This window comes from Chelon labrosus (genome assembly GCF_963514085.1).
Source record: "Chelon labrosus genome assembly, chromosome: 9".
NCBI lineage: Eukaryota > Metazoa > Chordata > Actinopteri > Mugiliformes > Mugilidae > Chelon > Chelon labrosus.
Window position 1 is genome coordinate 30,228,879 of NC_140359.1, and position 115,000 is coordinate 30,343,878.

The following is a 115,000-nucleotide window of genomic DNA, read 5'->3' on the forward strand; positions in this document are numbered from 1 at the left end:
CCTAAATTGGTTTAGTGGGTAACACGTCAGTCTGGCGATCGGCCGTCCGTAGTTCAAATCTTGTTAACGGTTAGTAGGTTTTTGGGGTTCTTCTTCACACCTGTCTGTCCAGAAATGAAAACAAATGGCATTTAATCTCCATCTCAATATCTTTCTGTGAATTCGTTTCATGGTTGAGTTACAGGTGCTAAACGACTTTGGGTGTAAAAGTAAATATTCAAATAAGTAGCCTAATCAGCAGTTCATTTTCGCCAAGATTGGAGACCAAAGCACTATGCTACTTAATCCTTATTCAGTAGATTTGCTGCTATTCACAATCCTTTGCATACAGCATGCTTGTTGTAACACGGGTATAAATTCCGGTAACTCCAAAGGTTCTATTTCGTCGGCAACAACGAATGCAAACACCGCGAGATCCGCCATTGTTTACACGAAGTTGACCGTGTCCGACTTGTCTGCAGCCGTTTTATGCTCCACCCCTACAGTCGGCGTAAGATCACGCTGACGTAAGCAAGTCAGACTCAGACAGGCGCAGACAAGTCGAACGCGCCTACTGTTTACCTTGATGAGCAGCGGATTGGTCAGCATCGTGTCTCTGACCACGCCCACTCTGGGTGACGACATCGAGCAGAGCTGTGACTCCAGTCTAGAACCAGAACCAGAACCAGAACCCTCCAGACCAGAACCAGAACCAGGAAGAGTTCCTGCAGACTCACCTGGAGCTGCTTCAGTCTCAGGTGTTTGATGAATGAATGAATCAACAATGAAACACTGAATAAATTCTTCAGCTCGTGCTCTTGTCTCTCACCTGTCGGCTGCGTTGCTATGGTAACGAGACCACAACAGAACAGAAGACCGCAACCAGAAGTCTGTACGGAAGCCGAGACAAGTCAGACTGTCTCATCCTCGCGCTGAGCTCAGGTGTTTGTTTATGTCACGTGACACTTCACAAACATCTTATGATTAATAAACCACGAAGAAGAAAATACAGGAAGTGAAGCTGCGGAGACAGGACACAACAGGACACATTAGAAGACAAACTTCAGCTTCTATGTGAGAGTAGAACATGTCACGTGTCCGCCTGTAGGGGGCGGCAGAGCACTGCTGCGTTCACTGACTGTAGGAAAGACCACAGACGACGCACCCAGTTCAGTTGAGTATGAAATAATGATCATTGTTCTGTCCTGTCCGTTACAGAGCACTGACGAGAATAAAATGAAGAGCGGGACTTTTCTTTCATGAAACTTTACTTGAACTAATTTCACTTTCATTCATTCAGATCCATAAAACTACAAAGACATAAAAGTGACGCGTCTTTAAGCTGTCAGACATATTCACATAAACGTAAACGACAGAATCAGATTTAACGATCTCATACATAACGGTATTTGGTTGCTAGGTTACTAGGTAGCAGGACCAGAGCCCGTCTACGGAGAGCCTTCCCACTCTCTATTAAGTCCCATTGTAACGAATGTTGGTTGCAGTTCCACCAGATTTCCACTGGGGGCGATCGCCATGAGTGCAACATGAATGGGACTCTATGGAGCTAAACGGCTAAATGTGTCTCTTTCACCCGATTGTCATTGAGAAATCTCAGATTTGATTGTAGGTTTTGCAAGTTCAACATGGGTTATAGGTCAAAAGTTGAATGAACGAGAACTTATGTCCTTTCGTTTTCTTACAGGTTGAGTTGTTGTTGCCCATAACACGCTAGCATTGTGCTAATGAACGCTGATTGGTCAGTGAAGGACTGATTACGACCAGATCCCGCTTGACGGCATCGTGGCATCCGAAGCGGGACCAGAATGTTAAGACGGACTTTTTCGCCCAAGTTTTTTTTTTCCAACGTAACAACTTTTTTTTTGGTCGCTGGCACTTTTATCTGCCTATGGTTATGTCTGTACTGTGATATTTATTTACCCGTGTCAGCTGTGTTGTCCATGCCTCGAGAGAAAAGAAAGTGCAGAGCGCGAAAGCACCAAAGCAGTGACTGAAGGATTGCCGTAAAGCAGTATCTGGTCGTACGATGTGTATGACGTCATTGACATTTTAAAATACTTTTTAAAGCAATTAAGTGACTCTAAAAAATCTAACACCCAGCAGTGTGTCATTTCTTTGCATCTCCTTTCAAATACAATATTCAAATTACTGCACAAAAAATTATATCCTGAGAAAAGTGGATTTTGAGGGGTACTGCTCCATAGACCGCCATTCATTCTGCACTCGTCCTGAGAGCGCCCTCATATGGAACCAGAGTGGAACTGCAACCAGTTCAGAACCCGGAAGTTCAGTGAGAGTGGAAGTTCTCCCCTTATTAGACGTTCTCTGGCAGTAGGCTACACAGAGTGGCTAGACTTGTCATGCTAACACTAGTATTCATACATTAAAACAAACACTTTGTTCCTTATTATCTTCAGTAACAGTTGTGTAGCTGTTTCATCAGTGTCTCATTCATTAAACACTTACAGACGTATTTACTCCAAGGATCAAACGAGGAAACAGCTGCATCTCATCAAACTGACGAGTAACTGACAGACAACGGCCACGTTACAACGGTAAACATGGAGCTGTAGCACCAGGTGACTGTTACCATGGGAACATAGACATGACAGAAAAATAACAGTCACACAGGAGTCAGAACAATAACGCTGAAACAGATTGTTGTAGCGTCTGTTGGTTTGTGGTTGAACTGAAAGCTGTATGTGGACGTCACGACTTTAGATTCCAGTTTATATTGATTTAATCCCTTTTGAACAGATATGTTTGACACCACCATCCATGGGAAGCTGGTGGAGCTGGTGGAGGAGTTCAGATATCTGGGCACCATCTCTGACAACCTGCTGGCTCCACTCCATCAGCCAGAGCTCAGTCTGCTCTATCTGACTCCAGCAGGAAACACAAAGACCCCTCACACGTCCTCCACTCAGCGTTTCAGTGTCTCTCCTCTGGACGACGTCTCCGCTGTCCCGCCTGAACTCAGAGGAGAAAAGACACCTTCGTCCCCAAAGCCATCCTCCTCCTCCTCGACTCCTCTCCACTCTCTCTCTCTCTCTCTTTGAGTCTTCTCTAGTTCACACACAACCATAGCAATGAATCTATTAATTCTGCTGACGTCCCCACCGACGCATCAACTCCCTGCAACTCATCACTTCAGTTTTTCATTTCTTAAATTACAACAACTTCCACCATTTAAACAACATATAATTATATAATACTATAATTACTAATAATATCTCACATCAAATCAAGTTCATTCTGTTTATTTTTGGTGGTCGTTGAGTTACTTTCGTCTCTGAGGTCCAGATTTCCGATTACCGTGAACTAAACACGGTTGTTACGTCAGTCCACGCGCAGCTTGAGAGAGATCGTCTATTAAAAGAGTAAGCGACACCCGGAAGGAAAAGGCCCAGGGGACTTCAACCAACCAATCAAACAGAAGAAACACGTCCAGCTACAGGGTGACGACAGCGGTCTAGAGGGGGGGTCCACCCTGGACAGGTCTCCAGTCTATCCCAGCTGTCATTGGTCTAGAGGGGGGTCCACCCTGGACAGGTCTCCAGTCTAGAGGGGGGGTCCACCCTGGACAGGTCTCCAGTCTATCCCAGCTGTCACTGGTCTAGAGGGGGGGTCCACCCTGGACAGGTCTCCAGTCTATCCCAGCTGTCACTGGTCTAGAGGGGGGGTCCACCCTGGACAGGTCTCCAGTCTGTCCCAGCTGTCACTGGTCTAGAGGGGGGGGTCCACCCTGGACAGGTCTCCAGTCTGTCCCAGCTGTCACTGGTCTAGAGGGGGGGTCCACCCTGGACAGGTCTCCAGTCTAGAGGGGGGGTCCACCCTGGACAGGTCTCCAGTCTATCCCAGCTGTCACTGGTCTAGAGGGGGGGTCCACCCTGGACAGGTCTCCAGTCTGTCCCAGCTGTCACTGGTCTAGAGGGGGGGTCCACCCTGGACAGGTCTCCAGTCTATCCCAGCTGTCACTGGTCTAGAGGGGGGGTCCACCCTGGACAGGTCTCCAGTCTATCCCAGGGCAGGGTTACTATAGCAACCCAGTAAAACTATTATATATAATTAATTAATAAAAATACCCACTGATGACAAACGACGTGTTTTGTTCAGTCACTTAAAAACAACGTTTTAACTAAAGCACAATAACAATAATTCAAGGTTAATTTGTTTATTAATCCACTCGTCGCGTCTGTTCGTTTTCAGGTTGGTGTTGTGTTTTCCGGGTCGGATTGGGACGTCTGTCCACGCCTCTCTCTGCAGTGAACCACGGAGAGTCAGCGGGGCTCCTCGCTCATGTCTCCCCGGACACCGCGGCTCGTTTTCGGCAGCACATCTTCGCTCTGACCGGCTGCTCTCGGCAGGAATGCTCCGGTTCTGGTTCCAAGCAGCAGCGGTCGTCCTCTGGCTCGCCCCCAGCGCAGTGGGGGGCTCGGCCCGGGGCTCGGCCCGGCTGTACACGGAGGAGGACCCGCTGGTGATCCTGAGCAGCAGCAGCCTGAAGCCCACCGTCACGAACTCGTCTTCGGCCTGGCTGGTCCAGTTCTACTCCTCCTGGTGCGGACACTGCATCCAGTACTCCAGCACATGGAAGGCTCTGGCCCAGGACGTCAAAGGTACTCGGTTCCCTCTTTGTAAACATCCACACCAGACTCCTGTCAAATATGTGCATATTTACACTATTACACGTTAATCCGTGAGACTGTTAGCCTTTACGTTTCAGATGCTGAGTTCTGATTATACTGGACCTGCTCGTCAGTTCGGCTGGAACAGAATCCTAGAACCAGTGGATCGTTTCAGTAAAACCTCGGCTCTGCTGCGCGGGTTGTCGGTTTAATTTAAACTCCGTGAAGCTTGAAGTCGCGTTTTCTTCCACGGAGTTCTGAACGGTGTCTTTAATCCTTCCACGGTGACTCAGAGCTGAGACTGAATCTGATTTATTTCAAACAAACACGACACAGCTGCTGCTAGCGCCGGCTAGCTGCTGCTAGCGCCGGCTAGCTGCGGCTAGTTGCTGCTAGCGCCGGCTAGCTGCTGCTAGCGCCGGCAAGCTGCTGTTAGCACCAGCTAGATGTTGTTAGCATCGACTGGTTATTGTTAACGCTGGTTAGCATTTGTTAGCACAACTTAGTGTGTTGGTAGTTATTAGCACTGGTCAGATGCTCTTAGCTCGGGTTAGCTTCTCTTTAATGCATGTTAGCATTTGTTAGCGCTACTGTGATGTTGTTAGCACTGGTTAGCTAACAGGTAGTTGATGGGATTTAGTAAACAAACAATAAACAAACAGTAAACAAACAATAAACAAACAATAAACAGCCTCAACAACAGCAGAGCTAATGACGACACTACATTAACGTTGTAGCTGCTAGTTAGCTTCTTTAGCTTCATAAGCTTCATTAGCTTCTTTAGCTTCATTAGCTTCATTAGTTCCGTTAGCTTCATTAGCTCCGTTAGCTTCGTTAGCTCCGTTAGCTTCGTTAGCTCCGTTAGCTAACAGCTGTTTCAGCGTCTGCAGCTCAGACCTCATATTGTCTGATGGTGGGGACGAGGACAGGTCTCTACTGTCTTTATGAGGACCAGGACGTTGAACCTGACCTGTGTGTGTGTGTGTGGGGGGGGTCATCCTGGTGTTTGTATCTCTGTGAGGTCTCTCTCTCTGTCTCTGTCTCTGTCTCTGGGACAAGAGCGCAGCTTTACTAATCGGGCGGTGGACAGACAGGCAGACACCTACGCTACCAGGGGACCTGGGCTGGGGTGGACAGGGACTCAGGGTACTAGGTGTCTTTCTGGGGACTGAGGAGTGTGAGAGGAAGAACTGGGAGGGTGTCCTGGAGAAGGTGTGTGACACGGGCTCCTGTCCTGTATCTGCCGGTGCAGGAGGGTGGACAGGGACTGGTGGACATAGACTCTGGGATCACAGCACCAGACAGCCTCGGTCTGCCATGGACAGACACAGCCCGTCTCCTGCTCAGGAAGTCTGTGGACACAGCAGGACGAACATCGTCCTACCGGTCCGTGCTACAGGCCTGGCAGACTGGGACCACTGGGACCACTGGGACCACACCAGGGATGTGGATCTTCTGCCAGCCTGAGAGTCAGACTGAGAGAGGCTGGACTCGTCAAGTTGGGTCATCTCATGAAGACGTCTGTCCCTCGTCTTGCAGACATGCTCGGTATCCGGTCCACCAGAGTGCTGCTCAGGCTGGTGGAGGAGGTCTGTCCCCCCTGCCAGCAGGTCTCAGAGCGCTGAGGACCGTACTCTGGCTGAACAATGGGGTGATGAATGTGAATACGTCTTTCCCTCCCTGGATGTGTCTCCAGCTGTGGGACAATGGCAGCCAGAGGAGGACGACCTGCTGAGTCTGAAGACCCCAGAGTCTCCAGACTTTGAGACTCTGGAGAAGAAAGACCTCTACTTCCTCAGGGTCCAGCTCCCTGGCAGGGGTGAAGGTGTCCAGGTGGACTGAGGTCTTTGGCGTGGGAACCTCCCTGAAGGTCTGTTGGCTGTCCCTGTACAAACCTCCTGTCAACAAAGGGACAGGAGACGTCCAGTGGAGGATCGTACACGGGGCCATAGCTACCAGGTATCTGGTGCACCTTGATCCTAACACAGGGGACGGCTGTCCCTTCTGCTCCCAGTCAGAGACCGTCTTCCATGTCTTTGTCCAGGTTCCTACAGAGGTGGTTTCAGGTCTCAGGTGAACTGGTTTCTTTTAGTCTTTTTATTTTTGGGCCAGTTTATTGCAACAGGAAGACGTCTGTCCACCAGCTGATGAACTTTATCTCAGGGACAGCTAAGCTGGCTGTCTGGAAGACCAGGACGGACAGGGTCAGGGGACAGAGGACAGGGGACGTGGTCTCCATGGTGACCGGGCTGCTGGCAACTCCACTCAGGGTAGAGATCAGTTTTTATGACCTGACTGGACGAACAGTTGGTAAAGATGTTCTGTGTTCAGTTGGAGGAACTCTGTTAGAACGTTGGACAAGGTTCTGTTTGTTTGTTTGTTTGTTTGTTTGTTTGTTTGTTTGTTTGTGTGTTTGTTTGTTTGTGTGTTTGTTTGCAGAAAAAGGAAAGAATGAACTGTAAAAAGAGTTTGTTTGTGTGTTTGTTTGTGTGTTTGTTTGTGTGTTTGTTTGTTTGTGTGTTTGTTTGTTTGTGTGTTTGTTTGTGTGTTTGTTTGTGTGTTTGTTTGTTTGTGTGTTTGTGTGTTTGTTTGTTTGTGTGTTTGTTTGCAGAAAAAGGAAAGAATGAACTGTAAAAAGAAGAATTAAGAAATAAAGGTTGATTTAAAATTCTGAAATTCTCTCCCCCCTTCTCTCTCTCCCCCCCCCCTCTCCCCCCCCCCCCCCCCCCCAGCCTGGCAGGAAGTAGTGGGCGTGGCCGTCCTGGACTGCGCTCAGGAGGACAACTTTGACGTGTGTAAAGAGTTCAGCATCAAGTTCTACCCCACGTTTAAAGTAAGTGTCTCCAGCTGTGTCTCCAGCTGTGTCGTCTCAGCTGTGTCTCCAGCTGTCTCTCCAGCTGTTCAGACTGAGAGTCTCCCCCTGCTGGACACCAGCTCCAATAACATGTGTCTGTCCACAGTTCTTCAGAGCCCACAGTCCTCCCTGGGACACAGGGACCACCCACAGAGGTGAGACTTACTGAGCCGACCCTGAACGCACCACCACCTCACTAGGTCTCAACCACCTGTCTCACTCTGTCTCTGTGTCTGTCTCTCTCTGTCTCTCTCTGCCTCTCTGTGTCTCTGTCTCTGTCTGTCTCTGTCTCTGTCTCTGTGTCTCTGTCGCTGTCTCTCTGTGTCTCTGTCTCTCTCTGTCTCTGTCTCTGTGTCTCTCTGTCTCTGTCTCTGTGTCTGTGTCTCTCTGTCACTGTGTCTCTGTCTGTCTCTCTCTGTCTCTGTCTCTGTCTCTGTGTCTCAGGTGCAGACAGAGAGATCCAGTCTGTCCGTCAGCTGATGATCAACATCCTCCAGAACCACACTAGACTGGACTGGCCTCAGCGCTGTCCCCCATTACATCCATTCAGGTACCAGAACCAGATCTAGGCCTCAGACTCTTAACCTGAATCAGACCTGGACTCCAGAACCAGAACCGGATCCATCTAACCCGTGTGTCTCTGCAGTTCTGCTCAGCTGCTCCCTCTGCTGGGTCAAAGGTCAGACCACTACACCGCCATCATCGTGGAGGAACCGGACTCGTACGTGGGACGAGAGGTGAGATAGTCCAGGCCACCTGTCAGCTGACTTCCTGGTCAGGTGTTCTGACCCGTGTGTGTGTGTCAGGTGATCCTGGACCTGCTGCAGTACTCAGGTGTCCAGGTGAAGAGAGCTCTGAGCTCTGAGCTCCCCCTGCTGGACGCCCTGAACATCACAGCCCTGCCCTCCATCTACCTGCTGAGGCCCAACGGGACGCACGCTCACCTGTACAGGTGAGTACAGGAAGTGACATCACTGCTCCGAGACCAGACACCATAGACGGTATAAAGATGGAGCAGCTCCTCCACAGTGAAGCCAAATCAAGGAGAGCTCCCCCTGGTGTCTGGCTGCAGGTCATAAGCTCCACCCCCTCCATGTTAGTGGGCGGGGCTTGGGCCAAACTAAAACACTAACATACATGTCACATAATTATTTTTTAAGGATGGTTTCTGTCATTTTGTGTTGATGAATGTTCAGGTTTAGTTATTTGACGCTATAGAAACAGGATGTGACAGAGTGGCGTCCACCAGTTGCCATGCCAACCGCTCCATAAACCATGGACCGTGAGAGTTGTACAAAACAAACATGTCCAGAGTATAATCATCGTCTCCTTGTACCAGGTGGAGGTAGAGCAGAGCGTAGTGTTAATGAAACATGAGTGAGTCTGGATGAGGAGTGGGCGGGGCATCAATATCACGGCTCCACGTGGCTCCGCCCTCAGACTGTACTGATCAGACTCTGGATCCAAACTCACAAGATGGCGCCGCCCGTATCCCCGGGAACATAGAGTCAGTTTGACCAATGAGAGGAAGAGGAGACGTGGTGTCCATGTTTGTATACAGACTATGTCTGACACCAAAACACTCCTCCCCCATTTAACTCCTCCCCCTTTCTTCCCCCCAGTGAGAAGCGTCAGCGGTTCTTCTTCTCTTCCTTGTTGAGGGCGTTGCCGGGGGTCCAGCGTGTCGGGAGGGGGGACAGCCTCAGTACCAGTGTTGGCCACGAGGAGGCGCTGGTGGCGCCGTGGAGAGACTTCGACAGGTGAGGTCGGCGTGTTGCGTTTACTTCCTGTTTACCTGTCAGGTCATGTGACCCAGACGTGTCCTCAGGTCGAAGGTGTACCTGGCTGACCTGGAGTCAGCGCTGCACTACCTGCTGAGGGTGGAACTGGCTACCCACAATGCACTGGAGGGGGAGGAGCTGAAGGTCTTCAAGGACTTTGTCACGCTGGTCGCCAAGGTAACAGCTTCGCCTCAGAGCGCAGGTACGTAACCACGGAGACAGTACCCAGCTGACTTCCTGTGTTTAGTTGTATCCAGGTGGAGGCTCGGTGGTGAAACTCATGGAGACGCTCTCTGATTGGCTGCTGGGTCTGCCGCTGCAGCGAATCCCCTACCAGGCCGTCCTGGACCTGGTGGACAACAAGATGAGGGTGAGACACACTCTGGACCAGAACCAGAACCAGACTCGGACCCCCTCAGGGCTGACTTCCTGTCTCCTGTAGATCTCAGGTGTGTTCCTGGGGGCGGAGCTTCGCTGGGTTGGTTGCCAGGGCAGCAGGGCGGGGCTTAGAGGATACCCATGTTCCCTCTGGACTCTGTTCCACGTTCTGACGGTTCAACACGAGACGACACCGAACGTTCTAGACAACACAGGTCAGTCTGACTCCTCCTCCTCCACCTCCTCATCCTCCTCCTCCTGCTCCTGCTCCTCCTCCTCCTCTTCCTCCTCCTCTTCCTCCTCCTCTTCCTGCTCATCCTCCTCCTCCTCCTCCTCCTCTTCCTCCTCCTCTTCCTCCTCCTCCTCCTCCTCCTCCTCCTCATCATCCTCCTCCTCTTCCTGCTCCTCCTCCTCCTCCTCCTCCTCATCCTCACCTCCTGCTCCTCCTCCTCCTCCTCTTCCTCCTCCTCTTCCTCCTCCTCCTCCTCCTCCTGCTCCTCCCCCTCCTCCTCCTCCTCCTCCTCTCTCTCCTCTCCCTCCTCCTCCTCCTCCTCATCTCTCTCCTCCTCCTCCTCCTCCTGCTCCTCCTCCTGCTCCTCCTCTTCCTCCTCCTGCTCCTCCTCTTCCTCCTCCTCCTCCTCCTCCTCCTGCTCCTCCTCTCCCCCTCCTCCTCTCCCCCTCCCCCTCCCCCTCCTCCTCCTCCTCCTCTCTCTCCTCTCTCTCCTCTCCCTCCTCTCCCTCCTCCTCCTCCTCCTCCTCCTCTCTCTCCTCTCTCTCCTCTCCCTCCTCCTCCTCCTCCTCCTGCTCTTCCTCCTCTTCCTTCTCCTCATCCTCCTCCTCTTCCTCCTCCTCTTCCTCCTCCTGCTCCTCCTCCCCCTCCTCCCCCTCCTCCCCCTCCTCCTCCTCCTCATCCTCATCTCCTGCTCCTCCTCCTCCTCCTCTTCCTCCTCCTGCTCCTCCTCCTGCTCCTCCCCCTCCTCCTCCTCCTCCTCCTCTCTCTCCTCTCCCTCCTCCTCCTCCTCCTCCTCATCTCTCTCCTCCTCCTCCTGCTCCTCCTCTTCCTCCTCCTCCTCCTCCTCCTCCTGCTCCTCCTCTCCCCCTCCCCCTCCTCCTCCTCCTCCTCCTCCTCCTCTCTCTCCTCTCCCTCCTCCTCCTCCTCCTCCTGCTCTTCCTCCTCTTCCTTCTCCTCATCCTCCTGCTCCTCCTCCTGCTCCTCCCCCTCCTGCTCCTCCTCTCCCCCTCCTCCTCCTCCTCCTCCTCCTCTCTCTCCTCCCCCTCCTCCTCTCCCCCTCCTCCTCGCTCTCCTCCCTCTCCTCATCCTCCCGCTCCTCCTCCTCCTCCTCCTCTTCCTCCTCTCCCTCCTCCTCTCTCTCCTCCCCCTCCTCATCCTCCCCCTCCTCCTCCTCCTCCTCTCCCTCCTCCTCTCTCTCCTCTCTCTCCTCCCCCTCCTCCTCCTCCCCCTCATCCTCATCCTCATCCTCCTCCTCTCCCCCTCATCCTCCTCCTCCTCCTCCTCTCCCTCCTCCTCCCCCTCATCCTCATCCTCCTCATCTCTCTCCTCCTCCTCCTCCTCCTGCTCCTCCTCTTCCTCCTCCTCCTCCTCCTCCTCCTGCTCCTCCTCTCCCCCTCCCCCTCCTCCTCCTCCTCCTCCTCCTCCTCTCTCTCCTCTCCCTCCTCCTCCTCCTCCTCCTGCTCTTCCTCCTCTTCCTTCTCCTCATCCTCCTGCTCCTCCTCCTGCTCCTCCCCCTCCTGCTCCTCCTCTCCCCCTCCTCCTCCTCCTCCTCCTCCTCTCTCTCCTCCCCCTCCTCCTCTCCCCCTCCTCCTCGCTCTCCTCCCTCTCCTCATCCTCCCGCTCCTCCTCCTCCTCCTCCTCTTCCTCCTCTCCCTCCTCCTCTCTCTCCTCCCCCTCCTCATCCTCCCCCTCCTCCTCCTCCTCCTCTCCCTCCTCCTCTCTCTCCTCTCTCTCCTCCCCCTCCTCCTCCTCCTCCCCCTCATCCTCATCCTCATCCTCCTCCTCTCCCCCTCATCCTCCTCCTCCTCCTCCTCTCCCTCCTCCTCCCCCTCATCCTCATCCTCCTCCTCCTCTCCCTCCTCCTCCCCCTCATCCTCTCCCTCCTCCTCTTCCTCTCAGGTCTGGAGGTGGAGGCGGCCCCGGTGCTTCAGGTGATGCGTCGCTACGTCCGGACGTTCTTCGGCTGTGAGGAGTGTGGACGACACTTTGAGGAGGCGGCGGCTGAAAGTCTGGAGGACGTGAGGAGCAGAGAGGAGGAGGTGCTGTGGCTGTGGAGGCAACACAACAGAGTCAGCGACAGACTGGCTGGTAACAGACACTGATATCTATCTGAACCAGAGACTGTAGAGCCAAGATGGCCGCCATGTCTCCTCCCCCCTCCCCCATTGGTCAGATTAATCTAGAACTGGATCCAGGTTCTGGATGATCCGTTACCTTGGTTACTAACAACATTTAAATCCAGCTCCATCATGGATTCACACAGTGAATGCTAACGTAGCTAGCTAAATGCTAACGTAGCTAGCTAGCTACAACACAGCTACTCATTTAGTAGCGTTCACACAGATGCTTAGTTTCATGTTGTTATGGCAACTGTCAATCATCATGACTTCATATTAACTGCTTAAAATGTATGCGGTGTACTTTGACCCCGCCCACAAACATGGGGGCGGGGTTTATGAGCTATACTGCAACCAGCCACCAGGGGGAGCTTTGAGGAGCCGTCATGGCGTCCTCTGGTTCTATGAGAGCATACAGAGATTACACAGATGACTGATCCTCCTCCTCCTCCTCCTCCTCCTCCTCCAGGTTCTCTCAGTGATGACCCCCTCTTCCCTAAAGCTCCGTGGCCTAGCCCCTCCCTCTGTGCCTCCTGCCACGAGGAGAAAAATGGTGTCCACGTCTGGAACCAAGACAACGTCCTCATCTTCCTCCGTCACCACTACGGCGTCTCCAACCTCTCCCCCAGATACTCCCTGACTCCTCCTCAGCAGGGCAGCCGACCCCAGGAGGAGCAGCGAGGAGGAGGAGGAGGAGGAGGAGGAGGAGGAGAGGATCATCATAAACCCAGACACCAGGCTCTGAACAAGGAGGAGAGGGGAGGTGGTGGGGGTGGAGCAGATGTTGGAGGGGGAGGAGGTGGGGGTGGAGCAGATGTTGGAGGGGGAGGAGGTGGGGGTGGAGTAGATGTTGGAAGGGGAGGAGGTGGGGGTGGAGCAGATGTTGGAGGGGGAGGAGGTGGGGGTGGAGCAGATGTTGGAAGGGGAGGAGGTGGGGGTGGAGTGTGGATCCTGGGCGTGGGTTTCAACAGCGTGGACATGTCTCTGTGTGTCGTCCTCTACGTCTCCTCCTGCCTCATCCTCATGCTCCTCTTCTTCTTCTTCAAAGTCCGATCCAGGAGGTGGAAACTCCGACACTCGCGCCTCCACGTCTGACCGGGCCGGACCAGACCGGTTGAGACCGGACCGGACTCTGTGATCAGGACTCTCATAGAACCAGAGTTACTAGAGTAACTTCACTCAGACGTTTGATTGGCTGCAGAGAACCATGACCTCCGTCCCACCAGAACCACCAGAACCACCAGAACCACCAGAACCAGACTGAACCAGACTGAACCAGACTGAACCACTAGAACCAGACTGAACCAGACTGAACCAGTCTGAACCACCAGAACCAGACTGAACCAGACGGAACCAGACGGAACCACCAGAACCAGACTGAACCAGACTGAACCAGACTGAACCACCAGAACCAGACTGAACCAGACTGAACCACCAGAACCAACAGAACCACTAGAACCAGACTGAACCACCAGAACCAGACTGAACCAGAATGAACCAGACTGAACCACCAGAACCACCAGAACCACCAGAACCAGACTGAACCACCAGAACCAGACTGAACCAGACTGAACCACTAGAACCAGACAGAACCAGACTGAACCACCAGAACCAGACTGAACCAGAATGAACCAGACAGAACCACCAGAACCACCAGAACCAGACTGAACCACTAGAACCAGACAGAACCAGACTGAACCACCAGAACCAGACTGAACCAGACTGAACCACCAGAACCAGACTGAACCACCAGAACCACCAGAACCAGACTGAACCAGACTGAACCACCAGAACCAGACTGAACCAGACTGAACCAGACTGAACCAGACTGAACCACCAGAACCAGACTAAACCAGACTAAACCAGACTAAACCACCAGAACCAGACAGAACCAGACTGAACCACACTGAACCACCAGAACCACCAGAACCACCAGAACCAGACTGAACCACCAGAACCACCAGAACCAGACTGAACCACCAGAACCACTAGAACCAGACTGAGCCACCAGAACCAGACTGAGCCACCAGAACCAGACTGATCCAGACTGAACCAGACTGAACCAGACTGAACCACCAGAACCACCAGAACCACCAGAACCAGACTGAACCAGACTGAACCACCAGAACCAGACTGAACCACCAGAACCACCAGAACCAGACTGAACCAGACTGAACCAGACTGAACCACCAGAACCAGACTGAGCCACCAGAACCAGACTGATCCAGACTGAACCAGACTGAACCAGACTGAACCACCAGAACCACCAGAACCACCAGAACCAGACTGAACCACCAGAACCACCAGAACCAGACTGAACCACCAGAACCACTAGAACCAGACTGAGCCACCAGAACCAGACTGAACCAGACTGAACCAGACTGAACCACCAGAACCAGACTGAGCCACCAGAACCAGCCTGATCCAGACTGAACCAGACTGAACCACCAGAACCACCAGAACCACTAGAACCAGACTGAGCCACCAGAACCAGACTGAACCAGACTGAACCAGACTGAACCACACTGAACCACCAGAACCAGACTGAACCACCAGAACCAGACTGAGCCACCATCCTCTGAACATCCAACATGGAGGAACGCAGCCAATCAGATGTTTGTTACCGCCCACTTTTACTGACACCGATCAGCAAGAACAATGTGTCCAGGACCAGAACCAGACTGGATTTAGACGTTAGTGACGCGGTTGTGGCTGGTGGTCTGGATTTATTTATTGTTATAGACTCAGACTGGAGTCGAACCCGATCAAAACTGGAACCGGATCAAAGAATCACTTTGTGCCAAATGTTTGACCTGCTGACAGACAAACCAGGACCTGGACCAGGACCTGGACCAGGACCTGGACCTGAGACTCTCTGATAAAGGGTTGGATGTGTGGGAGACGATCAGCTGATTATAAACAAACACAGGAAGCTTCAGATCTATGATGCCTTCAGGACACGTCTGTAAATCACAAACAGCAGCTGATTTGAGAGATCTTTTATTTTGACAGTCTCTGTTCAGACTTCCTGTTCTCTTTCCTGATTCTTTAGATTTGTTTTTAATTTCTGGGACTTTTATTCTGAAAGGGACCTGCAGAAACAGGAAGTGTGAGTGAAACACGTTGTTTACAGTTTCCTTATTTGTTTGTTTACAGTATGATGTCACAAGTCAGTCAGCTGATCTCTGATGTAAATAAAGTTTTAACCAATGAAACGTGTCGGAGTCTTTTTGTTGTTTTACTTTTAATCTGAAACAGGAGACGACGAAGACGACGAAGACGAAGACGAAGAAGAATAGGAAGACGAAGAAGAAGACGAAGACGAAAAAGTCACCATAGAATGACTGAGGGTCTGTCCTCCGCCTGTCTGTCTGTCCTCCACCTGTCTGTCCTCCACCTGTCTGTCTGTCTGTCTCTCTACCTGTCTGTCTGTCCTCCACCCGTCTGTCTGTCCTCCACCCGTCTGTCTGTCCTCCACCCGTCCTCTGTCTGTCCTCCACCGTCTGTCTGTCCTCCACCTGTCCTCTGTCTGTCCTCCACCTGTCCTCTGTCTGTTCTCCACCCGTCTGTCTGTCCTCCACCTGTCCTCTGTCTGTCCTCCACCTGTCTGTCTGTCCTCCACCTGTCTGTCTGTCCTCCACCTGTCTGTCTGTCTGTCCTCCACCCGTCTGTCTGTCCTCCACCCGTCCTCTGTCTGTCCTCCACCGTCTGTCTGTCCTCCACCTGTCCTCTGTCTGTCCTCCACCTGTCCTCTGTCTGTTCTCCACCCGTCTGTCTGTCCTCCACCTGTCCTCTGTCTGTCCTCCACCTGTCCTCTGTCTGTCCTCCACCTGTCTGTCTGTCCTCCACCTGTCTGTCTGTCTGTCCTCCACCCGTCTGTCTGTCCTCCACCTGTCCTCTGTCTGTCCTCCACCTGTCTGTCTGTCCTCCACCTGTCTGTCCTCCACCTGTCCTCTGTCTGTCCTCCACCTGTCTGTCCTCCACCTGTCTGTCCTCCACCTGGTGGAACAGGTAACGTTTCAGTTTGTTACTTTATTCACATTAATATTTCTTCAGCCACAACATTATGACCACTGACAGTAGATAAGCCCCGCCCAGAAAAAATAATTAAATGTCTTGAAATTTACAACACATTGTCCTCCACCTCCACCTCCACCTGCACCTCCACCTCCTTCACATCCTCCACCTGCACCTCCACCTCCTCCACATCCTCCACCTGCACCTCCACCTCCACCTGCACCTCCTCCACATCCTCCACATCCTCCACATCCTCCACCTGCACCTCCACCTGCACCTCCACCTCCTCCACATCCTCCACCTGCACCTCCACCTCCACCTGCACCTCCTCCACATCCTCCACATCCTCCACCTCCTCCACATCCTCCACCTGCACCTCCACCTCCACCTGCACCTCCTCCACATCCTCCACATCCTCCACCACCTCCACATCCTCCACCTCCTCCACATCCTCCACCTCCACATCCTCCACCACCTCCACATCCTCCACCTCCACCTCCACATCCTCCACCTCCACCTCCTCCACATCCTCCACCTCCCACTCCCTCCTCCACCTCCTCCACATCCTCCACCTCCTCCACATCCTCCACCTCCCACTCCCTCCTCCACCTCCTCCACATCCTCCACCTCCTCCACATCCTCCACCTCCTCCACCTCCTCCACCTCCACATCCTCCACATCCTCCACCTCCTCCACATCCTCCACCTCCACCTCCTCCACATCCTCCACCTCCTCCACCTCCACCTCCTCCACATCCTCCACCTCCTCCACCTCCACCTCCTCCACCTCCTCCACATCCTCCACCTCCTCCACATCCTCCACCTCCACCTCCTCCACATCCTCCACCTCCTCCACCTCCACCTCCTCCACATCCTCCACCTCCTCCACCTCCTCCACCTCCACCTCCTCCACATCCTCCACCTCCTCCACATCCTCCACCTCCACATCCTCCACCTCCTCCACCTCCACCTCCACTCCCACTCCCACCTCCACCTCCTCCACCTCCTCCACCTCTTCTCGTCTATAATATCAGATGAAGAAGTTTGAATCCAGATATCAGACCTTTAGAAATGAAGCTGAGACTGCAGAAAACAGTGTGTGTGTGTGTGTGTGTGTGTGTGTTGTGTGGTACGTGTGTGTGTGTGTGTGTGTGGTACGTGTGTGTGTGTGTGTGTGTGTGTTGTGTACTCAGCCTCAGTGCTGCAATGCAGAGCTTTACATTTGGCCGAGTCATGACAGACTCTGTCTCACTGTGTGTGTTCTTAGCGTGTTCTTAGCGTGTTCTTAGCGTGTCTATGTTTTCATCTCCTCCACCTTGATGACCAGATCAGCTGTGCTCCCTCTCTCTCTCCCTCTCTCCCTCTCTCTCTCGCCCTCTCTCTCTCGTCCTCTGCAGGGCAGTTAGCCGCATTAGCTCCTCGCTGTCCTCAGATGACTCCTCCCCCTCCTCCTCCTCCCCCCCCCCCCCCCCCCCCATCCTCCTCGGCTGTCTGCTGTGTCTCTACCCCCCCTCCCTCCTCCTCCTCCAGTGACACACCAGACGATGCGTTGACTGAATGCAGGAGAAGAAGAAAACCTCTCCCAGCCAGAGGAAGGAGAGGAGGAGCAGAGGAGCAGAGAGGAGGTGAGGAGCTGTCTGTCTGTCTCTGTTTACTGTGCTGCAACAACAATAACAATGAACTTTGACACAGACTGGACTGTACTGGACTCTTTTAGACTGTACTGGACTCTGTTGGACTGTACTGGACTATGTTAGACGGGACTGGACTATGTTAGACGGGACTGGACTCTGTTGGACTGTACTGGACTCTGTTGGACTGTGTTGGACTATACTGGACTCTGTTAGACTCTGTTGGACTATACTGGACTCTGTTAGACTCTGTTGGACTGTACTGGACTCTGTTGGACTGTACTGGACTCTGTTAGACTGTACTGGACTCTGTTAGACTGTACTGGACTCTGTTAGACGGGACTGGACTCTGTTGGACTGTACTGGACTCTGTTGGACAGTACTGGACTCTGTTAGACTCTGTTGGACTGTACTGGACTCTGTTGGACTGTACTGGACTCTGTTAGACTCTGTTGGACTATACTGGACTCTGTTAGACTCTGTTGGACTATACTGGACTCTGTTAGACTCTGTTGGACTGTACTGGACTCTGTTAGACTGTACTGGACTCTGTTGGACTGTACTGGACTCTGTTGGACTGTACTGGACTCTGTTAGACTGTACTGGACTCTGCTGGACTGTACTGGACTCTGCTGGACTGTACTGGACTCTGTTAGACGGGACTGGACTCTGTTGGACTGTACTGGACTCTGTTGGACTGTACTGGATTCTGTTAGACTCTGTTGGACTATACTGGATTCTGTTAGACTCTGTTGGACTATACTGGACTCTGTTAGACTCTGTTGGACTATACTGGACTCTGTTAGACGGGACTGGACTCTGTTAGACGGGACTGGACTCTGTTGGACTGTACTGGACTCTGTTGGACTGTACTGGACTATACTGGACTCTGTTAAGCTCTGTTGGACTGTACTGGACTCTGTTAGACTCTGTTGGACTATACTGGACTCTGTTAGACTGTACTGGACTCTGTTAGACTGTACTGGACTCTGTTGGACTGTACTGGACTCTGTTGGACTCTGTTAGACTCTATTGGACTCTGTTGGACTGTAGTGGACTCTATTGGACTCTGTTAGACTGTACTGGACTCTGTTGGACTCTGTTGGACTGTACTGGACTGTATTGGACTCTGTTGGACTGTAGTGGACTCTGTTGGACTGTACTGGACTCTGTTGGACTGCACTGGACTCTGTTGGACTGTAGTGGACTCTGTTGGACTCTGTTAGACGGGACTGGACTCTGTTAGACGGGACTGGACTCTGTTGCACTGTACTGGACTCTGTTGGACTGTACTGGACTCTGTTAGACTCTGTTGGACTATACTGGACTCTGTTAAACTCTGTTGGACTGTACTGGACTCTGTTGGACTGTACTGGACTCTGTTAAACTCTGTTGGACTATACTGGACTCTGTTAAACTCTGTTGGACTATACTGGACTCTGTTAAACTCTGTTGGACTATACTGGACTCTGTTAGACTCTGTTGGACTGTACTGGACTCTGTTAGACTGTACTGGACTCTGTTGGACTGTACTGGACTCTGTTGGACTGTACTGGACTCTGTTAGACTCTGTTGGACTATACTGGACTCTGTTAGACTGTAGTGGACTCTGTTAGACTATACTGGACTCTGTTGGACTGTACTGGACTCTGTTGGACTGTACTGGACTCTGTTGGACTCTGTTAGACTCTATTGGACTCTGTTGGACTGTAGTGGACTCTTTTGGACTGTACTGGACTCTGTTAGACTGTACTGGACTCTGTTGGACTGTACTGGACTCTGTTGGACTCTGTTGGACTGTACTGGACTCTGTTGGACTCTGTTGGACTGTAGTGGACTCTGTTAGACTATACTGGACTCTGTTGGACTGTACTGGACTCTGTTGGACTCTGTTAGACTGTATTGGACTCTGTTGGACTGCACTGGACTCTGTTAGACTGTACTGGACTCTGCTGGACTGTACTGGACTCTGTTGGACTGCACTGGACTCTGGTGGACTCTGGTGGACTGTAGTGGACTCTGTTGGACTCTGTTAGACTGTAGTGGACTCTGTTTCACTTTACTGGACTCTGTTGGACTCTATTGGACTGTACTGGACTCTGTTGGACTCTTTTGGACTGTAGTGGACTCTGTTGGACTCTACTGGACTGTAGTGGACTCTGTTGGACTCTGTTAGACTGTAGTGGACTCTGTTGGACTTTACTGGACTCTGTTGGACTCTATTGGACTGTACTGGACTCTGTTGGACTCTTTTGGACTGTACTGGACTCTGTTGGACTGCACTGGACTCTGTTGGACTGTACTGGACTCTGTTAGACTGTACTGGACTCTGTTGGACTCTGTTAGACTGTAGTGGACTCTGTTGGACTCTTTTGGACTGTACTGGACCCTGTAGTGGACTCTGTTGGACTCTGTTAAACAGAGTGAGACTGACGTTTGACTCCTCCCTCTTCCTCTTCCAGCTGTTTGACCGTCCTGATGACCTCTGACCTCTGACCCCACTACTTCCTGTCAGCAACGCGATGGATCTGCAGCATCCCTGAGACCTAAACGCGTCCATCAGTCCGACTCTAGTCCAAACCCTCGCTCACTTCCTGTCCCGTCCTGGCCGTCTCCACCATGTCTGACGGGTTGCTGCAGGTGGAGATCCCGGACTTCGGCAGCAGCGTGCTGGGCAGCCTGAACGAGCAGCGGCTGCAGGGCCACTACTGCGACGTCTCCATCCTGGTGCAGGGTCAGGCCTTCAAGGCGCACCGGGCCGTCCTCGCCGCCTCCTCACTCTACTTCAGAGACCTGTTCAGTTCCGTGGCTGACTCCTCCTGCCCCGCCTCCTCCTCGCCGTCGTCCTCCTCCCAGGCGGTGTTTGAGCTGCCGTCCTCGGTGACGCCGACCTGTTTCCAGCAGATCCTGTCCTTCTGCTACACCGGGCGCCTCAGCATGGCCGCCAGCGAGCAGCTGGTGCTCATGTACACCGCCGGGTACCTGCAGATCCAGAACATCGTGGAGCGAGGCATGGAGCTGATGATGATGAAGGCCTCATCATCCTCCTCACCGCTCTGCTGTGACTCTCAGGTGAGTGGATTGAGGGTCTGAGCAAATACTGATGAAGGAGTTCAGTCCAGGTAAAGTTTAAGTAGAAGAACTGCAGTGGACTCTGTTGGACTATAGAGGACTCTGTTGGACTATAGAGGACTGTAGTGGACTCTGTTGGACTGTAGATGCCTGTAGTGGACTCTGTTGGACTGTAGAGGACTCTGTTGGACTATAGAGGACTCTGTTGGACTGTAGAGGACTAAAGAGGACTCTGTTGGACTATAGAGGACTGTAGAGGACTCTGTTGGACTATAGAGGACTTTAGTAGACTCTGTTGGACTATAGAGGACTCTGTTGGACTGTAGAGGACTAAAGAGGACTCTGTTGGACTGTAGAGGACTATAGAGGACTCTGTTGGACTATAGAGGACTGTAGAGGAATCTGTTGGACTATAGAGGAATCTGTTGGACTATAGAGGACTGTAGTGGACTCTGTTGGACTATAGAGGACTCTGTTGGACTGTAGAGGACTAAAGAGGAATCTGTTGGACTGTAGAGGACTCTGTTGGACTATAGAGGACTGCAGAGGACTCTGTTGGACTATAGAGAACTCTGTTGGACTGTAGAGGACTATAGAGGTCTCTCTTGGACTGTAGAGAACTGTAGAGGACTCTGGTGGACTGTCGAGGACATAGAGGACTCTGTTGGACTATAGAGGACTCTGTTGGATTGTAGAGGACTGTAGAGGACTATAGAGGACTCTGTTGGACTGTAGAGGACTGTAGAGGACTCTGTTGGACTATAGAGGACATAGAGGACTCTGTTGGACTGTAGAGGACTCTGTTGGACTGCCGAGGACATAGAGGACTCTGTTGGACAGGATTACCTTTATTCTGTCTCTCTCTGAACATTCTTCCTCTTGTCTTTATTTCCAGACGACCTCAGCAGACGAGCTCGGGGGTTTTGATGCTCCGGCGGTCCAGCAGCAGAGCAGCGCCCCGATGGCGGAGGTGAGTCCAGAGGAGCTGCTGCTGGCCGTCAGCAGGATCAAACAGGAGAGAGCCGACACTCCTCCTGCCGAGGAGAACGGAGGAGGAGGAGGTGGAGGAGGAGGTGAGGAGGCCAGGTGAGGACAGGTCCTGAGACACAAATGTCTCCTTGTTTTTATTTGAAGACATTATTGTCTTCTTGGTCTCCGGTGTGTAAGGTTACAGTCTCCAGACAGCTCTCAAGTTGTTAAAGGTGTCTCCTGTCTGTCTCCTGTCTGTCTCCTACTGGGGGTTCTATCTTCAGGGTGGACATCAGTGACCTCCAGCCCTCCAGGAGCAGCGCCTTGTGTTACCTGAGTGCAGGTGGAGGTCTGGTTCCAGGGCTGCAGTCCTACCTTCTGGCTGGCGGGGGGCGCTCCAGTCCAGGAGGCTCCAGTCTTCCCACGGACTCACCTCCCTCTCACCCCCCCACCGAGGAGGAGCTGGAGGAAGATTACTACGGCAACGCTGTCCACCCTGGTCTCTATCAACACATCTATGGACACCCTGGAAACCCGTACAGTGAGTTCATGGTCCAGTCCAGACTGGTGGTTTTAAAATCCAACCACAGCAGAACTTCACTATGAACATGTTGTAGCCACTTGACCCGGTAGTTACTGGACACAAAGAACCAGAACCATCAGTCAGTCAGTCCAACATCCACCAGTTCTAGATTATTGCAAGATACTGCTTAAAGGTTTCAATGTCCTTCACTCCTAAAGAGCTTCTAAAGATCCAGTCCTGAAAGTCCACAAAGAGAACCAGTCAGAACCATCAGACTAAAGTGAGCCAATATTACATATCATGTCCTCCTTGTGTCCAGTATCTGCTGTGACCTCCTTGTCACTAAATGTTTCTGGTAACAGCTGATCAGTGGTCTACAGCAGCTTGGAGGAATTTTAGCCCATTCCTCAGAACAGAACCACTTCAGTTCTGAGATGTTGGTGGGTTTCCTCACATCAACTGCTTGCTTCAGGTCCTTCCACAACATTTCTATTGGATTAAGGTCAGGACTTTGACTTGGCCGTTCCTAAACATTCATCTTGTTCTTCTTTAACCGTTCTTTTGTAGAACCACTTGTGTTCTTGGTTCTCGTTGTCTTGCTGCATGACCCAGTTTCTCTTCACATTCAGCTCATGGACAGATGTCCTGACATTTTCTTTTAGAGTTCACTGGTAGAATTCAGAATTCATTGGTCCATCAAGGACAAGCCGTCCTGGTCCAGATGCAGCAGAACAGGCCCAAACCAGGACATTAGCACCCCCATGTTTGATGGAGGGATGAGGTTCTGATGCTGGAATGATGCAGTGTTGGTTCATCTCATTTAAACCAAACTATTCTACTTTGGTCTCATCTGTCCACTAAACATTGTCCCAATAGTCTTCTGTCTTGTCCACATGATGTTTAGAAATGTTCTTCTTGGAGAGCAGTGTCTTTGTCCATCACACCATGGTTGTTCAGTGGATTCATCAACATTAACATCAGCCAATGAGAGAGAGGCCTTGAGCTGCTTAGAAGTTCCCCTGGGTTCCTCTGGGACCTCTCAGACTATTATGGAGTGATCTTTGTTGGTGGACCACTCCTGTGGAGGGGGACAGTCGTCTTCAATCTGTCTGACTGTGGATTATTTGTGGGTTCCAGACTCTTTAGAGATGGTTCTGGAACCTTTTCCAGCCTGATGAGCAACAACAACTCTTTCTCTTGAAGTTAACTTGTAACCCCAGACGTGTTGTTGACCTTTTTCTGCTTAGATTTTGTTTCTGTGACCCTGTTTGGTTTTTCTTGTGTTTCCTGTTTTTATTTTGTAAACTTTTTCATCTTTGGATTATTTTCTGGACCCTTTGTCTGAGTTCGTCCACAGACTTTTCTGCTCCTTGTTTGTTTGTCGGTTTGATATCCAGTCAGTCAGTTTGTTTACTCTCTCACTCCCCCCTCCCCTTGTTTCTCATTGGTTCAGTCCAGGAGAAGATGGAGATGCTGCCCCTTCCATTGGCTAACGAGCGTCGGCCCTGTGTGCTGGTTGGTCGGGACAACATGGCGCTGCCCGCCAGCCTGATCAGTCAGATTGGGTATCGCTGTCACCCGTCCCTCTACACCGAGGGCGACCCAGGGGAGAAGGTGGAGCTGGTGGCAGGTAGGACTCATATGGCTGTTGTCATGGTAACAGCATTGTGCAGAAGGTCACTATTGTGTTGACTGTGTGTTCAGGCTCAGGTGTGTTCATGACTCGAGGTCAGCTGATGAACTGCCACCTGTGTGCCGGGGTCAAACATAAGGTGCTGCTCAGGAGGCTGCTGGCCACCTTCTTTGACAGGTGAGCTGTTTCCAGGTACAGCCATCATTTAGACCCCTCCCTCTGCCACCCATCCATGTCCAGGAGCTCAACTCTGATTGGACAGGTGACTAAAGAACAACTAGATGATTGGACAGGGCTTCAGTCACCTGATCTCAAAGGAGACTGAACTACACCTGGAGACTGAACTACACCTGGAGACTGAACTACACCTGGAGACTAGGCCACACCTGGAGACTAGACTACACCTGGAGACTAGGCCACACCTGGAGACTGAACTACACCTGGAGACTAGACTGCACCTGGAGACTGAACTACACCTGGAGACTGAACTGCACCTGGAGACTGAACTACACCTGGACACTAGACTGCACCTGGAGACTAGACTACACCTGGACACTAGACTGCACCTGGAGACTGAACTACACCTGGAGACTGAACTACACCTGGAGACTAGGCCACACCTGGAGACTAGACTACACCTGGAGACTAGGCCACACCTGGAGACTGAACTACACCTGGAGACGAGACTACAGCTGGAGACTAGACTGCACCTGGAGACGGAACTACACCTGGAGACTAGACTGCACCTGGAGACTAGACTGCACCTGGAGACTAGACTGCACCTGGAGACTGAACTACACCTGGAGACGAGACTACACCTGGAGACTAGACTGCACCTGGAGACTAGACTGCACCTGGAGACGAGGCCACACCTGGAGACTAGACTGCACCTGGAGACGAGGCCACACCTGGAGACTGAACTACACCTGGAGACGAGGCCATACCTGAAGACTGAACTACACCTGGAGACGAGGCCATACCTGAAGACTGAACTACACCTGGAGACTGAACTACACCTGGAGACTGAACTACACCTGGAGACGAGGCCATACCTGAAGACTGAACTACACCTGGAGACAATTTAGGCCATCGTAGTCTCCAGGTGTCTGAAACTGTTCCTGTTTCTGTCTACTCACTAAAACATGAACCAGACACTGTTGTGACATCATCAGACATCATGTGACATCATCAGACATCATGTGACATCATCAGACATCATGTGACATCATCATAGACCATATGATCTCAGTCTGCAGCTGTTTTATATAAGAGAGAGAGAGAGAGAGAGAGAGGGGGAGGGAGGGGGGAGGGAGGGTGAGTCAACATAAAGCTGTATAGGCTGACTGGCTGGTTCTGGTTTCCATAGAAACACTCTGGCCAATAGCTGCGGGACAGGGATCCGCTCCTCGACCAATGATCCGAGCAGGAAACCTCTGGACAACCGAGTGTTGAACACAGTCAAACGTAAGACACACAACTACACACAGATACACACAGATACACACAGATACACACAACTACACACAACTACACACAATCACACAACTACACACAATCACACAACTACACACAACTACACACAACTACACAATTACACAACTACACACAATCACACAATCACACAACTACACACAACTACACACAATCACACAACTACACACAACTACACACAATCACACAACTACACACAATCACACAACTACACAAAACTACACACAACTGCACACAACTACACAATTACACAACTACTCACAATCACACAACTACACACAATCACACAACTACACACAACTACACACAACTACACACAACTGCACACAACTGCACACAACTACACAATTACACAACTACACACAATCACACAACTACTCACAACTACTCACAATCACACAACTACACAAAACTACACACAATCACACAACTACACAAAACTACACACAACTGCACACAACTACACAATTACACAACTACTCACAATCACACAACTACACACAATCACACAACTACACACAACTACACACAACTACACAAAACTACACACAACTACACACAACTGCACACAACTGCACACAACTACACAATTACACAACTACACACAATCACACAACTACTCACAATCACACAACTACACACAACTACTCACAATCACACAACTACACAAAACTACACACAACTACACACAACTAAACACAACTGCACACAACTACAAAAAAATATACACAACTACACAACTACACAAAACTACACACAATCACACACTTTTTACTGTATTTACTGTGTCCCTCCCTCACCCCTCCCCCTCCCCCTCCCCTCCCCCTCTCCTCCCTCTCTACCTCCCCACTCCCCCTCCCTCTCTCCTCCCCCTCCCCCTCTACTCCCCCCCCACTCCCCCTCTCCTCCCTCTCTACCCCCCCACTCCCCCTCCCTCTCCTCCCCCTCCCCCTCTACTCCCCCCCACCCTCTACTCCCCCCCACTCCCCCTCTCCTCCCTCTCTACCCCCCCACTCCCCCCCCACTCCCCCTCCCCCTCTCCTCCCCCTCCACTCCCCCCCCCCACAGTGTACTGTCAGAACTTTGCTCCTAACTTCAAGGAGAGTGAGATGAACGTCATCGCCGCCGACATGTGCACCAACGCTCGTCGAGTGCGTAAACGTTGGCTCCCAAAGATTCAGTCGCTCCTCCCTGATGGCCTCCCCCCCTCCTCTTCCTCCCACCCCCGCAAGGTGAAGAGAGGAGGAGGAGGAGGAGGAGGAGGAGGAGGAGGAGGACAGGGTGGAGAGTTGGCGGTACAGCCTGGCGGTGGCGCCATGGAGCTGGACCTGCGGCAGCTCGGCACCTCCTACCTCGGCCTGGAGGCTCCGCTGTACGCCGAGCGACGAGAGAGGGAGGCGGCAGGGGAGAAGGAGAAGGAGGCGCCGCCCCCCCTCCTACCTCACCTGCAGTTTGCCGGGCCTCGTGGAGGGGGAGGGGGAGGCGGGGGACAGGTGGAGGAGGACCTGATGGGAGGTGAGGCCGAAGGGGGAGGGAGGCTACAGACTGAACAACCCCCAGACCAGCCTCTGTCCCTGTCCTCCTCCTCCTCTTCCTCCTCCTCTGCATCCTCCTCACACCCCTCCCCCCAGCCGGCAGAGCCCGCCCCTCCTCACAGGGCATTGGCTGACACAGATGAGAGGGGGGCGGAGCCTCTAGAAGACAGCCAATAAGCTTTCTATTGCATCTGCCTCCCTGTAAATAACACAAGAGCTACCTGTCCCACCTGTCCTCCTATCTGTCCTCCTGTCTGTCTTCATGTCTGTCTCCTATCTGTCCTCCTGTCTGTCTTCATGTCTGTCTCCTATCTGTCCTCCTGTCTGTCTGTCTGTCTGTCTGTCTGTCCTCCTATCTGTCTTCCTGTCCCTACCTCACTACCTGTCCACCTGTCTACCTCTCTACCCGTCTGTCTGTCTGCTCGGCTCTGCTGCATGTTACCAGCCTCCTGCAGTCCAGCACACAGCGTTGATGATGATGAAGATGATGATGAAGATGATGAAGATGATGAAGATGATATTTACTCTGATCAATAAAGCTTCTTGATAATCAGACCTGCTGTCTCTGTTGGTATCAAACCTGTCTGGAACCAGGTGGAGCCTGGACTTCCTGTTAGCTCTGCAGCACAAACATGCTAACATGCTAACATGCTAACATGCTAACATGCTAATAAATCTGACTGTTAAAGTCTCAGACCACTGATCAGTTTTCTAACTTTTTACAACCATTTCTTCCCGGCTTCCTTCAGGATGATGATTTTGATGACGTTTGTGTCGCTCTGTTGTAGAAGACAGATATTTATTTATAACAAGTGTTTAACTTTAGCTGTGACTGTTGACGTCTGGACTCCAGCTACAGCAGAAGTCTTTTCATGAAAAAACGAAAACGACACTGAAGAGGAAGATGATGAAGACCTCCTGGATTTAATACGGACTGACCAGGTCTGGAGTAGAAAGATGGAGGTGGAGCTAAACTTGGACTTCAAGGACCAGGGAACGTTGAGTCTGTTCATGGTGGAGCATCACTGAGGTGAACACAATAGATACTGACTGAATCCACAGGAGTGAGACGTCACTACAGAATATCACCAGTGGACTGAGTCACTCGTCCCCAGACAAAGAGAACCAGTCAGAACCATCAGACTAAAGTGAGCCAATATTACATATCATGTCCTCCTTGTGTCCAGTATCTGCTGTGACCTCCTGGTGGTCTACAGCAGCAGCATGACAAGCCGTCCTGGTCCAGATCTGTGGGTTCCAAACTCTTTAGAGATGGTTCTGGAACCTTCTCCAGCCTGATGAGCAACAACAACTCTTTCTCTGAGCTCCTCAGAAAGCTCCTTTGTCCACAAACATGTGTTGTGAAGATCAGACTGAGACAAATCCCTGATTTATTGAAACTAAACCAGGAACTGAACCACACCTGAGTCTCATTACGTTGATGGAAACACTTCTGAACACATGGAGGAGCTCCTCTCTGATATGTAATATTGGCTCATTTTACTGTATAAACAAAACACAACATTATAATATTTGTGTTTCTTGTGTTGTATTAGTTTCTCTTCGTCTACTTTCAGGACTGGTGTAATATCTACTGATGTTTGACTCATTTTTATGAAGAAACAGTAAAAGCCACTAAAAGGTTTTGCTCAGTCAGACTTTATTTATTGTTGGTGGTTCTGGAGGACACCTGGAGGACACGTGGAGGACACGTGGAGACGCGCTGGTTCTGATCAGAGTTCTGTCAGCTCCTCTGGTTTTTATGTTTGTTCTTCATGTTCTTCATTAACCAGTTAAACTCTCCATGAATCCATCAGTCACTGATCCGTGTGGACCAGCGGGGTCTTCGCTGCCGCTTTGCATTCTGGGAGACGTAGTTCAACCTCCGGCGCCATTCTGCAGCCGTGATCATCGATCACAGCGGCCCAGTCATCTCAGCCAATCACTGCTCCTCAACTTCACCCAGCGACCAATCACAACAGCTCACATCTCCTTACAACAAATCATGGCCTCACAAAAACCTCGCAACCAATCACAACGCCTCTTCCGCCCGGCTGACCAATCAGAGCACAACAACACCCATGATGCTGCTCTGCACTGCGCTTGCGCAAACGGCGGACAGCTGATAACTCATCTATTATGCTACTTCGCTAAATAAAAAATCTTCCAGAAAATCGACGGGATATCGCCGCTGGACGCACCGGAGGACCGAAGCACAAAGTAAATGGGTGTGTGTGTGGTCGGTGGCGGGGCGGGGGGCGGGTTGGCGGGTAACGGCAGCGGGCGGAACGTGTCGCTGAGTCGGAGCCGCTGTGGCCGCTCGGCGCCCTCAGACAAAGCTCAGCTAACATGCTAACAGCTCATTAGCTAGCCAAACACCGAGCGGTGCCGCCTGCAGATATTTCATTAATGACCGACTAAACTCGCTCAGTCTTCGTCTCATAAGCGACCAAGTGTTAAAATATTTCCTCCCACACTCTCCCACACAACTCCACGGCCACTACACGCACTATTTGTCCCGCTCTCCGTCTTCGGTAAGTAGCCTAGCTCGGTTAGCTAGCCTCCTAGCTGGTATTTTGCTTCGGCTTGCCCGCCATCTTTTTAAAGCCAGATAAATGGGATGTTTGCTGGGTCGGTAAAAGAGTCGCCGCCGAGCCGCTGCGGCAGCCAGCGCCGAGCTCCGGTCGTCCATCGGCGGCTAACGAGTCGCTGCGTGTGTCGAGCCGCGGATGGAGCTGCCGTTCGGATGGATGTGAGCGGTTTGTCGGTCGCAGCGGTGGCTGTTAGCCGTTAGCTCGTCGTTAGCCGCAGCAACATGCAGGCAGAGCAGAGCAGCCCGACTCTTAACATCTGTTGATCCGTGCGGGTCGGGTCGGGTCGGAGGCGGACTGGGTCTGGGGGCTGCTTCACATCTGCCAACTGGTCACATAAAAGTTAGAGAGACACAGAACAGGTGTGTTAATTACACTCAGTGGCCACTTCATTAGGTACACCTGTGAAAACAAGGTTCTGGTGTTTAGCTCGAGTCTAATAACTGAGATGTTGATTCTGTAGAACTATTGAACTGACACGTGTTCCTAATATTCTGACATGGTGGTCAGTGGGCTGGACTAAAAAACAGAAACACTTTAATGTTTAATTCATTCCAGTTTAACAGACTCCGTCCTCCACAGCGATCACCAGGTGAATCACTAGTGTACCTAATGATCTGGACAGGGACCAATAGCATTACATTATATTGAGAATAAAAACAGCTGATAAAGGTTTCCATCATGTGACGTTTGTCATAAATGATGTTGCGTTCAAGTACATGTGAACAATACGTCACTGCAGCGTTTTATAAAACCTAAGAGACGACGAAGTCAAACAGGAAGTAGCTGAGGGACGTCTGGGACTGACGACGTTCAGATGAGGTAGAAGAAGAAGAAGACCAGTCAACACCAGCTAGAGACGTCCCTCTCTGATCTTAAATGTCCTAGAGTCGGTCCCCTGTAGCGTCCTAAAGTCTGTCCTTGTCTCCTAGAGTCGACTTGATTCAGTCCAATAAATGTTTGTCACATTAATGTGGAGAGGGTCGCTGGTACCTTTGGTCTTCTTCTTTGACTCTCCCCAACCACCACTAAAACAGAAGAAGATGCTACAGGGACGTGGTCCTGGTTCATGGCAGAACTCCTAATGATCTGGTTTGGCTGGAGCCTGATCCAGACCATTAAACCTCAACCAGCCAGCGGGCGCCGTCGTCTCTGTTGGAGCTTAGAGCTGAAACCACAGAGTCTGGATCCTCCAGGATGAACATGAAGTGGTTCTAACACGGTTCTGTTCTGGGGGGTTGGTTCCAACCAATCAGAGACGTTTAAATTAATCAGGTGACATGTATGACTACTGTTACTCTTCTGTCCGTCACCACATGAAGCTCCGCCCAAACGATCTGATTGGTCCAGCAGATCTTTGCTGGAGCAGAATCGGTTCCTAACGGAGAGACTCCAGATCAGGTTTCCTCCGCTGAAACATTTAGGTGAACGGGACGATGAGGACGATGCTGTCCCTCTGCCCGTGGTCTCAGGGACCAGAACTTAATTGATCCAAGTTAAAGTCCTGCTTTCATGTTATCTGACGTTTCTGCCTCCGTAACATTTCTGTTGTTTTTGTCCTTGTGGACACGTGCAGAGACAATGAGACGATGCGCTGACGTTTGTCTCTCTGCCTCAGGTCGTGCGATGGGAGTTTGTGTCTTCGTGGTGGACATCAGGCTGAAGCAGCTGAACTGAACTCGCCAACGCTCACCTGTGTGTCCTCACACCGTCTCTCGCCCTCAGTCCACAGAGGGAGTTGTTTTTCACCTTCAGGTCAGACGCTGCCGTCCCACGCTGCATTGCTGCGTCACCGTCGTACGCCATGTCGGACGCCCCTGAGGCTGCGCCCCCCAGCCCCCCTACCCTTACCAACCCACCCCCACCTGAGGTCACCAACCCAACCAAACCTGGCAGGTAGGAAACACCTGGCTGACTCATCTGACCGTGTCTTCTAGATCAGAGAGTAGAACACATTCTGAACCCCTTGACTAGAACTGGACCAAGAGTTTAGAGAAATACCACAAAGGTTCTAGTAACAATAGAACCAGGCCCACTCTCCATCTGGACATGTGGAGAACCAAAGAACCCAAAGTGTTCCACGTTGGGTTTTTACCTCTTGAAAGTGAATCTGGCTACAAAATCCTCCTGATTCCACTACAGGAGGCAACGTACACACAATTCAACCTCTGGACATTTTATTTATCCTGGACATCATCACATTCTACCATTGTGATCATTATACAATCCAGAAGAAGATGGAGATTTCCTCCATGTTGTTCACACATGGAACTCCCCAGGGGAACCAGTCACCAAGGAATGCTACATACCAATGCTAAGCTAACTATATTATCTGTAGTACCACCATTAGACCACTAGGTGGAGACTAAATGAAGGCACCATGTGGTGTATACATGATGGGACGACCTTAGTGGCTGCAGGTGTGGGTTTAACCTCCCGTGTGTTTATACATGAACTACATGCTAATACAGTTAGCATACATTAATGGCAGCTTACACTCAGTACATTAGCATAGCTGTTAGCAGACTTTCCACAAGGAAATAAATGAATGACCACATCCAGCTTCCTCACTGTGGAGATCTCATCTGGTTGGCTGTTCTGAATCAGACGAAGCCACCTGATTGGCTCACTTTCTAAGGTGTTTACCAGACTGGGCGACTGGCTCCCCACTCAGACTTCACAGTGTGTTGGCTGCTTGTGGTCTGAGTCCCTGTTATCTGGTTGGTGGACGTTTGTAGGACATGTTGTTGTGTGTGTCCCACAGAAAGACCAACCAGCTGCAGTACATGCAGAACGTGGTGGTGAAGACCCTGTGGAAGCATCAGTTCGCCTGGCCGTTCTACCAACCCGTGGACGCCATCAAGCTCTGCCTGGCGGTATGTCGCGTGGCTCTAATCTGCTCCTGTTCAAACACGCTAAGCTAACACGCTAAGCTACTAACCATGTGTGTGCAGGACTACCACAAGGTGATCAAGAACCCAATGGACATGGGAACCATCAAGAAACGTCTGGAGAACAACTATTACTGGAGCGCCAGCGAGGCCATGCAGGACTTCAACACCATGTTCACCAACTGTTACATCTACAACAAGGTACGCTCTGCCCTGCAGGTACACAGCAGACACACCTGAAGCGTCCCAGGTTAACCCTGACCCTCACCTGTGCTGGTGTGTGTTTGTGTGCAGCCCACAGACGACATCGTCCTCATGGCTCAGGCTCTGGAGAAGATCTTCCTGCAGAAAGTCGCTCAGATGCCTCAAGAAGAAGTCGCTCTGCTGCCGCCGGCTCCGAAAGGCAAGAACAAGAGCAAGCAGCCGGCCGCCACCACAGGTACTACAGGTACTAATACTGCTAATACTACTGATACTACTACTGCTACAGGTACCACAGGTACTACTGCCGCCACCACAGGTACTACAGGTACTAATACTGCTAATACTACTGATACTACTACTGCTACAGGTACCACAGGTACTACTGCCGCCACCACAGGTACTACAGGTACTAATACTGCTAATACTACTGATACTACTACTGCTACAGGTACCACAGGTACTACTGCCGCCACCACAGGTACTACAGGTACTAATACTGCTAATACTACTGATACTACTACTGCTACAGGTACTACAGGTACTACTGCCGCCACCACAGGTACTACAGGTACTAATACTGCTAATACTACTGATACTACTACTGCTACAGGTACCACAGGTACTACTGCCGCCACCACAGGTACTACAGGTACTAATACTGCTAATACTACTGATACTACTACTGCTACAGGTACCACAGGTACTACTGCCGCCACCACAGGTACTACAGGTACTAATACTGCTAATACTACTGATACTACTACTGCTACAGGTACCACAGGTACTACAGGTACTAATACTGCTAATACTACTGATACTACTACTGCTACAGGTACCACAGGTACTGCTGGTACTAATACTGCTAATACTACTGATACTACTACTGCTACAGGTACTACAGGTACTACTGCCGCCACCACAGGTACTACAGGTACTAATACTGCTAATACTACTGATACTACTACTGCTACAGGTACTACAGGTACTACTGCCGCCACCACAGGTACTACAGGTACTAATACTGCTAATACTACTGATACTACTACTGCTACAGGTACCACAGGTACTACTGCCGCCACCACAGGTACTACAGGTACTAATACTGCTAATACTACTGATACTACTACTGCTACAGGTACCACAGGTACTACTGCCGCCACCACAGGTACTACAGGTACTAATACTGCTAATACTACTGATACTACTACTGCTACAGGTACCACAGGTACTACTGCCGCCACCACAGGTACTACAGGTACTAATACTGCTAATACTACTGATACTACTACTGCTACAGGTACTACAGGTACTACAGGTACTAATACTGCTAATACTACTGATACTACTACTGCTACAGGTACCACAGGTACTACTGCCGCCACCACAGGTACTACAGGTACTAATACTGCTAATACTACTGATACTACTACTGCTACAGGTACCACAGGTACTACAGGTACTAATACTGCTAATACTACTGATACTACTACTGCTACAGGTACCACAGGTACTGCTGGTACTAATACTGCTAATACTACTGATACTACTACTGCTACAGGTACTACAGGTACTACTGCCGCCACCACAGGTACTACAGGTACTAATACTGCTAATACTACTGATACTACTACTGCTACAGGTACCACAGGTACTGCTGGTACTAATACTGCTAATACTACTGATACTACTACTGCTACAGGTACCACAGGTACTACTACTGCCGCCACCACAGGTACTACAGGTACTAATACTGCTAATACTACTGATACTACTACTGCTACAGGTACCACAGGTACTACTGCCGCCACCACAGGTACTACAGGTACTAATACTGCTAATACTACTGATACTACTACTGCTACAGGTACTACAGGTACTGCTGGTACTAATACTGCTAATACTACTGATACTACTACTGCTACAGGTACCACAGGTACTACTACTGCCGCCACCACAGGTACTACAGGTACTAATACTGCTAATACTACTGATACTACTACTGCTACAGGTACCACAGGTACTACAGGTACTAATACTGCTAATACTACTGATACTACTACTGCTACAGGTACCACAGGTACTGCTGGTACTAATACTGCTAATACTACTGATACTACTACTGCTACAGGTACTACAGGTACTACTGCCGCCACCACAGGTACTACAGGTACTAATACTGCTAATACTACTGATACTACTACTGCTACAGGTACCACAGGTACTGCTGGTACTAATACTGCTAATACTACTGATACTACTACTGCTACAGGTACCACAGGTACTACTACTGCCGCCACCACAGGTACTACAGGTACTAATACTGCTAATACTACTAATACTACTACTGCTACAGGTACCACAGGTACTAATACTACTGATAATACTACTACTGATAATACTACAGGTACTACTGCCGCCACCACAGGTACTACAGGTACTAATACTGCTAATACTACTGATACTACTACTGCTACAGGTACCACAGGTACTAATACTACTGATAATACTACTACTGATAATACTACAGGTACAACTGCCGCCACCACAGGTACTACAGGTACTAATACTGCTAATACTACTGATACTACTACTGCTACAGGTACTACAGGTACTGCTGGTACTAATACTGCTAATACTACTGATACTACTACTGCTACAGGTACCACAGGTACTACTACTGCCGCCACCACAGGTACTATAGGTACTAATACTGCTAATACTACTGATACTACTACTGCTACAGGTACTACAGGTACTAATACTGCTAATACTACTGATACTACTACTGCTACAGGTACCACAGGTACTAATACTACTGATAATACTACTACTGATAATACTACAGGTACTACTGCCGCCACCACAGGTACTACAGGTACTAATACTGCTAATACGACTGATACTACTACTGCTACAGGTACTACAGGTACTACAGGTACTAATACTGCTAATACTACTGATACTACTACTGCTACAGGTACTACAGGTACTACAGGTACTAATACTGCTAATACTACTGATACTACTACTGCTACAGGTACTACAGGTACTACAGGTACTAATACTGCTAATACTACTGATACTACTACTGCTACAGGTACTACAGGTACTACTGCCGCCACCACAGGTACTACAGGTACTAATACTGCTAATACTACTAATACTACTACTGCTACAGGTACCACAGGTACTAATACTACTGATAATACTACTACTGATAATACTACAGGTACTACTGCCGCCACCACAGGTACTACAGGTACTAATACTGCTAATACTACTGATACTACTACTGCTACAGGTACCACAGGTACTAATACTACTGATAATACTACTACTGATAATGCTACAGGTACAACTGCCGCCACCACAGCTACTACAGGTACTAATACTGCTAATACTACTGATACTACTACTGCTACAGGTACTACAGGTACTAATACTGCTAATACTACTGATACTACTACTGCTACAGGTACTACAGGTACTACTGCCGCCACCACAGGTACTACAGGTACTAATACTGCTAATACTACTGATACTACTACTGCTACAGGTACTACAGGTACTACAGGTACTAATACTGCTAATACTACTGATACTACTACTGCTACAGGTACCACAGGTACTACTGCCGCCACCACAGGTACTACAGGTACTAATACTACTGCTAATACTACTACTACAGGTACTACAGGTACTACTACTACCACCACAGGTACTACAGGTACTAATACTGCAAATACTACTACTGCTACAGGTACTACAGGTACTAATACTGCAAATACTACTACTGCTACAGGTACTACAGGTACAAATACTGCAAATACTACTACTGCTACAGGTACTACAGGTACTACTACTAATACTACTACTACTACAGGTACTAATACTGCTAATACTACTACTACTGCTAATACCACAGGTACTACAGGTACTAATACTACTGCTAATACCACAGGTACTTCAGGTACTACTAATACTACTACTACAGTTACTAATACTGCTACTACTACTACTGCTACAGGTACTACAGGTACGCCTACTAATACTACTACTGCTAATACTGCTAGTACTCCAGGTACTAATGCTACTCCAGGTACTAATACTACTACTCCAGGTACTAATACTACTACTCCTGGTCCTAATACTACTACTCCAGGTACTAATGCTACTCCAGGCACTAATACTACTACTCCAGGTCCTAATACTACTACTCCAGGTACTAATACTACTACTCCAGATACTAACGGTGTCTCTGTCTCGTTCTCAGTGAGTCAACAGGCGGAGTCATCGGCCTCCCCTCCCCCCTCCTACCCCTCCCCCTCTCCGTCTCAGACACCTGTAATCTCGACCACGCCCACACCGACCCAGGCCACACCCCCTGCCACTGCCCCGCAGCCCCCGGCAACCATGATGCCGTCTGCACAGCCCGTTGTCAAGGTAACAGTCGTGTGTAGCGACACAACATCACATGTTCTGAAAGAAAACGGACGCTGACAGTCCTCCCCCTTTCTCTCCCCCTTCTCTCCCCCGTTTCTCCCCTCCCTCCTCCCCCTTCTCTCCCCGTTTCTCCCCTCCTCCCCCTTCTCTCCCCGTTTCTCCCCTCCTCCCCCCGTTTCTCCCCTCCCTCCTCCCCCTCCTCCCCCCGTTTCTCCCCTCCCTCCTCCCCCTTCTCTCCCCCGTTTCTCCCCTCCCTCCTCCCCCTCCTCCCCCCGTTTCTCCCCTCCCTCCTCCCCCTTCTCTCCCCCGTTTCTCTCCTCCCCCTTCTCTCCCCCGTTTCTCCCCCCTTTCTCCAACAGAAGAAAGGAGTGAAGAGGAAAGCTGACACCACCACCCCCACCACGTCAGCCATCTCCGCTGGTCGCGCCGACTCTCCGTCCGCTCAGGACACCAAACCGGCCAAGCTCGCCACCTCCAGGCGCGAGGCCGCCGCCCGCCCCACCAAGACCCGACGGGACACGGGGGAGGAGGTGGCAGGGGTGGAGGTGGGAGGTGGAGGGGGACCAGCGGCAGGGAGGAAGAGTAGTAAGCTGGGTGAGCAGATGAAACACTGCGACGCCATCTTGAAGGAGATGCTGTCGAAGAAGCACGCCGCCTACGCCTGGCCCTTCTACAAGCCGGTGGACGCCGAGGCGCTGGAGCTGCACGACTACCATGACATCATCAAACACCCCATGGACCTCAGCACCGTCCGGGTAACCACATCAAACGCACCCCAGCACAGAGTCAAACTAAAGACCAGCGACCAATACATCAATAGCTTAGCTTCATGTGAGCCTAGCATTAACGTTAGCGGGAGGAGCTAGGAGGAGCTAGAGGCGTGTTAGAGGTGTGATACATGCGTGTTAGAGGCGTGTTAGAGGTGTGATACATGCGTGTTAGAGGCGTGTTATAGGCGTGTTATAGGCGTGTTAGAGGCGTGTTAAAGGCGTGTTAAAGGCGTGTTACAGGTGTGTTAGAGGCGTGTTACAGGCGTGTTAGAGGCGTGTTAGAGGTGTGTTAGAGGCGTGTTACAGGTGTGTTAGAGGTGTGATACATGCGTGTTAGAGGCGTGTTAGAGGCGTGTTACAGGTGTGTTAGAGGCGTGTTAGAGGCGTGTTACAGGTGTGTTAGAGGTGTGATACATGCGTGTTAGAGGCGTGTTAGAGGCGTGATAGAGGTGTGTTAGAGGCGTGTTACAGGTGTGTTAGAGGCGTGTTACAGGTGTGTTATAGGCGTGTTACAGGCGTGATAGAGGTGTGTTAGAGGCGTGTTACAGGTGTGTTATAGGTGTGTTATAGGCGTGTTAGAGGTGTGATACATGCGTGTTAGAGGCGTGTTAGAGGTGTGTTAGAGGCGTGTTAGAGGTGTGATACATGCGTGTTAGAGGCGTGTTATAGGCGTGTTACAGGCGTGATAGAGGTGTGTTATAGACGTGTTAGAGGTGTGATACATGCGTGTTAGAGGTGTGTTATAGGCGTGTTACAGGCGTGATAGAGGTGTGTTACAGGCGTGTTAGAGGCGTGATAGAGACATGTTATAGGTGTGATAGAGGCGTGATAGAGGCGTGTTATAGGTGTGTTATAGGTGTGTTATAGGTGTGATAGAGGCGTGATACAGCCGTGTCAGAGGCGTGTTAGAGGCGTGTTAGAGGCGTGTTACAGGCGTTTTAGAGGCGTGTTATAGGTGTGTATTAGGTGTGATATAGGCGTGATAGAGGCGTGTTATAGGTGTGTTAGAGGCGTGTTATAGGTGTGATAGAGGCGTGATAGAGGCGTGTTATAGGTGTGATAGAGGCGTGTTAGAGGCGTGATAGAGGCATGTTATAGGTGTGATAGAGGCGCGATAGAGGCGTGTTATAGGTGTGATAGAGGCGTGTTATAGGTGTGATAGAGGTGTGTTAGAGGCGTGATACAGCCGTGGTGGAGGCGTGATAGAGGCATGTTATAGGTGTGATAGAGGCGTGATAGAGGCGTGTTATAGGTGTGATAGAGGCGTGTTATAGGTGTGATAGAGGTGTGTTATAGGTGTGTTAGAGGCGTGATACAGCCGTGGTGGAGGCGTGATAGAGGCGTGTTAGAGGCGTGTTAGAGGTGTGTATTAGGTGTGATAGAGGCGTGATACAGACGTGTCAGAGGCGTGTTACAGGCGTGTTACAGGCGTTTTACAGGCGTGTTATAGGTGTGTATTAGGCGTGTCAGAGGCGTGATATAGGCGTGATGGAGGCGTGTTAGAGGCGTGTTAGAGGTGTGATAGAGGCGTGTCAGAGGCGTGTTACAGGCGTGTTACAGGCGTTTTAGAGGCGTGTATTAGGTGTGATAGAGGCGTGTCAGAGGCGTGATATAGGCGTGTTACAGGCGTGATAGAGGCGTGTTAGAGGCGTGTTAGAGGCGTGTTACAAGCGTGATAGAGGCGTGTCAGAGGCGTGATACAGACGTGATAGAGGCGTGATAGAGGCGTGTTATAGGTGTGATAGAGGCGTGATACAGACGTGTTAGAGGCGTGATAGAGGCGATAGAGGCGTGTTATAGGCGTGTGAGAGGCGTGTATTAGGTGTGATAGAGGCGTAATACAGGCGTGTTAGAGGCGTGTTAGAGGCGTGTTACAGGCGTGTTACAGGCGTGTTACAGGCGTTTTAGAGGCGTGTTATAGGTGTGATAGAGGCGTGATACAGACGTGTTAGAGGCGTGTTACAGGCGTTTTAGAGGCGTGTTATAGGTGTGATAGAGGCGTGATACAGACGTGTTAGAGGCGTGTTAGAAGCGTGTTACAGGCGTGTTAGAGGCTTTTATAGGTGTGTTATAGGTGTGATAGAGGTGTGATGGAGGTGTGATGGAGGCGTGATGGAGGCGTGATATAGGCGTGTTAGAGGTGTGTTACAGGCGTGTTATAGGTGTGATAGAGGCGTGTTATAGGTGTGATAGAGGCGTGTTATAGGTGTGATAGAGGCGTGTTATAGGTGTGATAGAGGCATGATACAGACGTCTTAGAGGCGTGATACAGGCGTGTTAGAGGCGTGATACAGACGTGTTAGAGGTGTGATAGAGGCGTGATACAGACGTGTTAGAGGTGTGATAGAGGCGTGTTAGAGGCGTGATACAGACGTGTTAGAGGTGTGATAGAGGCGTGATACAGACGTGTTAGAGGTGTGATAGAGGTGTGATAGAGGTGTGATACAGATGTGTTAGAGGTGTGATAGAGGCGTGATAGAGGTGTGATACAGACGTGTTAGAGACGTGTTAGAGACGTGTTAGAGGCGTGATAGAGGCGTGATACAGACGTGTTAGAGGTATGATCCAGGCGTGATAGAGGCGTGATCCAGACGTGATAGAGGCGTGATACAGACGTGACAGAGGTGTGATACAGAGGTGTTAGAGGTGTGATACAGGCGTGTTAGAGGTGTGATACAGACGTGATAGAGGTGTGATACAGAGGTGTTAGAGGCGTGTTAGAGGTGTGATCCAGACGTGATCGAGGCGTGATACAGACGTGATACAGAGGTGTTAGAGGCGTGATAGAGGTGTTAGAGGCGTGATAGAGGTGTGATACAGACGTGTTAGAGGTGTGATAGAGGCGTGACAGAGGCATGATACAGACGTGATAAAGGTGTGATCCAGAGGTGTTAGAGGTGTGATAGAGGCGTGATCCAGAGGTGTTAGAGGTGTGTTAGAGGCGTGATACAGACGTGTTAGAGGCGTGATACAGACGTGTTAGAGGCGTGATACAGGCGTGTTAGAGGTGTGTTAGAGGCATGATACAGACGTGATAAAGGTGTGATCCAGACGTGATAGAGGCGTGATACAGATGTGATAGAGGTGTGATACAGAGGTGTTAGAGGTGTGATACAGAGGTGTTAGAGGTGTGATAGAGGCGTGTTAGAGGTGTGATAGAGGCGTGATACAGACGTGATAAAGGTGTGATCCAGACGTGATACAGACGTGATAAAGGTGTGATACAGACGTGATAGAGGTGTGATACAGACGTGTTAGAGGTGTGATAGAGGCGTGATAGAGATGTGATAGAGACGTGTTAGAGGTGTGATAGAGGCATGATACAGAGGTGTTAGAGGTGTGATAGAGGCGTGATACAGGCGTGATACAGGCGTGATACAGGCGTGATACAGACGTGTTAGAGGCGTGATACAGACGTGTTAGAGGCGTGATACAGACGTGTTGGAGGGGTGATTCAGGCGTGTTAGAGGTGTGATACAGACGTGATAGAGGTGTGATACAGGCGTGATACAGACGTGATAGAGGTGTGATATAGAGGCGTGAATGAGGTGTGATACAGGCGTGATAGAGGTGTGATAGATGCGTGATACAGACGTGATAGAGGTGTGATAGAGACGTGATAGAGGTGTGATAGAGACGTGATAGAGGTGTGATAGAGGTGTAATGCAGGTGTGATACAGATGTGTTAGAGGTGTAATGCAGGTGTGTTAGAGGTGTAATGCAGCTGTGATACAGATGTGTTAGAGGTGTAATACAGGTGTGATACAGACGTGTTAGAGGTGTGATACAGGCGTGATAGAGGTGTAATGCAGGTGTGATACAGATGTGTTAGAGGTGTAATGCAGGTGTGTTAGAGGTGTAATGCAGCTGTGATACAGATGTGTTAGAGGTGTAATACAGGTGTGATACAGACGTGTTAGAGGCGTGATACAGGCGTGTTGGAGGGGTGATTCAGGCGTGTTAGAGGTGTGATACAGACGTGATAGAGGTGTGATACAGACGTGATAGAGGTGTGATATAGAGGCGTGAATGAGGTGTGATACAGGCGTGATAGAGGTGTGATAGATGCGTGATACAGACGTGATAGAGGTGTGATACAGACGTGATAGAGGCGTGATAGAGGTGTAATACAGGCGTGATACAGACGTGTTAGAGGCGTGATACAGGCGTGTTGGAGGGGTGATACAGGCGTGTTAGAGGTGTGATACAGACGTGATAGAGGTGTGATACAGACGTGATAGAGGTGTGATATAGAGGCGTGAATGAGGTGTGATACAGGCGTGATACAGGTGTGATAGATGCGTGATACAGACGTGATAGAGGTGTGATACAGACGTGATAGAGGTGTGATAGAGACGTGATAGAGACGTGATAGAGGTGTGATAGAGGTGTAATGCAGGTGTGATACAGATGTGTTAGAGGTGTAATACAGGTGTGATACAGACGTGTTAGAGGTGTGATACAGGCGTGATAGAGGTGTGATACAGACGTGATAGAGGTGTGATACAGGCGTGATACAGACGTGATAGAGGTGTAATACAGGTGTGATACAGACGTGTTAGAGGCGTGATACAGACGTGATAGAGGCGTGATACAGACGTGATACAGGCGTGATAGATGCATGATAGAGGTGTTATACAGACGTGATAGATGTGTGATACGGGCGTGATACAGATGTGTTAGAGGTGTGATACAGACGTGATAGAGGTGTGATACAGACGTGATAGAGGTGTGATACAGGTGTGATACAGATGTGTTAGAGGTGTAATACAGGTGTGATACAGACGTGTTAGAGGTGTGATACAGGCGTGATACAGGCTTGTTAGAGGTGTGATACAGGCGTGATACAGGCGTGATACAGGCGTGATACAGGCGTGTTAGAGGCGTGATACAGATGTGTTAGAGGTGTAATACAGGTGTGATACAGACGTGTTAGAGGTGTGATACAGGCGTGTTAGAGGTGTGATACAGGCGTGTTAGAGGTGTGATACAGACGTGTTAGAGGCGTGATACAGACGTGTTAGAGGTGTGATACAGACGTGATAGAGGTGTGATACAGACGTGATACAGACGTGTTAGAGGTGTGATACAGATGTGTTAGAGGTGTAATACAGGTGTGATACAGACGTGTTAGAGGTGTGATACAGGCGTGATAGAGGTGTGATACAGGTGTGATGCAGACGTGTTAGAGGTGTCATACAGGCGTGATAGAGGTGTGATACAGACGTGATAGAGGTGTGATACAGGCTTGTTAGAGGCGTGATACAGGCGTGATACAGGCGTGTTAGAGGTGTGATACAGACGTGTTAGAGGTGTGATACAGACGTGTTAGAGGTGTGATACAGACGTTTTAGAGGTGTGATACAGGCGTGTTAGATCTTGTGTTAGATCTTGTTGACCTGTTGATGATGGATTGTCTCGTTTCCCTCTGACAGAAAAAGATGGATAAAGCAGAGTACGCTGACCCTCAGAGTTTTGCTACTGACGTCAGGTTAATGTTCTCCAACTGCTACAAGTACAACCCTCCAGACCACGAGGTGGTGGCCATGGCCCGCAAGCTGCAGGTAAGTTCCTCCTCCACCCGATCGGGCCGATGGATGGCTGTGATTGGTCGTCATTAACCTCCGTCTGTCCTCAGGACGTGTTTGAGATGCGGTTCGCTAAGATCCCAGACGAGGGCCTGGAGGCGTCGGTCCCGTCCACCACGCCGCTGGTCAGTAAAAGCACCGCCTCCTCTGACAGCAGCAACAACTCCTCCTCTGACGAGTCGTCCGACTCCGAGGAGGAGCGAGCCACGCGATTGGCCGAGCTACAGGAGCAGGTTGGTGCTGCCGACCAATCACAGGTCAAGAACATCCTGGTTTTTTCATTTTTTCCATGATTGTAGATTTGATGAGGTGTTGCGGCTGCCTGGTGTCTCTGTGTTGGTCTGAGGGGGTCGATATTGATTATCAGTGTATCCCATCAGTTGAAGGCGGTGCACGAGCAGCTGGCCGTCCTGTCCCAGGCTCCGGTCAGCAAGCCAAAGAAGAAGAAAGAGAAGAAAGACAAGGAGAAGAAGAAAGACAAGGACAAAGACAAAGTGAACAAGGGCAAGATAGAGGAAGAGAAGAAGCCCAAGGCTGCCGCCCAGCAGCCCAAACCGGCCAATCAGAAGAAGGCGCCAGCCAGGAAAGCCAATAGCACCGTAACGGCTACCAGGTAGGTTTCTTGTCTAAAATAGATGACGCCGTTTAGAGACGTCCGACCAATCAGAGCGGCTCTCTGTGTTTAGGCAACCTAAGAAAGGCAATAAGCCGTCGGGAGGCGGCTCGGCCAACGGGGACGACGGCGAGGAGTCGTCCCTGCCGATGTCCTACGACGAGAAGCGCCAGCTGAGTCTGGACATCAACCGGCTGCCAGGGGAGAAGCTGGGGCGCGTCGTCCACATCATTCAGTCCAGAGAGCCGTCGCTGAGGGACTCCAACCCTGACGAGATCGAGATCGACTTCGAGACCCTCAAACCCTCCACCCTCCGAGAGCTGGAGCGCTACGTCAAGTCCTGCCTCCAGAAGAAGCAGAGGAAGCTACTGCGTGAGTAGCAGCGCCCTGCCGAGCGTCCGAGTGTCCAGGAACTAGTGTCTAGGAACTAGTGTCTAGGAACTAGTGTCCAGGAACTTGTGTCCAGGAACTAGCGTCTAGTAGGAACTAGCGTCTAGTAGGAACTAGTGTCTAGTAGGAACTAGTGTCTAGTAGGAACTAGTGTCCAGGAACTAGTGTCTAGGAACTAGTGTCCAGGAACTTGTGTCCAGGAACTAGCGTCTAGTAGGAACTAATGTCTAGTAGGAACTAGTGTCTAGTAGGAACTAGTGTTCAGGAACTAGTGTCTAGCAGGAACTAATGTCCAGGAACTAGTGTCTAGCAGGAACTAGTGTCCAGTAGGAACTAGTGTCCAGTAGGAACTAATGTCCAGGAACTAGTGTCTAGTAGGAACTAGCGTCTAGTAGGAACTAATGTTCAGGAACTAGTGTCTAGTAGGAACTAATTTCTAGGAACTAATGTCTAGTAGGAACTAATGTCTAGTAGGAACTAATGTCTAGGAACTAGTTTCTAGGAACTAGTGTCCAGGAACTAATGTCTAGTAGGAACTAATGTTCAGGAACTAGTGTCTAGCAGGAACTAATGTCCAGGAACTAGTGTCTAGCAGGAACTAATGTCCAGGAACTAGTGTCTAGCAGGAACTAATGTCCAGGAACTAATGTCTAGTAGGAACTAATGTTCAGGAACTAGTGTCTAGTAGGAACTAATGTCCAGGAACTAGTGTCTAGTAGGAACGAATGTCTAGTAGGAACTTATGTCCAGGAACTAATGTCTGGTAGGAACTAATGTTCAGGAACTAGTGTCTAGTAGGAACTAATGTCCAGGAACTAGTGTCTAGTAGGAACTAATGTCTAGTAGGAACTAATGTCCAGGAACTAATGTCTGGTAGGAACTAATGTTCAGGAACTAGTGTCTAGTAGGAACTAATGTCCAGGAACTAGTGTCGAGCAGGAACTAATGTCTAGCAGGAACTAGTGTCTAGGAACTAATGTCTAGGAACTAATGTTTAGGAACTAGTGTCTAGCAGGAACTAGTGTCCAGGAACTAGTGTCTAGTAGGAACTAGTGTCCAGGAACTAGTGTCTAGCAGGAACTAATGTCTAGTAGGAACTAATGTCCAGGAACTAGTGTCTAGTAGGAACTAATGTCTAGTAGGAACTAATGTTCAGGAACTAATGTCTAGGAACTAGTTTCTAGGAATTAGTGTCTGGGAACTAATGTCTAGTAGGAACTAATGTCTAGTAGAAACTAATGTTCAGGAACTAGTGTCCAGGAACTAGTGTCTAGCAGGAACTAGTGTCTAGCAGGAACTAGTGTCTAGCAGGAACTAGTGTCTGGGAACTAGTGTCCAGGAACTAATGTCTAGTAGGAACTAATGTCCAGGAACTAGTGTCTAGTAGGAACTAGTGTCCAGGAACTAGTGTCTAGCAGGAACTAGTGTCTAGCAGGAACTAGTGTCTGGGAACTAGTGTCCAGGAACTAATGTCTAGTAGGAACTAATGTCCAGGAACTAGTGTCTAGTAGGAACTAGTGTCCAGGAACTAGTGTCTAGCAGGAACTAATGTCTAGGAACTAGTTTCTAGGAACTAGTGTCCAGGAACTAGTGTTTAGGAACTTATGCAGGTGTGTTAGAGGCGTGTCATCAATGTGACGATTAACTCCGCCCCCTTTCTCTCCTCCTCTAGAGAAAGCAGCAGGAGGCGGGGCCTCGGGAGGCGTGGCTAGTCGTTTGAGTGGCAGCTCCTCTTCCTCCTCTGATGACAGCTCCTCAACAGGAACCTCCTCTTCCTCCGACACAGACTGAACACACACTCGGACACACACACATTACTGAACACACACACACACACACACACACACACACAGAGGTTTATACACACTCACAGACACACACTCAGAGACTGTATGTAAATAGCTTACCTGTTTTTTAGCTCCTAGTGTCGTTTCATTTTTATTTCTCTGGAGGAACGCAGTCACACGACGGAACAAGAGAAGAAGAAGGCAGTGGGTTCCTGGGTGGGCGGAGTCAGTCCATCTGATCGGGAGTCGTATTGATCTCTGGACACTTGAGCTGCGTTGCTATGGAGACAATAAAACCATGGAAACTTTCTTCTTCTTCTTGTTTGTGGACGGCCGGCGGCGACCCCTGACCTCTGAACACATTCCTGAAGCATCATGGGAGAGAGAGCAGCCGACCTCGGCATCGATGGACTGGACTGATGAGTGGTCAGCTGACCGCTGGCGTGTGATCAGCTGACCGCTGGCGTGTGATCAGCTGATGGCGTGCTGCAGAGAGATGATCTGGTCGTCTGATCCATTAGTGATGTCTGAATGAGGACGATCGTCTCTGTGCTTTTACCACAATAATCAATAACAGATTAGCTGTGAGGTCTGAGACGCCCCCTGCTGCCCCCCCCCCCCCCGTCCCGAGGTCAGCTGACCCCCCCCACCCCCCCCCCTTCAGCCGGTGCTGAGAGGAAACAAACTTTTATTTTTTAACACTACATTTCCTTTATTCTTTCTTTGGATTTCAGGTTGTGTGCTGAACTCGTTTGTGTCTAATAAGGTTCTTCATTTAAAAAAAAAAAAAATTTTGTATCAGTCCTACCCGCCCCCCCCCCCCCCCCCCCCTCTCAGCCTGAGCCGGCGCTTCCTGTCCGGGGTCCAGATGCTCAGACGGAGACAATATAAACGCTGACTCTGCGTATTTATTCGTTAAGATGTCCCAGAATAAAACGAGTCTTCATCTGTCTGCTGCTGACCTCTGACCTCTGACCTCTGACCTCCAGGGTCATGTAACAGCAGGTAGCGGACCAGAGGGGGCAGCATCAGACGTTCAGCTGACCAATCACAGAGTCACCTGGTGGTGAGGCGTTCGCTGCCGTAGAGACAGAGCCATCATGGCGTCCCAGACAGGAAGGAATGTTTCTGATTGGCTGGAAACCTCCTTTTATTTGTCACCTGATCAGGTCTGATCTGTTAGCGTTAGCGTTAGCGTTAGCTCTGACAGTGAGGACCCCTGGTGTGACTGACAGACAGCTTGTTGCCACAGTAACCCTCCTGTTTGTTTTTAGTTGATGGTTGAGCTTTGATGCTAATAGTTAATTTTGTATTTTAATAAGAAAAAGGAAAAAAGTGATTTTATGTATTTGCATGCACTCCGGCCGTACGTTCTTTCTCCCTTTGTTTGAGCGCTGTATAGTAGCTGTATAGTAGCTGTCTGAGGTTTAGTAGCGACGCAGAGAGGACGAACCGACGAACACCGACCCGTCAATTCTTTGATGTAATTACTGATATGGGATCCTTATTTTCTGAGTTCATTTGTTTTCATAAATAAACACATAAACCGACTGGTTGGCTCCGTGTCTGAACTTCACCTGAGTCACCACCAGGAGGCGGCTAACTGCTAACTCTGCTAACTCTGCTAACTGCTAACTGCTAACTCTGCTAACTCTGCTAACTGCTAACTCTGCTAACTGCTAACTCTGCTAACTCTGCACCTGATGGAACTTCTCCAGGAACAGGAAGTGTTTAAGGTCTGGACGTTAACGAGGCTGAGAACTGATCCTAAGAACTGGTCCTGATCCTGAGAACTGATCCTGAGAACTGATCCTGATCCTGGTCCTGATCCTGAGAACTGATCCTGATCCTAAGAACTGATCCTGATCCTGATCCTGATCCTGAGAACTGATCCTGATCCTGATCCTGACTCCTGGTCCTGGTCCTGATCAGGAGTCAGACGCTAGTGAACGAATCAACGACTCAAAACAACTCAACAGGTTTTATTTAAACACAAACAGACGTGGCGACACCAGATGCTAGCCAATCAGGTGGCTCACTGCTGTTAACAGCACAAACACTACATTTCCCACAATGCCTGTGGAGCAGGATCCCCAGACGCGTTTGGGTCCAGGTGGGTCCAGTTCAGTTCCAGCTGTTTCTTAACAAGTCACATGATGAAACCACTTAAACAGCTGATCAACAGGAAGAAGTCTAGTGGGACGGGTTCTGGTCACATGACGCTGCAGATCCTGGACCGGCCCTCGGCGTCCTCCACGCCTCTCCTGTCCCGGACCAGGACGGCCTGGTTCCCGTAGCTGCTGTACCAGGCCGACTGGCTGCGGCTCAGGTAGGTGGAGGGGGGCGCGGCCTCCAGCTGGTTCTGGTTCTGCTGCCAGATCAGCTGGGACGTGTCCCGGTACCGGAGACGGGCGTAGGACTCAGACAGGGCCTTGGATGCCAAGGGGGGACGGGCTGGACCAAGAGGGCCTTCAGAACCAGGACCAGGACCAGGCTCCTCTACAGCTGGGTCACAGTCTGACATAGTGCTGGAGTCATGCTGAGGACTAACAGGACGGACGTAGTCCAATAGAGACACCTGAGACAGAACCAGGAGCCAATGAGGACACAGTTAATGATCTGAATTGATGTCTCTGTGTCTGACTGTCTGTCTGTCTCTGTCTGTCTGTCTGTCTCTGACTGTCTCTCTGTCTCTCTGTCTGTCTCAACTCACCGTCTTGTCCTCGCGTCTCCGCCGCTGCCGTTAAATCCACCGGAGTCTGCGGAGCCAGCAGCTAGCGGCTAACAGCTAGCGGCTAACAGCTAGCGGCTAACAGCTAGCGGCTAACAGCTAGTCAAAGTGCTGACCGCTACTGATTAAAGATGAAGCTCGCGGCTAATTCCGCTGCTAGCTAAAGTTTGCCGCGTCGTTGACGTCACTGCATCCGCAGATTAAAACGTCACAATGCGACCGGACTCGTTCCCGCTCCTTTCTCAGACAGTTTGTTTTATGTTTGTGTCGTTAGCATCGTTAGCATCGTTAGCTCGGAGCGTCTGAAGCCGCTGCTGCAACCAATAGCAACGGCGCGTCCGCGGTCTGGTCCGGTTGGGAACAAAGAACAAAGGTTCCGCTGTCGGACGCTGACATCCGGGTCCTCACAGAAACAGCAGAGTCGGTGTGTGTGTTCAGTCTGGACCGGTCCGGACCGGTTCACACTGTGACACGTGATCCATTTGTCCTCTCTCTTGTTTTACTACGACCAGATGATGGAGACAAGCTCCGCCCACAAACCTAAAGGTCCCCAGAATAGTTCATGGTCGTCTGTCGGCCATCTTTAATTCTGACCACATACAAACATTTTTACAGTTTCTGTCCCTTTAAAGACGCGTCTCCGTCTCCGTCTCCTGGCCCCTACACCTCTCTGTGTTTTTCCAGCCCCCCTCCCTCCCCCGTCCCCCCCCCCCTGAACAGCTGACAGCAGAAGGAGGCCAGCTGATGTATTTATAGAGTCTTAGTTTCCAGCTCCGTCCCAGTCCGTCCCAGTCCGTCCGTCCTCCGTCTCAGACCGTCCTCTGTCCGTCATGCCTGGCAGCCAGGCCCGGTGTCGGGCCCGAGACCGGAACAACGTCCTGAACCGGCCCGAGTTTCTGTCACTGAACCAGCCCCCCCGCAGGGAGCACGTGGCAGGTGAGGGGCGGGGGGGAGGTCCGAGGAGACCCGTGTTCAGACAGCAGAGTCAGCAGGAGGAGGTGGGGGGGAGGTAAGACCCAGAAGCTCCGCCCACTGACACACAGCTGACATTTAGACTCAACCAGAACTGGACCAGGACCCAGAACTAGGTCCGTTCTAGAGCTGTTCCTGGATCAGAACTCCAGGTCTAGTTTTAGTTCAGACGAACTAGAACCTAGAACCTGATCCAGAACCTAGAACCTTATGTAGAACCAGAACCTAGAACCTGATCCAGAACCAGCACTGTTCTGTTTTTATGTATCGATGACTGTGTTTAAATGCTTTTATTGTGAAGCAGACAGGAAGTGATGAGTCCTGGTCAATGTTTGATCCTCTGGTTCTTCTTCGTTGGTGGCTCGTCCTCAGGGGACCCAGAGAGTCCTCCGAGGGCCCGGCGGTAGACGGCGGTCCAAAGGACCCCCGCTGGCCGGATCAGGACTGCATGCAGCTGAACCCGTCCTTCAGAGGCATCGCCATCAGCTCGCTGCTCGCCATCGACATCAGTCTGTCCAAGCGTCTGGGCATCTGCGTGGGGTCCCACGGCCCCGGGGCCCCGCTGCGCTCCATGGTGGTCCTGCTGGCCCTCACTGGACACGTCCTCCCCTGGATCTGTGGGACGCTGGTGTGTCTCTGGAGGAGCTGCACACTGGCTGGACAGGAAGTCCTCGTCAACCTGCTGCTGGGTGAGACAGCCCGTCTGTCTGTGTCTCACCCGTCTGTCTTCGCTGTCTCACCAATCTGTTTCTCCGCCTGTCTCGCCCTCAGCCCTGACCCTGGACCTGATGACGGTTGCTGGGATACAGAAGCTGGTGAAGCGCAGAGGACCATGGGACTTCCCTCCGGGCTTCCTGGACTACGTTGCCATGGATACGTATTCTTTCCCAGCAGCCCACGCCAGTAGAGCCATCATGGTGTCCATGTTCCTCCTGAAGCATCTGGTGCTGGCGGTGAGTCTCCGGTCACCTGGTCCAGGTGCGTCTGTCCCACCTGTAACTGTCCTCGTCTGTCCCCCAGGTGCCCCTGAGGATCCTGCTCTACCTGTGGGCCCTCCTGGTGGGCGTATCCCGGGTGCTGCTGGGTAAACACCACCTGTCGGACGTCGGCTGTGGATTCGCTCTCGGCTTCCTGCACTTCAGTCTGGTGGAGTCCGTGTGGTTGGACTCGCCCACCTGCCAGACCCTGATCTCGATTGGTACGCTGCGCTGGTCCCCGTTGTACTAGGACCACTTAGAACTAGTCTAGGCTGGTTCACACCGGTCCAGACGGGGTCAGAACCAAACTAGGCTGATTTAGAACTGGTTCAGGCCGGTTTAGACTGGTCTAGGCTCATGTAGAACTGGACTGGTCCAGATGGGTTTAGAACTGGTTCAGACCGGTTGTCTTAGGACCTGTTTGACCATCTGGACTGATCTACCTCTGATGGGACACCATAGTCCCTTTAGACCAGTTCTGACTGGATTAGACTAGATTAGCCTGACACAGCTCTGGTCCAGTCTGGACCGGTTTCCTCTGGTCCAGTCTGGACCGTTTGCGTGTTTCAAGTCTTACAGTCGATTGTTTCTCAGGACGTGAATGCTAACGTTAGCGTAGCTAGCTCTACCGACGTTTTGATTGGTTTGTGTCTCAGGTGTCAAACAGGAAGTGTCCCGGCTCAAACTTCCTGTTGATTCTTTTTGTTTCTGGTTCATGAATCGTTTGATTGACGTCGTCATAAAAACACGATGGCGGGTTTGAGTCGGTGGAAACTGGTCTGGTCTGGAAACAGGGCGTTTCAGATGTTCTGGGTTTTTTAGGGTTAATTAGTTTGAATCATTAATTTAAATCCTTCAGCTGCTTTTGTCCAATAAAAAATGTTTTCTAAACGTTATATTTGTCCCGTGTGTTCTGTCAGATTAGCTTAGCACGTTGCCAGTGGCTAACAGGATGAAGCTATAGAGATATAGAGTCAGCTGATTAATTAATTCAGTTTGACTCAGACAGGAAGTGAGGTCAGCTGAAACGAAGCAGCTGATTGGCTCTCGTTCCAAACACAGAACCGTTGTCATCAAACTCTTTATTTACAAAAGTGAAACCAGAGCCATCCATCAGCTGCTCCCAAACGCACTGTTACCATGGCAACCGAGGAGTCAATGGGTTTCCTAGCAACAGTTCGGATCATTAAAGGGCCTTGGTTGATGATGTCACAGTGATGTCACAGTGATGTCACTGGTCCGTGTCAGTAAATCTTCAGCAGCTTTCAAAACCTTCAAACCTTCAAAATAAAAGCCTCTTCCTGTCGGCTCCCAACAGAAGTTCAGTCAAAAATCCACTCATTTAAAATTTGTCAGAGAGATGCGGTTCTGGGTCCGGCCCAGGGTCTGAGTCCGGCTCTAGTCCGGTCTGGGTTCTGGAGCCGCTCTAACAGTCGCTCTTCCACAGTTTGATGGTTTTGTCGTTTTCCAGCGCGGCTGAAGCGATGATGTTTTCTGTCGGGTGGCAGGCGGTCGAGATCACCACGTCTGCAGAGACAAAGGAAAGACTGAGACCAGAGCCAGAACCAGAACCAGATCTCCTCTAAGGACAGTCACGTGACGTGAGGTTGAAGGACAAACCTGTGTGTCCTTGTAGCTTCTGGACAATCTCTTTGGTCTGAAGGTTCCAAACGTAGACCATGCTGTCCTCAGAGCCCGACACGATCCACTGAAACACGGGTCAGGGGTCAAAGGTCAGAGGACAGAAAGGTCACGGATCACCTGAAGGACACTGACTGACAGACTGTCTCACCTTCCCTCCCGTCACAGAGAAGTTAGCGAAAATACAGTACTTCTCATTCTTATGGCCGGTGTAGGTCTTCAGACACTAAGACAAAGACAGGGAGACACAGTGAGACAGGTGGAGAGACAGACAGGTGGAGAGACAGGTAGAGAGACAGACAGGTGGAGAGACAGACAGGAAGAGAGACAGGTAGAGAGACAGACAGAGAGACAGACAGAGAGAGAGACAGACAGAGAGAGAGACAGGTAGAGAGACAGACAGGTAGAGAGACAGACAGGTAGACAGTGAGACAGGTGGAGAGACAGACAGGAAGAGAGACAGACAGGTAGAGAGACAGGAGGAGAGACAGACAGGAAGAGAGACAGACAGGTAGAGAGACAGACAGGTAGAGAGACAGACAGGAAGAGAGACAGACAGGAAGAGAGACAGACAGGAAGAGAGACAGACAGGTAGAGAGACAGGTGGAGAGACAGACAGGAAGAGAGACAGAGAGAAAGACAGAGAGAGAGACAGGTGGAGAGACAGACAGGTGGAGAGACAGGTAGACACAGTGAGACAGGTGGAGAGACAGGTAGACACAGTGAGACAGGTGGAGAGACAGACAGGTGGACACAGTGCGACAGGTGGAGAGACAGACAGGGTGGAGAGACAGACAGGTGGAGGGACAGGTAGACACAGTGGAGAGACAGACAGGAGGAGAGACAGACAGGTAGACACAGTGAGACAGGTGGAGAGACAGACAGGAAGAGAGACAGACAGAGAGACAGACAGGTAGAGAGACAGGTGGAGAGACAGACAGGTAGAGAGACAGGTGGAGAGACAGACAGGTAGAGAGACAGACAGGTAGAGAGACACTACCTTTCCCTTGCTGTAGTCCCAGAGCTTCAACGTGCTACAAACAAAAACAAAAAATAATTCCATGAACAAAATCATTAATGTTTAAACGGTTTAGCTTCATGCTAAATGCTAAAGATGTTTTAAGATCTAAATCACAGCTAACAGTTAGCAGAAATGAAATGAGCTAATTAAGCTAAATGTAATTGAAACTAAAGTTAAAATGATCATAGCTAGTTAGCATTAGCTAGCATTAGAACATGAGCTAGCTAGCTTTAATTACTAAACTTTATAAACCAAGTTTAGTAATTAAAACTAGCTAGCTCAGGGGCTCAAGGAGGCTAATTAGCATTAGCTAGGTTTATAAAGTTTAGTAATTAAACTAGCTAGCTCATGGGCTCAAGGAGGCTAGTTAGCATTAGCTAGGTTTATAAAGTTTAGTAATTAAAACTAGCTAGCTCATGGGCTCAAGGAGGCTAGTCAGCATTAGCTAGGTTTATAAAGTTTAGTAATTAAAACTTGACGTATGAAAAAACAAAACTTGTTCAATAAAGAAAGTTGAATAAATAAATAAAAGAAATTAGTTCAGTGTTCAATATAGTTAGCTGAAGTTAAAACGATGCAGTGACAGGTTAGCATATGGCTAGCTCAGAGCTAACAGTGTCACTAACTTGTCCAGTGTAGCAGCCAGGATGTATTTCCCGTTGGGAGAAAACTTGACAAAAGACACCGGAGGATTGTCGTCATCTGAGGAGACAAACAGGTGAGTGTCTCACCTGGACACAACGACCTGGAGGCAGTGTTTAGGGACAGGCCAACAAATCTGGAAATTCTGGTTTTACCCACCAATCAGTGTCTTCAGACACTGTCCCGAGGCCGTGTCCCAGATACGACTGCAGGAGGACAGAGGACAACCACGAGGTGAGACGAGGTGTGTGTCTGTTACTGAGTGTGTTACTTGTGTTAAAGTGTGAGTGTCTGTACCAGAGGCCGTCATAGCTGCTGGAGACGATGAGCGAACCGTCTCTGTTGAAGTGAACCTGGAGACACAGAGACATCCAAGGTCAGAGGTCAGAGGGGGGTTAGGGGTTAGCTAATAGCTAATATCTAACAGCTAATAGCTAATATCTAACAGCTAGCATATAACAGCTAACAGCTAGCATATAACAGCTAACAGCTAATATCTAATATCTAACAGCTAGCATATAACAGCTAACAGCTAGCATCTAACAGCTAACAGCTAGCATATAACAGCTAGCATCTAACAGCTAACAGCTAGCATATAACAGCTAGCATATAACAGCTAACAGCTAGCATCTAACAGCTAACAGCTAGCGTATAACAGCTAACAGCTAGCATATAACAGCTAGCATATAACAGCTAACAGCTAGCATCTAACAGCTAACAGCTAGCGTATAACAGCTAACAGCTAGCATATAACAGCTAGCATATAACAGCTAACAGCTAGCATCTAACAGCTAACAGCTAACATCTACGACAGAGACGAGGTCAAAGGTCAATGACTTACAGCAGAGACGGGGTCCGAGTGTGCCGGCAGCGTCTTCAGACATTTCCCCGTCTTCACGTCCCAGATACGAACGCTCTCGTCAAACTGCAGAGACAGAGACAGAGACGTTTGAGGTGAGACAGGTGAGACAGGTGAGACAGAAGACGTGTTAGCGCTGCGCACCGATCCAGACACCACCAGGTTGGACTGAGGGTTGAAGTTACAGCAGAAGACGTAGTTACTGTGTCCCTTCAGAGTCTTCAGACACTTTCCCTGAGAGGACACACAGGAGACAGAGTGAGACAACGGCTAACAGCTAACAGCATCTAACAGCTAACATCTAAAAGCTAACAGCTAAGGGCCGTCTCTGAGGACAGTCCATCGTTCTGTCTCTTACAGAGTTGTTGTCCCAGATCTTTAGCGTCTTGTCGTCGGAGGCTGAGACCAGCAGGTTGGAGTCAGAGGACCAGGAGACGTCAGAGATTCCCTGCAGACACAGACAGGATCAGAACCAGGATCAGAACCAGAACCAGAACCAGAAGCAGTCTGGGTTCAGACCAGGATCAGGACCGAGTCTCACCAGTTTGTGTCCCACGATGGATTTCTCAAACTTCCCGTCATACGCTCCCCAGATCTTGATCAGCTTGTCTGCGGCTGCGCACACGCGTTACCATGGTTACAGCATCAACAACATGACAGCATAGAGGCGTGGTGCGTTCAGGGACATTCAGACATTATCTTCATCTTCACTATTATCTATCTATAAATCAAGAAGCGTCTGTGTGTGTGTCTGTGTGTGTGTGTCTGTGGCACGCATATCTCGTGAACCGTTGGCCCGATGGATTTGAAACTGGGCAGGTGTCTCGCTACGGGCACGAAGATGTGCACTGCTAAGTTTGACGTTGTTTGGATAAGAAATGTAAAATATATCGGTAAAATAGGTTTTCTCCGCTCTAATATTTCCACTAATCCTCATACACAGCACCTGTAGGCTCCCACTATAGGAATACATACTTCTGACGGGCTCTGCACTAGTTATTATTAATATGTTTACAAAGAGACTCGTTCTCAGACAGGTGTGGTGTGTGTAGGTGTGTGTAGGTGTGTGTAGGTGTGTGTGTGTAGGTGTGTGTAGGTGTGTGTAGGTGTGTGTGTAGGTGTGTGTGTAGGTGTGTGTGTAGGTGTGTGTAGGTGTGTGTGTGTGTGTGTGTGTAGGTGTGTGTAGGTGTGTGTAGGTGTGTGTGTAGGTGTGTGTGTAGGTGTGTGTAGGTGTGTGTGTAGGTGTGTAGGTGTGTAGGTGTGGTGTGTGTGTGTAGGTGTGTGTAGGTGTGTGTAGGTGTGTAGGTGTGTGTGTAGGTGTGTGTGTAGGTGTGTAGGTGTGTAGGTGTGTGTGTAGGTGTGTAGGTGTGTAGGTGTGTAGGTGTGTGTGTAGGTGTGGTGTGTGTGTGTAGGTGTGTAGGTGTGTGTGTGTAGGTGTGTGTAGGTGTGTGTGTAGGTGTGGTGTGTAGGTGTGTGTGTGTAGGTGTGGTGTGTAGGTGTGTGTGTAGGTGTGTGTGTGTAGGTGTGTAGGTGTGTGTGTGTAGGTGTGTGTCCTTACAGGAGCTGGCCAGCCACTCTCCGCTGGGACTGAACTTGACGGAGGACACCGCCTTGGTGTGTCCGGCCAGAGTGAACTTCACCACGTAGTTGGGTTTGTTTGGGTTCGACTGGAGACACGAGATACAAACTGTTAATGTCTTATTATTATTATTATTATTATTAATTAGTTCTTGTTAACGACCAGTGACTCCTCTGATCTCCTCATGTCTGACTCCAGCCTGAACTGATCAACAGACCAGACCAGGATCCAGTTGGACCCGAGGACCGGAGCATCTGTCCCGGACCTGGACCCCCGTTAGTCCGCCTGACCCACCTTGCTGCCGGGTCCTGAGGAGGCCGAGGGCTGCTTGTTGTTTTCTGCCTCTGGCTTCTTCTCCTCTGTCGCCATGTTGTCCAGTCTCCAGCTGTTAGCCGTTAGCCGTTAGCCGTTAGCTTCAGTTTGTTTTGGTTCTGAGCTGCTGGAGCGGAGCTAACGCTAGCAGCCGATGCTAACAGCGCGCTCTCTTTAGCCTCTGGAGTCACCGCAGGCTCCGGGTTCAAATCAGTACCGAGCCAAAGACCTGAACCGGGTCTGGACCGGGTCCAGGCGGACAGAGAGTCCGGTACTTTGGCAGGAGGACACCCGTCGGTTAACGTCGGGACCAGAATGTGCTGCTGAGCACCAAGCAGCTACTGCGCATGCGTGGCAGTGCTGTTCTTTCTTCGTCTTCTTCCTGGAGGTTTTGCGACAGTGGACGGTGATTTACTGCCTCCTGCCGCTCAGGTCAACGTTCTCTTTTATTATTGATGAACTGTTATTGTTTAATAAAATAAAGGTGTGTCCAGGTCAAACGTGAAGAGTGAGTGGTTTGAAGTTCTAGTGGTCAAAAGAATTAACTTGAAGCTAATGAACTCACGAGACGGATCCTAAAATCCCTCAGAATCTGAATGGAGTTTGGTGCAGCTGCAGTGTGCGGAGTGTCCTGCAGGCGGCGGACTAGAGCAGCTGCAGCCGTGGACACAGCAGACTCACGGGCCAGGTTCCACAGCTGTTTACCGGCCGTTTATTCTTTATTTCACAGATTTAACGGACACAAACGGCTCCGTCGCCATGGCAGCAGGTCAGTCGGTGAAGGTTTACCTGGACCTTCTGTCGCAGCCCTGCAGGGCGGTGCACATCCTGCTCACCTGCTGCAAAATACCGCACAGCGTCCAAACCGTGGCTCTGAGGAGAGGTGAGCAGACCTACCGGACCACCAACCGGACCACTAACCGGATCAGTAACTGATAAACGGTGAAGTAACCGGACAGTCGGCAGGTTAACGAGTGAAAAGTGACTAGGACTTGTGGCTGACCTCTGCCTCGGAGACCTTTGACCCACATGGCGCTATTCCTGCTCTCATGAAACTCCGTTTAAAGTCTATAAACTATTAAAATATTCTCTAATTGTGTGTCAGTAGAAACCGTTTAGGACCGAACCAACACATAGAGCAAGGTGTCAGGATCCTCTGGTGAATTCGGCATATCAATAAACTTCCTACGTGTCAGAGTTTGATAGTTTTCATGTTGAGCTGCTGATCTGTGTGCTGCTCAGTGGAAGGAAGCGTTCAGATCCACAGAGCAGCATGCCGAACTGAAGAGAGGATCATCTCTGTTGTTACTGCACATTGAAATGTTTCATTCTTCAGTGTTAATCTCCGGTAAAATGTAAACATATTTAAAACGCAACATTGCTTAATGGAGTTCAGTTTGAGTTTCTGGTGCGTGTGTGTGCAGGAGAAAACAGGACTCCAGAGTTCACCAAGTTAAACCCAATGCAGAAGGTTCCTGTCATGGTGGACAACGGCTTCGTCCTCACAGAGAGGTGCACACACACACACACACACACACACACACACACACACACACACCCACACACACACTATGAGCTGCATGTTGTTGTGCTCCCAGACTCCAGGTGGCGCTGTGATGGATGTTGCTGAGTTGACAAATTTATTTTGACAAACACAAAAACTTTCAAGACAGAATCTTAGTCCAGTTCTCATCACTGAATGTAAAACTTTAACATCTCTCTGTCGCAGTGACGCCATCCTGAAGTACCTGTCCACCAAGTACGATGTCCCAGAGCACTGGTATCCACGGCAACCAGAGAGACGAGCCAGAGTGGACGAGTACACAGCCTGGCATCACAGCAACACACGACCACACGCTGCTAAAGTCTTTATACTGGAGGTATATACACTGTTAGTCTTTATACTGGAGGTATATACACCGTTAGTCTTTATACTAGAGGTATATACACCGTTAGTCTTTATACTGGAGGTATATACACTGTTAGTCTTTATACTAGAGGAGGTATATACACTGTTAGTCTTTATACTAGAGGAGGTATATACACTGTTAGTCTTTATACTAGAGGAGGTATATACACTGTTAGTCTTTATACTGGAGGTATATACACTGTTAGTCTTTATACTAGAGGTATATACACCGTTAGTCTTTATACTGGAGGTATATACACCGTTAGTCTTTATACTAGAGGAGGTATATACACTGTTAGTCTTTATACTGGAGGTATATACACTGTTAGTCTTTATACTAGAGGTATATACACCGTTAGTCTTTATACTGGAGGTATATACACCGTTAGTCTTTATACTAGAGGAGGTATATACACTGTTAGTCTTTATACTAGAGGTATATACACTGTTAGTCTTTATACTAGAGGAGGTATATACACCGTTAGTCTTTATACTAGAGGAGGTATATACACCGTTAGTCTTTATACTAGAGGAGGTATATACACTGTTAGTCTTTATACTAGAGGAGGTATATACACTGTTAGTCTTTATACTGGAGGTATATACACCGTTAGTCTTTATACTGGAGGTATATACACTGTTAGTCTTTATACTAGAGGAGGTATATACACTGTTAGTCTTTATACTAGAGGTATATACACTGTTAGTCTTTATACTGGAGGAGGTGTATACACTGTTAGTCTTTATACTAGAGGAGGTATATACACCGTTAGTCTTTATACTGGAGGTATATACACTGTTAGTCTTTATACTGGAGGTATATACACTGTTAGTCTTTATACTGGAGGAGGTATATACACTGTTAGTCTTTATACTAGAGGAGGTATATACACTGTTAGTCTTTATACTAGAGGAGGTATATACACTGTTAGTCTTTATACTAGAGGAGGTATATACACTGTTAGTCTTTATACTAGAGGAGGTATATACACTGTTAGTCTTTATACTAGAGGAGGTATATACACTGTTAGTCTTTATACTAGAGGTATATACACTGTTAGTCTTTATACTAGAGGAGGTATATACACTGTTAGTCTTTATACTAGAGGAGGTATATACACTGTTAGTCTTTATACTAGAGGAGGTATATACACCGTTAGTCTTTATACTAGAGGAGGTATATACACTGTTAGTCTTTATACTAGAGGAGGTATATACACTGTTAGTCTTTATACTGGAGGTATATACACCGTTAGTCTTTATACTGGAGGTATATACACTGTTAGTCTTTATACTGGAGGTATATACACTGTTAGTCTTTATACTGGAGGAGGTATATACACTGTTAGTCTTTATACTAGAGGAGGTATATACACTGTTAGTCTTTGTACTAGAGGTATATACACTGTTAGTCTTTATACTAGAGGTATATACACTGTTAGTCTTTATACTAGAGGAGGTATATACACTGTTAGTCTTTATACTGGAGGAGGTATATACACTGTTAGTTTATACTAGAGGAGGTATATACACTGTTAGTCTTTATACTAGAGGAGGTATATACACTGTTAGTCTTTATACTAGAGGAGGTATATACACTGTTAGTTTATACTAGAGGAGGTATATACACTGTTAGTCTTTATACTAGAGGAGGTATATACACTGTTAGTCTTTATACTAGAGGAGGTATATACACTGTTAGTCTTTATACTAGAGGTATATACACTGTTAGTCTTTATACTAGAGGAGGTATATACACCGTTAGTCTTTATACATGAGGTATGTACACTGTTAGTTTCTATACTAGAGGAGGTATATACACTGTTAGTCTTTATACTAGAGGAGGTATATACACTGTTAGTCTTTATACTAGAGGTATATACACTGTTAGTCTTTATACTAGAGGAGGTATATACACCGTTAGTCTTTATACTAGAGGTATGTACACTGTTAGTTTCTATACTAGAGGAGGTGTATACACTGTTAGTCTTTATACTGGAGGTATATACACTGTTAGTCTTTATACTGGAGGTATATACACTGTTAGTCTTTATACTAGAGGTATATACACTGTTAGTCTTTATACTAGAGGTATATACACTGTTAGTCTTTATACTAGAGGTATATACACTGTTAGTCTTTATACTGGAGGTATATACACTGTTAGTCTTTATACTGGAGGAGGTATATACACTGTTAGTCTTTATACTAGAGGAGGTATATACACTGTTAGTCTTTATAGTAGAGGTATATACACTGTTAGTCTTTATACTAGAGAAGGTATACACTGTTAGTCTTTATACTAGAGGAGGTATATACACTGTTAGTCTTTATACTAGAGGTATATACACTGTTAGTTTCTATACTAGAGGAGGTGTATACACTGTTAGTCTTTATACTAGAGGTATATACACTGTTAGTCTTTATACTAGAGGAGGTATATACACTGTTAGTCTTTATACTAGAGGAGGTATATACACTGTTAGTCTTTATACTAGAGGAGGTATATACACTGTTAGTTTATACTAGAGGAGGTATATACACTGTTAGTTTATACTAGAGGAGGTATATACACTGTTAGTCTTTATACTGGAGGTATATACACTGTTAGTCTTTATACAGCAGGTATATACACTGTTAGTCTTTATACTAGAGGTATATACACTGTTAGTCTTTATACTAGAGGTATATACACTGTTAGTCTTTATACTAGAGGTATATACACTGTTAGTCTTTATACTGGAGGTATATACACTGTTAGTCTTTATACTGGAGGAGGTATATACACTGTTAGTCTTTATACTAGAGGAGGTATATACACTGTTAGTCTTTATACTAGAGGAGGTATATACACCGTTAGTCTTTATAGTAGAGGTATATACACTGTTAGTCTTTATACTAGAGAAGGTATATACACTGTTAGTCTTTATACTAGAGGAGGTATATACACTGTTAGTCTTTATACTAGAGGTATATACACTGTTAGTCTTTATACTAGAGGAGGTATATACACCGTTAGTCTTTATACTAGAGGTATATACACTGTTAGTTTCTATACTAGAGGAGGTATATACACTGTTAGTCTTTATACTAGAGGAGGTATATACACTGTTAGTCTTTATACTAGAGGAGGTATATACACCGTTAGTCTTTATAGTAGAGGTATATACACTGTTAGTCTTTATACTAGAGGAGGTATATACACTGTTAGTCTTCATACTAGAGGAGGTATATACACTGTTAGTCTTTATACTAGAGGTATATACACTGTTAGTCTTTATACTAGAGGTATATACACTGTTAGTCTTTATACTAGAGGTATATACACTGTTAGTCTTTATACTGGAGGTATATACACTGTTAGTCTTTATACTGGAGGAGGTATATACACTGTTAGTCTTTATACTAGAGGAGGTATATACACTGTTAGTCTTTATACTAGAGGAGGTATATACACCGTTAGTCTTTATAGTAGAGGTATATACACTGTTAGTCTTTATACTAGAGAAGGTATATACACTGTTAGTCTTTATACTAGAGGAGGTATATACACTGTTAGTCTTTATACTAGAGGTATATACACTGTTAGTCTTTATACTAGAGGAGGTATATACACCGTTAGTCTTTATACTAGAGGTATATACACTGTTAGTTTCTATACTAGAGGAGGTGTATACACTGTTAGTCTTTATACTAGAGGTATATACACTGTTAGTCTTTATACTAGAGGAGGTATATACACTGTTAGTCTTTATACTAGAGGAGGTATATACACCGTTAGTCTTTATAGTAGAGGTATATACACTGTTAGTCTTTATACTAGAGGAGGTATATACACTGTTAGTCTTCATACTAGAGGAGGTATATACACTGTTAGTCTTTATACTAGAGGTATATACACTGTTAGTCTTTATACTAGAGGTATATACACTGTTAGTCTTTATACTAGAGGAGGTATATACACCGTTAGTCTTTATACTAGAGGTATATACACTGTTAGTTTCTATACTAGAGGAGGTGTATACACTGTTAGTCTTTATACTAGAGGTATATACACTGTTAGTCTTTATACTAGAGGAGGTATATACACTGTTAGTCTTTATACTAGAGGAGGTATATACACTGTTAGTTTATACTAGAGGAGGTATATACACTGTTAGTCTTTATACTAGAGGAGGTATATACACTGTTAGTCTTTATACTAGAGGAGGTATATACACTGTTAGTCTTTATACTAGAGGTATATACACTGTTAGTCTTTATACTAGAGGAGGTATATACACTGTTAGTCTTTATACTAGAGGAGGTATATACACTGTTAGTCTTTATACTAGAGGAGGTATATACACCGTTAGTCTTTATACTAGAGGAGGTATATACACTGTTAGTCTTTATACTAGAGGAGGTATATACACTGTTAGTCTTTATACTGGAGGTATATACACCGTTAGTCTTTATACTGGAGGTATATACACTGTTAGTCTTTATACTGGAGGTATATACACTGTTAGTCTTTATACTGGAGGAGGTATATACACTGTTAGTCTTTATACTAGAGGAGGTATATACACTGTTAGTCTTTATACTAGAGGAGGTATATACACTGTTAGTCTTTATACTAGAGGAGGTATATACACTGTTAGTCTTTATACTAGAGGAGGTATATACACTGTTAGTCTTTATACTAGAGGAGGTATATACACTGTTAGTCTTTATACTAGAGGTATATACACTGTTAGTCTTTATACTAGAGGAGGTATATACACTGTTAGTCTTTATACTAGAGGAGGTATATACACTTAGTCTTTATACTAGAGGTATATACACTGTTAGTCTTTATACTAGAGGAGGTATATACACTGTTAGTCTTTATACTAGAGGAGGTATATACACTGTTAGTCTTTATACTAGAGGAGGTATATACACTGTTAGTCTTTATGCTAGAGGTATATACACTGTTAGCAGTGTTGGGAACGTTACTTTAAAAAAGTAATTAGTTATAGTTACTCACTACTTGTTCCAAAAAGTAACTGAGTTAGTAACTGAATTACTCTATAATAAAAGTAACTCGTTACCAGGGAAAGTAACTATTTGCGTTACTGTTAAAAAAAAAAAGTTGCAATATGTCAAAGAATTTGGATTTGTTTGAGCAGTTTTCACAAGTCAGTTGAAATGACTAGAACAGACAGGTGTTTGTACATAACTTTCGATATTTATATATATATTTTATAATTATATTTATATTAAATTTATTTTTATAATATTTATATTTTGGGAGGGTTTAGACGGCGAGCTGTCATCTGTGGTGGAGGAATCGGTGTTTTTGGCCACTAGCTTTGTAGATGCGTGTGTCGTCGTAAGATTAAATTAGAGTTGCTTACAATGGATGTCGAGAAAGTCTTCGCTCCTGGACATAATGTACACATTACATGCACGTTCCTCCCTTTGACCACAATGATTTTTTTTATTTATTGAAGTAGTGCTTATATCTCCACCTTGAAAATGCCAACTTTTCATCGGATTGCTCCTGACTCGCCGTCTCTGCTGCTTCATCGAATCTCTGTTTAGCTGTTGGGTGTGTGTGTATGGCGCGTGTGCTGTCATGTGTGTAAAACCACTGGCTCTGATTGGCTACCATGAAACATGACTCTGCCTTAGCCAATCATAATCGCTTACCTCGTTATTAACCCACCTCCTCACTAGCGGTGAGCCAGGGGTGCGTTCAGATTACACAGTTTATTCAATCAATGCATAGTAACGCACCGCATTTAACCTCCAGTAACGTTAACGGCGTTGTAACGACGGGAAAAGTAATTAGTTAGATTACCCCGTTACTGAAAAAAGAACGTCGTTACCTAACGCCGTTCTTTTAAACGGCGTTATTCCAAACACTGACTGTTAGTCTTTATACTAGAGGAGGTATATACACCGTTAGTCTTTATACTAGAGGTATATACACTGTTAGTTTCTATACTAGAGGAGGTGTATACACTGTTAGTCTTTATACTAGAGGTATATACACTGTTAGTCTTTATACTAGAGGAGGTATATACACTGTTAGTTTATACTAGAGGAGGTATATACACTGTTAGTTTATACTAGAGGAGGTATATACACTGTTAGTCTTTATACTGGAGGTATATACACTGTTAGTCTTTATACTGGAGGTATATACACTGTTAGTCTTTATACTAGAGGTATATACACTGTTAGTCTTTATACTAGAGGTATATACACTGTTAGTCTTTATACTAGAGGTATATACACTGTTAGTCTTTATACTGGAGGTATATACACTGTTAGTCTTTATACTGGAGGAGGTATATACACTGTTAGTCTTTATACTAGAGGAGGTATATACACTAGAGGTATATACACTGTTAGTTTCTATACTAGAGGAGGTGTATACACTGTTAGTCTTTATACTAGAGGTATATACACTGTTAGTCTTTATACTAGAGGAGGTATATACACTGTTAGTCTTTATACTAGAGGAGGTATATACACTGTTAGTTTATACTAGAGGAGGTATATACACTGTTAGTTTATACTAGAGGAGGTATATACACTGTTAGTCTTTATACTGGAGGTATATACACTGTTAGTCTTTATACTAGAGGTATATACACTGTTAGTCTTTATACTAGAGGTATATACACTGTTAGTCTTTATACTAGAGGTATATACACTGTTAGTCTTTATACTGGAGGTATATACACTGTTAGTCTTTATACTGGAGGTATATACACTGTTAGTCTTTATACTGGAGGAGGTATATACACTGTTAGTCTTTATACTAGAGGAGGTATATACACTGTTAGTCTTTATACTAGAGGAGGTATATACACCGTTAGTCTTTATAGTAGAGGTATATACACTGTTAGTCTTTATACTAGAGAAGGTATATACACTGTTAGTCTTTATACTAGAGGAGGTATATACACTGTTAGTCTTTATACTAGAGGTATATACACTGTTAGTCTTTATACTAGAGGAGGTATATACACCGTTAGTCTTTATACTAGAGGTATATACACTGTTAGTTTCTATACTAGAGGAGGTGTATACACTGTTAGTCTTTATACTAGAGGTATATACACTGTTAGTCTTTATACTAGAGGAGGTATATACACTGTTAGTCTTTATACTAGAGGAGGTATATACACCGTTAGTCTTTATAGTAGAGGTATATACACTGTTAGTCTTTATACTAGAGGAGGTATATACACTGTTAGTCTTCATACTAGAGGAGGTATATACACTGTTAGTCTTTATACTAGAGGTATATACACTGTTAGTCTTTATACTAGAGGTATATACACTGTTAGTCTTTATACTAGAGGACGTATATACACCGTTAGTCTTTATACTAGAGGTATATACACTGTTAGTTTCTATACTAGAGGAGGTGTATACACTGTTAGTCTTTATACTAGAGGTATATACACTGTTAGTCTTTATACTAGAGGAGGTATATACACTGTTAGTCTTTATACTAGAGGAGGTATATACACTGTTAGTTTATACTAGAGGAGGTATATACACTGTTAGTTTATACTAGAGGAGGTATATACACTGTTAGTCTTTATACTAGAGGAGATATATACACTGTTAGTCTTTATACTAGAAGAGGTATATACACTGTTAGTCTTTATACTAGAGGAGGTATATACACTGTTAGTCTTTATACTAGAGGAGGTATATACACTGTTAGTCTTTATACTAGAGGAGGTATATACACTGTTAGTCTTTATACTGGAGGTATATACACTGTTAGTCTTTATACTAGAGGAGGTATATACACTGTTAGTCTTTATACTAGAGGAGGTATATACACCGTTAGTCTTTATACTAGAGGAATGTACACTGTTAGTTTCTATACTAGAGGAGGTATATACACTGTTAGTCTTTATACTAGAAGAGGTATATACACCGTTAGTCTTTATAGTAGAGGTATATACACTGTTAGTCTTTATACTAGAGGAGGTATATACACTGTTAATTTCTATACTGGAGGAGGTGTATACACTGTTAGTCTTTATACTAGAGGTATATACACTGTTAGTCTTTATACTAGAGGAGGTATATACACTGTTAGTCTTTATAGTAGAGGAGGTATATACACCATTAGTCTTTGTACTAGAGGTATATACACTGTTAGTCTTTATACTAGAGGTATATACACTGTTAGTCTTTATACTAGAGGAGGTATATACACTGTTAGTCTTTATACTGGAGATATATACACTGTTAGTTTATACTAGAGGAGGTATATACACTGTTAGTCTTTATACTAGAGGAGGTATATACACTGTTAGTCTTTATACTAGAGGAGGTATATACACTGTTAGTCTTTATACTAGAGGTATATACACTGTTAGTCTTTATACTAGAGGAGGTATATACACCGTTAGTCTTTATACATGAGGTATGTACACTGTTAGTTTCTATACTAGAGGAGGTATATACACTGTTAGTCTTCATACTAGAGGAGGTATATACACTGTTAGTCTTTATACTAGAGGTATATACACTGTTAGTCTTTATACTAGAGGAGGTATATACACCGTTAGTCTTTATACTAGAGGTATGTACACTGTTAGTTTCTATACTAGAGGAGGTGTATACACTGTTAGTCTTTATACTAGAGGTATATACACTGTTAGTCTTTATACTAGAGGAGGTATATACACTGTTAGTCTTTATACTAGAAGAGGTATATACACCGTTAGTCTTTATAGTAGAGGTATATACACTGTTAGTCTTTATACTAGAGGAGGTATATACACTGTTAGTCTTTATACTAGAGGAGGTATATACACTGTTAGTTTATACTAGAGGAGGTATATACACTGTTAGTTTCTATACTGGAGGAGGTGTATACACTGTTAGTCTTTATACTAGAGGTATATACACTGTTAGTCTTTGTACTAGAGGAGGTATATACACTGTTAGTCTTTATACTAGAGGAGGTATATACACTGTTAGTCTTTATACTAGAGGAGGTATATACACCATTAGTCTTTGTACTAGAGGTATATACACTGTTAGTCTTTATACTAGAGGTATATACACTGTTAGTCTTTATACTAGAGGAGGTATATACACTGTTAGTCTTTATACTGGAGATATATACACTGTTAGTTTATACTAGAGGAGGTATATACACTGTTAGTCTTTATACTAGAGGAGGTATATACACTGTTAGTCTTTATACTAGAGGAGGTATATACACTGTTAGTCTTTATACTAGAGGTATATACACTGTTAGTCTTTATACTAGAGGAGGTATATACACCGTTAGTCTTTATACATGAGGTATGTACACTGTTAGTTTCTATACTAGAGGAGGTATATACACTGTTAGTCTTTATACTAGAGGAGGTATATACACTGTTAGTCTTTATACTAGAGGTATATACACTGTTAGTCTTTATACTAGAGGAGGTATATACACCGTTAGTCTTTATACTAGAGGTATGTACACTGTTAGTTTCTATACTAGAGGAGGTGTATACACTGTTAGTCTTTATACTAGAGGTATATACACTGTTAGTCTTTATACTAGAGGAGGTATATACACTGTTAGTCTTTATACTAGAAGAGGTATATACACCGTTAGTCTTTATAGTAGAGGTATATACACTGTTAGTCTTTATACTAGAGGAGGTATATACACTGTTAGTCTTTATACTAGAGGAGGTATATACACTGTTAGTTTATACTAGAGGAGGTATATACACTGTTAGTTTCTATACTGGAGGAGGTGTATACACTGTTAGTCTTTATACTAGAGGTATATACACTGTTAGTCTTTGTACTAGAGGAGGTATATACACTGTTAGTCTTTATACTAGAGGAGGTATATACACCGTTAGTCTTTATACTAGAGGAGGTATATACACAGTTAGTCTTTATACTAGAGGTATATACACTGTTAGTCTTTATACTAGAGGAGGTATATACACCGTTAGTCTTTATACTAGAGGAGGTATATACACTGTTAGTCTTTATACTAGAGGAGGTATATACACTGTTAGTCTTTATACTGGAGGTATATACACTGTTAGTCTTTATACTAGAGGAGGTATATACACTGTTAGTCTTTATACTAGAGGAGGTATATACACTGTTAGTTTATACTAGAGGAGGTATATACACTGTTAGTCTTTATACTAGAGGTATATACACTGTTAGTCTTTGTACTAGAGGAGGTATATACACTGTTAGTCTTTATACTAGAGGAGGTATATACACCGTTAGTCTTTATACTAGAGGAGGTATATACACAGTTAGTCTTTATACTAGAGGTATATACACTGTTAGTCTTTATACTAGAGGAGGTATATACACTGTTAGTCTTTATACTAGAGGAGGTATATACACCGTTAGTCTTTATACTAGAGGAGGTATATACACTGTTAGTCTTTATACTAGAGGAGGTATATACACTGTTAGTCTTTATACTAGAGGAGGTATATACACTGTTAGTCTTTATACTAGAGGAGGTATATACACTGTTAGTCTTTATACTAGAGGTACACTATATTACCAAAAGTATTCGCTCACCTGCCTTTACTCATTCTATGAACTGAAGTGCCATCCCATTCCTAACTCATAGAATTCAATATGATGTCGGTCCACCTTTTGCAGCTATTACAGCTTCAACTCTTCTGGGAAGACTGTCCACAAGGTTGAGGAGAGTGTTTATAGGAATTTTTGACCATTCTTCCAAAAGCGCATTGGTGAGGTCACACACTGATGTTGGTCGAGAAGGCCTGGCTCTCAGTCTCCGCTCTAATTCATCCCAAAGGTGTTCTATCGGGTTCAGGTCAGGACTCTGTGCAGGCCAGTCAAGTTCATCCACACCAGACTCTGTCATCCACGTCTTTATGGACCTTGCTTTGTGCACTGGTGCACAGTCATGTTGGAAGAGGAAGGGGCCCGCTCCAAACTGTTCCCACAAGGTTGGGAGCATGGAATTGTCCAAAATGTTTTGGTATCCTGAAGCATTCAATGTTCCTTTCACTGGAACTAAGGGGCCAAGCCCAGCTCCTGAAAAACAACCCCATACCATAATTCCTCCTCCACCAAATTTCACAGTTGGCACAATGCAATCTGAAATGTACCGTTCTCCTGGCAACCTCCAAACCCAGACTCGTCCATCAGATTGCCAGATGGAAAAGCGTGATTCATCACTCCAGAGAACGCGTCTCCACTGCTCTAGAGGCCAGTGGCGGCGTGCTTTACACCATTGCATCCGACGCCTTGCATTGCACTTGGTGATGTGTGGCTTGGCTGCAGCTGCTCGGCCATGGAAACCCATTCCATGAAGCTCTCTGCGTACTGTACTTGGGCTAATCTGAAGGTCACATGAAGTTTGTAGCTCTGTAGCAATTGACTGTGCAGAAAGTCGGCGACCTCTTTGCACTATGCGCTTCAGCATCCGCTGACCCCTCTCCGTCACTTTACGTGGCCTACCACTTCGTGGCTGAGTTGCTGTTTTTCCCAAACGCTTCCATTTTGTTATAATAGAGCTGACAGTTGACTGTGGAATATTTAGGAGCGAGGAAATTTCACGACTGGATTTGTTGCACAAGTGGCATCCTATGACAGTTCCACGCTGGAATTCACTGAGCTCCTGAGAGCGGCCCATTCTTTCACAAATGTCTTGTTTCACAGTCTGCATGCCTGAGTGCTTGAATTTATACACCTGGGGCCAGGCCAAGTGATTAGAACACCTGATTCTGATCATTTGAATGGGTGAGCGAATACTTTTGGTAATATAGTGTATATACACTGTTAGTCTTTATACTAGAGGAGGTATATACACTGTCTCCACCTGCCCCAGGTGCTCCTCCCGGCTCAGACTGGTTCTGCGGTGGAGGAGGTGCGTTTGGTTCGTGCTCTGTCTCAGCTGGATGACACTCTGGACCGGGTGGAGTCCATGTTTCTCGGCAGACAGCCATTCCTGTGCGGTGATGACATCACTGTGGCCGACCTGCTCGCTGTGTGTGAGCTCATGCAGGTCAGACGCTCTGATTGGTTCACAGCTGTGACTGCTCCAGCAGGTGTGTGGCTGTTGTGTTTTTAACATGCTCAGTGCGTCTCCGCAGCCTCTGGGGGGGGGCAGGGACGTCCTGAAAGACCGTCCTCAGCTGCAGCGATGGAGGAGTCGAGTCCAGGCGGCCGTTGGCGAGTCGTTCGACCGTGCTCATGCCGTCCTGTTCGCTCTCAGGGACCGCCGCCGAGCCAGACTGTGACCGTTTCTGATGGAGCGGAGCCAGAGGATGTCTGCATCTTCTTCATCATCATCATCATATTGTTTTGACTGAGCCGTTGTCACGACAACAGGAAGCGTCCACTCAGCACCACCTCTACCAAGTAGAAACTGAACGTGTTTAGCGTGAAATGATTTTAATAATAAATGTCTGAGGAATGTTTAGTAATGAGCAGCTTAGTGTGAACATTAAGGACAATACCTACATTGATGCTAAATGCTAATGCTAATCATGATTAAAAGTCAGATTTTCTCATCAGACTCATGTTTGTGTTTTTCTCGTTTGTAGCCGGGGTCACGTTAGTAACCACCGTTAAATCAGACACAGGACAAACGGTGAAAAATACTTTATTAGAAAACATTATTAAACTTTATTTACACTGAAGCGTCATGTGACCTGTCTGTCACAGAGCGGCAGGGGGCGGGGCTTGGCTTCGTTTGGCAGGATGCTCGTCTCCTTCGTCTCCTTCGTCTCGTCCACGTTTCCTCCTTGAGTTTCCTCCTGATGTCGATGGCGCTCCCTGCTGGAGGAGCTAAAGGTGGCGTTAGGGGCGGAGTCACTGCTACACAATAAATGTGTGTGTCTGTGTGTGTTGTTACCGTAGCAACAGCAGCAGGAGCATTTCCAGGCGGATACATCAGTCTGTGAGCCGTCTCCAACATCACCTGATCCTGCAGCATCACAGAGTAAAACACTGCAGCCTACACTTCCCACAATGCACCTGGTCAGCAGCACGTCAATCAGCCTCACCTGTAACCAGGGGTGCTGCAGAGCTTCGTCGATCGTCATCCTCTCTGACGGGTCCACGACCAGAAGCTTCTTCACCACGTCCTTCGCTGCAACAAACACAAACAACAAATCAAACATCCCTCGTGTCCCCTGGGACGACGTGGACGTCCTCACCGCAAGCGGGGTCCACAGACGCCACATTCACACTGTAGTAGTACTGCGGTAGTCCTATGGTAGTGCTGTAGTTGTATTGTGGTAGTATTGTAGTAGTACCTTGATCAGAGACGTTTTTCCACTTGGACTGAATCATGGTGAAGTTTCCAGAAATAATTTGATCCGTGATCGATAAATCACTGAAGCTCTGATGAAAGGGAGGATAACCAGCCAGGCTGAGAGACAGACAGGTAGACAGACAGGTAGACAGGTAGACAGGTAGATAGACAGACAGACAGACAGGTAGACAGACAGACAGACAGACAGGTAGACAGACAGGTAGACAGACAGACAGACAGACAGACAGGTAGACAGACAGGTAGACAGACAGGTTAAAAGCTGTTGTACTACTATAACATATCCACTGATGGAGGCTGTAATTGTGGTTGTCAGTCAAACAGGTGAGAGACAGGTGAGAGGAGGGCGGAGCCTACCAGACGAAGAGCAGGACTCCAAGGCTCCAGGCGTCTACAGCCAGACCGTAGCCGGTGGTGGAGGCGTTGGTGAAAACTTCAGGAGCCAAATAAGAAGGAGTTCCACAGAGAGTCCTCATCAGCAGCACCTCCTCCAGGATCCTAGACTGGTTGAAGTCTGTCACCTGAGGAGGAGGAGCAGGAGGAGGAGGAGGAGGAGGAGGAGGAGGAGGAGGAGCAGGAGGAGTAAGAAGAGGAGGAGGAGGAAGAGGAGGAGGAGGAGCAGGAGGAGGAGGAGGAGCAGGAGGAGGAGGAGGAGGAAGAAGAGGAGGAGCAGGAGGAGGAGGAGGAGGAAGAAGAGGAGGAGCAGGAGGAGGAGGAGCAGGAGGAGTAAGAAGAGGAGGAGGAGGAAGAGGAGGAGTAAGAAGAGGAGGAGGAGGAAGAGGAGGAGGAGGAGCAGGAGGAGGAGGAGGAGTAAGAAGAGGAGGAGGAGCAGGAGGAGGAGTAAGAAGAGGAGGAGGAGGAGGAAGAATATAAAGACCATAATAGGAGGTATATACACTGTTAAACCATAATAGAAAGCAATGTGTTGTTCTTCAAGGATCTAAGTCTGATTTATTTGTTCAACAGAGAGGTGTACCCCAAGGTTCGACACTTGGTCCTCTTCTTTTCTCTGTTTTCATCAATGATCTTCCTTTAATTTGTTCTAATACTTCAGCTCAGCTATATGCAGATGATACTGTCATCTATATCTCTAAATCTAATATTTTACAGATACAGAATGCCCTTCAATCAGACTTTGATGCTGTGCAAAACTGGCTGTCATCTAACAGATTGCTGCTTAATAAAACTAAAACTTACTCCATGGTCTTTGGTACAAAACATAACCTAAAAATGAAACCTAATAACTTAATCATAACATGTAATGATGGTATGAATCTGCATAGAGTTGAACAATTCAAATATCTAGGATTATGGCTTGACTCAGAACTTACTTTCAAACCTCATATAGACTATATTCTTCGTAAAATCAACTTTGGTATCAGTGTTTTATTTCGATCCAAGAACTGTTTTACGCTTAATGTTCGAAAGAAACTTGCCTCACAACTTATTTTACCTTTTTTTGATTATGCTGACGTAATATATCTAAATGCATCCAAAACCAATCTTCTACCCCTCAACACAGCATATAACAGTCTTTGTAGATTTGCTCTTGGTTGTTCTTTTTACACTCACCACTGTACCATGTATAATACACTCAAATGGCCCTCACTCAGTATAAGAAGACATAATCACTGGTTACACTTTATTTTTAAATGTATACATTGCAATTATCCTGCTTATTTAAAACAATTTTTGATTCCATATTCCACAACATATCAATTACGGCACTCATCCCAGTACCTTTTCCTTATTCCTACAGTGAACAAAACAATTGGTAAAAGAGCATTTATGTTTAAAGCGCCATCAGACTGGAATAATCTTCCGTTAAACATACGCTCATTGACTTCTTTTCATAGGTTCAAATTTTCCTTGTCTTCTTATTTTGAGTTAAATTGCACATGTTTCCGATGATGTTATATCAATATTATTTGTAACACACTGTAACTTTAATTCGCAACATTATGTTATTATTATACTTTTTATTTTACTAGGCTACTGCTATGGCCATTTGTGGCCATCGAGAGGTTGTGCTTATTCTTATTCTTTTACTTATTTTTTTATGTTTGTGTTGATGTCCGTTGTCTTTGTCGTTATATGTCTGTAGATTGTTGATTGTGTTTTGTCTCTTTATTTTTTGGTTGTAATGTATTTTAGGACCCCCTCGAAAACGAGAGGATTCCTCTCAAGGGGTTTATCCTATTAAATAAAATTTCTGATGATGATGATGATGATGAAGGTGATGATGATGATGAAGGTGAGCGTGTACCTTGATGAGACAGTCGTCTTCATGTGAGGACAGCAGGATGTTCTCTGGTTTCAAGTCTCTGTGGATGATCCCGTTACTATGGAGATACTACACACACACACACACACACACACACAGTCAGACCGGCTCTACCTGTGAGTGGCAGTTACCATGGCAACAGTAGCCGGGGCTCACCTGGACGGCGCAGAGCATCTGGTAGAAGTAGAGTTTGGCCACAGACTCTTTGAGCTGCTGCTGAGACTTGACTCTATGGAACAACTCTCCTCCCTCCATCCTGACACAGTTAGCACTTAGCTTAGCATAAACACCGCTAGCATGTGACGACATGACAACAGACTGACAGACAGGTAGAGACACAGACAGGTAGACAGACAGACAGGTAGAGAGACAGACAGGTAGACAGACAGACAGACAGGTAGAGAGAGACAGAGAGGGAGACAGGTAGAGACAGACAGGTAGACAGACAGACAGGTAGAGAGAGAGACAGGTAGAGACAGGTAGAGACAGACAGGTAGAGAGACAGACAGGTAGAGAGAGACAGAGAGGGAGACAGGTAGAGACAGACAGGTAGAGAGAGACAGAGAGGGAGACAGATAGAGACAGGCAGGTAGAGAGACAGACAGGTAGAGAGAGAGACAGGTAGAAAGACAGACAGGTAGAGACACAGACAGGTAGAGAGACAGACAGGTAGAGAGACAGACAGGTAGACAGACAGACAGGTAGAGAGAGAAAGAGAGGGAGACAGGTAGAGACAGACAGGTAGAGAGAGAGACAGGTAGAGACAGACAGGTAGAGACACAGACAGGTAGAAAGACAGACAGGTAGACAGACAGACAGGTAAAGAGAGAGACAGGTAGAGACAGACAGGTAGAGAGACAGACAGGTAGAGAGAGAGACGGGTAGAGACAGACAGGTAGAGACACAGACAGGTAGAAAGACAGACAGGTAGAGCGAGACAGAGAGGGAGACAGACAGGTAGAGACAGACAGGTAGAGAGACAGACAGGTAGAAAGACAGACAGGTAGAGAGACAGACAGACAGGTAGACAGGTAGACAGACAGGTAGACAGACAGGTAGAGAGACAGACAGACAGGTAGACAGACAGACAGGTAGAGACAGACAGGTAGAAAGACAGACAGGTAGACACACAGGTAGAGAGACAGACAGGTAGAAAGACAGACAGACAGGTAGAGAGACAGATAGACAGGTAGAAAGACAGACAGGTAGAGAGACAGACAGACAGGTAGACAGACAGGTAGAGAGACAGACAGACAGGTAGACAGACAGGTAGAGAGACAGACAGACAGGTAGACAGACAGGTAGAGAGACAGACAGACAGGTAAACAGACAGGTAGACAGATAGACAGGTAGAGAGACAGATAGACAGGTAGACAGACAGACAGACAGGTAGACAGACAGGTAGAGAGACAGACAGACAGGTAGACAGACAGGTAGAGAGACAGACAGACAGGTAGAGTCCAGCTTTAACTCACAGCTCCAACACGATGTAGTAGCTGTCTTCAGTCTGATAGAAGTCTTCTGTCTTAATGAGGCAAGGCTGTAGGAGACAGAGAGCAGTGAGACAGGTCAGTGAGACAGGTGAGACAGCCGTCTGTAGAGCAGCTTCTTCTTCGTTGGTGTTAGACTCACGTGGTCGACTCGCTTTAGGATCTCTATCTCAGTCTGAGCGTTCCGTGTCGCCGTCTGTGATTGGACAAAATAAACGAGTCACATGATCACCTTCCAGACATGCCACTGGTCCAGCTCTGGTCAACTCAACAACAGACGCCATGTTTGTAGTTCTCTGAGGAGGCAGCAGGAGGGATGAAGGAAGGGTGATGATCTTAGCCAATCAGAGCACAGATCAGACGACTCACCCCCTCAGACTGAAAGTTCTTCTTGTTTATTATTTTGACAGCAAACTTCTTACAGGTGGACCGCTCGAAGGCCAGGCGCACCTCGCCACACACTCCTCTGAAACACACACAGCACAGGAAGTGACATCACAGCAGCAGGAAGTGACATCACAGCAGCAGGAAGTGACATCACAGCAGCAGGAAGTGACATCACAGCAGAAGAAAGTGACTCACGTGCCGATTTGTCGAGTCAGAACATATTTCCTCTGCAGATCTTTGGGTAGATTGGACTGATCGTCTGACATGAGGTCCATGAAGACAAACACTGAGGAGACAGGCAGGTGAGGCAGGTGAGACAGGTGTGTCAGGTGAGACAGATGTGTCAGGTGTGACAGGTGAGGCAGGTGAGACAGGTGAGACAAGTGAGACAGGTGAGACAGGTGTGTCAAGTGTGTCAGGTGAGACAGATGTGTCAGATGAGACAGGTGTGGCAGATGAGACAGGTGTGTCAGGTGTGTCAGGTGAGACAGGTGTGTCAGGTGTGTCAGGTGAGACAGATGTGTCAGATGTGTCAGGTGTATCAGGTGTATCAGGTGAGACAGGTGTGTCAGGTGAGACAGGTGTGTCAGGTGAGACAGGTGTGTCAGGTGTGTCAGGTGAGACGGTAGAGACAGGTGTGTCAGGTGTGTCAGGTGAGACAGGTGAGACAGGTGAGACAGGTGAGGCAGGTGAGGCAGGTGTGTCAGGTGAGACAGGTGAGGCAGGTGTGTCAGGTGTATCAGGTGAGACAGGTGTGTCAGGTGAGGCAAGTGTGTCAGGTGTGTCAGGTGAGACAGATGTGTCAGATGTGTCAGGTGTGTCAGGTGTATCAGGTGAGACAGGTGTGTCAGGTGAGACAGGTGTGTCAGGTGTGTCAGGTGAGACGGTAGAGACAGGTGAGACAGGTGTGTCAGGTGAGGCAAGTGTGTGTCAGGTGAGGCAAGTGTGTCAGGTGAAACAGATGTGTCAGGTGAGACAGGTGTGTTAGGTGAGACAGATGTGTCAGGTGAGACAGGTGTGTCAGGTGAGACAGGTGTGTCAGGTGTGTCAGGTGAGACAGGTGTGTCAGGTGTGGCAGGTGAGACAGGTGAGACAGGTGTGTCAGGTGTGTCAGGTGAAGCAGGTGAGACAGGTGTGTCAGGTGAGGCAGGTGAGGCAGGTGAGACAGGTGTGTCAGGTGTATCAGGTGAGACGGGTGAGACAGGTGTGTCAGGTGTGTCAGGTGAGACAGGTGTGTCAGGTGTATCAGGTGAGACAGATGTGTCAGGTGAGACAGGTGTGTCAGGTGAGACAGGTGAGACGGTAGAGACAGGTGTGTCAGGTGTGTCAGGTGAGACAGGTGAGGCAGGTGAGGCAGGTGTGTCAGGTGTATCAGGTGAGACAGGTGTGTCAGGTGAGGCAAGTGTGTCAGGTGAAACAGATGTGTCAGGTGTGTCAGGTGTGTCAGGTGAAGCAGGTGAGACAGGTGTGTCAGGTGAGGCAGGTGAGGCAGGTGAGACAGGTGTGTCAGGTGTATCAGGTGAGACGGGTGAGACAGGTGTGTCAGGTGTGTCAGGTGAGACAGGTGTGTCAGGTGTATCAGGTGAGACAGATGTGTCAGGTGAGACAGGTGTGTCAGGTGTGTCAGGTGAGACGGTAGAGACAGGTGTGTCAGGTGTGTCAGGTGAGACAGGTGAGGCAGGTGAGGCAGGTGTGTCAGGTGTATCAGGTGAGACAGGTGTGTCAGGTGAGGCAAGTGTGTCAGGTGAAACAGATGTGTCAGGTGTGTCAGGTGTATCAGGTGAGACAGGTGTGTCAGGTGAGACAGGTGTGTCAGGTGTGTCAGGTGTGTCAGGTGAGACGGTAGAGACAGGTGTGTCAGGTGTGTCAGGTGAGACAGGTGAGACAGGTGAGGCAGGTGAGGCAGGTGTGTCAGGTGTATCAGGTGAGGCAAGTGTGTCAGGTGAAACAGATGTGTCAGGTGAGACAGATGTGTTAGGTGAGACAGATGTGTCAGGTGAGACAGGTGTGTCAGGTGAGACAGGTGAGACGGGTGAGACAGGTGTGTCAGGTGAGACAGGTGTGTCAGGTGTGGCAGGTGAGACAGGTGAGACAGGTGTGTCAGGTGTGTCAGGTGAGGCAGGTGAGACAGGTGTGTCAGGTGAGGCAGGTGTGTCAGGTGAGACAGGTGAGGCAGGTGTGTCAGGTGTATCAGGTGAGACAGGTGTGTCAGGTGAGGCAAGTGTGTCAGGTGAGACAGATGTGTCAGATGTGTCAGATGTGTCAGGTGTGTCAGGTGTGTCAGGTGTGTCAGGTGAGACAGGTGTGTCAGGTGAGACAGGTGTGTCAGGTGTGTCAGGTGAGACGGTAGAGACAGGTGTGTCAGGTGTGTCAGGTGAGACAGGTGAGGCAGGTGAGGCAGGTGTGTCAGGTGTATCAGGTGAGGCAGGTGTGTCAGGTGAGGCAAGTGTGTCAGGTGAAACAGATGTGTCAGGTGAGACAGATGTGTTAGGTGAGACAGATGTGTCAGGTGAGACAGATGTGTTAGGTGAGACAGATGTGTCAGGTGAGACAGGTGTGTCAGGTGAGACAGGTGAGACGGGTGAGACAGGTGTGTCAGGTGTATCAGGTGAGACAGGTGTGTCAGGTGAGGCAAGTGTGTCAGGTGTGTCAGGTGAGACAGATGTGTCAGATGTGTCAGGTGTGTCAGGTGTATCAGGTGAGACAGGTGTGTCAGGTGAGACAGGTGTGTCAGGTGTGTCAGGTGAGACGGTAGAGACAGGTGTGTCAGGTGTGTCAGGTGAGACAGGTGAGGCAGGTGAGACAGGTGAGACGGGTGAGACAGGTGTGTCAGGTGAGACAGGTGTGTCAGGTGTGGCAGGTGAGACAGGTGAGACAGGTGTGTCAGGTGTGTCAGGTGTGTCAGGTGAGGCAGGTGAGACAGGTGTGTCAGGTGAGGCAGGTGTGTCAGGTGAGACAGGTGAGGCAGGTGTGTCAGGTGTATCAGGTGAGACAGGTGTGTCAGGTGAGGCAAGTGTGTCAGGTGTGTCAGGTGAGACAGATGTGTCAGATGTGTCAGGTGTGTCAGGTGTATCAGGTGAGACAGGTGTGTCAGGTGAGACAGGTGTGTCAGGTGTGTCAGGTGAGACAGGTGAGACAGGTGAGACAGGTGTGTCAGGTGTGTCAGGTGAGGCAGGTGAGACAGGTGTGTCAGGTGTATCAGGTGAGACGGGTGAGACAGGTGTGTCAGGTGAGACAGGTGTGTCAGGTGTATCAGGTGTGTCAGGTGTGTCAGGTGAGACAGGTGAGGCAGGTGAGGCAGGTGTGTCAGGTGTATCAGGTGAGACAGGTGTGTCAGGTGAGGCAAGTGTGTCAGGTGAAACAGATGTGTCAGGTGAGACAGATGTGTTAGGTGAGACAGATGTGTCAGGTGAGACAGGTGTGTCAGGTGAGACAGGTGAGACGGGTGAGACAGGTGTGTCAGGTGTGGCAGGTGAGACAGGTGAGACAGGTGTGTCAGGTGTGTCAGGTGAGGCAGGTGAGACAGGTGTGTCAGGTGAGGCAGGTGTGTCAGGTGAGACAGGTGAGGCAGGTGTGTCAGGTGTATCAGGTGAGACAGGTGTGTCAGGTGAGGCAAGTGTGTCAGGTGTGTCAGGTGAGACAGATGTGTCAGATGTGTCAGATGTGTCAGGTGTGTCAGGTGTATCAGGTGAGACAGGTGTGTCAGGTGAGACAGGTGTGTCAGGTGTGTCAGGTGAGACAGGTGAGACAGGTGTGTCAGGTGTGTCAGGTGAGGCAGGTGAGACAGGTGTGTCAGGTGTGTCAGGTGAGGCAGGTGAGACAGGTGTGTCAGGTGTATCAGGTGAGACGGGTGAGACAGGTGTGTCAGGTGTATCAGGTGAGACAGGTGTGTCAGGTGAGACAGGTGTGTCAGGTGAGACAGGTGAGGCAGGTGAGGCAGGTGAGACAGGTGAGACAGGTGTCACCTCGGTTCCGTTGTTCAGACAGAGACAGGACAGAGTTATTGACCAGAGGAAGCTTCTTATTTTGACCGATTGGAATCCCGTCAACAAACGTCCCGTTGTTACTGAGGTCCTCCACGAACACCTCAGAGCCCTCCTGACACCACAGACAGACAAATTCTCTCAGGCTATCACGAGTACTGTAGTACCAGCAGTAGTGTTGCAGTAATGGTAACAGAGGTGTACTAGTAGTACTGCAGTAGTACTAGTAGTACTGCAGTATTCTCACCCTGTAGATCCTGAAGTGTCTCTTGCTGTAGATTCTGAACCTCTCTCTGTTGTTGGGGTCACTGAGGACGTAGTTACACCTGGAGTCTCGACCAAACAGGTACTGATCCTCTATACAGTCTGTAAACATAGCACCACTGTTAGCACTGGCTACACAACTAGCATATCCTAAGAGCTAGCAGTCGAACATCATGGGGCTAATGCTAACACAGCTATCTTTAGTGGCAGTATTAGCACTAGCCTCAAAGCTAGCAGTCTAACATCATGTTATTAGCAGTGGTCACCATGGCTCCTGAAGCCCTGGGCCATCGGCAGCAGGCGACCCCAGGGCTGTGGTTCAGGCTCTTCTGGGACGGACGCCATGGTAACGGGGATGGTGTCCACACTGCTCACCGTCCCAGAACCGCTAGACGACTGACTGGCTGAGGTCGGACCACTGGACGAACTGGACCCAGGCTGGGACTGGGACTGGGACTGAGACTGAGACTGGGACTGGGCCTGGGACTGGGCCTGGGCCTGGGACGGGGACAGGGTGGACTGGGTGGACTGGGTCTGGTCCCCCTCTGGTGGAACCTCTTCAGACATCGTCCAGTTCTAAAGAAACACAAACAGCTGAGAATCAGTTAAAAACTGTTTATTTAACAGAAATAATAATATTATAATATAATAATAATGTAATAATATAATAATAATATAATAATTTAATAATATAATAATTTAATAATTTAATAATATAATAATATTATATTATAATAATATAATATTATAATAATTTAATAATATAAAACCTTTTAAACTTTTAACTCTGTGGATGAACCTCTCTGTTTTCATTCTGGACAGTGAACCTTAAATCTGATGTTTTCTGAATGGAGTTCGTTATTACTCAGTTCCGTTCCGGATCGTGGACTGATCCGAGACCAGAACTGATTCAGCACCGGGCCGGTTCACTAACCCCGCCCACCGCCTCAGAAGATACCCACAGAAACCAAAACCGAACATCCGGAGCCAGCGGCTCCGGGCCGAACCAAGCCGAACCAAGCCGAGCGGAGCCGAGCGGAGCCGAGCACTCACCGGTCAGTCTGGGTTCCCGGTTCTGCAGGTCAACAACAAAAGAACCGGACTCCGTCAGTCGGACACGTGCAGGACGGTTTGAACCGGGCTCGAGCAGCAAACTTACTTCCTGGTGCCGTGTTGGCCCCTCGTCATCACGTGATGGTCCCAGCCAATGACAAGTTGTGAGATGTGTCACGTGCACGCGGAGCTGTCGGGATCTTCCGGGTTTGATTGTTCATGAAGAGAGGACGCGGCGGGAGCAGCGGGAAGATTGGTCACCTGATCAATACCTGATCAATACCTGATCAGCTGATCATGTCGGGACAGAGGAGCCACAAGACTCTGATCATCAGAGACGGTCAGTCCGCTCAGAGCTTCCTCTGCTCCGCCTCCGTCACTGACAGCATTTAAATAAAGCTCCATCACTGTGAATGCTAACGGAGCTAGCTAGCTAGCTATTACAGCACAACTACTGTTTAGAGCTTAGTTACACGTTGTCATGGCAACTGTCAGTCATCATATCATTAAAATGTATTTGACGTGTACTTTAGTCCCGCCCACTAACATGGAGGGGCGGGGTTTATGACCCATAGAGAGCCGAAGTCCCGCCCCTTTACTTCCGGGTCATGGGACCATTCTTTCTAAAAAATATTACCGGCAGTCTATGGAGAGATCATAATTATTTTCTGGTCCCGATCGAATTGTGGCATGAATTTCACATATGATGTGTGTGAATTTAAAAGATAATTTTTCACGTCAAGAGATAAATTATTTGACGTAAATAAGCTGAACAACATTAGGTTTTGTATGAGATCGCTTAGTGAACTACATCTCTCTAGAGATCCCTAGAGAACTATGGCTGTCTCCTTGTTGAGCTTTACCGTCTTCTTCCAGGACGAAGGCAGAAGCATCAAACGAGGTGACAATCATTATAAATCGGGTCATGTCCAGAGCTGTAGTTACACCAAGGGAGTTCTGGTCGGTTCTGTACGCGCCAGCATGCGGGACTTGTAGTTCGTTTAATTACGTATTTTCCATAGCGTTTTACTGAACTATCTGGCGACAAACTGTGACATTCTTGACATGTAAAATCATTTTTTATTCTGAAAAACAACATATGTATTATCCAAGGCACAAGTCGATCGGGACCAGAAAATAATTTATCTTTCTCCATAGACTGCCGTTCACATGTTTTAGAAAGATAGGTCCCATAACCCGGAAGTAGAGGGGGCGGGACTTCGGCTCTCTATACTGCAGCCAGCCGCCAGGGGGCGCTCCACCTGGAGACGAGGGAACATTGATCCATCTGGTTTCTGTTTGTCAGATGAGGAGGTGGAGGAGGTGGAGGAGGTGGAGGAGGAGGAGCTGAACCCGTTCTCCTTCAAAGAGTTTCTTCGCTGGAAAAAACAGGATCCGGACCAGGACCAGGACCAGGACCAGGACCAGACACTCGTGAAGGTCTGGAGTTGACAGGAAGTAGTGGAAGTAGAACATGAAGTAGAACATGAAGTAGAACATGGTGACAGCTGTTAGAACCAGTCTGTCTCTGTTTGTCTCTGATTCTTCTCTGAGCCCTGATTGGCTACTCACGTAATGACATCATCACTGGCTTTTAAACATGCTGGTCAATCAGATGTTTCCCTTCATGCTCTGATGTCATCAAACCCTCTGTCCTATCAGGAGGAGGAGGACAGGTGGGGGCGGAGCTTCCTGTCAGGTATAGACAGCACCTCCTCCATCTGCACAGAGGAGGAGGAGGAGGAGGAGGAGGAGGAGGAGACCAGGTGAGACATGTCTGCTACCTGCTGGTTGGAGGCGGAGCTTAGTGCTGATGGTGTGATGTGATTGGTTGTTCAGGTTCTCGTCCAAACCTGAAGGAGCAGCAGGAGGAGAGAATTATGAAGGAGATGATGAGACCTCCATGGCTGAGTCTGCCACCTCCTGCAGAAGGAGGAGGAGCCAGAGGAACAGCCAGGTGCAACAGGTAACACAGGCCGAGGTCAGGTGATGTGTTTGGGGAGCGTGGGAAATAAGAGATTCTGCTTGTTGCCAGCTGCAGGAGGAGAACGAGGCGTTGAGGAGAACCGTCAGGGAGCTGCAGAGGAGAACCCAGGCTAATGAGCGCAGGTCGGCACCGACCAATCACAACACGGCAACACTGCTGTCCCTGAGTATTTACCCAGCATGCCTCTGTGCCTCAGGGTGTCGGAGCTGACGGAGGAGCTGCTGCAGAGGAGGCGTAAGGAGGAGAAGGAGGCGCAGGACCTGGAGAGCATGGTTCACTCTGTGGAGAAGAACCTGCAGCTGATGACGGTGAGTCAGCTGATCGATCAGCTGATCAATCAGCTGATCGATCAGCTGATTGATCAGCTGATCGATCATTACTACTGATCAGCTGATTGGTCAGCTGATTACTACTGGTCAGCTGATCAGTAGTAATCAGCTGATTGGTCAGCTGACTACTACTGACCAGCTGATTGGTCAGCTGATCAGTAGTAATCAGCTGATTGGTCAGCTGATTACTACTGATCAGCTGACCAATCAGCTGACTGTGACCCTGTGACTCAGAGACGAGCTGTGAAGGCAGAGAGCTGTGTTTCCAGACTGAAGGCGGAGCTACAGCAGCTACAGGTGAGACTGTGGTCAGGTGTTGATCTAATGTTGGTGAAGCTGTCAGCTCATTGGTCGGTGTGTGTCAGGTGGAGGCGGAGTCTCTGCGGTCGGAGAACAACAGTCTGAAATCAGCAGAGTCTCAGGTCGTCATGACGATGAGACAAAATGCTCAGGTGGCGTCTGAATACCTGAACAAGACGACAAGCCACGCCCACTCCTCCATCCGGTCAGTACCTCTCTCTCTAACCTGTCTGTCTCTCTAACCTGTCTCTCTCTCTGACCTGTCTCTCTAACCTGTCTGTCTCTCTAACCTGTCTCTCTAACCTGTCTCTCTCTCTAACCTGTCTGTCTCTCTGACCTGTCTCTCTAACCTGTCTGTCTCTCTAACCTGTCTCTCTAACCTGTCTCTCTCTCTAACCTGTCTGTCTCTCTAACCTGTCTCTCTAACCTGTCTCTCTCTAACCTGTCTCTCTCTCTAACCTGTCTGTCTCTCTGACCTGTCTCTCTAACCTGTCTCTTTCTCTAACCTGTCTCTCTCTCTAACCTGTCTGTCTCTCTCTAACCTGTCTGTCTCTCTAACCTGTCTGTCTCTTTCTCTAACCTGTCTCTCCCTCTGACCTGTCTCTCTCTCTCTAACCTGTCTCTCTCTCTAACCTGTCTGTCTCTCTCTAACCTGTCTGTCTCTCTAACCTGTCTGTCTCTTTCTCTAACCTGTCTCTCCCTCTGACCTGTCTCTCTCTCTCTAACCTGTCTCTCTCTCTAACCTGTCTGTCTCTCTCTAACCTGTCTGTCTGTCTCTAACCTGTCTGTCTCTTTCTCTAACCTGTCTCTCCCTCTGACCGGTCTCTCTCCCTCTAACCTGTCTCTCTCTCTCTAACCTGTCTCTCTCTCTAACCTGTCTGTCTCTCTCTAACCTGTGTCTCTCTTACCTGTCTGTCTCTTTCTCTAACCTGTCTCTCCCTCTGACCGGTCTCTCTCTCTCTAACCTGTCTCTCTCTCTCTGACCTGTCTGTCTCTCTAACCTGTCTGTCTCTCTCTAACCTGTCTGTCTCTCTAACCTGTCTGTCTCTTTCTCTAACCTGTCTCTCTCTCTGACCGGTCTCTCTCTCTCTAACCTGTCTCTCTCTCTCTCTCTGACCTGTCTGTCTCTCTAACCTGTCTGTCTCTCTAACCTGTCTGTCTCTTTCTCTGACCTGTCTCTCTCTCTCTAACCTGTCTGTCTCTCTCTGACCTGTCTCTCTCTCTGACCTGTCTCTCTCTCTCTGACCTGTCTGTCTCTCTAACCTGTCTGTCTCTCTCTAACCTGTCTGTCTCTCTGACCTGTCTCTCTGACCTGTCTGTCTCTCTAACCTGTCTGTCTCTCTAACCTGTCTGTCTCTCTCTCTGACCTGTCTGTCTCTCTGAGCTGTTTCTCTCTCTAACCTGTCTCTCTCTCTCTAACCTGTCTGTCTCTGTCTGACCTGTCTCTCTCTCTGACCTGTCTCTCTCTCTCTGACCTGTCTGTCTCTCTGAGCTGTTTCTCTCTCTAACCTGTCTCTCTCTCTCTGACCTGTCTGTCTCTCTAACCTGTCTGTCTCTCTCTGACCTGTCTCTCTCTCTGACCTGTCTCTCTATCTCTGACCTGTCTGTCTCTCTCTAACCTGTCTGTCTCTCTCTAACCTGTCTGTCTCTCTGACCTATCTCTCTCTAACCTGTCTGTCTCTCTCTCTGACCTGTCTGTCTCTCTGACCTGTCTGTCTCTCTAACCTGTCTCTCTCTCTAACCTGTCTCTCTCTCTAACCTGTCTGTCTCTCTCTAACCTGTCTCTCTCTCTAACCTGTCCGTCTCTCTCTAACCTGTCTCTCTCTCTAACCTGTCTATCCCTCTGACCTGTCTCTCTCTAACCTCTCTGTCTCTCTCTCTGACCTGTCTCTCTCTCTCTGACCTGTCTGTCTCTCTCTGACCTGTCTGTCTCTCTGACCTGTCTCTCTAACCTCTCTGTCTCTCTCTCTGACCTGTCTCTCTCTCTCTGACCTGTCTGTCTCTCTGACCTGTCTCTTTAACCTGTCTCTCTCTCTAACCTGTCTGTCTCTCTGACCTGTCTGTCTCTCTCTAACCTGTCTCTCTAACCTGTCTCTCTCTCTGACCTGTCTGTCTCTCTCTAACCTGTCTCTCTCTCTAACCTGTCCGTCTCTCTCTAACCTGTCTCTCTCTCTAACATGTCTCTCCCTCTGACCTGTCTCTCTCTCTAACCTCTCTGTCTCTCTCTCTGACCTGTCTCTCTCTCTCTGACCTCTCTGTCTCTCTCTCTGACCTGTCTCTCTCTCTCTGACCTGTCTGTCTCTCTGACCTGTCTGTCTCTCTGACCTGTCTCTCTAACCTCTCTGTCTCTCTCTCTGACCTGTCTCTCTCTCTCTGACCTGTCTGTCTCTCTGACCTGTCTCTCTAACCTGTCTCTCTCTCTGACCTGTCTGTCTCTCTCTAACCTGTCTCTCTCTCTAACCTGTCCGTCTCTCTCTAACCTGTCTCTCTCTCTAACATGTCTCTCCCTCTGACCTGTCTCTCTCTCTAACCTCTCTGTCTCTCTCTCTGACCTGTCTCTCTCTCTCTGACCTGTCTGTCTCTCTCTGACCTGTCTCTCTAACCTGTCTGTCTCTCTCTAACCTGTCTGTCTCTCTGACCTGTCTGTCTCTATCTAACCTGTCTCTCTCTCTAACCTGTCCGTCTCTCTCTAACCTGTCTCTCTCTCTAACCTGTCTCTCCCTCTGACCTGTCTCTCTCTCTAACCTCTCTGTCTCTCTCTCTGACCTCTCTCTCTCTCTCTGACCTGTCTGTCTCTCTCTGACCTGTCTCTCTAACCTGTCTGTCTCTCTCTAACATGTCTCTCTCTCTGACCTGCCTGTCTCTCTGACCTGTCTCTCTAACCTCTCGGTCTCTCTCTCTAACCTGTCTGTCTCTCTGACCTGTCTGTCTCTCTCTAACCTGTCTCTCTAGCCTGTCTCTCTCTCTGACCTGTCTCTCTCTCTCTGACCTGTCTGTCTCTCTCTGACCTGTCTCTCTAACCTGTCTGTCTCTCTCTAACCTGTCTCTCTCTCTGACCTGTCTGTCTCTCTCTGACCTGTCTGTCTCTCTCTGACCTGTCTCTCTAACCTGTCTCTCTCTCTGACCTGTCTGTCTCTCTGACCTGTCTCTCTCTCTCTGACCTGTCTGTCTCTCTGACCTGTCTCTCTAACCTGTCTCTCTCTCTAACCTGTCTGTCTCTCTGACCTGTCTGTCTCTATCTAACCTGTCTCTCTCTCTAACCTGTCCGTCTCTCTCTAACCTGTCTCTCTCTCTAACCTGTCTCTCCCTCTGACCTGTCTCTCTCTCTAACCTCTCTGTCTCTCTCTCTGACCTCTCTCTCTCTCTCTGACCTGTCTGTCTCTCTCTGACCTGTCTCTCTAACCTGTCTGTCTCTCTCTAACCTGTCTGTCTCTCTGACCTGTCTCTCTCTCTCTGACCTGTCTGTCTCTCTCTGACCTGTCTCTCTAACCTGTCTGTCTCTCTCTAACCTGTCTCTCTCTCTGACCTGTCTCTCTAACCTCTCTGTCTCTCTCTCTAACCTGTCCGTCTCTCTGACCTGTCTGTCTCTCTCTAACCTGTCTCTCTAGCCTGTCTCTCTCTCTGACCTGTCTGTCTCTCTCTAGCCTGTCTCTCTCTCTAACCTGTCCGTCTCTCTCTAACCTGTCTCTCTCTCTAACCTGTCTCTCTCTCTAACCTCTCTGTCTCTCTCTCTGACCTGTCTCTCTCTCTCTGACCTGTCTGTCTCTCTCTGACCTGTCTCTCTAACCTGTCTGTCTCTCTCTTACCTGTCTCTCTCTCTGACCTGTCTCTCTGACCTGTCTCTCTCTCTGACCTGTCTGTCTCTCTGACCTGTCTCTCTAACCTGTCTCTCTCTCTCTGACCTGTCTGTCTCTCTGACCTGTCTCTCTAACCTGTCTCTCTCTCTAACCTGTCTGTCTCTCCCTCTGACCTGTCTGTCTCTCTCTAACCTGTCTCTCTCTCTAACCTGTCTCTCCCTCTGACCTGTCTCTCTCTTTAACCTCTCTGTCTCTCTCTCTGACCTGTCTGTCTCTCTCTGACCTGTCTCTCTAACCTGTCTGTCTCTCTCTAACCTGTCTGTCTCTCTGACCTGTCTCTCTCTCTCTGACCTGTCTGTCTCTCTGACCTGTCTCTCTCTCTCTGACCTGTTTGTCTCTCTGACCTGTCTCTCTAACCTGTCTGTCTCTCTCTAACCTGTCTGTCTCTCTGACCTGTCTCTCTCTCTCTGACCTGTCTGTCTCTCTGACCTGTCTCTCTAACCTGTCTGTCTCTCTCTAACCTGTCTGTCTCTCTGACCTGTCTCTCTAACCTGTCTGTCTCTCTCTAACCTGTCTGTCTCTCTGACCTGTCTCTCTAACCTGTCTCTCTCTCTCTGACCTGTCTGTCTCTCTGACCTGTCTCTCTAACCTGTCTGTCTCTCTCCAACCTGTCTGTCTCTCTGACCTGTCTCTCTCTCTCTGACCTGTCTGTCTCTCTGACCTGTCTCTCTAACCTGTCTGTCTCTCTCTAACCCGTCTGTCTCTCTGACCTGTCTGTCTCTCTGACCTGTCTCTCTAACCTGTCTGTCTCTCTCTAACCTGTCTGTCTCTCTGACCTGTCTGTCTCTCAGTCAGCTGTTAGGTGAGGCCCAGACTCTCCGTTTGGTGTCTCAGCTGCTTCAGTCCATCGATAAACTCTCGACCTTTGAACCAGAGTCCTGATCAGGAGCCGTCTTGACGTGTCTCTGTCCTCTGGACTCGTCTTCTGGACGTCCGCAGACTGACAGACTCTTCCATGACAGCTGTCAGTCTGTCAGTTGTCATGTGACAGTTGTCAAGGAAACAGACCCTGTGAGGTCAGAGGTCATCGTTTCGCTGCAGGAGTTTTATTTTGAAAGAGCAGACTCATGATGACATCACAGGAGCTGATTGGTCGGTTTGTTTTCACGAGTTGATGAAGATGAAGTTTGAATCTGTTGTTTACAAGATTAAAGGTGATTGGTTCAATGTCTGTCTGTTTATTCACCACTACACACTCAGTCAACAACAACAACACAACAACAACCACTACACTCAGTCAACAACACAACAACAACACAACAACAACCACTACACTCAGTCAACAACACAACAACAACACAACAACAACCACTACACTCAGTCAACAACAACAACACAACAACAACCACTACACTCAGTCAACAACAACAACACAACAACCACTACACACTCAGTCAACAACACAACAACAACACAACACAACAACAACCACTACACACAGTCAACAACACAACAAAAACACAACACAACAACAACCACTACACACTGTCAACAACACAACAACAACACAACAACAACCACTACACTCAGTCAACAACCACTACACTCAGTCAACAACAACAACCACTACACTCAGTCAACAACAACAACACAACACAACAACAACCACTACACACTCAGTCAACAACACAACAACACAACACAACAACAACCACTACACACTCAGTCAACAACACAACAACAACACAACAACAACCACTACACACTCAGTCAACAACACAACAACAACACAACACAACAACAACCACTACACAGTCAACAACAACAACACAACAACAACCACTACACACTCAGTCAACAACAACAACACAACAACAACCACTACACACTCAGTCAACAACAACAACACAACAACAACCACTACACACTCAGTCAACAACACAACAACAACCACTACACACTCAGTCAACAACACAACAACAACACAACACAACAACAACCACTACACACTCAGTCAACAACAACAACACAACAACAACCACTACACACTCAGTCAACAACAACAACACAACAACAACCACTACACTCAGTCAACAACACAACAACAACCACTACACTCAGTCAACAACACAACAACAACCACTACACACTCAGTCAACAACAACAACCACTACACACTCAGTCAACAACACAACAACCACTACACACTCAGTCAACAACACAACAACAACAACAACCACTACACTCAGTCAACAACACAACAACCACTACACACTCAGTCAACAACAACAACCACTACACACTCAGTCAACAACAACAACACAACAACAACCACTACACACTGTCAACAACACAACAACAACACAACACAACAACAACCACTACACACTCAGTCAACAACAACAACCACTACACTCAGTCAACAACAACAACACAACACAACAACAACCACTACACACTCAGTCAACAACACAACAACAGCAACAACAACAACATAACAACAACAACAACAACAACAACAACAGCAACAACTATTGGAGAAGCTTCATGTTGAATTCTTTGGGCCCATCCAGCTGATCAGCTGATGGAGGAGGCGGATGAATGACACACACACACACAGACTGACAGGAAGTTCTTCTGTGGTTTATTGAAACACCCTTACAGCTGATGACATCACAGTGAAAACAGCCAATCAGATGCTGCCATCGACCTCCAGGTGTGTGTGTGTCTGTCGTCTCCAGTGTGTGTTCCAGCTCTGTTGTTCACTCAGTTGTCTTCGTTTGTTGTCGTCTGAACGCAACAACTCCGACCTGATCAGCTGATCAAACCTCTGACACACACACACACACACACACACACACACTAAATCAATGGCTAGGTGAGTCAGTGTGACTCGTGTGTGTGTGTTGGTGTGTGTTTACATGTGTGTACCTCTGCAGCAGCATCTCTCAGCTCAGTAACTTCCTGATTTCCCAGGGTGCACTTGGCTGTGGTTTCTCCTCCCGTCTCCATGGTAACGGAGCTGTCCTCAGAGGGCTTCGGTGTCACTTCTGTGTCCGTTTCTATGGAAACACCACAAACAACAAAACCTGGATGACACAAGGCCAGAGGTCAAAGGTCAAAGGTCAGACACAGGTGTAGGTCATGTGACCTGCTACATAACCTGATACAGACCATGAAGAGGACTGATTCTGATTGGCTGTCTGGATGCATCAGTGCTAGCATGCTAACCATTAGCAGAGTGTACCTGCTGTGACGGAGGCGTTCAGCCGATGGAGCAGTTTCTCCGTCAGAGACGCTAATGTCGTCACAAACTCCGCCCCTCTGACTCTCAGACACTCCTGCAAATAAACACACATTCAGAGACAGCATGTGTGACTGACAGGTGTCACTGTAGCTCCGCCCCCTCCTACCTGCAGCTCCAGGTGTGTGCAGCAGATGTCTCTGTGCAGCTGCTGCTGTCTGAGCTCCTCTCTGCTGTTCAACATCTGGAGCTCGTCGTCTCTGAGGGACGCTCTCAGCTGACGGAAGTTCTCACTCTGACAACCAGACAGATATCTCACCTGTCTCACCTGTCACACCTGTCTCATATATTTCTGTTCTGTTGTTACCTTCTCTTTCTCACTGACTGCCATCTTCTCCTCCAGCTTCTGGCGGACTCCGCCCACTTTATCTATAAGCCACGCCCTATGTTGTCTCTCATGGTTACCGATCAAAACAGCTGGAAACGAATGTAACAGCTGCTCAAAGACAGACAACTGCTTCACCACCTCTGACAGACAGACAGGTTGAGGGACAGGTAGACAGAGGGACAGGTAGACAGGTAGACAGAGGGACAGAGGGACAGGTAGACAGGTAGACAGAGGGACAGGTAGACAGAGGGACAGGTAGACAGGTAGACAGAGGGACAGAGGGACAGGTAGACAGGTAGACAGAGGGACAGGTAGACAGAGGGACAGGTAGACAGACAGGTATAATGTCAGGTGAGGAAGTTCAGACGTCTTGTTTCCAGGTAGAACAGGTGTGTGTGTGTACCCTCTCTGCTCGTGCTCAGAAACCTCTGGGCCTGTTCCTGGTATCCCAGCAGGCTTTGCTGCATGCTATCAGCCCATTGGTCCAGAGAATCAGGAAGCGCCTGGAACCTGTGGAGACGCTCACTGTGGTAGAAGTCCTGAAAGACAGACATGAGACGATGCTGTCATCATCTGATCACGTGATCATGTCATCATCTGATCACGTGTTCATCTGATCATCTGATCACGTGTTCATCTGATCATGTGATCACGTGTTCATCTGATCATGTGATCATGTCATCATCTGATCACGTGTTCATCTGATCATCTGATCACGTGTTCATCTGATCATGTGATCATGTGTTCATGTGTTCATCTGATCCGAGACTGTCGTCATGGCAACAGGCGAGGACTAATTGGGTCCACTACCTGGGACTGTACATCCAATGAGAGACTCATCTGTTATTATGGTCTGTCTGTCCTGTCTGTGTCTCTGTTACCTCGGCAACCAGGAGGAGGGCTTCATTGGCTCTCCACAAGACAGCGTTGATGGTGGAGCTGAAGGAGCTGAAAGACAGACAGACAGGTAGGTAGACAGGTGAACAGGTAGACAGGTAGGTAGACAGACAGACAGGTAGACAGGTAGGTAGACAGACAGACAGGTAGACAGGTGAACAGACAGACAGACTCACTGTGGACTTTGTTCTGTTTCTGGTTTGGGTCCAAATATCTGGAACCTCCTGTCGATCTGACCAGACCTGCAGCGCCTCCTCACACTGGACCTGAACACAGACCACAACGCCCTGAGTCATGACTGGCAGGTTAAAGACCACAACGCCCTGAGTCATGACTGGCAGATTAAAGACCACATCGCCCTGAGTCATGACTGGCAGGTTAAAGACCACATCGCCCTGAGTCATGACTGGCAGGTTAAAGTCCAGGGCCCGTATTCCTACAGATTCCTAGAATCCTCTCAGAGCTCCTAACTTAGCCTAAAAGTTCCTAGCTAGGAGTCTTAGCTTAGGAGTGATTCCAGAACATTCTTAGAGAACTCTGATCAAGGAATGGACAGAAACTCTGATCTTAGTGAGGAGGTGTGGTTGACCCTGTTGCTAGGTATGAGTCATCATTTCAGAAGGTGTGATTGGTTGATCCTAAAACTAGATAAAAATACAGTTTTGGTGATAATTGGCCTAGAATGGACGTCAAATTAATAGACTTAATAATAGAATCTAATCTCTATGAAGACTGTATAATTATAAATAATACTTTACATAAAATAAATAAATAGCAGCTCTACTTTAAAAATTATCTTATAAAATGTGTGATTAAACTCAGGCCCACTACCACAGTATTCACATGCTGATAGTTCTATTGATCTGCTTCCATTCATTTACCTGCTGGTCATGTTTCATCATCTGGTATTAACAAGGGTAAAATGTCTCAGCTTTCATCAGTTTCTGTGATTGATAACCAGCCTAGAAGAAGCAGTGATGGTTGGTGTTCACATCTAACACAAACTGAACAGCAATGAAGAAGAAAAGAAGTAGGAAACCCAACTGGACAGAGGAACAGTGTTTGCTTCTGGATCAACTGGTCAATGAGAAGAAAAGTGTTTAAGACGTAGATTTGGCTCCAAGTCATCACTGCTGCATTGTTGCATTTGTCCTGTTGCTAAATACCTCAGTGTTGTGATGACTTTAATTTCTGGTGATATTGTGATTGTAACAAACTTGATTGTCATTCAGTGTTTGGAGAATATCTCTCCTGTCTCTTCTTTCAGACATTTTCTCCTCCTAAACCTCTAAAAGTCCTCCTCCCTGCTCTGAACAGATCTCACCTTGGAGCTCTCTGAAGAGCTGAGACTCTTTAGGAATACCTTTTATCTTTACTAGGAGCTACTCTGAACTTTGAGAGGAAATTCTTAGAAAACGTCATGACTCTAAGAATTTCCTTCTAATTTGGCCACTAGGAGCAACTCTTTGATACGGATCTTTAGGAATACGGGCCCTGGAGCCAGAACCAGTTTTACCTGGGAGCAGAGATGGACTTGGAGCAGACCAGGAGACTCTGACCTGGAGACACAAAGACAACATTATGAAAAGTCATGTCTCTGAGAACCAGATCAGACAATGTCTCTTACCTAATGTGTCTCTGTGGACGCTGTCAGACCTCTGGACCAAACCCATCCTGTTGAAGACAGAAGACTAACAATGAGTCATCTGACCATGGACAAGCAGAGTGTCCTCTAGCGTCTCCTACCTGTTCAGAGAGCTAATGACGTCCACCACCGGGTCCTCTAGCAGGTCCATACCTGTCCTGCTCGGCTGCAGGACACCTGGGTGAAGAGCTGGTCCCAACTGCTTCCCAAATTGAGTACGAAGCGACAGGAGGACATTCTCCTGAGACACAAACAACACACTGAGACCCAGGAGACACGATGTCCATCAGGTCAACATGAACACATCCAGGTGTCCAGCAGACTGGTGACGTACCTGTTGAAGGTCCAGGTACTGACAGCGCTTCCTGAGGTCTTCGTGGACTGAGGACAGGACACAACAAACCTTTTCCGTAGACACCTGAGGACACATGAGACACCAGAGACACCTGAGGACACTGAGCTTGTCCTCTGACAAAAGACTGGACTGGTAACTGTAGCAGTACCTGTGTGTCCTTCATCATCTTCCTCAGATCGTCCAACCTGCTGCTGATCACAGACTGATGCTGGTTACTACTGGCTGCCTGCAGAGAGACAGACAGGTAGAGAGACAGACAGGTAGAGAGACAGACAGGTAGAGAGACAGACAGGTAGAGAGACAGGCAGGTAGAGAGACAGACAGGTAGATCAGTGTTTTTCAACCACTGTGCCGTGAGAGATCATCAGGTGTGCCGTAGGAAATTATCCAATTTCACCTAATTGATCTAAAAAACATTTTTTAAAAACAAATGAATTATTATCTGTAAACAATAACACGTGTCTGTGTATATATACCTGTGTACCTATAGGTCTGTGTATATATACCTATGTACCTATAGGTCTGTGTATATGTACCTGTGTACCTATAGAGCTGTGTATATGTACCTGTGTACCTATAGGCCTGTGTATATGTACCTGTGTACCTATAGAGCTGTGTATATGTACCTGTGTACCTATAGGTCTGTGTATATGTACCTGTGTACCTACAGAGCTGTGTATATGTACCTGTGTACCTATAGGCCTGTGTATATGTACCTGTGTACCTATAGGCCTGTGTATATGTACCTGTGTACCTATAGAGCTGTGTATATGTACCTGTGTACCTATAGGCCTGTGTATATGTACCTGTGTACCTATAGAGCTGTGTATATGTACCTGTGTACCTATAGGCCTGTGTATATACCTGTACCTATAGGCCTGTGTATATGTACCTGTGTACCTATAGGCCTGTGTATATGTACCTGTGTACCTATAGGCCTGTGTATATGTACCTGTGTACCTATAGGCCTGTGTATATGTACCTGTGTACCTATAGGTCTGTGTATATATACCTGTACCTATAGGCCTGTGTATATGTACCTGTGTACCTATAGGCCTGTGTATATGTACCTGTGTACCTATAGGTCTGTGTATATGTACCTGTGTACCTATAGGCCTGTGTATATGTACCTGTACCTATAGGCCTGTGTATATGTACCTGTACCTATAGGCCTGTGTATATGTACCTGTACCTATAGGTCTGTGTATATGTACCTGTACCTATAGGCCTGTGTATATGTACCTGTGTACCTACAGAGCTGTGTATATGTACCTGTGTACCTACAGAGCTGTGTATATGTACCTGTGTACCTACAGAGCTGTGTATATGTACCTGTGTACCTATAGGTCTGTGTATATGTACCTGTGTACCTATAGAGCTGTGTATATGTACCTGTGTACCTATAGGTCTGTGTATATGTACCTGTGTACCTACAGAGCTGTGTATATGTACCTGTACCTATAGGTCTGTGTATATGTACCTGTGTACCTATAGGCCTGTGTATATGTACCTGTGTACCTATAGGTCTGTGTATATGTACCTGTGTACCTATAGAGCTGTGTATATGTACCTGTGTACCTATAGGTCTGTGTATATGTACCTGTGTACCTATAGGCCTGTGTATATGTACCTGTGTACCTATAGGCCTGTGTATATGTACCTGTGTACCTATAGGCCTGTGTATATGTACCTGTGTACCTATAGAGCTGTGTATATGTACCTGTGTACCTATAGGCCTGTGTATATGTACCTGTGTACCTATAGGCCTGTGTATATGTACCTGTGTACCTATAGGCCTGTGTATATGTACCTGTGTACCTATAGAGCTGTGTATATGTACCTGTGTACCTACAGAGCTGTGTATATGTACCTGTGTACCTACAGAGCTGTGTATATGTACCTGTACCTATAGGCCTGTGTATATATACCTGTGTACCTATAGGCCTGTGTATATGTACCTGTGTACCTATAGGCCTGTGTATATGTACCTGTGTACCTATAGAGCTGTGTATATGTACCTGTGTACCTACAGAGCTGTGTATATGTACCTGTGTACCTATAGAGCTGTGTATATGTACCTGTGTACCTATAGAGCTGTGTATATGTACCTGTGTACCTACAGAGCTGTGTATATATACCTGTGTACCTATAGAGCTGTGTATATGTACCTGTGTATCTATAGGCCTGTGTATATATACCTGTACCTATAGAGCTGTGAAAGATCATAAGACTTTTTTCTTTGTGTTTATTTGATTCAAGACACTTTGACAAGAATGACTTTATATTGTTGCTATAGGCTACAGAGTTTCATTTTTAAAAAACATTTCGGTTGGTGGTGTACCTTGGTTCAAGAAACTGAGGTAGACAGACAGACAGGTAGGTAGACAGACAGGTAGGCAGACAGACAGACAGACAGGTAGGCAGACAGACAGACAGGTAGACAGGTAGGTAGGCAGACAGGTAGGTAGACAGACAGGTAGGTAGGCAGACAGACAGACAGACAGACAGACAGACAGACAGACAGGTAGGTAGGCAGACAGACAGACAGGTAGAAAGACAGGTAGACAGACAGGTAGGTAGGCAGACAGACAGACAGACAGACAGGTAGACAGACAGACAGACAGGTAGGTAGGCAGACAGACAGACAGGTAGACAGACAGACAGACAGACAGGTAGGTAGGCAGACAGACAGGTAGGCAGACAGACAGACATGTAGGTAGGTAGGCAGGCAGACAGACAGACAGACAGACGGACAGACAGGTAGGTAGGCAGACAGACAGAGAGACAGACAGGTAGGTAGGCAGACAGACAGAGAGACAGACAGGTAGGTAGGCAGACAGACAGACAGACAGACAGACAGACAGACAGACAGACAGGTAGACAGACAGGTAGGTAGACAGATAGGTAGACAGGTAGGCAGACAGACAGACAGACAGACAGGTAGGTAGGTAGACAGACAGACAGGTAGACAGGTAGACAGGTAGGCAGACAGACAGACAGACAGGTAGGTAGGCAGACAGACAGACAGGTAGACAGGTAGGCAGACAGGTAGGCAGACAGACAGACAGACAGACAGACAGGTAGGTAGGTAGGTAGGCAGACAGACAGACAGACAGACAGACAGACAGGTAGGTAGGCAGACAGACAGAGAGGTAGACAGATAGGTAGACAGGTAGGCAGACAGACAGACAGACAGACAGGTAGGTAGGTAGGTAGGCAGACAGACAGACAGACAGACAGGTAGGTAGGCAGACAGACAGACAGACAGGTAGGTAGGCAGACAGACAGACAGGTAGGCAGACAGACAGACAGACAGGTAGGCAGACAGACAGGTAGGTAGGTAGGTAGGCAGACAGACAGACAGACAGACAGACAGACAGACAGACAGACAGGTAGGTAGGCAGACAGACAGACAGGCAGACAGGTAGGCAGACAGACAGACAGACAGACAGACAGACAGGTAGGCAGACAGGTAGGTAGGCAGACAGACAGACAGGCAGACAGGTAGGCAGACAGGCAGACAGGTAGGTAGACAGACAGGCAGACAGGTAGGCAGACAGACAGACAGACAGACAGACAGACAGACAGACAGGCAGACAGACAGACAGACAGACAGACAGACAGGTAGGTAGGCAGACAGACAGACAGGCAGACAGGTAGGCAGACAGACAGACAGACAGGCAGACAGGTAGGCAGACAGACAGACAGACAGACAGACAGACAGACAGGCAGACAGACAGACAGACAGGTAGGTAGGCAGACAGACAGACAGGCAGACAGGTAGGCAGACAGACAGACAGACAGGTAGGCAGACAGACAGACAGGCAGACAGACAGACAGACAGACAGACAGGTAGGTAGGCAGACAGACAGACAGGCAGACAGACAGACAGACAGACAGACAGGTAGGTAGGCAGACAGACAGACAGGCAGACAGGTAGGCAGACAGACAGACAGACAGACAGACAGGCAGACAGACAGACAGACAGGCAGACAGACAGACAGACAGGCAGACAGGCAGACAGGTAGGTAGACAGACAGACAGGCAGACAGACAGGTAGACAGGCAGACAGACAGGCAGACAGGCAGACAGGCAGACAGACAGGTAGACAGGCAGACAGACAGGCAGACAGACAGACAGGTAGGTAGACAGACAGGCAGACAGACAGGCAGACAGACAGGTAGACAGGCAGACAGACAGGCAGACAGACAGACAGGTACCTCTGCCTTGATGTGGATCTTGGTGCTGTTCATCGTTCTTTGAATCTTCTCTGTAAACTTCAGTTCTGACTGAAGACAGAAAAGTTTCTCCTGGAAACGACTCGATACCTCCGTCACCTGTAGGAGGAGACAACATGTCCAACAATATGTCCTCTACAGCACTTCCCCTAAACTAAGACACATTCCCTGATATAAAGAGCAGAGGTCATACCTGCTGTAAACTCTGGGACTCAAACGTCTCCAGCTCAGAGAGGACAGACTCCTCTGTCCCACTGATCTGTCTCGTCTCGTCCTTCAGCCTCCTCTGAAACGTCTTCACCTCCTGAGGAGAAAAGGCTCCTCCTTCACTGAACAACCTGCAGGAGACACAACGTCTCTGTCTCACTCTGTCTCACTCTGTCTCACTCTGTCTCAGGTGTCTTACCTGAATGAGTCCAGCAGCTGAGTGGTTCTGGTCCGAGCGTCCTCCAGTCGGGTCAGAACCGTCCCTCTGAAGCTGGTCTGACAGCGCCGGCTGTCTTTGATATGTTGATCCAGACGGTCCTGCAGGGCGGAGCCAACAGCCTCCAGACTGAACACAGAGGTCAGAGGTCAGGGGTCGAAGGTTAAGGGTCCAGCCTGAGTCTGAGGACAGGGGTCAGAGGTCAAGGGTCAGGTCTTACCGCTGGCTGCTCTTGACTGTCCTGACGTTGTCCTCCAGGTTGGACAGCGTGGCGGTGAACTCCTGGTTCCTCCTGCTCATCGAGGCCTGAAGCTCCTCCAGCTCCTTCCTGCAGGAGGTCAGGACGTCCAGCACCTCCTCACAGTGGAGCTCCACCTGCTGCTGGTGGAGCCTCAGCTCAGCTGGAGAACAGGAAACACAGCGTTAGAGGAGCCACGCCGCCGCCATCTTGGATCTGGGGCCAAACGTGCGTTACCCAGTCGGGGCCGGTAGACGTGGGTCTGGACGTGGTCTGGGTTCAGCTGCTGCAGCTGGACCTCCTGGTCCAGACCCACCGCCTCCTTCCTGTCTGTCACCATGGTGACGGCTGAGCAGAGGACGTCGTCGAAATGCTGCTCCAGGTGGTCGAAGACCAGAGTCCTGGTCCTGGACAACAAAGACTGAGGGTTAGACCTGTTGAGACCTGGGGTGAAGATCAGGGGTCAGAGGTCGTGGGATGTGTTGTTACCTGCTCAGCGTGTGTGTCAGCAGCTCCACAGGAAACAGACTCAGGTGTACGTCCTGTTGACTGTCCAGCAGACCAGGGGTGGAGCATCTGAAGGCGGGGCCTGTATAGACCACGCCCCTCGATGACGTAAAGGTGACGGAGCTGCTGATGTCACAGAGCTCCAGCAGAGACGCCTCGGCCTGAGAAGACACGGGTCAGCGGAGACGCTACAGGAAGTAGATTATTGGTTGTTAATGACAGGTTCACCTCAGTCAGCCAATCCTGAGAGACGTGGGCGGAGTCTTTGTCTGTCCTCTCCCGACCACTGTCCTCTACACAAACAAACAAACAAACAGAGGTTTCAGACCAGACCAAACCGGTTTGAGTCTTGAAGGAGGACAGACTGAGGGACTGACCGTGTTCCAGACTAGAGGAGGAGGTGGGGGTGGAGGACGGGTTCTGTTCTTCTGGACTCTGAGGACAAAAAGACCACGCTGGTGTCTCAGAGGAATGAGGACAGGCGGTGTGTGGTTATTATGGTTACCAGGTGTGCGGTTATTATGGTTACCAGGTGTGCGGTTGCTATGGTTACTGGTCGGTAGGCGGGGCTGACGTTGTAGAAGGAGCTGAGGCTGCTGCTGTAGGAGACGAGCTCGTCCATGAAGATGGACGGGAGATGGTCCAACAGCTGACACTGAGCAGAGACACACCGTCTGCAGCTGCACACACACACACACACACACACACACACACACACACACACACAGGAAGTTCCTTCAAAGTAAAAGCCTTTGTTGTTCATTCTGTCCAGGTGTAGCTAGAGACAGCTAGCTTAGCATTAGCTCCTGTCCTACCTGTCCTTGACGTCCTGCAGGTAGCGGGTAGTCTTGTCCAGAGACGTCTTCAGGGCGTCCTCGCTGCTCTCCTGACGGAGTCCTCCCAGCAGCTCTTCCACACGCAGCTTCTTCCTCTGACAACACAACACCTACAGCTCAGGCTCCGCCCCCTCTCTGACGGAGGCGTGTCCCAAAAGGCTCTGACTCACCTGTAGCTGCTGCTGCTGGGAGCATCTCAGGTCGTCCAAGTGACGCTGGACGTCCTCTTCTCTCCTCTTTAACCTTAGGACATGCGTCTCCCATAGCAACGCTGCCGCTCGCATCACAATAAACACACACCTGCTGAGATGGACAGCGAGACGGGCTGCAGCATCACTGCACACCTGGAGAGACAGGTGGAGAGACAGTCAGAGAGGTGGAGAGACAGTCAGACAGGTGGAGAGACAGGTGGAGAGACAGTCAGACAGGTGGAGAGACGGACAGACAGGTGTGTGACTGACTTCTAAAGCAGACAATCGCTCTTCGTCCTGTCTCTGTCGTCGTCCAATCAGAGGGAGGAGCTGAGAGCCAACCACCTCGTTCATCTCCTCCTCTGACAGCTGCAGAGCTGAGAGCGCCTCCTGCAGGAGGACAGGTGAGACATCAGCCTACATTACCATGGTAACAGAGACAGGTGGACCAGGATCCAGATCGAGATCTGTTCTCCTTCGGTCCACGTTGAGCTGGGGGGTATTCCATCAACGTAGCTAAGAATTGCCAGACTTAGGTGTAAGCTTGAAGTTTGACTAAGCTCCACCTCCCAATCTAGCTCCAAGTCGTTCCATCAAGTGAAATCAGCTGGCTCCACCTGACGCTTAGTCAAGCCTCACCTGTTAAGTCTCAACTTGTGCACGCCCACAGGGAAAATAAAAAGCCCATTATAGTCGAGTGCCGAAAAGCAAGGGAAAGCGTGCAGAACTGTTCTCTGCAGCGGAGCAAACCCTCCTCATGGAGGTATATGAGGATTACAGCCACATAATCCGAAAGAAGGGCAATACCGCGGCAATCAATAAAGCGAGGGATGTGGCGTGGCAGAATATTGCCGACAGGCTGAATGTGTAAGTGACAAAGAAAATTAAGTATTTCAGCATCATCATGTTATATAAATCCCCCATCAAAGGGACAAAATATATGTAGACAATAATCTACCAATTGATTTCTTGATGGTTTTTGTTTTAAACTAATCAATTATGTGGACCTATTAATGCAACCAAATCCCTAAAATTAAAAGGAAATCCCCAAAGAACAAAAAGACAGCCCTAATAAGTAACATTCATATGAACATAATTAAAATAGCATTATTGTTTCACTGCAATTTATGTGAAATTCTCCATATTTTATCATTTGGCAGCCCTAGTAGTAATGTTAGAAAGTGATATTCATCACATTTATCAACTGATTGTTATGCAAATCGATGGGATAGCTTTAATTTATTTCCTGCATGGCCAATTGCTCTGTTTAATTGTATAGAATTTATATCATTTTCATTTAAGCCTGTCATTTTTACATGCTGTATTTGTGCTGCTTCTGTATTTTGTCCCAGATGCTATATGTTGAATTGTTGTATTTTCATTTTATTTTATGTAAAGCACTTTGAATCACCTTGTGCTAAAATGTGCTATATAAAGTTGCCTTGCCTACATTTTTGATAATAATCAAAGTATTTTACATGACTGTCACAAACCTGCTATTGCATAGAATGTCTCCTTGATCCGCTGTGGGTCATGATGGCCAGGGAAGGTGATGTAGATATTAAGGAACTGCTTCAGGGCCAGGTAGACTGCTCTTACCTGTAATGTGTTTGCTCTGTGTCATGTTTAATGTATAAATATGAAAGATAACTATGGAAATTACTTTATTCAAATAAATATATTACTTCATTGCCATCTGTCTCTGTTTCCAATTAGTCATGGCCTATGACAATATGACATCATGGACACCCCCATGTGATCATCTCAACTCCTTTGCATAATATGTGGCGATGCTGGAAATAATCACAAATGAATAGAGGACATATAATTATTACCTCTCTGCAAACAGTTGCCTTGCTTAACTTCTCAGCATCACCAACACTGTAGAGAAATGTACCGCTGGCAAAGAACCGCAGTGCAATACAGACTGACTGCACAGTGGTCAGAGACTGGCTGCGGCGAGTGACCCTCATAATGTGTGGTTCAAGCAAACTGCATAAATACACAATGCTTTGCCTGCTGAACCGGTACCTCTCCCACAGGTACGCATCTGTGTGGGTCAACGGGTTGGTCCTGTCCTGGAAGACCCTTGGTGCTGGTGGTGGTTTTACACATTTACATCTAATTGTGGTTTGGTGTACATATTCAATCTTTTATTTTCAATGCCTCAGTTTCCTTTTATTATATTTTTTGGCTAATTAGTTTAATTTTATTAATTAATTTATATGTGTCTTATTTTTTATTATATTTTATTTTCGTGATAATGTTCTTTAATGTACTTATAGATAATATATATATAATTATTAGTATAAATATTTTCTTTAATACATTTTATTATATATTTTATGTTTTACATATTATTTTATCTTTCCATGACAGTTGTGTGTCTCTGTTTCTGTCTATTGGACATTCTTTGACCATAGATGGTGCTAAGCTTCAGTTAGCCTTAGCTTTTAGCTACAGACCAGGGGGGTATTCCAGAAAGCAGGTTTACCGCTAACTCTGGGTATGTAAACCCAGAGTTAGCGGTAAACCTGGGATTTCGGTTCCAGAACGCTCAAAAATGATCAGGCTATGTAAGTAACTATAGTAACATAGGCTCTGAACTTAACCTGGTAGGGGTAGGTTTTGTTCAGGTTATGTTCGGGTATTTAAGTGCACGTTCAGCCAGACCGCTGTTTCCACACTTGTCACACAATGACGTTTCCTTTTGAGGAAGATCCAATTGACATTGAAGCACAAATCATTCGGGCTATTCACCGTGAGAGAGTGATAAGACCACGACTTAATATCCTTTCTTTTCCTGATGAGTTTTTGCCAGAGCGCTACTGTTTTTCTGCGGAATCTTTAATTTATTTAAACAACATTCTCCATCCCCACATTTCGAACGTTACGCATCGTGGATTCGCTCATCGTAATTGTTGCGCGTGCGATAGCCTATTGCACAACATTGCAACGTTGCGCAATGAATTAGTTCCTGCTATTGAGGAGCAGATAGGAACACATTCAGCAACTTGACATCAGAGATGGTCAAAGAATGCGTGATGAAATCTGTCACAATCACTTCAACCAAAAAAAATAAAATAAATGCACGTAAGACTGTTTCACACATTTATTTGCCCATTGCGTGTTTCATGGCCTGAAAAGAGAAAACACTTCATTATAGAGCAAATGTTCTGATCCAATGTTCTCATGCACTGACAGAAAACATGAAGCAACTATGCTCTAGTCTCTGCACAGCATTTCTTTACCTCGATTCCTACGTGACTGCTGAGAATGTCTATTCATCCTCCTATTATTTATATGAACGGTAATATTGGCTATAAATTGGTCATTTTCGAACATGCAAATCTACACAAATTAGACATAAGTGATTTAGGCGTGGGCCTATTAGGGTAAATACATTGCACTAGTTCATGTTGCTCCTCCTGGGAGGTTGAGGGCTCCGATGACGTGCCCCCAGAAATCCCCTCCATCATCGGACGCCCTCGATTGATACTGATCGCCAACTCCTCCACAGGGGTGAGGGGGGACACCGCTGGCCCAGAACCGGTCTTCCTCTCCTCTGCTTTCTTCCTATTGGCTTTGAAATGAATGTAACTTGTTGCAATATGGCAATTCAAGAATATAATACTGGATAAGTGATGTCTAAGATGATGCACCCAGATATATCTTACCAACTTGGACAATGTTTTTATATTTTGTTTTGACCTGCGGCCACGTTCTCTTGAGGGCGGTCGGGTTACATCTAATTAAAAATAATACAATATATGACAAGGTAGTCTATAGTATAAGAAAGTCTCATACAAAGCAGTTAATATGTAGCCTAATATCTACTGAATTATTGTGCTTCTGACACATTAGTGTGCTATATCCTACTAAACTTACGCATTTACGCGGTCGGCAATTCTCTGCCAAGCAAGATCTCGTTCCTTGGCAGACGCGCAAGTAGCCTATTGCTTTTTTTCGTTATTATCGCTCTTTCCTCCTCGTACGCCTCGAGCAGAACTTGCTGCTCCGCTTCAGAAAAATAGGCTGCTCTGCGCTTTGCCATTTTTACTCATGGTTTCGACTCTCAATAGATGATGCCTTTATAACTTCGCCGTGATCGCGCACAACTCTAGGTTAAACAATCCGGGGTTGATTGAACTGATTGCTAACCGGTGTTTTGGAACCGACAGCTCGGGTTTAGTCGCCTCAGGTTCAGACAACCCAGAGGTTAAGTTTTATCTCAGTGTTTGTTAAACCTGCTCTCTGGAATACCCCCCAGGTTTGCCCGGCAGGATAAGTTACCATGGTTACTTGGCTGGCATTCACATTAGCCACCTTGGTGGAACAGGGTTGAGGCTCAGATTGATGGAACGGAAACCTGAGCCACAGTTCTGGCTTAGCCATGGTTGAGGCTTAGCCGGAGTCATAGTTTCCATGGTTACTGAGTTGGGGCTAATCTCAGCCTCTTTGATGGAACCGAACTCTCACTCATATTAGCCAGACTTGGCCATTTAAGCTTGGCTTTGCCTTTAGCCTGCTTGATGGAATACCCCCCAGGAGGTCATTTTTATTATGTAAACAGTTTTATTCTGTTTTTACTTATTGTTTTTATTTGATGTTTATTGTTTTATTTGATGTTTATTGTTTTTATTTGATGTTTATTGTTTTATTTGATGTTTTTATTTGATGTTTATTGTTTTTTATTTGATGTTTATTGTTTTTTATTTGATGTTTATTGTTTTTTATTTGATGTTTTTATTTGATGTTTATTGTTTTTTATTTGATGTTTTTATTTGATGTTTATTTTTTTATTTGATGTTTTTATTTGATGTTTATTTTTTTATTTGATGTTTTTATTTGATGTTTTTATTTGATGTTTATTGTTTTTATTTGATGTTTATTGTTTTTATTTGATGTTTTTATTTGATGTTTATTGTTTTTATTTGATGTTTATTGTTTTTATTTGATGTTTATTGTTTTTATTTGATGTTTATTGTTTTATTTGATGTTTTTATTTGATGTTTATTGTTTTATTTGATGTTTATTGTTTTTTATTTGATGTTTTTTTTTTATTTGATGTTTTTATTTGATGTTTATTTTTTTATTTGATGTTTTGATGTTTATTGTTTTATTTGATGTTTATTGTTTTTATTTGATGTTTTTATTTGATGTTTATTGTTTTTATTTGATGTTTTTATTTGATGTTTATTGTTTTTATTTGATGTTTATTGTTTTTATTTGATGTTTATTGTTTTTGTTTCTACTGATTGTTGGATGTTTACCTGGCAACGCTGCACCTCCACCAGATGATTCCGCCACGTCTCCTCATAACTACAACGGAGACAATGGATGAGGACAGAGTGGGCGGAGTCTGGAGACAGAGACGGAGACAGAGACAGGTGTCAGCAGGTCTCCTCCTAAGGACAGACATGTCCCATGTCCACATGAAACATCCTTGTTGACATTGTTGGTGCTCTCTGATTGGACGCTACCGTGTCACATGACATCACTATCATCAATAGTTACCGATCTGTTGATTGACAGCTGTCAGCTGGTCGAACCAATCAGAGACCATAGTAGTTGAGCAGGTGGGCGGGGCCAGAGTGCTAAAAGACACAGAGAGGCTTTAGGAGTGATTGGATGAGCACAGCAGGAGGCGGGGCCTGAGAGGACAGCTGTTACCAGATGTTGTTGATGAGGTCATGTTGTTGTTCAGTCAGGTCTGCTGGAGTCTGACCTGGGATCAGCTGATCCTGGTCACCTGCACACACACACCTGCAACACAGCACTGTTACTGAGGACCCGTCTATCACCTGGACCATGACCTGGACCATAACCTGAACCCGTCTATCACCTGGACCATCACCTGGACCATGACCTGGACCATCACCTGGACCCGTCTATCACCTGGACCATCACCTGGACCCGTCTATCACCTGGACCATGACCTGGACCATCACCTGAACCCGTCTATCACCTGGACCATCACCTGAACCTGTCTATCACCTGGACCATCACCTGGACCATCACCTGAACCATGACCTGGACCATCACCTGGACCATCACCTGGACCATCACCTGAACCCGTCTATCACCTGGACCATCACCTGGACCCGTCTATCACCTGGACCATGACCTGGACCATGACCTGGACCATGACCTGAACCCATCTATCACCTGGACCATAACCTGGACCATCACCTGAACCATGACCTGGACCATCACCTGGACCATCACCTGGACCATCACCTGAACCCGTCTATCACCTGGACCATCACCTGGACCCGTCTATCACCTGGACCCATCTATCACCTGGACCCGTCTATCACCTGGACCATGACCTGGACCCGTCTATCACCTGGACCATCACCTGGACCTGTCTATCACCTGGACCTCCACCCACCTGAACTGGTCTACAATCTGGCTGACTCTGCTCCTCCTCCAGCGGCTCAGACCATCCTCCCAGAGTTGATGGAGGAGTGACTCCTGCTGCAGGACATCCTCCTGAAGGAGCAGCAGGAGACGAGCGGCGCTGCGATGGTTCGCCAGCAGAGACTGGTTCAGCATCTGAGACAGACGAGGTCATGTGACTATCAGAGGGTGGAGGGCATAGGTCATAGAGGTCAAAGGTCATAGAAGTCAAAGGTCATAGAGGTCAAAGGTCATAGAGGTACCGTGGCCTCAGTGTGGATCAGTCTGCGGACGTCAGGAGGAGGAAGGAGGTTGATCTCCTCCAGGAGGTGGAGGTTCATCCTGAGAGCAGCTCTGATCTACAAGAGTTAGTGATTAACAACTGGTTAACAACTGGTTAATAACTGGTTAATAATGATTGATTGATTGATTGATTGACTGATTGATTTCTGACCTCGTCTCTTCGTTGTCGTTCACATTCAGTCAGTCTAATGTTCAGCTCCATCACTCTGATCTTCTTCAGCTTCACCTCCTCCTGTACCTCCTCCCAGAGGCCACGCCCATCCTACACACATACACATTAGTATACACAGCATGTTCACATGTTCATCATGTGTTCATCATGTGTTCATCTCTGTCCTCGTCCTGTTAGATCTTAGTGCTGCATTTGACTCTAACGATCACAATATTTGATTAAAGGTTTGAATCTGTCCGACAGAGTCCACCAATGATTCTTCTACTTATACTAAAGGTAGTTATGGAGTTCCTCAGGGTTCTGTGCTAGGACCAGTACTCTACATGTTCCCCATAAGAAATATTATCAGGAGACACAGCATCAACCTCCATCTCTATGCAGATGACACCCAGCTATATTTATCTATCAGCTGATTAAACTCCTCCTTAAAGACATAAAGGACGACCTGGAACTGTCTCCTCTTAAACTCAGACTAAACACAAGTCATTGTCTCTGACCTTAAACTTCTCCTGCATCAGCTAGGTCAACATCAGGGACGTCCTGTCTCTAGATGCTCAAACACTAGTTGATGCTTTAGTGTCATTCATTACTGTCTGGATCCAGATACTTTAAACTGCTGCAGTAATGAACCAGAGACCAGATGAGACCAGATGAGACCAGATGAGTCCAGGTTTAGCTTCAGCTCCTCCTCCTTCCATCCAAGGTCCTTAAAGACCTGGATCCATGGTATCTTAAAGACCTCATTGGACCAGATCATGTCAAAGTTCAGGTCTACTTGTGGTTCCTAGAGGTTCTACAGTAGAATGGGAGGTGGAGCCTTCAGCTATCAGGACCCTCTCCAGTCTGGGTCCAGGACTAAGACTTTCCTCTTTGATAAAGCTGATAGTTAGTGATGCTGCTATAGGCCGAGGCTGCTCAGAGCTCCTGTCCTCTGCTCTGTCCTCTGTTAATATTTATTCTCTCCTATAGCGTCAGCAACAAACGTCCAGAGCAACCTGAAGGCGACGGGGGCAGGAGAGACTCCTGATGCTACAGAAATAAAACTGCATTAAATGTGTTCATGATGTGTTCATGTGTTCATGTGTTCATGTGTTCATAATGTGTCCATGTGTTCATAATGTGTTCATAATGTGTTCATGTGTTCATAATGTGTTCATGTGTTCATGTGTTCATAATGTGTCCATGTGTTCATGTGTTCATAATGTGTTCATGTGTTCATGTGTTCATAGTGTGTTCATAATGTGTCCATGTGTTCATAATGTGTTCATGTGTTCATAATGTGTTCATAGTGTGTTCATGTGTTCATGTGTTCATAATGTGTTCATGTGTTCATGTGTTCATAATGTGTTCATGTGTTCATAATGTGTTCATGTGTTCATAATGTGTTCATGTGTTCATGTGTTCATAATGTGTTCATAATGTGTTCATGTGTTCATGTGTTCATAATGTGTTCATAATGTGTTCATGTGTTCATAATGTGTTCATAATGTGTTCATGTGTTCATGTGTTCATAATGTGTTCATGTGTTCATGTGTTCATAATGTGTTCATAATGTGTTCATGTGTTCATAATGTGTTCATGTGTTCATAATGTGTTCATGTTTTCATGTGTTCATAATGTGTTCATAATGTGTTCATGTGTTCATAATGTGTTCATGTTTTCATGTGTTCATAATGTGTTCATGTTTTCATGTGTTCATAATGTGTTCATGTGTTCATGTGTTCATAATGTGTTCATGTGTTCATAATGTGTTCATAATGTGTTCATGTGTTCATGTGTTCATAATGTGTTCATAATGTGTTCATGTGTTCATGTGTTCATGTGTTCATAATGTGTTCATAATGTGTTCATGTGTTCATAATGTGTTCATGTGTTCATGTGTTCATAATGTGTTCATGTGTGCATGTGTTCATAATGTGTTCATAATGTGTTCATGTGTTCATGTGTTCATAATGTGTTCATGTGGTCATAATGTGTTCATGTGTTCATAATGTGTTCATAATGTGTTCATGTGTTCATGTGTTCATAATGTGTTCATGTGTTCATGTGTTCATAATGTGTTCATAATGTGTTCATGTGTTCATAATGTGTTCATGTGTTCATAATGTGTTCATGTTTTCATGTGTTCATAATGTGTTCATAATGTGTTCATGTGTTCATAATGTGTTCATGTTTTCATGTGTTCATAATGTGTTCATGTTTTCATGTGTTCATAATGTGTTCATGTGTTCATGTGTTCATAATGTGTTCATGTGTTCATAATGTGTTCATGTGTTCATGTGTTCATAATGTGTTCATAATGTGTTCATGTGTTCATAATGTGTTCATGTTTTCATGTGTTCATAATGTGTTCATGTGTTCATGTGTTCATAGTGTGTTCATGTGTTCATAATGTGTTCATGTTTTCATGTGTTCATAATGTGTCCATGTGTTCATGTGTTCATAATGTGTTCATGTGTTCATAGTGTGTTCATAATGTGTTCATGTGTTCATAATGTGTTCATGTGTTCATGTGTTCATAATGTGTTCATGTGTTCATAATGTGTTCATAATGTGTTCATAATGTGTTCATGTGTTCATAATGTGTTCATAATGTGTTCATAATGTGTTCATGTGTTCATAATGTGTTCATAATGTGTTCATGTGTTCATGTGTTCATAATGTGTTCATGTGTTCATAATGTGTTCATGTTTTCATGTGTTCATAATGTGTTCATAATGTGTTCATGTGTTCATAATGTGTTCATGTTTTCATGTGTTCATAATGTGTTCATGTGTTCATGTGTTCATAATGTGTTCATGTGTTCATAATGTGTTCATAATGTGTTCATGTGTTCATAATGTGTTCATAATGTGTTCATGTGTTCATAATGTGTTCATGTTTTCATGTGTTCATAATGTGTTCATGTGTTCATGTGTTCATAGTGTGTTCATGTGTTCATAATGTGTTCATGTTTTCATGTGTTCATAATGTGTCCATGTGTTCATGTGTTCATAATGTGTTCATGTGTTCATAGTGTGTTCATAATGTGTTCATGTGTTCATAATGTGTTCATGTGTTCATGTGTTCATAATGTGTTCATGTGTTCATAATGTGTTCATAATGTGTTCATGTGTTCATAATGTGTTCATGTGTTCATAATGTGTTCATAATGTGTTCATAATGTGTTCATGTGTTCATAATGTGTTCATGTTTTCATGTGTTCATAATGTGTTCATAATGTGTTCATGTGTTCATGTTTACCTGCAGACTGATGTGTTCCAGGTCGTCCATTCTGATCTTCAGCTTGTCCAACCTCAGGTCCACTTCCTGCAGAGAGGACAGCAGCTGCTGACTGACAGTCCTCACCTGAGTCTCAAACACCTGAGAACGACAGCACAGTTCACATCACCTGTCCATCACCTGTCCACCAGAGTGTCCACCAGAGCATCTTTCAGGGTGTCCTACCTGAGACAGGTGTCCCAGGTGTGCGTCCAGCTGTTTTAGAGTTTCGTCGTGTTTTTGACGTTTTTTCTCGTTCAGACGTTTGATGATGTCAGAGCTCAGCTGATCCACCACTGTGGGGGGGGGGGGGTCAGCTGATTATCAAATAAAGCATAAAGCGTTGCCATGGTTACAGCCCCAGCTCCCATACAGACCAACAACATCAAGGAGTCTGCTGACTTCATCATCTTCATCATCTTCATCATCATGGTCCACCTGTCTCCTGGAAGACAGCCAACTGATGGACAGAGACAGAGACAGAGACAGAGAAGATGTTAATGTCCCCCTGTCTGTCTCTCTGTCCTCCTGTCTGTCTGTCTCTCTGTCCTCTTGTCTGTCTCTCTGTTCCCCTGTCTGTCTCTCTGTCCTCTTGTCTGTCTCTCTGTCCTCCTGTCTGTCTCTCTGTCCTCTTGTCTGTCTGTCTCTCTGTCCTCCTGTCTGTCTGTCTCTCTGTCCTCTTGTCTGTCTCTCTGTCCCCCTGTCTGTCTCTCTGTCCTCTTGTCTGTCTCTCTGTCCTCTTGTCTGTCTCTCTGTCCTCCTGTCTGTCTGTCTCTCTGTCCTCTTGTCTGTCTCTCTGTCCCCCTGTCTGTCTCTCTGTCCTCTTGTCTGTCTGTCTCTCTGTCCTCTTGTCTGTCTCTCTGTCCCCCTGTCTGTCTCTCTGTCCTCTTGTCTGTCTCTCTGTCCTCTTGTCTGTCTGTCTGTCCCCCTGTCTCCCCGTCTGTCTGTCTGTCTTCTACCTGCTGGTGCTGCAGAGTGTGTTGTCCTCTGCAGACAGACATCTTGTCCTCGTGTCTCTACGTCCAGCCAGCAGAGACCTGGACAGTAGAACCTGGAACACATGAAGAAGATGAGGATAGAGATGAAGAGCCCCCCCGCCTCCATCTTGTTGTCAGAGCCGGACTCACCTGTGCGTCGAACAGCTGCCGGTACACCTGTCCGCTGGGGGCGGGTCTACGGTCAGTCATGCTGCCGCCTCGGGCTCTTCTTGTATCGGCCCGTTAACTCGTGACCTCCGTTAAATCCTCCGTTAAACTCTCCGGTAAATCCTCCGCTGTCGGTTCTCTCTTCGTTCAGCCGTGCTGTGTTTGTCCGTCACCATGACAACGTGCCAGCGCTGCGTTCACGGCCCGCGAGAGAGTCGTTGATGGAACCCGCTTGGTTATTATTGGATGGAGTTGATCGTTGTCAAGGAAACCAGACTGATCAACAGGACTGATTGAAGTCAAAGTGAAATGAAGCAAATCAATGATGATTTAACAGAAGATAATTAAATGATCACTGATGAATATTAATGAACTGATTCATGAAATAAACCAGATCTGTTCACCTGTGTATGTTCACCTGTGTATGTTCACCTGTGTATGTTCACCTGTGTATGTTCACCTCAGTCACATCAAACTACCTGGACCTGAGCTTCTGCTTCATGTTGGATCAGAACTAGACTTAATGATACTAAACTGCATTTCACTGCTCTGTACCTGTACATGTGTAATGACAATCTAATCTAATCTAAACGAATCTAATCTAATCTAATCTAAACTAATCTAATCTAATCTAATCTAAACGAATCTAATCTAAACTAATCTAATCTAAACTCATCTAATCTAATCTAATCTAATCTAATCTAATCTAAACTAATCTAATCTAATCTCATCTAAACTAATCTAAACTAATCTAATCTAATCTAAACTAATCTCATCTAAACTAATCTAATCTAATCTCATCTAAACTAATCTATTCTAATCTAATCTAATCTAATCTAATCTAATCTAAACTAATATCATCTAAACTAATCTAATCTAAACTAAACTAAACTAAACTAAACTAAACTAATCTAATCTAATCTAATCTAATCTAAACTAATCTAAACTAATCTAATCTAAACTAATCTAAACTAATCTAATCTAATCTAATCTCATCTAATCTCATCTAATCTAAATTAATCTCATCTAAACTAATCTAATCTAATCTAATATCATCTAAACTAATCTATTCTAATCTAAACTAATCTCATCTAAACTAATCTCATCTAAACTAATCTAATCTAATCTAATCTAAACTAATCTCATCTAAACTAATCTAATCTAATCTAATCTAATCTAAACTAAACTAAACTAATCTAATCTAATCTAATCTAAATTCAATTCAATTCAATTTTATTTATATAGCGTCAATAACAATACAAATCGTCTCAAGACGCTTTACAAAAACCCGGCCTGAAACCCCCAGAGCAGCCTGAAGGCGACGGTGGCAGGAAAAACTCCCTTTTAACAGGAAGAAACCTCGAGCAGAACCCAGCTCATATGGAGGGACCCATCTGCCTAAGGCCAGCCGGGTACAGACAGAAGAAACAGAGAAGAGAACAGCAAGATAAACATCCATCTGTCATAGATACACATATCTGACTAAAGCGTACATGTGGAATCTTATGATACAAACTGATGATGTTACATGACAGTTTGAAAATGTAAGAGGAATCATAGGCAGGTTGGAGAATTGTTCATTCAGGTAGGAGTGGATAACTGCAGGATTCCATGAAGACTGGGCAGGCTGATGAGACCACGACAACAGATGTAGTATAGAGCTCCACAGGAAACACACCACTCCAGGCCAGAGATACTCACAAGAAGAGGGGGGAAGGGGGGAAGAGGGGGAAGGGGGGTGGGACACACACAGCAGTAAACATTCTACATAGTAATAGCACAGAATTGTATGACTAGTAGTATATAGGAAATTAGAGGGCAAGAGCTCTGTGCCAGAGAAAAGAAAGTGGAGGATGCGAGAGAGGAGAGAGAAGAAAGAAGGAGGACATGTGTTTGGTGCATCGTCCCCCAGCAGCCTAGGCCTATAGCAGCATAACTAAGGGATGGTTTAGTCCAGCCCTAACTATAAGCCTGATCAAAAAGGAAAGTCTTAAGCCTGACCTTAAAAATAGAGAGAGTGTCTGCCTCCCGAACCCAAACTGGGAGCTGGTTCCACAGGAGAGGAGCCTGATAGCTGAAAGCTCTACCTCCCATTCTACTTTTTGAAATTCTATGAACCACAAGTAGACCTGAACTTTCAGACCAAAGTGATCTGCTGGGATGATATGGTACAATAAGGTCTTTAAGATACGATGGAGCTAGGCCTTTAAGGGCCTTGTATGTAAGGAGGAGGATTTTAAATTCTATTCTAGACTTTAAAGGGAGCCAGTGAAGAGAAGCTAAAACTGGAGTAATATGATCTCTCTTGCTAATTCCTGTCAATGCTCTTGCTGCGGCATTTTGAATCAACTGGAGGCTTTTTAAAGAGCTATTTGGACAGCCAGACAGTAATGAATTACAATAATCCAGTCTGGACGACACAAATGCATGAACTAGTTTTTCAGCATCACTCTGAGACAGGATGTTCCTAATTTTGACGATATTACGCAGGTGAAAGAAGGCAGTCCTGGTCACTTGCTTTATGTGACATTTAAAGGACATATCCTCATCAAATATAACACCAAGGTTTTTTACAGTAGTACTGGAGGCCAAGGTAATGCCATCCAAAGACACCATGTGATTAGATAATGAATCTCTGAGATGCTTAGGACCGAATACAATAACTTCTGTTTTGTCTGAGTTTAAGAGTAGGAAATTACAGGTCATCCAAGCCTTTATGTCTTTAAGGCATGCTTGGAGTTTAACCAACTGATTAGTTTCATCTGGTTTCATAGATAAATATAGCTGGGTGTCGTCTGCA

The 115,000-nt window shown here is 47.2% G+C and overlaps 10 protein-coding genes across 16 annotated transcripts in view; 6 read left to right on the forward strand and 4 right to left on the reverse strand.

Moving 5' to 3' along the window:
- The window catches only part of cfap77 (cilia and flagella associated protein 77), a gene marked incomplete at its 3' end in the record, with an annotated part of 8,064 nt that extends 7,327 nt beyond the window's left edge, over positions 1-737 (reverse strand). The window contains exon 1 of the mRNA XM_084552360.1: positions 562-737. Coding sequence (XP_084408486.1) covers positions 562-624 — 63 coding nt within the window. The 5' untranslated portion in view covers positions 625-737. The remainder of the gene's footprint in view (positions 1-561) is intronic.
- Positions 738-4,161: 3,424 nt separating this feature from the next.
- Positions 4,162-14,480, forward strand: qsox2 (quiescin Q6 sulfhydryl oxidase 2). Its single transcript, XM_084551705.1, has 13 exons — positions 4,162-4,619; positions 7,361-7,461; positions 7,589-7,637; positions 7,927-8,032; positions 8,129-8,219; positions 8,289-8,434; positions 9,105-9,242; positions 9,311-9,440; positions 9,511-9,633; positions 9,706-9,856; positions 11,773-11,961; positions 12,460-12,756; positions 12,904-14,480. Exons 1-13 carry the CDS (start codon positions 4,370-4,372, stop codon positions 13,083-13,085), a joined length of 1,953 nt encoding a protein of 650 aa, XP_084407831.1. The 5' UTR covers positions 4,162-4,369; the 3' UTR covers positions 13,086-14,480.
- Positions 14,481-20,256: 5,776 nt separating this feature from the next.
- LOC311492509 (nucleus accumbens-associated protein 2-like) lies at positions 20,257-27,037 on the forward strand (the record flags this gene model as incomplete). The annotated part of the gene is made up of 7 exons (XM_084550800.1): positions 20,257-20,709; positions 21,605-21,795; positions 21,963-22,219; positions 23,655-23,831; positions 23,906-24,011; positions 25,201-25,298; positions 26,394-27,037. The coding sequence occupies 7 exons, from the start codon at positions 20,257-20,259 to the stop codon at positions 27,035-27,037; spliced, it is 1,926 nt and encodes a 641-aa protein (XP_084406926.1).
- Positions 27,038-28,031: 994 nt separating this feature from the next.
- On the forward strand, positions 28,032-47,681 carry brd3b (bromodomain containing 3b). 6 transcript variants are annotated; one of them, XM_084550736.1, is made up of 12 exons: positions 28,032-29,080; positions 31,070-31,347; positions 32,216-32,327; positions 32,406-32,543; positions 32,637-32,790; positions 36,820-36,989; positions 37,352-37,744; positions 43,195-43,323; positions 43,398-43,604; positions 43,728-43,960; positions 44,034-44,332; positions 46,023-47,681. In XM_084550736.1, the coding sequence occupies exons 2-12, from the start codon at positions 31,256-31,258 to the stop codon at positions 46,139-46,141; spliced, it is 2,046 nt and encodes a 681-aa protein (XP_084406862.1). In that variant the 5' UTR covers positions 28,032-29,080; positions 31,070-31,255; the 3' UTR covers positions 46,142-47,681. The 6 variants fall into 6 exon arrangements, with proteins under 6 accessions (XP_084406862.1, XP_084406861.1, XP_084406866.1 ...); XM_084550735.1 differs by having other exon boundaries at positions 28,035-29,080; positions 37,349-37,744; XM_084550737.1 differs by having other exon boundaries at positions 28,038-29,080; positions 32,637-32,781; positions 37,349-37,744.
- A 430-nt stretch (positions 47,682-48,111) lies between these two features.
- Positions 48,112-49,492, reverse strand: brd3os (BRD3 opposite strand). Its single transcript, XM_084552173.1, has 2 exons — positions 48,851-49,492; positions 48,112-48,715 (listed from the first exon to the last, which is right to left on the reverse strand). Exon 2 carries the CDS (start codon positions 48,659-48,661, stop codon positions 48,350-48,352), a length of 312 nt encoding a protein of 103 aa, XP_084408299.1. The 5' UTR covers positions 48,662-48,715; positions 48,851-49,492; the 3' UTR covers positions 48,112-48,349.
- Positions 49,493-49,584: 92 nt separating this feature from the next.
- Positions 49,585-51,706, forward strand: LOC311492767 (inactive phospholipid phosphatase 7-like). Its single transcript, XM_084551165.1, has 4 exons — positions 49,585-49,877; positions 50,213-50,529; positions 50,612-50,793; positions 50,861-51,706. Exons 1-4 carry the CDS (start codon positions 49,699-49,701, stop codon positions 51,065-51,067), a joined length of 885 nt encoding a protein of 294 aa, XP_084407291.1. The 5' UTR covers positions 49,585-49,698; the 3' UTR covers positions 51,068-51,706.
- A 172-nt stretch (positions 51,707-51,878) lies between these two features.
- LOC311492766 (WD repeat-containing protein 5-like) lies at positions 51,879-57,394 on the reverse strand. The gene is made up of 13 exons (XM_084551164.1): positions 56,854-57,394; positions 56,539-56,647; positions 55,522-55,595; positions 55,339-55,428; positions 55,125-55,214; positions 54,963-55,046; positions 54,419-54,474; positions 54,281-54,327; positions 54,106-54,181; positions 53,459-53,492; positions 52,610-52,684; positions 52,438-52,525; positions 51,879-52,344 (listed from the first exon to the last, which is right to left on the reverse strand). Exons 1-13 carry the CDS (start codon positions 56,926-56,928, stop codon positions 52,244-52,246), a joined length of 999 nt encoding a protein of 332 aa, XP_084407290.1. The 5' UTR covers positions 56,929-57,394; the 3' UTR covers positions 51,879-52,243.
- A 200-nt stretch (positions 57,395-57,594) lies between these two features.
- gstt2 (glutathione S-transferase theta 2) lies at positions 57,595-71,343 on the forward strand. Of its 2 annotated transcripts, none has more exons than XM_084552446.1 (5): positions 57,595-57,754; positions 58,296-58,383; positions 58,601-58,751; positions 70,632-70,808; positions 70,897-71,343. In XM_084552446.1, exons 1-5 carry the CDS (start codon positions 57,631-57,633, stop codon positions 71,041-71,043), a joined length of 687 nt encoding a protein of 228 aa, XP_084408572.1. In that variant the 5' UTR covers positions 57,595-57,630; the 3' UTR covers positions 71,044-71,343. The 2 variants fall into 2 exon arrangements, with proteins under 2 accessions (XP_084408572.1, XP_084408573.1); XM_084552447.1 differs by lacking the exon at positions 57,595-57,754 and adding an exon at positions 57,771-58,219 and having other exon boundaries at positions 70,897-71,340.
- Positions 71,344-71,404: 61 nt separating this feature from the next.
- chek2 (checkpoint kinase 2) lies at positions 71,405-98,934 on the reverse strand. The gene is made up of 28 exons (XM_084551411.1): positions 98,915-98,934; positions 98,704-98,820; positions 94,632-94,709; positions 94,463-94,546; positions 94,230-94,369; positions 94,111-94,157; positions 94,000-94,042; positions 92,660-92,749; positions 92,468-92,534; positions 91,990-92,125; positions 91,566-91,726; positions 91,368-91,493; positions 91,202-91,295; positions 90,886-91,016; positions 80,755-81,064; positions 80,472-80,590; positions 80,207-80,339; positions 76,437-76,527; positions 76,224-76,320; positions 75,997-76,050; positions 75,840-75,904; positions 74,521-74,635; positions 74,347-74,433; positions 72,438-72,601; positions 72,064-72,179; positions 71,812-71,897; positions 71,661-71,732; positions 71,405-71,593 (listed from the first exon to the last, which is right to left on the reverse strand). The coding sequence occupies exons 2-28, from the start codon at positions 98,734-98,736 to the stop codon at positions 71,465-71,467; spliced, it is 2,868 nt and encodes a 955-aa protein (XP_084407537.1). The 5' UTR covers positions 98,737-98,820; positions 98,915-98,934; the 3' UTR covers positions 71,405-71,464.
- Positions 81,337-89,266, forward strand: entr1 (endosome associated trafficking regulator 1; the record flags this gene model as incomplete). The annotated part of the gene is made up of 9 exons (XM_084551717.1): positions 81,337-81,543; positions 82,721-82,981; positions 83,204-83,307; positions 83,381-83,507; positions 83,577-83,650; positions 83,725-83,836; positions 84,092-84,154; positions 84,223-84,362; positions 88,806-89,266. The coding sequence occupies 9 exons, from the start codon at positions 81,337-81,339 to the stop codon at positions 88,894-88,896; spliced, it is 1,179 nt and encodes a 392-aa protein (XP_084407843.1). The 3' UTR covers positions 88,897-89,266.
- Positions 98,935-115,000: the final 16,066 nt, after the last annotated feature.

Excerpts from the sequence above, each read along its gene's own strand:
- qsox2 (XM_084551705.1), top strand. The coding sequence starts at position 4,370 with ATGCTCCGGTTCTGGTTCCAAGCAGCAGCGGTCGTCCTCTGGCTCGCC. Across the intron at positions 7,462-7,588 it reads AGTTCTACCCCACGTTTAAA|TTCTTCAGAGCCCACAGTCC; the intron begins GTAAGTGTCTCC and ends GTCTGTCCACAG. Across the intron at positions 7,638-7,926 it reads CACAGGGACCACCCACAGAG|GTGCAGACAGAGAGATCCAG; the intron begins GTGAGACTTACT and ends TCTGTGTCTCAG.
- brd3b (XM_084550735.1), top strand. The coding sequence starts at position 31,256 with ATGTCGGACGCCCCTGAGGCTGCGCCCCCCAGCCCCCCTACCCTTACC. Across the intron at positions 37,745-43,194 it reads TGGACCTCAGCACCGTCCGG|AAAAAGATGGATAAAGCAGA; the intron begins GTAACCACATCA and ends TCCCTCTGACAG. Across the intron at positions 43,961-44,033 it reads AGCACCGTAACGGCTACCAG|GCAACCTAAGAAAGGCAATA; the intron begins GTAGGTTTCTTG and ends CTCTGTGTTTAG.
- brd3os (XM_084552173.1), bottom strand. The coding sequence starts at position 48,661 with ATGTCAGACTGTGACCCAGCTGTAGAGGAGCCTGGTCCTGGTCCTGGT.
- LOC311492767 (XM_084551165.1), top strand. The coding sequence starts at position 49,699 with ATGCCTGGCAGCCAGGCCCGGTGTCGGGCCCGAGACCGGAACAACGTC. Across the intron at positions 50,530-50,611 it reads CCTCGTCAACCTGCTGCTGG|CCCTGACCCTGGACCTGATG; the intron begins GTGAGACAGCCC and ends TCTCGCCCTCAG. Across the intron at positions 50,794-50,860 it reads TGAAGCATCTGGTGCTGGCG|GTGCCCCTGAGGATCCTGCT; the intron begins GTGAGTCTCCGG and ends TCTGTCCCCCAG.
- LOC311492766 (XM_084551164.1), bottom strand. The coding sequence starts at position 56,928 with ATGGCGACAGAGGAGAAGAAGCCAGAGGCAGAAAACAACAAGCAGCCC. Across the intron at positions 54,475-54,962 it reads ACTCGGACCCCGTCTCTGCT|GTTCACTTCAACAGAGACGG; the intron begins GTAAGTCATTGA and ends CTGTGTCTCCAG. Across the intron at positions 52,685-53,458 it reads GGGACTACAGCAAGGGAAAG|TGTCTGAAGACCTACACCGG; the intron begins GTAGTGTCTCTC and ends TCTTTGTCTTAG.
- gstt2 (XM_084552446.1), top strand. The coding sequence starts at position 57,631 with ATGGCAGCAGGTCAGTCGGTGAAGGTTTACCTGGACCTTCTGTCGCAG. Across the intron at positions 58,384-58,600 it reads GGCTTCGTCCTCACAGAGAG|TGACGCCATCCTGAAGTACC; the intron begins GTGCACACACAC and ends TCTCTGTCGCAG. Across the intron at positions 70,809-70,896 it reads CTGTGTGTGAGCTCATGCAG|CCTCTGGGGGGGGGCAGGGA; the intron begins GTCAGACGCTCT and ends GCGTCTCCGCAG.
- chek2 (XM_084551411.1), bottom strand. The coding sequence starts at position 98,736 with ATGAACAGCACCAAGATCCACATCAAGGCAGAG. Across the intron at positions 91,494-91,565 it reads CAGTCAGTGAGAAAGAGAAG|AGTGAGAACTTCCGTCAGCT; the intron begins GTAACAACAGAA and ends TCTGGTTGTCAG. Across the intron at positions 81,065-90,885 it reads TGAGAGATGCTGCTGCAGAG|AACTGGACGATGTCTGAAGA; the intron begins GTACACACATGT and ends GTGTTTCTTTAG.